At 45.1% G+C, this 144,179-nt stretch overlaps 5 protein-coding genes and 2 long non-coding RNA genes across 15 annotated transcripts; 4 read left to right on the top strand and 3 right to left on the bottom strand.

The window, feature by feature from the left end:
- Positions 1-1,981: 1,981 nt before the first annotated feature.
- On the top strand, positions 1,982-2,889 carry LOC139354109 (uncharacterized). Its single transcript, XM_070998375.1, has 2 exons — positions 1,982-2,552; positions 2,762-2,889. The coding sequence occupies exons 1-2, from the start codon at positions 1,982-1,984 to the stop codon at positions 2,887-2,889; spliced, it is 699 nt and encodes a 232-aa protein (XP_070854476.1).
- A 4,430-nt stretch (positions 2,890-7,319) lies between these two features.
- LOC139354108 (uncharacterized) lies at positions 7,320-8,227 on the top strand. Its single transcript, XM_070998374.1, has 2 exons — positions 7,320-7,890; positions 8,100-8,227. The coding sequence occupies exons 1-2, from the start codon at positions 7,320-7,322 to the stop codon at positions 8,225-8,227; spliced, it is 699 nt and encodes a 232-aa protein (XP_070854475.1).
- A 34,334-nt stretch (positions 8,228-42,561) lies between these two features.
- On the bottom strand, positions 42,562-43,810 carry LOC139354085 (39 kDa FK506-binding nuclear protein-like). Its single transcript, XM_070998346.1, is given in 1 exon segment — positions 42,562-43,810. A coding segment is annotated over 1 exon segment (1,071 nt). The 5' UTR covers positions 43,721-43,810; the 3' UTR covers positions 42,562-42,649.
- A 6,301-nt stretch (positions 43,811-50,111) lies between these two features.
- LOC139354468 (uncharacterized) lies at positions 50,112-53,161 on the bottom strand. The gene is made up of 3 exons (XR_011605423.1): positions 51,653-53,161; positions 50,500-51,591; positions 50,112-50,438 (listed from the first exon to the last, which is right to left on the bottom strand). It is a non-coding gene; the product is annotated as an uncharacterized lncRNA (long non-coding RNA).
- Positions 53,162-75,365: 22,204 nt separating this feature from the next.
- LOC139354526 (uncharacterized) lies at positions 75,366-77,447 on the top strand. Its single transcript, XR_011605495.1, has 3 exons — positions 75,366-75,458; positions 75,520-77,013; positions 77,075-77,447. It is a non-coding gene; the product is annotated as an uncharacterized lncRNA (long non-coding RNA).
- Positions 77,448-77,461: 14 nt separating this feature from the next.
- Positions 77,462-116,052, bottom strand: LOC139354524 (uncharacterized). 9 transcript variants are annotated; one of them, XR_011605493.1, is made up of 5 exons: positions 115,858-116,052; positions 99,144-103,362; positions 98,869-99,080; positions 79,158-79,301; positions 77,462-79,101 (listed from the first exon to the last, which is right to left on the bottom strand). XR_011605493.1 is itself a non-coding variant. In XM_070998764.1 (3 exons), the coding sequence occupies exon 1, from the start codon at positions 84,977-84,979 to the stop codon at positions 83,747-83,749; it is 1,233 nt and encodes a 410-aa protein (XP_070854865.1). In that variant the 5' UTR covers positions 84,980-87,335; the 3' UTR covers positions 77,462-79,101; positions 79,158-79,490; positions 83,256-83,746. The 9 variants fall into 9 exon arrangements, 3 of the variants coding, with proteins under 3 accessions (XP_070854865.1, XP_070854866.1, XP_070854867.1); XR_011605491.1 differs by having other exon boundaries at positions 79,158-79,487; positions 115,858-116,049; XR_011605489.1 differs by having other exon boundaries at positions 79,158-79,490; positions 115,858-116,048.
- Positions 116,053-123,305: 7,253 nt separating this feature from the next.
- LOC139354525 (TBC1 domain family member 20) lies at positions 123,306-124,901 on the top strand. Its single transcript, XM_070998767.1, has 4 exons — positions 123,306-123,487; positions 123,540-124,324; positions 124,378-124,487; positions 124,545-124,901. The coding sequence occupies exons 1-4, from the start codon at positions 123,445-123,447 to the stop codon at positions 124,756-124,758; spliced, it is 1,152 nt and encodes a 383-aa protein (XP_070854868.1). The 5' UTR covers positions 123,306-123,444; the 3' UTR covers positions 124,759-124,901.
- Positions 124,902-144,179: the final 19,278 nt, after the last annotated feature.

Genomic DNA, 144,179 nt, shown 5'->3' with positions numbered 1-144,179 from the left:
TCGGGACACGCACCTGGACATCAGCTGGTGGACGGGAGGCCGTGGACGACATCCAGGAGCAGCTTGGGAATCTATCCCCAACAGGTTTGGCGGCCAGGCAGGGGCCGGTCGTAGATGAGGGAGGGGAGGCATCTCTGCCTCTTATTACTTTCCACTCGTTGTTTGTTTAGCAGTTGCCAAATTTTTTCACTCGCGCTTTCTATTTTTGCAAACACTGAATCAGTGGTGGAAAGCGCTTGCGCGACCAGCTGATCGTAGTGTGCGAAAGGGGCTGCGGGTGCTATAGCAGCAAGCTTCGGACAGGGTGCAGGCCAAGCACATAAATAAGTGCGTGCCGTAGCACGTAGGGAATTTTGGGTGGCTCTTTAAAAAAAAAAATTAGAAAATAAAAACCATAAGCCTTAGTACTAAGACTTATCCTTTTTATTAAATAATTCATAAAAATATTAAAGTCCGATCGGAAAACAGCAGATACTGCGGGTAAAGATCCAAGCTTACTGCAGTACCGTCGAACTCCCCAGGCGGGGAAATGGCGGGCAGGGGATCGGGGGCACAACACCCTGGCGCTAGCCTAGGGGTTGGGCCAACCAATAGTGGAGGCACGCCGGCAAACAAAGGCCTGGCGGCGCCGGCTAATGCCGACGGCTTCCACACGCCTTTGTCCAGTCTACCTGACTGGGCCAACACGGGAGCTGACCCTTTTAAAAAAAGCAGCGTAATGGCGAGATCGCCAGAAAAAAGGGAGGAGTGCAGTGGCAGACAGCCCGGCACCCCCCCAGCAGGAGATAAAAGCAGCCCAAAAGCTGCAGATGAGGAGCAGGGGGATATGCTGAAGCAGCTGACGGGCCTGGGATCAAAGGCCAGGGAGCTGAAGAAGCTAATGGAAGGAAAGCGTTCCATTACTAACCCCATGAGGGATATAGTCGACGAAATCGACTATCTCCAGAGGGAAGTCCTGTCGGCTGTGCAATGCATAGTCGAAGAACAGGAAAAAGCTAAGGAGATAGCAAAAAAAAAAAACCTGCGCAGAAGTGCTCGCGAGCGGCACCAGCAAGCGACCCAGGGGTCAAGAAACTGGGATGACGCTGGCGGTACCAGCGAAAAAGGCGATGCATAAGGCACCGGCAAGTGATGCCAGTCAAGGTGCAAAGAAAGGGAGTCATGCTGGGACAGTTAGCACCAGCAAGCCCCAAAAACCTGGGAAGAAGCCAGAGGAGTGGACACAGGTGAAGCAGAAGGTCCGGAAGCCCAAGGTGCGACCGCCACGGAACGACGCGATAGTCATCGCAGCCTCTGCTGGAGGGTCCTATGCCGACATCCTTAAAAAGGTTAAGGCTGAACCGCAGCTTAAGGAGCTAGGACAAGCAGTACAGGCCGTTAGGCGAACAGCAAAGGGGGAACTCCTAGTGATTCTAAACAAGGTCTCTGACCCTAAAACCGTAGAGCTTCAGACCACAATGAAGGCTGTCCTGGGCAACAATGTCGACGTCAGAGCGCTGACTGAGACAATGCTGATCGAGGTAAAAGACATCGATGAGACCACCGACAAAGCAGACATCTTATGTGCGGTTCAATCACAATTTGATGTGGAACTGCCAGAGTCCGCGGTGGTAAACCTAAGGGTGGCATACGGAGGCACCCAAACCGCCACACTAAGAGTTATGCCCGACATAGGGAGACGACTCTTGGAGAAGGGCAAAATTAGGCTGGGATGGACCTGGTGTAGAGTCCGCCCAAAGCTAACACCTAAAAGGTGTTTTAAATGTATGGAGTTTAACCATGTAGCAGGGAATTGCAGGGTCCAGGAGGACTGCTCAAAATGCTGCTACAACTGTGGCGCAAAGGAGCACCAAGCCAGAGGCTGCAAAGCAAAGGCCTGCTGCATGCTATGCAAACGCAAAAAGGAGAAAGATTGCGATCACCCAACAATGAGTGGGAAATGCCCGTACTTCAGGAGGGCTATGCAAGGGCTTAGGGGTAAATGAAGTTCCTTCAGATTAACCTAAACCATTGCGAGGTTGCCCAATCGTTGCTAGAGCAAAATGTCATCGAGAAAAACGTAGACATGGCACTCATAAGCGAGCAATACAGGAATAAAAATTCCGGAGAATGGGTAACAAATAATAGTAAAAAATCGGCAATATGGAGCTGCGGTAATCCAAGGCGACAGATTAGCAAGAAAAAATGCGGAAATTGCTTCGCTAGGGCCCAAGTGAATGGTATAGCTTTCTATAGCTGTTACCTGCCGCCAAGCCTTAGCCTCCCCCAGGCAACATCTGCGCTCGAAGAGATTGCAGAAGACGCCCGGGAAAATCGCCCCGCCGTAATTGCCGGGGACTTTAATGCCTGGGCTACGGAGTGGGGCTCCCCCCGAACCAACGCGAGGGGAAAGGCGCTACTCGAGAGCTTCGCCGCACTTGACCTAGTGCTGCTGAACTCTGGAACAAAACCGACTTTTTCAAGAGCCGGCACCAGTTCCATCATTGACCTCACATTTGTGAACACTGGATTGGCCTCGGGCTCCAGCTGGGAGGTTAGTGACACCTACACGGGTAGTGACCATGCAGCAATAATCTGCACGATAAATTCTAGAAGTGGCCCACCACGAGTCCCTAAGACCGTGCCAGGGTACAAAATAGAAACGCTAGACGTGGAGATGGTACAGATGTTGTTCGAGGACCTCTCCACAAGCGGCTCAGCTGAAGAAAGGGCAAACCACATCGCAGAGTATACCAAGGTAGCCTGTGATGCATCCATGCAGAGAAGAGGGAAAAACCCATCAAGAAGAAGACCTGCATACTGGTGGAACCAATCCATTGCGGAAGCCAGGAAAGACTGCCACAGGGCAAGACGCGCATACCAACGCTCAAGAGGAAGGCCCGAATTTGAGGCACTCCAAATATACTTCAGGGAAAAGAGACGAGCCCTGGAAAAAACTATAAAAGAGAGCAAACGCAGGTGCTTTAACAATATCTGCGAGGAAATAGACTCCAACCCATGGGGCTTCGCATACAAACTCGTCACAAAACGGCTGCGGGTATTTAGTCGGCCATCACCGACATGCCCAGTCAGCCTAAAAAGGATCGTGGAAACACTATTCCCAGAGCAAGAAGGTATGGCGCGGACCTCACTGATCGTGAACAGGGCGAGCATAAAGCTCACAAGTGCCGAAGAAGTCCTCCAGGTATTGAAGACAATACTGGACGACAAGGCACCGGGACCAGATGGAATCCCGAATAAAGTTCTCAAAATTGCCATAAAAGCAAATACTAAAGAGTACGTTGACATGTATAACGCATGCCTAACGGAAGGTGTGTTCCCTAGCCGCTGGAAAACACAGCGGCTGGTACTCATACCAAAGGGGGAAAAACCCGCGGAGGAGCCTTCTTCGTATAGGCCACTCTGCATGCTGGACACGGTGGGTAAAATTCTCGAAAGAATAATCCACTCCCGGCTAGAAGGTGCCCTTGCCGAAACCAACGGCCTCTCAGAGATGCAGTATGGTTTTCGGAAGGGGCTATCCACCATCGACGCCGTCGGTAAACTGTGTGAAATCGCAGATAAAGCCATTGAGGGGAAAAGGTGGTTGTACGGCACTAAGCAGTACTGCTTAGCGGCAACGTTGGATGTAAAAAACGCTTTCAACTCCGCCAGCTGGCACCACACACTAAATGCACTGAGCAACCTAAATGTACCAGTGTATATACAGAGAGTAATAGCGAGCTACTTTGAAGGCCGCCTGCTCCTGTACGATACTGATTCCGGGCAATCGACCCACAGGGTCACCGGGGGAGTTCCCCAAGGATCAGTCCTAGGCCCTTTGTTATGGAATGTCATGTACGATGGGATACTTAGGATCACGATGCCCGAAGGGGCACGACTCATTGGTTTCGCGGATGACGTGGCCATAGTGGTTACGGCAAAGAAACTCCCAGATGCGGAAGAAATCTGCAATGAAGCGGGGAAAAGAGCAAGCGCATGGCTCGACTCCAAGGGACTCGCCTTGGCAGCGCACAAGACTGAAGCAGTCCTGATAAGTAGCAGGCAGAAAGTGGAGGCAGCTACTATCAAAATTGGAGAAGCCACAATTACATCGCGTCCAAGCCTAAAATACTTGGGCGTCATGATCGACCACCGGCTTTCTTTCAAAGAACATCTAGCGTACGCTAGTGGCAAGGCAAGTAGGACCGCGGCCGCGATATCGCGAATTATGGCGAACACTCGAGGACCAAGGCAACCAGGACGTAGATTACTGGTTAGTGCTGTCACATCGACGCTGATGTACGCTGCTCCCATATGGGCTCGAGCCACAAAAAATGGAAGTTATATGCAAGACGGCGACTCCGTGCAGAGATTGTGTGCACTACGGGTATGCTGTGCGTTCCGCACGGTATCCCATGACGCGGCGCTGGTAATATCGGGAGGCATACCGATTGATCTGCTGGCAGTGGAATCAGCTAACATCCGCGCGGGCAGCACAGGGGTCGCAACTGCAGAATCCGTACGGAAAAGGTGCAGAGAACTCACCATTGCTAAGTGGCAAGAGAGGTGGGTAAATAGTAGCAAAGGACGATGGACGTATAAGCTTATCCCAGAACTGCAGAGATGGCTGGGACGGAAGCATGGACATGTGGACTACTACTTAACGCAACTGTTGACGGGACATGGATGCTTTAAATACTATCTGAATAGGTTTAAGCATGAACGTTATCCGCACTGCCCACTCTGCGAGTCGGATAATGAAGACGCAGAACACGTGTTTTTTGTCTGTCCGAGATTCGAAAATGAACGAAGAGATCTGAGCATAAGGGTTGGGAGGACGCCAGCCGCTTGTAACCTGGTGGACATTATGCTTGAATCAGAAGTAAATTGGTCTGCGGTTTGCAACATGGCCACAATAGTACTCAAAAAACTGCGCATCGCAGAAAGACTGCGAAATTCCAATAGGATAGAATCCTAGAGAGCCCTAAGGGCATTCCCCCCCCGGCGAAGTAATACCTAACGGCAGTACCGCCGGGGAAGCGGGGAGGGGGTGGAGTTTTTACTGGGTTAGAGTCCCAGACTTCGGCAAGCTAGTTCAGCTCCGAGTTGGCTTTCGATGCTTTAAACCACCACTAACACAAAAAAAAAAAAAAAAAAAAAACACTGACACTGACACTGACACTGACACTGACACTGACACTGACACTGACACTGACACTGACACTGACACTGACACTGACACTGACACTGTGAGGAGAGTTGTGAAAGCAGAGAGTGCGGACGCGTTCTAAAATCGCTCCGTTTATTCCTTGAAGTTTTCAGCTTAAAACCAGAAGCGCAGCTTGCCATCCGGCGTGGAGCACTCGGGACACGCACCTGGACATCAGCTGGTGGACGGGAGGCCGTGGACGACATCCAGGAGCAGCTTGGGAATCTATCCCCAACAGGTTTGGCGGCCAGGCAGGGGCCGGTCGTAGATGAGGGAGGGGAGGCATCTCTGCCTCTTATTACTTTCCACTCGTTGTTTGTTTAGCAGTTGCCAAATTTTTTCACTCGCGCTTTCTATTTTTGCAAACACTGAATCAGTGGTGGAAAGCGCTTGCGCGACCAGCTGATCGTAGTGTGCGAAAGGGGCTGCGGGTGCTATAGCAGCAAGCTTCGGACAGGGTGCAGGCCAAGCACATAAATAAGTGCGTGCCGTAGCACGTAGGGAATTTTGGGTGGCTCTTTAAAAAAAACTTAGAAAATAAAAACCATAAGCCTTAATTCATAAAAATATTAAAGTCCGATCGGAAAACAATATTAAAGTCCGATCGGAAAACAGCAGATACTGCGGGTAAAGATCCAAGCTTACTGCAGTACCATCGAACTCCCCAGGCGGGGAAATGGCGGGCAGGGGATCGGGGGCACAACACCCTGGCGCTAGCCTAGGGGTTGGGCCAACAAATAGTGGAGGCACGCCGGCAAACAAAGGCCTGGCGGCGCCGGCTAATGCCGACGGCTTCCACACGCCTTTGTCCAGTCTACCTGACTGGGCCAACACGGGAGCTGACCCTTTTAAAAAAAGCAGCGTAATGGCGAGATCGCCAGAAAAAAGGGAGGAGTGCAGTGGCAGACAGCCCGGCACCCCCCCAGCAGGAGATAAAAGCAGCCCAAAAGCTGCAGATGAGGAGCAGGGGGATATGCTGAAGCAGCTGACGGGCCTGGGATCAAAGGCCAGGGAGCTGAAGAAGCTAATGGAAGGAAAGCGTTCCATTACTAACCCCATGAGGGATATAGTCGACGAAATCGACTATCTCCAGAGGGAAGTCCTGTCGGCTGTGCAATGCATAGTCGAAGAACAGGAAAAAGCTAAGGAGATAGCAAAAAAAAAAAACCTGCGCAGAAGTGCTCGCGAGCGGCACCAGCAAGCGACCCAGGGGTCAAGAAACTGGGATGACGCTGGCGGTACCAGCGAAAAAGGCGATGCATAAGGCACCGGCAAGTGATGCCAGTCAAGGTGCAAAGAAAGGGAGTCATGCTGGGACAGTTAGCACCAGCAAGCCCCAAAAACCTGGGAAGAAGCCAGAGGAGTGGACACAGGTGAAGCAGAAGGTCCGGAAGCCCAAGGTGCGACCGCCACGGAACGACGCGATAGTCATCGCAGCCTCTGCTGGAGGGTCCTATGCCGACATCCTTAAAAAGGTTAAGGCTGAACCGCAGCTTAAGGAGCTAGGACAAGCAGTACAGGCCGTTAGGCGAACAGCAAAGGGGGAACTCCTAGTGATTCTAAACAAGGTCTCTGACCCTAAAACCGTAGAGCTTCAGACCACAATGAAGGCTGTCCTGGGCAACAATGTCGACGTCAGAGCGCTGACTGAGACAATGCTGATCGAGGTAAAAGACATCGATGAGACCACCGACAAAGCAGACATCTTATGTGCGGTTCAATCACAATTTGATGTGGAACTGCCAGAGTCCGCGGTGGTAAACCTAAGGGTGGCATACGGAGGCACCCAAACCGCCACACTAAGAGTTATGCCCGACATAGGGAGACGACTCTTGGAGAAGGGCAAAATTAGGCTGGGATGGACCTGGTGTAGAGTCCGCCCAAAGCTAACACCTAAAAGGTGTTTTAAATGTATGGAGTTTAACCATGTAGCAGGGAATTGCAGGGTCCAGGAGGACTGCTCAAAATGCTGCTACAACTGTGGCGCAAAGGAGCACCAAGCCAGAGGCTGCAAAGCAAAGGCCTGCTGCATGCTATGCAAACGCAAAAAGGAGAAAGATTGCGATCACCCAACAATGAGTGGGAAATGCCCGTACTTCAGGAGGGCTATGCAAGGGCTTAGGGGTAAATGAAGTTCCTTCAGATTAACCTAAACCATTGCGAGGTTGCCCAATCGTTGCTAGAGCAAAATGTCATCGAGAAAAACGTAGACATGGCACTCATAAGCGAGCAATACAGGAATAAAAATTCCGGAGAATGGGTAACAAATAATAGTAAAAAATCGGCAATATGGAGCTGCGGTAATCCAAGGCGACAGATTAGCAAGAAAAAATGCGGAAATTGCTTCGCTAGGGCCCAAGTGAATGGTATAGCTTTCTATAGCTGTTACCTGCCGCCAAGCCTTAGCCTCCCCCAGGCAACATCTGCGCTCGAAGAGATTGCAGAAGACGCCCGGGAAAATCGCCCCGCCGTAATTGCCGGGGACTTTAATGCCTGGGCTACGGAGTGGGGCTCCCCCCGAACCAACGCGAGGGGAAAGGCGCTACTCGAGAGCTTCGCCGCACTTGACCTAGTGCTGCTGAACTCTGGAACAAAACCGACTTTTTCAAGAGCCGGCACCAGTTCCATCATTGACCTCACATTTGTGAACACTGGATTGGCCTCGGGCTCCAGCTGGGAGGTTAGTGACACCTACACGGGTAGTGACCATGCAGCAATAATCTGCACGATAAATTCTAGAAGTGGCCCACCACGAGTCCCTAAGACCGTGCCAGGGTACAAAATAGAAACGCTAGACGTGGAGATGGTACAGATGTTGTTCGAGGACCTCTCCACAAGCGGCTCAGCTGAAGAAAGGGCAAACCACATCGCAGAGTATACCAAGGTAGCCTGTGATGCATCCATGCAGAGAAGAGGGAAAAACCCATCAAGAAGAAGACCTGCATACTGGTGGAACCAATCCATTGCGGAAGCCAGGAAAGACTGCCACAGGGCAAGACGCGCATACCAACGCTCAAGAGGAAGGCCCGAATTTGAGGCACTCCAAATATACTTCAGGGAAAAGAGACGAGCCCTGGAAAAAACTATAAAAGAGAGCAAACGCAGGTGCTTTAACAATATCTGCGAGGAAATAGACTCCAACCCATGGGGCTTCGCATACAAACTCGTCACAAAACGGCTGCGGGTATTTAGTCGGCCATCACCGACATGCCCAGTCAGCCTAAAAAGGATCGTGGAAACACTATTCCCAGAGCAAGAAGGTATGGCGCGGACCTCACTGATCGTGAACAGGGCGAGCATAAAGCTCACAAGTGCCGAAGAAGTCCTCCAGGTATTGAAGACAATACTGGACGACAAGGCACCGGGACCAGATGGAATCCCGAATAAAGTTCTCAAAATTGCCATAAAAGCAAATACTAAAGAGTACGTTGACATGTATAACGCATGCCTAACGGAAGGTGTGTTCCCTAGCCGCTGGAAAACACAGCGGCTGGTACTCATACCAAAGGGGGAAAAACCCGCGGAGGAGCCTTCTTCGTATAGGCCACTCTGCATGCTGGACACGGTGGGTAAAATTCTCGAAAGAATAATCCACTCCCGGCTAGAAGGTGCCCTTGCCGAAACCAACGGCCTCTCAGAGATGCAGTATGGTTTTCGGAAGGGGCTATCCACCATCGACGCCGTCGGTAAACTGTGTGAAATCGCAGATAAAGCCATTGAGGGGAAAAGGTGGTTGTACGGCACTAAGCAGTACTGCTTAGCGGCAACGTTGGATGTAAAAAACGCTTTCAACTCCGCCAGCTGGCACCACACACTAAATGCACTGAGCAACCTAAATGTACCAGTGTATATACAGAGAGTAATAGCGAGCTACTTTGAAGGCCGCCTGCTCCTGTACGATACTGATTCCGGGCAATCGACCCACAGGGTCACCGGGGGAGTTCCCCAAGGATCAGTCCTAGGCCCTTTGTTATGGAATGTCATGTACGATGGGATACTTAGGATCACGATGCCCGAAGGGGCACGACTCATTGGTTTCGCGGATGACGTGGCCATAGTGGTTACGGCAAAGAAACTCCCAGATGCGGAAGAAATCTGCAATGAAGCGGGGAAAAGAGCAAGCGCATGGCTCGACTCCAAGGGACTCGCCTTGGCAGCGCACAAGACTGAAGCAGTCCTGATAAGTAGCAGGCAGAAAGTGGAGGCAGCTACTATCAAAATTGGAGAAGCCACAATTACATCGCGTCCAAGCCTAAAATACTTGGGCGTCATGATCGACCACCGGCTTTCTTTCAAAGAACATCTAGCGTACGCTAGTGGCAAGGCAAGTAGGACCGCGGCCGCGATATCGCGAATTATGGCGAACACTCGGGGACCAAGGCAACCAGGACGTAGATTACTGGTTAGTGCTGTCACATCGACGCTGATGTACGCTGCTCCCATATGGGCTCGAGCCACAAAAAATGGAAGTTATATGCAAGACGGCGACTCCGTGCAGAGATTGTGTGCACTACGGGTATGCTGTGCGTTCCGCACGGTATCCCATGACGCGGCGCTGGTAATATCGGGAGGCATACCGATTGATCTGCTGGCAGTGGAATCAGCTAACATCCGCGCGGGCAGCACAGGGGTCGCAACTGCAGAATCCGTACGGAAAAGGTGCAGAGAACTCACCATTGCTAAGTGGCAAGAGAGGTGGGTAAATAGTAGCAAAGGACGATGGACGTATAAGCTTATCCCAGAACTGCAGAGATGGCTGGGACGGAAGCATGGACATGTGGACTACTACTTAACGCAACTGTTGACGGGACATGGATGCTTTAAATACTATCTGAATAGGTTTAAGCATGAACGTTATCCGCACTGCCCACTCTGCGAGTCGGATAATGAAGACGCAGAACACGTGTTTTTTGTCTGTCCGAGATTCGAAAATGAACGAAGAGATCTGAGCATAAGGGTTGGGAGGACGCCAGCCGCTTGTAACCTGGTGGACATTATGCTTGAATCAGAAGTAAATTGGTCTGCGGTTTGCAACATGGCCACAATAGTACTCAAAAAACTGCGCATCGCAGAAAGACTGCGAAATTCCAATAGGATAGAATCCTAGAGAGCCCTAAGGGCATTCCCCCCCCGGCGAAGTAATACCTAACGGCAGTACCGCCGGGGAAGCGGGGAGGGGGTGGAGTTTTTACTGGGTTAGAGTCCCAGACTTCGGCAAGCTAGTTCAGCTCCGAGTTGGCTTTCGATGCTTTAAACCACCACTAACACAAAAAAAAAAACACTGACACTGACACTGACACTGACACTGACACTGACACTGACACTGACACTGACACTGACACTGACACTGACACTGACACTGACACTGACACTGACACTGACACTGACACTGACACTGACACTGACACTGACACTGACACTGACACTGACACTGACACTGACACTGACACTGACACTGACACTGACACTGACACTGACACTGACACTGACACTGACACTGACACTGACACTGACACTGACACTGACACTGACACTGACACTGACACTGACACTGACACTGACACTGACACTGACACTGACACTGACACTGACACTGACACTGACACTGACACTGACACTGACACTGACACTGACACTGACACTGACACTGACACTGACACTGACACTGACACTGACACTGACACTGACACTGACACTGACACTGACACTGACACTGACACTGACACTGACACTGACACTGACACTGACACTGACACTGACACTGACACTGACACTGACACTGACACTGACACTGACACTGACACTGACACTGACACTGACACTGACACTGACACTGACACTGACACTGACACTGACACTGACACTGACACTGACACTGACACTGACACTGACACTGACACTGACACTGACACTGACACTGACACTGACACTGACACTGACACTGACACTGACACTGACACTGACACTGACACTGACACTGACACTGACACTGACACTGACACTGACACTGACACTGACACTGACACTGACACTGACACTGACACTGACACTGACACTGACACTGACACTGACACTGACACTGACACTGACACTGACACTGACACTGACACTGACACTGACACTGACACTGACACTGACACTGACACTGACACTGACACTGACACTGACACTGACACTGACACTGACACTGACACTGACACTGACACTGACACTGACACTGACACTGACACTGACACTGACACTGACACTGACACTGACACTGACACTGACACTGACACTGACACTGACACTGACACTGACACTGACACTGACACTGACACTGACACTGACACTGACACTGACACTGACACTGACACTGACACTGACACTGACACTGACACTGACACTGACACTGACACTGACACTGACACTGACACTGACACTGACACTGACACTGACACTGACACTGACACTGACACTGACACTGACACTGACACTGACACTGACACTGACACTGACACTGACACTGACACTGACACTGACACTGACACTGACACTGACACTGACACTGACACTGACACTGACACTGACACTGACACTGACACTGACACTGACACTGACACTGACACTGACACTGACACTGACACTGACACTGACACTGACACTGACACTGACACTGACACTGACACTGACACTGACACTGACACTGACACTGACACTGACACTGACACTGACACTGACACTGACACTGACACTGACACTGACACTGACACTGACACTGACACTGACACTGACACTGACACTGACACTGACACTGACACTGACACTGACACTGACACTGACACTGACACTGACACTGACACTGACACTGATACTGACACTGACACTGACACTGACACTGACACTGACACTGACACTGACACTGACACTGACACTGACACTGACACTGACACTGACACTGACACTGACACTGACACTGACACTGACACTGACACTGACACTGACACTGACACTGACACTGACACTGACACTGACACTGACACTGACACTGACACTGACACTGACACTGACACTGACACTGACACTGACACTGACACTGACACTGACACTGACACTGACACTGACACTGACACTGACACTGACACTGACACTGACACTGACACTGACACTGACACTGACACTGACACTGACACTGACACTGACACTGACACTGACACTGACACTGACACTGACACTGACACTGACACTGACACTGACACTGACACTGACACTGACACTGACACTGACACTGACACTGACACTGACACTGACACTGACACTGACACTGACACTGACACTGACACTGACACTGACACTGACACTGACACTGACACTGACACTGACACTGACACTGACACTGACACTGACACTGACACTGACACTGATACTGATACTGGTGGAACCAATCCATTGCGGAAGCCAGGAAAGACTGCCACAGGGCAAGACGCGCATACCAACGCTCAAGAGGAAGGCCCGAATTTGAGGCACTCCAAATATACTTCAGGGAAAAGAGACGACACTGAAACTGAGCAGACGAAGAAGAAGTGTGTGCAGTGAGTGAAGGGGCGGGATCCAGCGCTACGCTGAAAAAGTTGGCCAGCAGCGTCCACATACAGCGGCGCGGCAGCACGCGGCTTCCAGCTGGCGGCTCAGGGACTCACCTGTCTCCGCACATGAAGGCAAACCCACCGTGAACTTCAGAAGGCATCTAGGCTGACATCGAGATTCCTCAGGCACTAAGCGGCACCAAGAAGCACTCTCTTGAGTGCGTTGTTGAACCTTCTCTCGCTTTGTGCCGCATTACGCTCAGCTGGCCTGAGCAGTGTTGCACAACGTCAGCAGATCCAGCTGATCGCAGGGCAAGCTGGCAAAAGCTCCCTGCTATGATAGACCGAGACCCTACATATAGATGTCGTGTTGGTGCGGCACCCAGCGTAGAAATGTACTGCCTACATTTCTGCGTTGCTGCTAGCTGATCGATCGGCGCTCAGCAGTAGCATACATCTAAGGGCTGCTGCTCGAACTCCTTGGCAAGGAGTCCTGCACCGAACGAGTGACACCACTTCTGCACGGCAGAGGTCTTCCTGGTGCCAAAGGTCAAGGTGCAGACTGATTGCCAACCCTCCCGCTAACGCGGTACATTGTGAAACGGGGCTCTGGCGACCGAGTAGAGGAGGTATAACCTCCATCGGAAAGTCGTGGGCCACCGGTGGAAACCTCGATCCGCGCACACCGATCTCTGCGATCTTATCGCCAAAAACCCACGTAGCGTCTGACCCATACTGGGCGGCTGCGCGGTCTGCGTCTGCGCCATATTGGCCGGCAGTCACGTCACCTGGCAGCAGGTATAAAATGCAAACATCCTGGCAGTAGGTTTAAAATGCAAACAACCTGGCAGTAGGTATAAAATGCAACATATGAAAGGAATGTCGACAAAAAACGATACTACTCCAGGTGGCAACCACACAAGTGGAAATCCACCCGTGGGAACCCCCACGGCCAGGGCACAGATTCTGGAGGCCCTAAATTTCATTCCCATCAACAAACCTGGCGAGACGTGAATGCACCAAGCTTAAGCAGGAGGTACGAAAACAAAGGTACGGAAGCAGCTGGAGCGTTCTAGAGCAGCTCGAAGCTTCTTAGATCACCAGTCCTGGAAAAACCCGCGGGCCAGCCGTCCACGCGGGAAGATGATAAGTTGCAGGTCGCGGCCAAGCGCCAAAGAGACCCAGGCAGCCCAACCGGTGGGCAAAGAACTGCCTCTGCTATGAGGCCCAAAGCGGACCAGGAGCTCACTGGACCAGAACAGATCGCGGAGATTGGAGCGCTTCTCTACGAAGTCCTTCACCTCACAAGCGTAAATGTGACCAATTAAGCGATGTTCTCAAGGATGAAGTCCCTCCAAGAAGGTGCAGTGATCTCCTTCAACCAAGTTTGAGACTCCCACCAGCAAAAAGATCCCACTGAGTGCAACAAATGCAAAGGCCCTCTCCGAAACAGCGAGAGCAAGGAGCAACAGACTCCGATTTGTCTTCAAAAGGACAATGCCGCTCAAACGGAGTTCTGGCGAAACGCGATACAAGGCCCCATGGTCACCAGCGCGGCGCAAAAAAACCCGTGGCGAAGGCTAAGTCAACCTGGCACGGTTCTAGACGGGAGAGAGAGCCCCCGATCCCAGCAGAAAAAGAGGAGAAATCCAAAAGAGGAGCCGCAAGAGGCAGCTCTGGAAAGGACGCGACCACCGCCTGGAGAAAGGCTGCTCCAAAAAAGCGGGCGCGAAAGCCTTGCCGCCCGGACGCCCTTATAGTGGAAGCGAATGCCAAGACCTACAGCGAAGTCCTAGCGATGGTCACCCGTAGGGACGACGGCAAGCTGCAAAACCTCAGCACCCGGGTAAACAAGGTCAGACGCACAGCGAACGGGAACCTTCTTCTGGAGCTCAACAGAAGCGAGGACACCAGCACTTGAGGCGGTTCTAGGAGAAGCGATTGCGTCGCGAGCGCTATCCGAAAGCGCGAGGACAAGGACGGTGGTGATTAGCTACCTTGACACGCTAGTTGAGGCCGAAGATGTCACCAAAGCTCTGGTGGACCAATTCGCCGTGAACGCCGAATCGGTTAAATTGAGGAGTCTACGTCCATCACACAGAGACACCCATTCGGCAGTGGATGGACTGCCCAGCAAAGACGCAGAAGTGGTTCTCTGTAAGGGTAAAATCAAGCTAGGATGGTCTATCTGCAAAGTGAAGGAGAGGGACTCGCAGCCCAGGTGCTACAAGTGCCTAGAGATTGGGCACATTGCTATAAAGTGTCATAGCAAAGTGGACAGAAGTGGGTGCTGCATTAAGTGCGGCAAGACGGGGCACAAAATCGCTCAATGTCCCAACGAGAGCGTATGCTTTATATGCACCGAAGAAGGACCGAAACCACCAAGCAAGAAGCAGGCGGTGTCCTCACGCCGCAAAAAGAGCCGTAGCCAAACCCCGCGAATGGAAGTGATCCAGATAAACCTGAATCACTGCCGGGCTGCGCAGGACCTACTCCTGCAGTCAGCGAGGGAATGTAAGGCGGATCTGGCTGTCATCAGTGAGCCTTACAAAGTCAAAGACGACGGCGACTGGATAACGGACACATCGGGCAAGGCCGCGATATGGCTGTAAACAGTAAATCTTTTCTGGACGTGCACAAGGGCTCGGGTTTCGTCTGAACTCGTATAGGCGAAATGTGGGTCTACAGCTGCTATCTAGCACCTAGCCTCTCCACGACGGACTTTAGCCATGCACTGGACACGATCGCTTTCGACGCAAGGGGCCGTTACCCCGCTATCATCGCAGGCGACTTCAACGCGTCGGCCGAAGAATGGGGGTGCCCCAGTAGCAACATAAGGAGGCTAACCCTACTCAATGCCTTTGCAACGCTAGACGTTGCGCTGCTAAACGAAGGGACGCAGGAGACGTTCAATCGGGCTGGAGCTGGGTCTATCACATACCTCACATTTGTGAGCTCCGCGTTAGCCCGACGCTCTCACTGGAGAATCGGCGACTTCTTCACGGCCAGCGAAGACGAGGCAACTATGCACAGTGGGCACACGGCCAGGACCAGGAACCCGGAACAGAGCAGTCAAGGGCTACCGCCAGGAGACGCTAAACGCCAAGGAGATGAGCAGGTGCCTCGCCGACATGCACTGCTTCACGGAAGCAGACGCAACACCAACGCGGACGCGATAGCAGCCAGCTTGGAGGATGCGTGCAGGAAAGGGATGCTGATGCGCAAACCATACAGAAGAGACCACGAGCCGGTACCTTGGTGGAACTCGGAGATTGCGACCCTCAGAAGAACATGCCTCAGAGCCAGAAGAGCTCTTCAACGGTCAAGAAGGACCGACAGGGCCGAGGCCACACACGCCGCCTTCAAGCAGGCCAGGAGGACCCTGAAGCACGCCATCGTGGACAGCAAACGGGAATGTATCCTGAAGCTGTGAGACGCAGCCGAACAGGATCCGTGGGGTGGGGCCTTCAGACTCGTGGTAAAGCGAGTAAACGCAGGCAGCCGCTCTCCAACGGACCCTGAAACCCTTAGCGAGATTGTTCGCACACTGTTTTCTTCGGGTAGCGCCAAGGAAAGCATACAGCACGAAACGGCGCCTACGTGGGAGATCGAGGAAGTTACGGAGGCCGAGGTTGCTGAAGCAGGACGCAGCCTGCAGAACAACAAAGCCCCAGGTCCCGACGCAGTGCCCAACAAGCCAATGAAGCTGGCGCTCGGGCTTCGGCCGGGCATTTTCGCGGATCTCTACAATGCCGACCTGCGCGAGGGAACATTTCCCCGGAGATGGAAAGTACAGAAGCTGCTTCTACTCAACAAACCTGGGAATCCGCCAGGTGAAGCTTCCTCCTACAGGCTAATTTGTCTGCTTGACACTGTTGGCAAAGTGTTCGAGAAGCTCATCTCGAAACGGCTAAGCCTGGCCGTAGATGCGGCTGGCGGCCTATCCCACACCCAGTTTGGTTTCCGGAAAGGAAAGTCCACTTTGGACGCGATCCGAATGGTCACCGGGACAGCTGCGGAAGCCATACGCGGGAAGCGTTGGAAAGGCGGCACAAAGAAGTACTGCCTTCTGGTCACGCTCGACATCAAAAACGCGTTCAACACGGCGAACTGGACGAGGATCATGAAGGCACTAAGGCGGCTAAGGATCCCGGAGTACCTCACCAGGATAGTCGACAGCTACCTCGGCGAAAGGGTGCTGCTTTTCGACACGAGCGACGGCCCGAAAGATTACTTCGTTACTGCTCCCCCTGTTGTGGAACACCATGTATGACGGAGTGCTGAGGCTCCCTGGCCCCCTGTTGTGGAACACCATGTATTACGGAGTGCTGAGGCTTCCCATGCCTGCACACGTCCACGTGACTGGCTTCGCGGACGACGTCGCCATCACGATCGTGGCCAAGACGATAGCCGAAGTGGAGGACATGGCCAACACTGCGGTGAGGAAGGTGAAGTCATGGCTGTCACTTGCCGGGCTCCAACTCGAGGCACATAAAACAGAGGCCGTTCTGATAAGCAGTCGGCAACTCGTCGAGACGGCCAAGCTGATGGTCGGAGGGGTTGACATAGTCTCTCAAAGAGCCATAAAATACCTAGGCGTCATGATAGACACCAGGCTGTCCTACAAAGAGCACCTAGAGTACGCCAACAAAAAGGCCGCAGCGACCGCCAGATCGCTCGCGCGGATTCTCCTGAACACAAGGGGCCCAAAGCAGGAACGGATGAAACTCATAGCGAGCGTCGTCAAGTCCCAAGTACTTTATGCCGCCCCGATATGGGCTAAAGCCGCCACGACGCCCTCGTACATAAGTGGCGTGGCTCGCACGCACAGACTATGTGCCACAAGGATATCCTTTGCCTTCCGGACAATCTCCGAAGAAGCGGCGCTGGTCGTAGCTGGTCTAGTTGGGGTGCAAGAACTAGTAAGAGAAACAGTAGAAGTGGAGGAAACGGTCACGATCACGGACGACCAAACTAGGCGCGAGGCAAGACGGCCCGCGAGAGAGAGATCCACCTCTCGGTGGCAGGAGAGGTGGGATTCCACAACCTCTGGACGCTGGACCCACGATCTCATTCCCGTCTTGAGTCCTTGGCTGGAAAGGAGGCACGGGCAGGTGGACTTCTACCTGACCCAGATCCTGAGTATGCACGGATGCTTCCGGTCGTACCAGAAGAAGTACGGACACGACACGAGTGACGGATGCCCATCCTGCGGCTATGAAATCGAGGAGAACGCACGCCACGTCCTATTCGAGTGCATGCGGTTCTTAGAGGACAGGACCACCCTGGAAGCACTAGCCCCAGCACGCTAGTGCCAACCATGCTAAGAGGAGGAATGGAGTGGGACGCGACGACCAAATTCGCCGCGTCTGTAATGCGAAAACTCAGGATAGCTGAGAGAGAGAGGAGAAGCCTGGACACGTAAGCTGCCGCGGTTGTGCGAAGCATTGCTTGCGGCCATACCGCACAACATCTGCAGTTTACGCCCATCTATCTTAATGTATATTTATTAGTTGTACAAATAAAGTACAAAAAGGAATAAAAAAAAAAAATAAACACTGACACTGACACTGACACTGACACTGACACTGACACTGACACTGACACTGACACTGACACTGACACTGACACTGACACTGACACTGACACTGACACTGACACTGACACTGACACTGACACTGACACTGACACTGACACTGACACTGACACTGACACTGACACTGACACTGACACTGACACTGACACTGACACTGACACTGACACTGACACTGACACTGACACTGACACTGACACTGACACTGACACTGACACTGACACTGACACTGACACTGACACTGACACTGACACTGACACTGACACTGACACTGACACTGACACTGACACTGACACTGACACTGACACTGACACTGACACTGACACTGACACTGACACTGACACTGACACTGACACTGACACTGACACTGACACTGACACTGACACTGACACTGACACTGACACTGACACTGACACTGACACTGACACTGACACTGACACTGACACTGACACTGACACTGACACTGACACTGACACTGACACTGACACTGACACTGACACTGACACTGACACTGACACTGACACTGACACTGACACTGACACTGACACTGACACTGACACTGACACTGACACTGACACTGACACTGACACTGACACTGACACTGACACTGACACTGACACTGACACTGACACTGACACTGACACTGACACTGACACTGACACTGACACTGACACTGACACTGACACTGACACTGACACTGACACTGACACTGACACTGACACTGACACTGACACTGACACTGACACTGACACTGACACTGACACTGACACTGACACTGACACTGACACTGACACTGACACTGACACTGACACTGACACTGACACTGACACTGACACTGACACTGACACTGACACTGACACTGACACTGACACTGACACTGACACTGACACTGACACTGACACTGACACTGACACTGACACTGACACTGACACTGACACTGACACTGACACTGACACTGACACTGACACTGACACTGAACACTCGGGGACCAAGGCAACCAGGACGTAGATTACTGGTTAGTGCTGTCACATCGACGCTGATGTACGCTGATCCCATATGGGCTCGAGCCACAAAAAATGGAAGTTATATGCAGAGATTGTGTGCACTACGGGTGTGCTGTGCGTTCCGCACGGTATCCCATGATGCGGCGCTTGTAATATCGGGAGGCATACCGATTGATCTGCTGGCAGTGGAATCAGCTAACATCCGCGCGGGCAGCACAGGGGTCGCAACTGCAGAATCCGTACGGAAAAGGTGCAGAGAACTCACCATTGCTAAGTGGCAAGAGGGGTGGGTAAATAGTAGCAAAGGACGATGTACGTATAAGCTTATCCCAGAACTGCAGAGATGGCTGGGACGGAAGCATGGACATGTGGACTACTACTTAACGCAACTGTTGACGGGACATGGATGCTTTAAATACTATCTGAATAGGTTTAAGCATGAACGTTATCCGCACTGCCCACTCTGCGAGTCGGATAATGAAGACGCAGAACACGTGTTTTTTGTCTGTCCGAGATTCGAAAATGAACGAAGAGATCTGAGCATAAGGGTTGGGAGGACGCCAGCCGCTTGTAACCTGGTGGACATTATGCTTGAATCAGAAGTAAATTGGTCTGCGGTTTGCAACATGGCCACAATAGTACTCAAAAAACTGCGCATCGCAGAAAGACTGCGAAATTCCAATAGGATAGAATCCTAGAGAGCCCTAAGGGCATTCCCAGCCCTAAGGGCATTCCCCCCCCGGCGAAGTAATACCTAACGGCAGTACCGCCGGGGAAGCGGGGAGGGGGTGGAGTTTTTACTGGGTTAGAGTCCCAGACTTCGGCAAGCTAGTTCAGCTCACACTCACACTCACACTCACACTGACACTGACACTGACACTGGAAATCGACAACTGACGTGAGGCAAGACGGTTGTATAGTCGAGTGCGCTCTGAGATTATCTCGTTTTAAAGTCAGTGTAGCGACGGTCGTTACCTAAAAAGTGTACTGTGTATAGTGCGAGACACTCCGGGACTTGAGGTACGTACCAGGGCACTGTTCCGGCGGGGCCTCCGAACGTATCCCCAAGTCTTAAACTGGTGAGGCTGCTGTCGGTTCGTGGGCCAGGGGGGGGATCCTCTCCCGTGCCCATCGAGTGAGAGGCTTTCACCTCGAATTCTCTCTCACGCGCACAGCATCCACAAGCTGCCACCCGCGCGTTTTTTCCCTCATCACTGCAAACAACAAAATCAGCTGTTTACAGTGTTGAACAACGTCGGGGTAGGAGCTTAACAGCGCGGATCCCCGCGCCTAACAGCACATAGTGTTGGAAAGCGCCATAAACGCGGGCCCAGCGAAAGTTTTTGAATTTTGAGTATTCGGAATTCTCCAAATTCTGGCACCGGGATTCAGGGACGGCAAAAGGCAGAAGGCCAAGGATCGGGCTAAATTCCAACCCCTCCGCCGCGGCGGTGTCTATCAAAAGGGGCACTGGGGACCGAAAAGGGGCGGTATATCCCCCATCGTAAGCCTAGGGGAAATCTGTGGCCAGCGCGGGAGCCTCCCTCGAACAAACCGGGTAGCCCGAGATGGAGGAGGCTGAAAACCCTTTCGCGGGCAGACCAGTGGTGGCAAGATCTCCCCGCCAGCCGAGGGAAGATGGGACCGACGGAGTTGCAGCGGCATTTAAGAAGGGCAGCAAGCTCTCCCGCTCGCCGGCACCTTCGACAACCCAAGTCGACGTGCTGTTCGTAGACACCGAGGAAGCTAAGGATACCCCTAAGAGGACGCGTGATCCTGCGAGCCCAGCTAACTCGCAGAGGACAACGCCGGCCAAAAGGAGCAAGGCCTCCCACGAGGCAACCTGTCTGGAGGATCTCTTGGAGCTGGGGAAGCTTCTGCAGGAGGTATCCACCAAGATGATGGACAAGACGGCGCGCCACATAACTGTCGCCACGAGGGAGACGTTCGTGCGCATGAAGGCGCTTCACACGAACATCCTAGAGGCGAACAGAGAGGGCGGCAAGGACGACAGTATCAGGGTGAATGGGCAAGATGCTGCAATTGTGTGCGCGAAATGCTCTCGAAGCCTGCAGAGCGACGACAAAGAACAGCAGACAACGCCTGTCTGGAGGAGAGATTCTGCAGCGCAAACGGAGCCTTGGCGAAGGATAAGCCAGCCGACTGTGGCTGGAGGAACCGTGGTTCAAGTGGCCCCACCATCCACGCGCCCAATGCAGCAGAAAAGTGCCAAAGCTTCCAGGAGCACCCGAAAGAACCCGCCAAAAGGGCCACAAGAGAGAGATGCGACGCACGCTGGCGCCAGTAAGACTGTGAGCCCCGCAATTCCGGTCGCTGAGTGGGAGGTGGTCAAGAAAAAGCCGAGGGCCACGCGTCGCGCCAGACCCGACGCCGTCGTTGTCCAGGCGAGCGGGAAATCGTACAGCGAGGTGTTAGCCATGGTGACTCGAAGGGAAGATAAACAGCTGTCGGACTTGGGAAGCTGTGTATCCAAGGTACGCCGCACCATTAACGGCAACCTACTGCTCGAGGTGGCCAAAGGCAGCGCAGAAAGTGCAGAAGCCATGAAGGAGAGCATTGCGAGGGTGCTAGGCGAAGCAGCGTCAGTGCGAGCCATGTCGGATGAGACCAAACTGCTCGTTCTGGAGATACGAGACATACGATACGAGACGCGGAGCGCATCAGAGTTCGGAGTCTGCGTCGAGGCTACGCGGAGTCGCAGCTAGCTGTGATCAGCTTGCCCTACTCCCTGGGGAAAACCGTCCTCCATCGTGGCGAGGTGCGGATTGGATGGACCATCTGCAGGATCCGCGAAAGAACAGGCCCCCCAAGATGTTTTAAATGCTTGGAATCCGGGCATATTGCAGTTAACTGCAAGAGCCTAGTGGACAGGAGCGATTGCTGCATGAGATGTGGTGAAAAAGGGCACAAGGCAGCCAAGTGCAGCAAGGAGCCTTCATGTTTATTCTGCTCTGCGGCAGGAAGAAAGGAGACCAGGCACCAGGCAGGAAGCAGACTCTGCCCAGCCACAACCAGCGGGACAGGGAGACCTCGGCCGTCATGCAATTGATTCAGCTAAATCTGAACCATTGTAGGGCCGCGCAGGACCTCCTGAAGCAGACGGTGCGTGAGCTGGGTTCTGAGGTGACGATACTCAGTGAGCCATACAGAGTGGAAAGCAGCAGCGATTGGGTCACGGATCGCACAGGCAAAGCTGCACTGTGGCTCTGCGGCGTGAGTGTTCCACCAATGCGGGACACGATGGCAGTAGAGGGATTTGTCCGAGCGAACGTAGGCGGCACATGGATCTACAGCTGCTACCTGGCCCCCAGTCTATCACTGACGTCCTTTAGCAGGATCATGGACGAGCTGATCAGCGACCTAAGAGGAAGGAGCAACGTGGTGATCGGAGGCGACTTTAACGCCTGGGCCAAGGAATGGGGCTCCCTCTATACCAACGCCAGGGGGCGCACCATCCTTGAAGCAATCGCGTCTCTGGACATCGTCCTGTTGAACGAGGGCTCCCAGCACACCTTCAACAGAGCTGGGGCCGGTTCAATCATCGATCTATCGTTCGCGAGCAGCTCGTTATCCCGTAGCACACGCTGGAGGATAGGCGAGGTGTTCACGGCCAGCGACCATGAGGCCATCCTGCTGACAGTTGGCGGTCCACCGTGCCAAAGCCAGCCGATGACCGGGCCAAGAAAAGCCTACCGCCAGGACACCTTTAGGACACAGACCTTCGCCAGCGCACTGGAGGGTTTGGCTGTATCTGAGCTGGACTCGGCAGATGTAGCAGCGAACAAATTGGCAGCCAGACTGGAGGAAGCCTGTGACCAAAGCATGCAGCAGCGCAGGACCTGCCTTCGAGCCAGGAGGTTAGTCCAAAGGGCGAGAGGCACCGCAAACCTTTCTGCCTGCAACTCTAGCTTTAAGAGTGCAAAGAAGGCACTCAAACTGGCGATTCGGGACAGCAAGAGGGAGAGCTACCTCAAGCTCTGTGACGAGCTGGAAAACGACCCATGGGGAAGAGCCTACAAGACGGTGGTCAAGCGTGTGAGTGCCGGCAACAGGTCGCCTACTGACCCAGCGGTCCTGGAAGGCATTGTCCAAGTGCTGTTTCCAGAGGGTCGCCGCCATTGCATCCCCCGATGGACGCGACAAATTGGGAGCCAGATATGTCCGGTCACGGAGACGGAACTATTGTCTGCGGCAAGGAACCTGAAGAGCAAGAAGGCACCCGGGCCGGATTTGGTCCCGAACAGGGCAGTGAAGACCCTGCTATCCCTCCATCCGGGCGTGGTAGCATCGCTCTACAACACGTGCATGCTGGAAGGGACCTTCCCCGACAGGTGGAAGCGCCAAAAACTTCTGCTCCTGCCGAAGCCAGGGAAACCAGCGGGCGAAGCTTCTTCCTATATCTGCCTGCTGGACACTATAGGCAAGGTCTTCGAAAGGGTCATTGCAACAAGGCTTAACGCTGCCATGGAGGACGCCGGTGGACTGTCTTCCAACCAGTACGGTTTCCGTAAAGGGAAATCTACACTGGACGCGATAGAGAGGGTCACCAATATTGCTGCTAAAGCCATCGCGGGTACCAGATGGAAAGGTGGGACGAAAAAGTATTGTCTAGTGGTCACGCTGGACATACGGAACGCGTTCAACACAGCCGATTGGGGGAGGACACTGGAGGCACTACGGTCCTTCAACATCCCGGATTACCTGCTGAATGTAGTGCACAGCTACCTCAGCAAAAGGGAGTTGGTCCTAGATACCTCTGTGGGCCCCAGGACGTACGAGGTGACAGCCGGTGTTCCTCAAGGCTCGGTACTGGGCCCTCTGCTCTGGAACACGATGTATGACGGTGTTTTGAAGCTCCCACTGCCGAGCAGCACCGACATTGTGGGCTTTGCGGATGATGTCGCGCTGGTTGTGGTGGCCAAGGAAGTTGCGGCCGTGGAGGCAGCTGCAAACTGCGCAATTCGAGCAGTGGAGGAGTGGCTCGCAGTGGCTGGCCTAGAGCTGGCCTCTCACAAAACTGAGGCGGTGCTGATTTCAAGCAGGAAAGCAGTGGAGTCGGCGCACATACAGATCGGAGGGTCAACGATAACTTCTCAGCGTGCCATAAGGTACCTGGGAGTCATGCTGGACACCCGCCTCTCCTACCGCGAACACCTGGAGTTCGTAAACAAGAAGGCAAGCGAAACCACAGGATCGCTCTGCAGGATCCTGCTGAATACCAGGGGACCGAAGCAGGACAGACGCAGGCTCCTCGCGACTGTTGTCAAGTCGCAGTTGCTGTACGCGGCTCCAGTGTGGGCTGAGGCCACTGCTGTGAGTAGCTACATGCGAGGTGTTAACTCGACGTACCGCCTGTGCGCCGTTAGAATTTCGAGTGCCTTCAGGACGATCTCGGACGACGCAGCCCTTGTCATCGCAGGCCAAGTTCCCCTGTGTGAACTGGTGCGGGAGGCCAAGGAGATTCGCGCGGCTCTAGCAGGCGAACAGGCGGACCGCAGTACCAAGACCGAGGTGAAGAGAAGAGCCAGGATGCAGAGCGTCGTCAACTGGCAGGCAGCCTGGGACATCTCCAGCAAGGGTCGCTGGACGCACAAGCTCATCCCCAGCATAGAGCCATGGCTAAGTAGGAAGCACGGCCAGGTGGATTTTTACCTCACGCAGGCGCTGAGTGGACACGGCTGCTTCCGAAGCTTCCTTAAGCGCTTCGGGCACGACACGGAGGACGGTTGCCCAGAGTGCGGCAGCGGCATTGTCGAGGACGCTCAGCATGTCCTTTTTGAATGTCGCCGCTTTGGCTATGACCGCCAGATACTCACGGAGACCACCGGGGCAAGAGTTCGGCCAGAAACCTTTGTGCCCCTCATGCTGCTGAAGGAGGCGAATTGGGAAGCGACGGCAGCCTACGCAGCGAGCGTACTGCGAACGCTGCGTCGCACCGATAACGAGAGGAGAGAAGTAACAGCCTAGGTGGCTACCATTGCGCGAAGCAATACCTTGCGGTGATACCGCGCAACCACGGCCCCCTACTCCTGTTCTTGAACTCACTTTTAATGTATATAGTTGTATGAAATAAATGAATATAAAAAAAAAAAAAAAAAAAAAAAACTGACACTGACACTGACACTGACACTGACACTGACACTGACACTGACACTGACACTGACACTGACACTGACACTGACACTGACACTGACACTGACACTGACACTGACACTGACACTGACACTGACACTGACACTGACACTGACACTGACACTGACACTGACACTGACACTGACACTGACACTGACACTGACACTGACACTGACACTGACACTGACACTGACACTGACACTGACACTGACACTGACACTGACACTGACACTGACACTGACACTGACACTGACACTGACACTGACACTGACACTGACACTGACACTGACACTGACACTGACACTGACACTGACACTGACACTGACACTGACACTGACACTGACACTGACACTGACACTGACACTGACACTGACACTGACACTGACACTGACACTGACACTGACACTGACACTGACACTGACACTGACACTGACACTGACACTGACACTGACACTGACACTGACACTGACACTGACACTGACACTGACACTGACACTGACACTGACACTGACACTGACACTGACACTGACACTGACACTGACACTGACACTGACACTGACACTGACACTGACACTGACACTGACACTGACACTGACACTGACACTGACACTGACACTGACACTGACACTGACACTGACACTGACACTGACACTGACACTGACACTGACACTGACACTGACACTGACACTGACACTGACACTGACACTGACACTGACACTGACACTGACACTGACACTGACACTGACACTGACACTGACACTGACACTGACACTGACACTGACACTGACACTGACACTGACACTGACACTGACACTGACACTGACACTGACACTGACACTGACACTGACACTGACACTGACACTGACACTGACACTGACACTGACACTGACACTGACACTGACACTGACACTGACACTGACACTGACACTGACACTGACACTGACACTGACACTGACACTGACACTGACACTGACACTGACACTGACACTGACACTGACACTGACACTGACACTGACACTGACACTGACACTGACACTGACACTGACACTGACACTGACACTGACACTGACACTGACACTGACACTGACACTGACACTGACACTGACACTGACACTGACACTGACACTGACACTGACACTGACACTGACACTGACACTGACACTGACACTGACACTGACACTGACACTGACACTGACACTGACACTGACACTGACACTGACACTGACACTGACACTGGGAGAGAGAGAGTTGTGAAAGCAGAGACATCAGCTGGTGGACAGGAGGCCGTGGACGACACCAAAGAGCAGGCTGGGAATCAATCCCCAACAGGTTTGGCGGCCAGGCAGGGGCGGTCGTTGGTGAGGCAGGGGAGGCAGCTCTGCCTATTTTACTTTCCACTCTTTGTTGTTAGCTGTTGCCAAATTTTTCGCGCGCGCGATCTGCTGATCGTAGTGTGCGAAAGGGGCTGCGGGTGATATAGCAGCAAGCTTCGGACAGGGTGCAGGCCAAGCACATAAGTGCGTGCCGTAGCAAGTAAAGAAATTTTTGGCGGCTCTTTTAAAAAAATTAGAAAATAAAAACCTTTAACCCTTGTTACTGAGTTTTATTCCTTTTTATTAAATAATTTATTAAAATAGTAAAGTCCGATCGAAGAACAGCAGGATTCTGCGGTTAAGGGTCCAAACTTCCTGCTGTACCAGTGGAAACGCACTTTTCTCAGGCGGGGAAAAGCCGGGCAGGGGATTAATAGTGGAGGCACGCCGGCAAACGAAGGCCTGGCGGCGCCGGCTACTGTCGACGGCTTCCACACGCTATTGTCTGGTCTACCTGACTGGGCCAACATGGGAGCTGACCCTTAAAAAAAAAAGCAGTGCAATGCCGAGATCGCCAGAAAAAATGGTGGAGTGCAGTGGCAGGCAGCCAGGCACCACACCAGCAGGAAAAAAAGCAGCCTAAAGGCTGCTGATGAAGAGCAGGGGGATGTGCTGAAACAGCTGACTGCTCTGGGATCGAAGGCCAGGGAGCTGAAGAAGCTAATGGACGGAAAGCGTTCCATTACAAGCCCCATGAGGGACATAGTCGACAAAATTGACTATGTTCAGAGGGAAGTCCTGTCGGCTGTGCAATGCATAATGAAAGATCAGGAAAAAGCTAAGGAGACAGCTAAAAAAACCTGCGATGTGCTCGCGAGCGGCACCAGCAAGCGACCCATAGGCCAAGAAACTGGGAAAACGCTTGCGGTACAGCCAAGGTTCAAATAAGGGGAAACATGCTGGGACAGTGAGCAACAACAAGCCCCAAAACCTGGCAAGAAGCCATAGGAGTGGACACAGGCGAAGCAGAAGGTTAGGAAGCCCAAGGTGCGACCGCCACGGAACGATGCGATAGTCATCGAAACCTCCGCTGGAGGGTCCTATGCCGATATCCTTAAAAAGGTTAAAACTGAACCGCAGCTTGAGGAGCTGGGACAAGCAGTACAGGCTGTAAGGCGCATAGCTAAGGGGGAACTCCTAGTCATGCTAAATAAGGTCTCTGACCCTAAAACCGCAGAGCTTCAGGCCACAATGAAGGCTGTCCTGGGCAACAATGCTGACGTCAGAGCGCTGAGTGAGACAATGCTGATCGAGGTAAAAGACATCGACGAGACCACTGATAAAACGGACATTCTGTGTGCGGTTCAATCACAGTTGTCATGCCCGACATAGGGAGACGACTCATGGAGAAGGGACAAATTTAAGCTGGGATGGACCTGGTGTAGAGTCCGCCCAAAGCTAAAATCTAAAAGGTGTTTTAAGTGTATGGAGTTTAACCATATAGCAGGGAATTGCAGGGTCCAGGAGGACTGCTCAAATTGCTGCTACAACTGTAGCGCAAAAGAAGCACCAAGCCAGAGGCTGCAAAGCAAAGGCCTGCTGCATGCTATGCAAATGCAAAAAGGAGAAAGATTGCGATCACCCAACAATAGTTGGAGATGCCCGTACTTCAGGAGGGCTATGCAAGGGCTACCCCTAAGCCCTTGAAGTTCCTTCTGATAAACCTAAACCAATGCGATGTTGCCCAATCGTTGCTGGAGCAAAATGTCATCGAGAAAAACGTAGACAAAGCACTCATAAGCGAGCAATACAGGAATAACAAGGAAGAACCCTATAGTCGAGTACCTCGACTATCAGATACCCGTTACTCAGCTAAATAGAGATATGCAGGTAGGAAAGCGAGATTAAAATGCGCCACCTACCGGCGGTATACAGATTTAAGCGTTATGGGCGTTAGAGTGGGCGTGTCAAATTCGCGTAACAAACTTGCTCTGCGTATAAGGCTACGGAATCTAAATCTGAAATCCCAATTCTCTATCTTTGATAGTTTCCGAGATATCCGCGTTCATATTTACGATTTTTAGAAGTTTGTGGGCGGATTATGGGCGTTAGCGTCGGCGTGGCAATTTTTTTTAGGTCAATCGATAGGTATTGATGAGAACATTACATTTCAGTTAAAATTTTTATTCTAGCATCAAAACTGTAGGAGCCACAGTTTTGGGCGGTTTGTGGGCGTTAGAGTGGGCGTGGCACTCTACTGAAACAAACTTGCGCTGCGTAAAAAGCTCAGGAATCTGCACGCCAAATCTCAATAGCCTAGCTCCCATAGTTTCCGAGATCTCAGCGTTCATCCGGACAGACAGACGGACAGACGGACAGACGGACATGGCTAGATCGACTCGGCTAGTGATCCTGATCAAGAATATATATACTTTATGGGGTCGGAAACGCTTCCTTCTGCCTGTTACATACTTTCCGACCAATCTAGTATACCCTTTTACTCTACGAGTAACGGGTATAAAAATTCCGGAGAATGGGTAGCAAATAGTATCAAAAAATCGGCAATATGGAGCTGCAGAAATCCAAGGCGACAGATTAGCGGGGAAAAATGCGGAAATTGCTTCGCTAGGACCCATGCGAATGGTATAGCTTTTGTAAGGATGCCTTCTAGGCCGGGATACAGATCTCAGTCGGATCCAGAGCCCTTTACAAGAAAATTTGTAAATCACCGAAACGCCGGACTAGAGGATTCCACTCCACAGGGGGAACGGGTAACTTTGAGGGGAGTCTTCACCAGAGGTCCTTATTTACGTCGAAGAAAAGCAGATGACGTTGGTTATGCAGAGTCCGATTCCTGGGCTGCGACCTAACGGGCTGGTCGGAGTCTTGCACTTCGCGTCAGAGGCGAAAAATCCACCGGGCTGGGCCAAGCCGGGAGGTTACTTTGCGGGCGTAAGTCTTGGGTTCCGCGTCGGAGGCGAAAAATCCACCGGGCTGGACCTTCGGACGAGGCCAAGCCGGGGGATTACTTTGCGGGCGTAAGTCTGCACGAGGGGCGGAGCCGCACGCGAGCCCCAGGATGGCGAAGGAGCTAGGAATGTGGATACGACGGGAAGGGTGTCCACGCACGAATCCCAAAACTATGGAGGAGACGGGAACACTAGGCTTGTGGATACGGCGGGAAGGGTGTCCACGCACGAACCTCACAACTACGGAGGGGACAGGAAGACTAGGCTTGCGGATAAGGCGGGAAGGGTGTCCACACGCAAATCCCAAATACTACGGAGGTGGTGGGAAAGCTAGGATTGCGGATACGGCGGGAAGGGTGTCCACGCGCGAATCCCACAACTACGGAGACGACAGGAAGACTAGGCTTGTGGATAAGGCGGGAAGGGAGTCCACGCGCAAATCCCAAATACTACGGAGGTGGTGGGAAAGTTAGGATTGCGGATACGGCGGGAAGGGTGCCCACGCACGAATCCCAAAACTACAGGGGAGGCACGAAAACTACTGGAGCGGACGGGAAGGAGGTCCACATCCAGGTCCGAAGCAGCGGTGTGAACGGGGTAAGGTTAGGTTAGCTTTGGTACCTAACTACGAGAAGGAAACAACCCGATCGAGAGATGCAATTAGATATTCTTCACCGTTTATTCATTTTTGTCCTCACTCGGGCCCGCTACACCGTCTTCAGCACATGAGAAACTGACCGTACTAACCTTAGCTGACTAGCTTATATATATATGTGTGCCTTGTAATCGCCCGCGTGGCCACTCTGCAGAACTTGATCGCCTCCGCTCGGCTATTTCGAGGAGCACGCGTGACTTTTGAACCCTCGCTAAGCCGTGTCCGAATCACACGTCTTTTTCGTTCCGCGATCCCGAGAGAAGAGAGCCGCCACGATCGCCGCGTGACACTCCCTCATTTTCCGGCCTTTTCCTCTATTCGGGATTTCTAGTATTTTCCTACTTCTGGTATTTTAGCTCCTTCGCTTTTCTAGTATTCAACATGTCTTGATGAACTATCGGTTGGCGTTGCCGCCCAGGGTTCTGAACTTAGCTATGACTTATTTATTCTTAATTAAACTTAACATTTATTATAATTCACTGTATTTCTCTTAAAGTTATAATAACGAAAGTAGTACTTATTGTGGCGCACGCGCCTTCTAGGCGGGTTCGTCACACCCCCCCTTTTTTTCCCGCGGCGCAATGTAAAGGCGCCCGTCGTCCTTGATGGTGACGATGAACTTATAGGCGCACGCTCCGACGGCTATTCGCACTCGACGTCCGCGACCGATACGGGTAGCCACCTTCGCCTCTATCTGGTTTATGTCGCGTCGGGGTAGGAAGCGTAAATTGTTGCCCCCGATCCAACCTTCTGGTAGTGGTCATAGGTCGTCCTCCGTGTATGCCGACCGATCTACCTCCGCTGTGGAAGTGGGTGACGCGCTCGCTTCGGTCACCGGTTGGCGCGTCTGAGAACCGTGTCAATGGTAGGCTCGGGGAACCTAACTCCCGACAGATCCGTGAGGACTTGCTCGAGCACCTGATTCTCCCATTCAGTAAGTGGTTCGCCAGGGTGGGCGCAACTGGAGGCTCGTTGGGGGTTCCCATCCTCTCGTGTCGTAGACCAAAGGTTCCTCCCGCTCTCCGGGCGAGAACGTTCGACGTAAGCTCTGGAAGGTATGGTCTCGGCCGTCTGGTCCTGCTGAGGCGACGCCACAAAGGAACGGCGAAACAGGGGCCTTTTTTCATCATCGTCCTCGGTGTCCGTGACCAACTCGAAGCCGGCCAGATACTCGGAACACGGAACGATCGGTGTTGAGACTTCGACGTCGCGTCTCGAACTGATAGGCCCCTCGTCGTAAGGCACCTGCGTCTCGGGCGTCTGAGTCAAGCGACGTAGGTCCTGCCGGTTGGGCGGCGAGGTTTGAGTTCCCTGGTCGGACACCTCCTGCGGATGGTCCTCTCTCATTGGGGACGTCTGGACCCCTTGAGAGAGCGTAGCTGGGGTCGTCGAAACTCGTCGGGGAGGAGTTGTTAGGCCTTCGGATCCCTTAGCAGCTTCTCTAGTTGGGCTGCTACGTCGTACGGCGAACGATCGGCCTCGAGGTTACTTCCTTCGCCGGCTTCAAGTGCCGGGCATGGGGGTGGGGAGGGAGGTTCATCCGCATATGGCCCTTGTGCGGGTAGCCCAGGTACCTTTATAAGTAACGATCGGACGTCGATGCGCATGAGCGACACGTGTCCGGCGTATCTGCACACCTGATCCTCGGTCGAATGGTGGTAGAAGTGTTCTACGTCCGGAAACTGTGGTTGTCCGGGCCGTGAATACCTCGGATGGCCGGCCCGGGGATCGCGCCTGGTCCACGGGCAGTCCTCCTCCGATTCGGATTGTCGCGACTCGGCGTAGTACGGCTCCCCGGGCCGTCGTCCTTGGGGATGGCCGTACGGTGAGCTGTACCCGGAGCGTGGGGGTCGACTGAATCGGTCAGCATCGTGGTCGCTGGCGCTGTCCTCGTCGTCGTCGAGGCGGTACGAGGCCGGTTGGGGCGACGTCGGCTGGTAGCCTCGACGCGACTCCCAGGGTCGGAGACTCCACAGACCTCCGCGAAGTCCAGCAAAGTGTGGGTCGCCGGGATCCTGGGAATCGTCGCCGTCCATTCCCATTGAGCCGCCCTCGGCTTCACCTTCGGAGGTGGGGGACTCCTCCTCCTCTTCTTCTTCACGGCCGTCCCCGTAGTTTGCCCCCGGGTGGAAGGCCTCGGTGTCGCCGGAGTCGTCGGATACCACGATTACCTCGTCCATCTGGAATATTAGTCTAGAACTATTGGTATAACCCTACCTTGTGAACTCCCTACCTAACGGTGTAGCTAACATAGGACCCGTCAATCTTAACCTATTACAAGCATTGATCTTAAAGCTATTCCGCGGATCTGTGCGCTTACCGTGCCGGGTTACTCGCCCCGGTGATGCTGTCGTCGATCGTGTCGTGGGTGTCTACCGCATAGTAGGGTTTAAGCTGTGATATATTGGCGATCCGTCGCCGTCGGTCTCCCGGGCGCCGCAGGCGAACCAAGTTTGGAGACGTAAACTTCGCGACGGTATAGGGACCGTCGTATTTGGGAGCGAGTTTGGCGGCGAATCCCTCAGCAGCCTTCGATAAGGGATGTTGTCGCAGCCACACTTGACTCCCTAGCGTTGGTCTTCATTCGCGCCTTCAAAGGTTATAGTGCCTCGCCTGCTCTAGAGATGCTCGTTGTAGATTCGATCGCACGATGTCGAAGATTCCTTTGAGACGCGACTCCTTGTCTTCAGGACCTGTATGTAAGACCCCCGACCCAGGGGTAAGTTCGTCGTACAACATCGCAGGCAGGCGTAACTCCCGTCCCTGAGTGAGAAATGCGGGAGTATATCCCGTCGAATCCGATATGCTACTATTGATAGCGAGAGAAATCTCCGGTCTTCCGACCGCTGAGATATCAGCGTCTTCACTGTACGATTGGTCCTCTCGGTGGGATTCTCCTGCGGACAATACGGAGCCGTGTACTGGACTTCCACGCCGAGTTTAGTAAAGTAGTCATTTAGGGCCCGACTTGTGAACTGGGATCCATTGTCGCACACGAACTTCCGGGGGACGCCCACTCGCCCGAGTATACGTTCCCGAAACGCTTTCTGTACTACAGCGGCGGTGGCTTTCCGGAGTGGGATCAACTCTACCCATTTGGAGAACACGTCATGGAAGAACAGAAGCATAGAGTTCCCCTGTTTCGAACGGGGCAGTGGACCCACGAAGTCGGCACAAAGAATGTCAAAGGGTTCGTTTACGACACGGATTAGCATTTTCCCGGCTGCTTTGGTTTCAACGGTCTTAAATTTCTGGCACGACTCGCAGTGTCGAACATGGTGTTTTGCGTCGCGGTACATGCCGGGCCAGAAATATCTTTGTGACAGGCGGTTAATCGTCTTTCGGACCCCCAAGTGTCCTGCGGTCGGGGAATCATGACACTCATATAAGACGCGGGCTCTATGGGGGGTGGGCACGCAGAGTTTCCACGGGAAGTAGTCCTCGTCGTCAGCTCGGTAACCCATTTTCCTGTACAGCTGGTCGTTCTCTAGCATATAGTCCGCGAACTTCTCAGGCTCGTCGAGTACCTTGTTCTTCATCTTACCGATCCACTCGCAGTGGTCCATTAACCATTTGAGAGCCAAGTGGTCGGTAATGACTTCGAATCGGTAGCCCTCCAAGTAACACCGCATCTTCCTGATGGCCCAGATGACGGCCAGACACTCTTTCTCTGTCGTCGTATAGTTATGTTCCGCAGGAGTTAGTCGGCGGCTAGCGTATGCGATGACCTTCTCTTGACCCTCGATGTCCTGAGATAGCTCCGCTCCCAAACCGACGTCACTCGCGTCAGTCTGTAAAACAAACTTCTGGTCGAAATCCGGACAACCCAACACGGGGGCGGTAGTCAGGCATCTTCTAATCTCTTCCAAGGCGGTTTGCTGTTCTGGTCCCCAGGTCCACTTCTGACCTTTCTTCAGTAGGGCGGTCATTGGTTGTACGATGGTCGCGAAGCTAGGGACGAACCTCCGATACCATGAGGCCATCCCGATCCATTGGCGGAGTTCCTTCAGGTTGGTGGGGGTCTTCAACCCATTAATCGCGGACACCTTCTCGGGGTCAGTCTGAATCCCTTCACCGCTGATCATATGACCGAGGTAAACCAGTTTTTGCTTGAAGAAAGTACACTTCTTTGGATTTATCCTCAAATTTGCCGCCCGCAATCTGCGGAACACTTCGGCGAGGTTAACGAAGTGCTGTTCCTCCGTAGCGCTAATGACAATAATGTCGTCTAAATAAGCGAAGGCGACCGGCTCCATCTCCGCCCCGATTACGCTATCCAGAGCACGTTGGAACGTGGCACTGGCGGAGTGCAGTCCATAGGGCATGACCTTCCATGGGTATAGTCCCCGACCCGGAACGGTGAAGGCTGTGTATTGGCGACTACCCCTGGCCATAGGTATTTGCCAATAGCCGTTTTTCAGATCCAACGTAGAGATGTACCGTGCGTGACGCAACTTCTTCAGGATGTGATTGATCCTCGGGACCGGATAGGCGTCGGGCACCGAGTGTGCGTTCAACTGTCGGTAGTCAACGCACATGCGCCAATCGCCAGCCTTTTTCTTCACCAAAACGATTGGTGCGCTGTGTGGGCTCCTGGAAGGCTCGATGGCTCCGGAGCGGAGCAGCTCGTCTACTTGGGTATCGATGACATGTTGCATCGCGGGGTTCCTGGGATAATACCGTTGCTTTAATGGTTTATCGTCGCGCATGACGATACGGTGTTCGGCGACATGCGAAACCCCCTGGAGACTCTCGAACAAAGCTAACTCCCGGTCGATGAAGCTTTGTTGCCCCAGGCTCAAAGGTACGATTTGTCGCTCTTCGTCGTGCTCTCCCGCTTCCATCCCTACGTGTCGTCTGTCGCAGCCGTGGCCCGCGTAGGCGTCGGTCTGAGAACCTCTGGACCTCCTTGTCTGGCCGTCCCCAATTGGACCTTAAACTCGACGGGGCGTACTGCTTCCCCTCGATCGCCCCTCGGTGGTATGAGCACTGGGAGTAACAACGGATCGCCTACCGCTTGTGGCTCGGGCTGCAAGTCAAGGGTGGCTTGCCCACATCGCACGCGCGTTCCTGCGGTCTTGAGGAAATCCATCCCAAGTATCACTCGATCCAACATGGTGGGCATCACCAACATGGGTAAGAGTACTGTGGTGCCCGCCAACGTGACCGGAGTTCGCCACAATTTCGTAACGTCCAGACATGACCGGTCGGCCAACGCTATTCTAGTGACCACATCCCGAACCTCGCCGGCGCGGGCGACCAGGTTTGTAAAACTTTCGCTGGCGAAACTCCTCGATGCCCCAGTATCAACGGTGGCGTCCACCCATCTGCCTCCGACTTCTATCGCTGCCGTGATGAGCCCACCGTGTACCATTAGCGGGGGGTTTGCTGGGGTCGAGCCGATGCTTCGTTCGTCTCCGCCGCACCCAGATTCCGGCGGAGACGTCCTCCGTTTCCCGAGGCATCCCGACGGCAGTCGCGGCGTGGGTTGGGACAGTCTCGACGGAAGTGTCCGTTCTCACCGCAGCGGCCGCAGGCCCTCTGCACGTCTACTCGGGAGGTTCCTTGCTCGATCATACGGTGGGTCACGTGACCTGCCTGTGTAGTACTCCCCGAGCTCCGGAAGGGATTCGGCGACCGTCGAAGTCGCGATCCCTCGCGGTTTCCGCCCGTCACCCCTGGGGCTCCACCTCGAATCAACTCGAGTTGTTTGACACTCTCGTACTCGGTAGCCATGTGTGTCAGCTGCTTCAACGACGCGAATTCGCCGCGCTAGATATACAGCCGATACTCGGGAGCCATGTTCTCGTATGCCCGGTACAACTCTTCCTCTTCTGGGTACCAAGCCTGTTGCATCTTCGTCCTGAGCTCGATCAGGTAAGTTTTGAAAGACTCTCCTTTCCTCTGCATGTGAGTGCGAATCTCGTCCTCTAACCTTTCGAAATATCGAGGAGGTAGGAAGAAATCCAGAAATTCCCTTCGGAAAGTTTCCCAAGAGGCAGATTGCAGATGGCTAGTGCGGAGCCACCGTGCCGCCGGGCTCTCGAAAACTTCGGACATAGCCGGGGGATCTCGTCCGGATTTATCCTATATGTTGTCATCTTCTCCTCAAGTGCGGCGACGAGAGCCAACGGATCTGAGCTACCGTCGAACCGTAGGTTCCACTTATGCATCTTCTCGGGAAGCAAACGTTGAGTGGGAGTCGTGTTACCTTGTACATTTTGTTCCTGTAGGTCGGTGGCTGGGCGAACATCTCCTGGCGACATCCAGACGCCATGTGTCGTTCCTGGATGTATCCCTCGATGACGCGTTGGAACCTTGATCGGCGCGGCGTCCGAGCCGACGGGGATCCGGAGGGACTCCGCAAATTGTCCCATCTCATCGTTCTTCCCCGCAGGGTTGGGGCTCGGGGCCCGACTGCTATACTGTTCCTGCAACTGAGCTAGTCGGGTCCACACCCGCTGTGGGAAGGATCCTGTGTTGACTAGGTTAGCGAACGCCCTCCTGGCCTCCTCGACGGTACCATCCGCTTTAAAGCCAAACTCAACGGCGAGTGAGTTGAGTTCGTCTTTTCGGCGAGCATATATCCAGCGAACTCCTACACCAGGGTTTTTGATAAAATCGGTTTCTTCGGACTCACCGTCTGATTCCTTAGGGGTACTCATCGTCTTGTTTTCCTGGGCGGACTTCCTTCTTAAATCCTACTCTTCCTTCCCGACTCTGGGTAGGGGCGGTCGTCTCGACTCTCCGGGCGACTCTTCCCTTGTCACGGTGGTTCTTTAGGCCACTTGGATAAATGCCCCGCTAGTCTCGGTGTCCCTGTTCGGGCGCCACTTGTAAGGATGCTTTCTCGGCCGGGATACAGATCTCAGTCGGATCCAGAGCCCTTTACAAGAAAATTTGTAAATCACCGAAACGCCGGACTAGAGGATTCCACTCCACAGGGGGAACGGGTAACTTTGAGGGGAGTCTTCACCAGAGGTCCTTATTTACGTCGAAGAAAAGCAGATGACGTTGGTTATGCAGAGTCCGATTCCTAGGCTGCGACCTAACGGGCTGGTCGGAGTCTTGCACTTCGAGTCAGAGGCGAAAAATCCACCGGGCTGGACCTTCGGGCGAGGCCGAGCCGAGAGATTACTTGGCGGGTGTAAGTCTTGGGTTTCGCGTCGGAGGCGAAAAATCCACCGGGCTGGACCTTCGGGCGAGGCCAAGCCGGGAGGTTACTTTGCGGGCGTAAGTCTTGGGTTCCGCGTCGGAGGCGAAAAATCCACCGGGCTGGACCTTCGGACGAGGCCAAGCCGGGGGATTACTTTGCGGGCGTAAGTCTGCACGAGGGGCGGAGCCGCACGCGAGCCCCAGGATGGCGAAGGAGCTAGGATTGTGGATACGGCGGGAAGGGTGTCCACGCACGAATCCCAAAACTATGGAGGAGACGGGAACACTAGGCTTTTGGATACGGCGGGAAGGGTGTCCACGCACGAACCCCACAACTACGGAGGGGACAGGAAGACTAGGCTTGCGGATAAGGCGGGAAGGGTGTCCACGCGCAAATCCCAAATACTACGGAGGTGGTAGGAAAGCTAGGATTGCGTATACGGCGGGAAGGGTGTCCACGCGCGAATCCCACAACTACGGAGACGACAGGAAGACTAGGCTTGTGGATAAGGCGGGAAGGGTGTCCACGCGCAAATCCCAAATACTACGGAGGTGGTGGGAAAGCTAGGATTGCGGAAACGACGGGAAGGGTGTCCACGCACGAATCCCAAAACTACAGGGGAGGCACGAAAACTACTGGAGCGGACGGGAAGGAGGTCCACATCCAGGTCCGAAGCAGCGGTGTGAACGGGGTAAGGTTAGGTTAGCTTTGGTACCTTACTACGAGAAGGAAACAACCCGATCGAGAGATGCAATTAGATATTCTTCACCGTTTATTTATTTTTGTCCTCACTCGGGCCCGATACACCGTCTTCAGCACATGAGAAACTGACCGTACTAACCTTAGCTGACTTGCTTATATATATATGTGTGCCTTGTAATCGCCCGCGTGGCCACTCTGCAGAACTTGATCGCCTCCGCTCGGCTATTTCGAGGAGCACGCGTGACTTTTGAACCCTCGCTAAGCCGTGTCCGAATCACACGTCTTTTTCGTTCCGCGATCCCGAGAGAAGAGAGCCGCCACGATCGCCGCGTGACCCTCCCTCATTTTCCGGCCTTTTCCTCTATTCGGGATTTCTAGTATTTTCCTACTTCTGGTATTTTAGCTCCTTCGCTTTTCTAGTATTCAACATGTCTTGATGAACTATCGGTTGGCGTTGCCGCCCAGGGTTCTGAACTTAGCTATGACTTATTTATTCTTAATTAAACTTAACATTTATTATAATTCACTGTATTTCTCTTAAAGTTATAATAACGAAAGTAGTACTTATTGTGGCGCACGCGCCTTCTAGGCGGGTTCGTCACACTTTCTATAGCTGTTACCTGCCGCCAAGCCTTAGCCTTCCCCAGGCAATATCTACGCTCGAAGAGATTGCAGAAGACGCCCGGAAAAATCGCCCTGTCGTAATTGCCGGGAAATAAATGCCTGGGCTACGGAGTGGGGCTCCCTCCGAACCAACGCGAGGGAAAAGGCGCTACTTGAGAGCTTCGCCGCAATTTACCTAGTGCTGCTGAAATCTGGAATAAAGCCGACTTTTTCAAGAGCCGGCACTAGTTCTATCATTGACCTCACATTTGTGAGCGGGCTCCAGCTGGGAGGTTAGTGACACCTACACGGGTAGTGACCATGCAGCAATAATCTGCACGATAAAGTCTAGAAATGGCCCACCACGAGTTCCTAAGACCGTGCCAGGGTACAAAATAGAAACGCTAGACGTGGAGATGGTACAGAGGTTGTTCGAGGACCTCTTCACAAGCGGCTCAGCTGAAGAAATGGCAAACCACATAGCAGAATACACCAACGTAGCCTGTGATGCATCTATGCAGAGAAAGGGGAACATCCCATCAAGTAGAAGACCTACATTCTGGTTGAACAATCCATTGCGGAAGTCAGGAAAGACTGCCACAGGGCAAGGCGCGTGTACCAACGCTCAAGAGGAAGGCCCGAACTTGAGGCACTTTAAATATATTTAAGGGAAAGAAGACGAGCCCTGGAAAAAATAAAAAAAAAGGGCGTCACAAAACGGCTACGGGTATTTAGTAGGCCGTAACCGACATGCCCAGTCAGCCTAAAATGGATAGTGGAAACACTAATCCAAGAGCAAGAGTGTAACGAACTGATTTTTTGTGTCTGCTCGCTACGAGATTCGTGCGGCTAGCTCAGAAGACTGTGTGCTCGTCCCACCAAATTTATATGACGTGACTGCCCCGTAGATCAGTGAGAAAACAAAGGGTTAAAATGGTAACAGTGGGATTTATTCTCGTGGTATTAGTACAGCGGGTGTGTGGCTGGGCTGGCTTCGGTATCTCCTGGCTCTGGTTCCGCCGACTGCTGGCGCTCCTCTTTCTGGGTTTCGGGACGCTCGTAGTGGCCGCCTCTGCTTGCTTACCGACGCGCTGCCTGGGGTCGCTTTTTGCGCCTTAGACTCGCAGAGAGTTCGGCCTTGTGGGCTTAGGGAAGCGTCACCGTTCTCAGACTAGGGTGAACAAGCCTTGCTCTCCAGGCCGACGCCTTTCGAGGCAATACCTGTTCTTGCTCAGATCGCGCTGACAGTCAAGGCTGCCGCCAGGAAGCTGTCTAGCAGTTCACTTTGCTTTACGCCTAGCGCAAACGAACGTTCTTCGACTTCCGCGACGCTCCTGCGCTCCCCAATGAGCTCCGCGCGGCGATGGTAACGTGGCTGCCGGAAATGTCTGCTGGCGTCGCTGTCGATGTCTTCTGACCAGTATCTCGTCGTTCTGGCACTCGGAGAGTTGTGCGGTTGCTGTTCGGGAACTTCGCCGGTAATCGTATGGCCCGCTGTCTCTCTCCACTCTGGGTCCAAAGTACGTGCCTCCTGGTTGACCCACTTGTCCTTCACGTACCGCTTCCAATCGATGCTCCGCCCACTGCTGCAGTACCGCTGATTCCCGTGATGCTAGTGGCACGCCTGTGTGCCGCTCCACTGCCGAGATGTGGCACTTCCTCTCCCGGTCCAAAGTGGAGTTCCGTTATCCGCGTTTGCACTCGGCACTCTTGCCTTGCCCGCGAAGTCTCCATTCCCTCTCGATCTCCATCCTTGGTCTCCAAACTCTCTCGCTCTCCATCCGCTCTCGATCTCCATCCTTGGTCTCCAAACTCTCCTCGCCGTGCCGTTACTACGCGAATTCGCCGCGTATCTGGTAAGCGGACGGCCATCTGCTGCTGCTTCTATTTGTGGGGAGTTATTCAACTCCTTCAACTCCCTTACTTCGGGAAACATTTTAAACTCGTTCCTACTCTCCGGCGTTTCCTTGCATATCCTAGCCTTCGAGTCCTTGTGATTCCCGCGGCGCTCCCTCGTTGCTCCCTCGATGCTCCCTCGACGCTCTTAACTCTACTGAGTTCCTTCAGCGCTGGTCATCCTCCTCGTAGCAACTTTAAATCTCCCGCGCCGATATTTCCCGTGTTTCCACTGGGACATCGATACTTATGGGCTATCGAACCTTTCCATGGTTCCTCCGCCTGGTCACACCATCCCTGCGTGATGTTTCTCCGAATATCGATACCGACGGTGCGGCGTTGCCACCTGCTCGTTGCGACATTTCAACCTTGGCCGATTTTTTCCATTTTCGTGTGCCCATCAATCGCACTATCGTCCAGTGCCAATCGATCGCCTATCGAGGCGTCCCCTTCCCTGGCTCGTGGTGATTTTGCAACGTTCCTATGTAAGTTTTTTTTGCATTTCTTTCACTCCTTTTAAACTCATCCTTTCTCTCTTCTCGTCCTCTCTCGCCCTTCACTTGTCCTCTGTTGGCTGCATCTGACTCCATATTGGCAGCTTTCGAGACCGGGTGCGGAGAGGACTTCGCATTCACTTTGCAACCGGGACAGCAGGTAAGTATTATGATGTCCGTTTCTGCTTCCTGCATTAAGCCGCCTTTGAATTTCAGGTTGCTGGTGCGGCCCATGCATGCCCCGTTCCTTTTTTTTTTTAGTAAACTGTTTGTGTGGTGCGTGTTTCTGTCTTTTGTGACCAGCTGGCTACGGTGTAGATCTGATTCTGAACCGTCCTCCCCTTTTCCTGGGGTAACATCCAGACGAGCTCGTCCGGCGCATTCCGTATAGAATCTCCGGATGCTGCGCTGTATGTCTGGCCTGCGCGGTAGACGTGGATTCCGATGTGCTCGTGCTCACTGCTAGCATAATCTCCGGCCACTTTTCTTCCCAGTTTCTCTGGTCCTGCCCTGCGAGTTGCGCAATCATGGTCATGACAGTTCTGTTTGCTCGTTCGGTTGGATTCTCTTGTGGTGTGTATGGTGCGGTGAATTTTTGCCTGATACCCATCTCAGCCAGGAAACCTTTAAAGATGCGGCTTGCAAACTGCACTCCGTTGTCCGTTATGACCACCTTCCGGACCTCGTACCTTGCGATTATGCGCTCCCTAAACGCCTTCTTGAGCGACTCTGCTGTCGCACTGCGCATGGGCACCAGTTCCCTCCATTTCGAAAATCTGTCTATCATGACCAGCAGCATTTGGTTCCCGTGCTTAGATCTTGGTAGGGGACCAACGAAGTCTGCACATACCGTGGCCCATGGTTCCTCCGGCACTTGGGTTAACATCTTCCCAGCCGCCTGCCTCTGATTGGGCTTAAACGTCATGCAAATCTCGCATTTTCTTACGTGGGCTCGGGCGTCTCTACGCATGCCTGGCCAGTAGTATCGGGCTGCCAACCGTGCAATTGTCCTCCGGCTTCCTACGTGTCCCGCAGACGGTGCGTCGTGGTTTTCCCTCAACACTGTTTCTCGTAGCGACTTTGGGACGCACATCTTCCATGACGCGACGTCTTCATTGCCTGCTCGGTGAGGTATGTTTCTGTACAGTGTCTCACCATCCATAACATAGTCCGGGTACTTCTGCGGTTGGGTCCTTATCTTTTATTGTTGCCGATGCCTTTTTTTTTTTTTTTTTTTGATTGATGAACAGCGTGCAAAAACAGTGGTTTTTTTTAACATTTTGTCAAGTTGTACGACGCGGAGACTTAATGGCTACATGATTACGAGTCTATATGATGTGGTTAAATGCACACGATTAGTGCACTGCCTTCAGCTCCACGTCGAAGACGAGTGTCGAGTTGGGGCCGATCTTAGGCGGAGCTCCTCGCGATCCGTATCCCACGTGCGGGGGGCAAGTGATTCGGCGCTTTCCGCCCACCTTCATGCCGGCGACACCCACGTCCCAGCCCTTGATGACTTCGCCGCCGCCCAGGGAGAACTTGAAGGGCTTGCCCTTCAGCAGGCTGTCGAAGGTCTTGTTGTTCGACTGCAGGCGACCGGTGTAGTAGACAGAGACGCGTTTGCCCGGCTTGGCCTCCTCGCCCTTGCCGGGTAGCACATCCACCACCTTTACACCGCCGGAGAGGGAGCGTTCTCCTCCAGCATCTGGCTGCTGCTTGGCCTGCTCTTTGGGCTTGGGCTGCTCCTTCTCCTTCTTGGCCTCGGGCTTCTCGTTCTTCTTTTGCTGCTGCTTGGTCTCCTCCTTCTTGGCCACGCCGTTCTGCTCCTTGCCGGCTTTCTTGGCGTTGGCACCGGGCGAAAGCTTGGCAACCTTGGCCTTAGGCTGTTCCTCCTCAGCCTCGGACTCGTCGCTGTCCTCCTCCTCTTCCTCTCCGCTCTCATCATCCTCCTCATCATCGTCATCGTCATCATCATCACCTCCGTTCTCAAGGAAAGACTCGTACTCCCCAATCAGCTGACTGTCCTCCTCGGAATCTTCCTCTTCCTCCTCTCCACTCTCGTCCTCCTCATCATCCTCGGACTTCTTGCTCTTTTTGCCCTCCTTGCCCTTCAGCAATTTCTCGAGGCTGAAATCCTCGTCCTCATCGTCGGAATCAATGTCGTGCAAGTAGCCCAGCAGGGAAACGCTGGCGTCGCCTGCAGTTTAGAACATGATGCGATTGCCCTTGCTGAAGTTAAGATCCAGGGCCACCTGAGGAATGGCCTTGGTTACAGTGGCCACGATGTACTCCTGCTTCTCGGCGGCAAGGTACAACTTTGCCTCTTGGCCCTTGTCGAGGGCCACGCCGTAAATGTGGAACGACTTGATGATCGTCTGCGAGTACTTGCGCTCAGGCTTCATGTTCAGACCCCAAAACATCGACATCTTGCAGGAGTATAGTCTACTCGCAACGGAAAATTAAATTAAAAAAACGCGGAAATTCTTAAGACGCCGGATTGTGAGTGTGACCGCGAAGTAGAGGTGTCATTTAATCCTCGTAGTGTTTCTGGTAGTGGTTGTCTTGATAATGCGTCGGCCACCACGTTTAGCTTACCGTTTCCGTACACTCCCTCAAAGTCGTACTGTTGTAGCTCCAGGGCCCATCTGGCGATGTGGTCGGTTACTACCTTAAAATAGTAACCTTCCAGATATGGCCTGAGCTTCCGGATCGCCCAGACGATCGCCAAGCACTCCTTCTCCGTTGTTGAGTAGTTCTTTTCCGCGCCGTTCAGTGTTCGGCTCGAATAGGAGATTACTCTTTCGCCCTTTTCGGTGACCTGGGTCAGTATTGCTCCGATGCCGTAGTCGCTGGCGTCTGTTTGCAGGATGAAATTTCTACTGAAGTCTGGGCATCCTAGCACCGGATCTTCCACGAGTCTTGCCTTTACTTCCTCAAACGCCATCTGGTGTTCCGGTGTCCACTCCCACTTACTGCCTTTGCGCAGCAAGTCATTTAGGGGTTTGACGATTCTGGAAAAATCTGGTACAAATCGGCGGTACCACGACGCTAAGTATTGCCGGAGCTCTTTGACGGTTGATGGCGGTTCCAGTTCAGCGATGGCGGCTACTCACTCGATGTCCCAGGTACAGCAGTTCCTTCTTAAAGAATTGGCATTTTTCTGGATTCAGCCTCTGGTTTGCCTCCTTTAGACGCCGGAACACTTCTCTAAGGTTTCGTTTGTGTTCTTTCAGCGTGCTGGTCATCCTGGCCATCCTGGTAAGCGAATGCGCGAGGTGACATCTCGGGGCCAATTACTTGGTCCAAAACTCGCTGAAACGTTGCCGACGCCGAGTGAAGTCCGAACGGCATTACCCTCCACTGAAACAGACCGTTGTCTGGTAACGTGAACGCCGTATATTGCCTGCTACTCTCTTCCAGTGGGATCTGCCAGTATCCATCCTTCAGGTCCAAGCTGCTGATGTACCGCGCTTCCCTTAGTTGATCTAGGATGTAATTTATGCGGGGCATTGGGTAGGCATCCTTCACTGACTTCGAGTTGACTTGCCTGAAGTCGACACACAGTCTCCACTTGCCTGTCTTCTTTTTCACCATCACGATGGGGGAGCTGTATGGGCTCTTTGAATGCTCTATGAACCCCATTTGGAGAAGATCGTCCACCTTTGCGTTGATTTCCCCTTGGATTATTGGGTTCTTGGGATAGTATCTCTGCTTGACTGGCTTGTCATCCTTCATCTTGATCTGGTGTTCTGCCATATTCGATGTTCCCGTCATTGTGCTGAAGTCTGCCAGCTCTGCTCCAAGGAACGCTGTAGTATCGTCCAACTCGTTTACTTGTTGAACGACTGCTACTGATAGCTTCTCCTCGAGCCATCCATTGTGTCGGTTCCTGGCTGGTATTAATATCTCGTGTCCAGCACACCTTATCTCGGATCCGACTTGAATCAGGAAGTTCCATCCCAACACTAATGGATCCACTACTCCGGGTTAAATAAACAGGCTCATGGTCACTTGTTTGTTGTCAAATTTGACCTCCACCTCGAGCTGCGCATCAATTCCGCCGCACCTTCCATCTGCCGACCTAACTTGCCGTCTCGTCTTTGTAATCCTTCCTAGAGCAGCAATATTGTGCGCCAATTCTTCGCTAACGAAGCTTGCCGTTGCTTCGGTGTCGATTGTGGCTTTGTAGCTGTTCCCACCAATCATCACAACTGCGGACTACTGCTGCTCCGTCAGCCTGGTGAAGAAATCTCTTGGCAGAAAATATGTGTGGAAGCTTTCAATGAACTCTGCCCAAGTTCTCCATTGCTTGTTGTTGGCGATGAACCATTTCAAAGCCCTTCCTTTTAGCAACTCCGGCATCGCTCGAGGGATCATATCAAGATCCAAACCGTACGTGATGGCGGACCATTCTACCTGCTCCAGGAACTCGAATGGTTTTTCCGCCATGTCGAACCTGAACGACCATTCCCGGACCTGTTTAGCGACCTTTGCATAGTCCGCCTGGCTTGGTCTCGGGGTCAGCGCTTCTGTTTTCTTATCTTGGCTTGATTCTCTCCTGTGGGCCTCTTTTTGCATGTTGTCAATGCTCAGGCTTGCCACCAGGTTGTCCCCTTCAGCCTTCGTTAACGTAATGCTCGGCTTCCACTGGCTCCCGGGTTTCGGGACGCTCGTAGTGGCCGCTTCTGCCTGCTTGCCGACGAGCTGCCTCGAGGTCGCTTGTTGCGCCTTAAACTCGCAGAGAGTTCGGTCATGTGGGCTTAGGGAAGCGTCACCGTTCTCAGACTAGGGTGAACAAGCTTTGCTCTCCAGGCCGACACCTTTCGAGGCAATACCTGTCCCTTGCTCTGTTCCGGACGGTCCCGCTAGGTTCTTGCTCAGATCGCGCTGACAGTCAGACAAGGAAGCTGTCTAGCAGTTCACTTTGCTTTACGCCTAGCGCAGACGAACGTTCCACCCGGCTTCACCCTAATGCGTGACGTCCGCGACGCTCCTGTGCTTCCCAATGAGCTCCGCGCGGCGATGGTAACGTGGCTCCCGGAAATGTCGGCTGGCGTCGCTGTCGATGTCCTCTGCGCTGTCTTCTGACCAGTATCTCGTCGTTCTGGCACTCGGGGAGTTGGGCGGTTGCTGTTCGGGAACTTCGCCGGTAATCGCAGGACTCTCCAGGCGGCCGCCTCTTGAAACCGCAACTCGATCTACCGCTCGTCCGTCACGCCAGGTCCTGCTTGGTCGGGCAAGGTACGCTGGGTCGCAGACAACTTTCCTCCCCAAGCTGACGGTTCTTCGTCGTAGGACTCTTTTGCTTGTCTCTAACACGGCGACTAGCCAGGGTGTGGTCGTGAAAAAGTTGGAAAACAAACGCCTTGACTTAGCCTCGTGATGCCTTCCAGACCTCAGCCACTTGTGTCTCAATCCTGATGTCCCAATCCCGAACGTCTCGACGTGGCAATCTTGCTCCTTGTGTGGTCTCCACGGCGCTGCTTCCGACGACTCACTTGGTTGTGGCTCCCTCGGAGATTACTTGCTTGACTGACTGTTCACTTGGTACTTTCACTGATCTTGAAGGTTTGACTCCTCGTGATCGACTGATGCAGCTGCCAGGGCTCTGCGGCCTTATATAGGGCCTCCGGGGTCCGTTATTTCCCTTTTGCGTATGGCCCACTCTCTCGCTCTCCATCCTTGGTCTCCAAACTCTCTCGATCTCCATCCTTGGTCTCCAAACTCTCCTCGCCGCGCCGTTACTACGCGAATTCGCCGCGTATCTGGTAAGCAGCCGGCCATCTGCTGCTCCTTCTATTTGTGGGGAGTTATTCAACTCCTCACAAGAGAGTATGGCGCGAACCTCACCGATCGTGAACACGGCGAGCATGAAGCTCACAACTGCCGAAGAAGTCCTGCGAGTGTTGAAGACAATACTGGACGACAAAGCACCGGGACCAGATGGAATCCCGAATAAAGTTCTTAAAATTGCCATAAAAGCAAATACAAAAGAGTATGTTGTCAAATATAATGCATGCCTAACAGAAGGTGTGTTCCCTAGTCACTGGAAAACACAGCGGCTGGTATTCATACCAAAGGGGGAAAAACCCGCGGAGGAACCTTCTTCGTATAGGCCACTCTCCATGCTGGATACGGTGGGTAAAATTCTCGAAAAAATAATCCACTCCCGGCTAAAAGGTGCCCTTGTCGAAACCAACAGCCTCTCAGAGATGCAGTATGGTTTTCGGAAGTGGCTATCTACCGACGATACCGTCGGTGAACTGTGCGAAATCGCAGACAAAGCCATTGAGGGGAAAAAGCTGTTGCATAGCGGCAACGTTGGATGTTAAAAACGCATTCAACTCCGCTAGCTGGTACCACACACTAAATGCACCGAGCAACCTAAATGTCCCAGTGTATGTACAGAGAGTAATAGCGAGCTACTTCGAAAGCCACCTGCTCCTGTACGAAACTAATTCCGGGCAATCGACCCCCAAGGATCAGTCCTAGGCCCTATGTTGTGGAATGTCATGTACGATGGGATCCTTAGGATCACGATGCCCGAAGGGGCACGAATCATTGGTTTCGCGGATGACGTGGACATAGTAGTTACGGCAAAGAAACTCCGTGATGCGGAAAGAATCTGCAACGAAGCGGGAAACGAGCAAGCGCATGTCTCGACGCCAAGGGACTCGCCTTGGCAGCGCACAAGACTGAAGCAGTCCTGATAAATAGACGTTCGGGACATCAGGAAAGAAGTGGATTTACCGGCGGATTTAAGAAGGACACAGGAGAGAGTCAAGCCAAGATAGATAAACAGCAACGCTGACCTCGAGACCCAGCCAGTCAGACTATGCAAAGGTCATAAAACAGGACCGCCAATGGTCGTTCAGGTTCGACAGGCAAGCTTCGTTAGTAAAGAAATGGCGGACAATATTGCTTCTCTTGGAAGGATTACAAGGACGAGACGGCAAGTAAGGTTGGCAGACGGAACTTGTGGCGGAATTGATGCGCAACTCGAGGTGTAGGTCTAATTCGGCAACAAAGTGATTTTTTACCAGGAGTAGTGGATCCGTTGGTGTTGGGATGGAACTTCCTGAAACAAGAAAGAACGCTATAGTCGAGTACCTCGACTATCAGATACCCGTTACTCAGCTATAGGGACAAAAGGGAAATGGAGATATGCAAGCAGCAAATCGAGATTAAAATGCGCCACCTACTCGCGATCTCAATATATGGTTAGGCGTTAGAGTGGGCGTGGCAAATTTTTTTATGAAATCCCAATTCTCTATCTTTGATAGTTTTCGAGATATCCGCGTTCATAATTACGATTTTTTTAAGTTTCTGGGCGTTAAAATGGATAAGAAAAATTCATTGCAGTTAAAATTTTTATTCTAGCATCAAAACTGTAAGAGCCATAGATTTGGGCGGTTTGTGGGCGTGGCACGCTGCTGACAACCTTGCGCTGCGTAAAAAGCACAGGAATCTGCATGCCAAATCTCAATAGCCTAGCTCGTATAGTTTCCATGATCTTAGCGTTCATTCGGACGGACAGACGGACATGGCTTGATCGACTCAACTAGTGATCCTGATCAAGAATATATATACTTTATATATCGGAAACGCTTCCATCTGCCTGTTACATACTCTCCGACGAATCTAGTATACCCTTTTACACCACGAGTAACGGGTATAAATACCAGCCAGGAACCGACACAATGGATGGCTCAAGGAGAAGCTATCGGTAGCAGTCGTTCAACAGGTAAACGAGTTAAACGATACTATAGAGTTCCTGGAAACAGAGCTGGATGACTTCAGCACAATGACGGAAACATCGAATATGCCAGAGATCCAGATTAAATTGAAGAAAGACAGACAATCAAGTAGATATACTACCCTAAGAATCCAAAAATCCAAGGGGAAATCTACATTCATAGATCATTCAAAGAGCCTATACAGCTCCCCCATTGTGATTTTGAAAAAGAGGAAAGGCAAGTGGAGACTGTGTGTCGACTTCAGAGAGATCAACGCGAAGTCAGTGAAGGACACCTTCCCAATGCCCCGCATAAACTACATCATAGACCAACTAAGGGAAGCGCGGTACATCAGCAGTCTGGACCTGAAGGATGGATATTGGCAGATCCCACTGGAAGAAAATAGCAGGCAATACACGGCGTTCACGGTACCAGGCAAAGGTCTATTCCAGTGGGACGTAATGCCGTTCGGACTCCACTCGGCGTCTGCAACGTTTCAGCAGGATGTCAACTCACGCATTCGCTTACCAGGATGACATAATAGTGATCGGTCGCACGCTAGAAGAACGCAAGAGAAATTTAAGAGAAGTGTTCCGGCGTCTAAAGGTAGCAAACCTAAAGCTGAATCCAGAAGAATGCCAATTCTGTGAGAAGGAACTGCTGTACCTGGGACATCGAGTGACTAGGGAGGGAATAGGAACAGATCCGGAAAAAGTAGCCGCCATCGCTGAACTGGAACCGCCATCGACCGTCAAAGAACTCCGGTACCGCCGATTTCTACCAGATTTTTCCGGAATTGTCAAACCCCTGTATGACCTGCTACGCAAAGGCAGCAAGTGGAAGTGGACACCACAGCACCAGATGAAGTAAAGGCAAGACCCGTGGCAGACCCGGTGCTAGCATGTAGAGCTCGAAAATAATCGATGCTTACCTACATCGATGTTTCGATGTTTTTCAGAAAAAAAACATCGATGTATCGATACATCGAACTTTTTTTTGGATGTAATTTTGAAAAATGTTTTTACTCCATTTAATATATAAACGAATACCACAAATAAATCCAATGTGTAAGTTCATTATAAAAAATTATGCTTTACTTGAGATCCATTGTTTTCAATTTTTGTTTCCTGCAAATTCAAAGTGAAACTTAAACTACTCGTTCAACACAAAAATTAAAATTATATCACAATTCAATTAAAAATAAAATAAATAACAGTATAAAGTTCTTCTCAAAAAAATAAGGAAAAAGTAACATAACTAAAACTGAATTATCCAATCATTTTTGTTTAGAAATAAAATCATATTGACATTCATTGGTTTTAGAGAGCTTCCCTTCTCGCTAACGACTAGTCCAGCTTTACTGAACATCCTCTCACTTTCATGTTTTGAATCCGGCGTCATTTGATATCTATTGAAATAAGAAATTGGATTTTTAAGTTGGTTACCAATTAAATTGTTATTTTTTGTACCTTCCAATAATCCAAAGGGTTTTGGGCAGGGTCCAAATTACTCGCATTCAAGTATTGTCGCAAAGCCAATATATAATCCACGCGACCGCTTTGAATTTTTTGAGTTTGATTAGTTTGTAAAAAACTGAATAATAGGTTGGACTCTGCTGTGGATTCTGGTGTTGGCGGGCTTGAAAATGCAGAAGATTTTGTTGGAGCATTGATGAGCGACGGTTCATCACCCAACGATTTAACCCCTTGGGAGGAATTATTATCTTTTATTGACCCCTTGAAGTATGTCATCACAGACATCTTGGCCCACCTTAGTCTGGAGTTTAGTTTTCATGCCTGTCAGATTGTGTAAAATACCACAAACAACCGGAATCACTGAAGACACTGTCACAGAAGTACTCGAAGATGTGTGTACCGTTGCATGCTGAAAAGGTGAAAGTATTGCCTTTAAATCCTCCAGAATGGATATTTCTTCAGATGTTGGCGGCATTAGCCCTTTGGGCGTGTTTAGTAGCACACTTGCGATGGCAATCTTTGTGATCAAAATTCTGTCCAACATATGATAGCCGGTGTTCCATCTTGTAGGACATTCTTGCTTTAAACTATAAGGACGTTCGCATTCCTGAGCCTCTTTAAACGTGGCACATGCAATTGTGCTACTTTTAAAAAGCGAAACAATGTAGCCAAACAGTCCTGGACAGTCAAATTGATTGAATGCGCACAGCATGGAATATGTCTTATTTGCAGTATTTCACATGCTTTTATCATATTTTTGGCGTTATCTGTGAACATTGCAGTGACCTTTCCTAAAACTCTCCATTCCTCGAGTACTGTGTAGAGTAAAGAGTTTGCAATATTTTCAGAAGAATGGCTCGTTTCGTCGAGGACCTTTTCAGTGGACAAAACAGCGTTGCGCAATTCGAGTCACGTCACAGTAACGTAGACCTCGTTTAAGTGGCAAGACAAGTTTGTCGTATTGCCACTTGTTTGGTAGGTTTTACCACATATTATGCACTTGGTAGTCAAAATAGTTCCATAGAGAAGAAAGCCCATATTTCTTGCGCTTTTTTGGGAACGTTCCTTCTTCCTCTTGACAGGCAACTATATTGGACAAAAAAAGATTACAAATCATATACATTCATATTCTAATTACTCTAATTACCATTGCTGTTCTGCTTTTTCAAAGTCTTCTCCATATCGATGCGCCGCCAACACCAATATTTGTCGAAATCTATACCAATTTGAACGTATATTTTAGTTTTTTTATATATTAAGTTACTTCCGTGAAGAGGGAAGAATTATTTGGCCGCCCCGTTGGAACGGGTTAACGCCACCGCCAATGTATGAAACTAAATTTCAAGAAAAACAAAATTAAATGGACAGCTATGTAAATAGCGTGCAGTAGTTTCTGGTGATGTTATGATGACGATGAACGATAAGCGATGACGATGAACGATAAGCGATGAAAATGTTATCAATGTGTGTGATAAATTTTAATTTTAAATTTTGTGAGTTGGTATAAGCGTGAATGGTGTTATAGTGTATTAAATGAGCAGTGTGGAGTGTGTTATATTAGATATTAATATTAGCAGCTCGAATGAAACCGGTATCCGATGTCCAATTTTCAATTGGTTCATTTCCAAGTAAACAATAAATATCGTTATATTTAAGTAGTGTTGGATAATTCTGTCTTGTTGGTGTATATTTTGAGTGTTCATACCCAAAGGTACTCAACATGACCACACCAAACAAATCAAGCAGTAGCCGAGTTGGGAACAGTACCAGGCGCTCAGTAGCACTCACTGTAGACTAACTAACCGTCTCACCGACTTAACGGCTCACTGACCCGCCAATGCAGTCAGCACATGTTGCAGTGTCAGTACCAGGCGTTCAGTAGCACCCACTGCATATGAGAATTGCTGATCAGCATATTATATGTCTCACTAACTCACCGTCTCACCGACTCACCGTCTCTCAGACTCAACGGCACACCGACGCACCAATGCAGTCAGCACATGTTGCAGTTTAGCTGAGCCAACTGCACCATAATCATAATTCCCTGACCTACTTTAGAATATAGCTTATTTCACTAATCATTACACTAAGCTTCCGTGTTCCAAGTAGTATATAAACAGGTATCAAATGAAGAATAAATCAGTTATCAACACACCTCTTAGCTCCGCGGTTCTACTTCCTACAACTGGGAATAGGGCTCGTAATACACTATCTCAACTAGCAGCTAACCACGTTAGCTCACCCTCAGCGCAAATCCAGCATCGCCTGTGGTCCGGCATCGCAGTAACCATCGTTACCATTGCCGCGACGCGATCGTCCTGCCATCAAAGCGTCCCCGTGCCAGCGACAAGTGCTCATTTCCCCCTTGTTCCGCGGTGTGACCCGGAAGTGTCTACTTCGGTTAGGCACATACATTGGTATTCAACAAAGGATCACACTCAAGCAACCCCCTTCCCACTAAGGGACTCACAGCTTTATCCAGCTTCACAGGATACGCTTCTTCTTCCAGCGTCACAGGAACTTCAGCTTAATCCAGCTTCACAGGATACGCTTCTTCTTTCAGCGTCTCAGGAACTTCAGCTTAATCCAGCTTCACAGGATACGCTTCTTCTTCCAGCGTCACAGGAACTTCAGCTTAATCCAGCTTCACAGGATACGCTTCGTCTTCCAGCGTCACAGGAAATTCAGCTTAATCCAGCTTCACAGGATACGCTTCTTCTTCCAGCGTCACAGGAACTTCAGCTTAATCCAGCTTCACAGGATACGCTTCTTCTTCCAGCGTCACAGGAACTTTAGATTAATCCAGCTTCACAGGATTCGCTTCTTCTTCCAGCGTCACAGGAACTTCAGCTTAATCCAGCTTCACAGGATACGCTTCTTCTTCCAGCGTCACAGGAACTTCAGCTTAATCCAGCTTCACATGATACGCTTCTTCTTCCAGCGTCACAGGAACTTTAGATTAATCCAGCTTCACAGGTTTCGCTTCTTCTTCCAGCGTCACAGGAACTTCAGCTTAATCCAGCTTCACAGGATACGCTTCTTCTTCCAGCGTCACAGGAACTTCAGCTTAATCCAGCTTCACAGGATACGCTTCGTCTTCCAGCGTCACAGGAACGTCAGCTTCATCCAGCTTCACAGGATACGCTTCTTCTTCCAGCTTCGCAGGATACTCAGCTTCATCCAGCTTCACAAGATTCTTTGTATCCAAGACACACAATATGTCTACTTCATTCATTGAGGAAACAAGTCACCCAAGAAGCAGAGCTAGCCCAATTCCACACATTATACAAGGAATACGAAATGAACATGCTACGAGAAAACGACGCGCCATTGAGCCTAAACTTGGCACTTCCGCCAATTAGCATTCCGGAGTTCAACGGCGAGTATCTAGACTGGCCACGGTTCCATGATCTCTTTGTGGAATTGGTACATAACAAACCATATTCGGCCAGTCAAAAACTACATATTCTACACAGTTCGCTTCGTGGTGAAGAGAGAAACGTCTTGACAGACACAGCCATCTCACAGGGTGGCTATGACGATACCTGTTTGCGTTTAAAGGCCAGATACCAGAACGGAAAAATACTAGTATTCGCCGCCATAGCAAAAATTATTGACCATAAGCCTATAGACGGCTCCTCGCGCCAACTAAGGGCCTTACATGACACTATAAAAAATTCAATGAGTACTCTTAAAAACCTTGATATCAGCACAAAATCCTGGGATCCAATCCTGTGTTTTCTTATCAGAAGAAAACTAGACCAGCAGTCTCTAGCTGCTCTCGAAAATTCAGCGGATGCACCAACGGAAATTCCAACGTTATGGAGTGTACTGACGTTTATTGAGCGGCGCGCTTGCATGCTGGAGACGATAAGCGCTCAACCTACAGCAACACTCCGCCATCAGTCAGTTCACAACGAAGAGAGCTGTAACATTTGTCACATAGGACAACATAATCTTAGAGCATGTAGCCGTATCCAGCAAATGGACCCCAAAGCACGGCGCCAAGCCATTATTCAAGTAGGAGCATGCACAAATTGTTTGTCTACAGCTCATAAGGTTGAAAACTGTGGATCACCGGCCACTTGTCGAGTCTGCCAGCAACGGCATCATTCACTGTTACACCAAGGACCGACTAGCAATCCAGTGGCCGGAAACAAACATGTCGCGCTGTAATAGATGGTGGATCACAGGTGAATCTTATCTCAAGGAGAATGGCAGATTTGCTATCTCTAAAAGAAAGGTCACCGATTGAAATATCTGGAATCGGAGGAAAGATATCAACAGCAATTAGATCAACACTAAAGCTCTCATCATGTACATCAGGGTTTGAAAAACTATTAGAGGTATTTATTATGCCCACAGTCATTACAGACCAATCGTCAGTACCGATTACAACCGATCTTAATATTCCCGAGGGACTGCCATTAGCAGATCCTGACTTTCGGCAACCAGGACCCATTGACCTAACGTTAGGGGTTGAAGTATTTTCTCGTGTAATTACCGGTGAACGTCTTGAACTAGGACCCAATAAACCTTTGGCACAAGGCACAAGGCTTGGTTATGTAATCACAGGTTATCTCAATAAAGAAACCTCATCTGATATGGAAATCAACCCTAATCTAATAGAAAACAGAGATGATCTTGCAGGACCGAATGCTGCTTATGCGCCAAGAAAAGGATTCATTTAACGAACTTAGCATTGATGGATCATAAAATAAGAGAACCTGAAGTTAGATGTAGCCAATCAAGAACCAGCGACACTGACTCGTTCGATCGAGGATCAACCGCTATACATAATAGTTAATTGCAGCACTTTATACTACAAAAGAAAAACCAATAAGAAGCCTGACTTTTGTTCAACATTTCTAAATTTAACCAAGAAATACCTAAGTGTTGTTGCAGAAAGGCCACATACCACAGACGTGCCAAATAATCAAGTGCTACGAGGGCACAATTTCAGACCCCACGGTAATGTAAATTTTGTCGCAACGGGGAGTGTTAAGCAGCATCAAGAAGATATGAGGGACCTGAATCACAAACATGAACCGCAGTCAAAGGATTTGGTCAATGATTTGTTAGGTGCTTCCTATACAATTCGGTCAAGGGCTGACCGCCATCACGACTTAATTGAGGGTATCCCTCAATGGGGGGGAGAATGTTCATACCCAAAGGTACTCAACATGACCACACCCAACAAATCAAGCAGTATCCTAGTTGGGAACAGTACCAGGCGCTCAGTAGCACTCACTGTAGACTAACTCGCCGTCTCACCGACTCAACGGCTCACTGACCCGCCAATGCAGTCAGCACATGTTGCAGTGTCAGTACCAGGCGTTCAGTAGCACCCACTGCATATGAGAATTGCTGATCAGCATATTATATGTCTCACTAACTCACCGTCTCACCGACTCACCGTCTCTCAGACTCAACGGCACACCGACGCACCAATGCAGTCAGCACATGTTGCAGTTTAGCTGATTAGCTGCACCATAATCATAATTCCCTGACCTACTTTAGAATATAGCTTATTTCACTAATCATTACACTAAGCTTCCGTGTTCCAAGTAGTATATAAGCAGGTATCAAATGAAGAATAAATCAGTTATCAACACACCTCTTAACTCCGCGGCTCTACTTCCTACAACTGGGAATAGGGCTCGTAAAAAACTATCTCAACTAGCAGCTAACCACGTTAGCTCACCCTCAGCGCAGCTCCAGCATCGCCTGTGGTCCGGCATCGCAGTAACCATCGTTACCATTGCCGCGACGCGATCGTCCTGCCATCAAAGCGTCCCCGTGCCAGCGACAAGTGCTCATTACCCCCTTGTCCCGCGGTGTGACCCGGAAGTGACTACTTCGGTTAGGCACAAACAATTTAACAAAATATGCGAAATGTCTTCATTAACGTTGCCCGAAAAAAAGTGTTTATTTATCAAAAGCTTAAGATTCTGTTCAGAGTCTTCGTTTCTATACGGTTGAATAGGTCTTCTTTGTTTTTAAACCAAGGCTTGGAAGTTGTATTTGGTGAGAGGAGAGCGTAACCCTTGTTACGCTCTAATGAAAACAGACTGTATTCACGCTCCCAGTCTTGTTTTATTTGCGCGAACATATGATTGATAGCGTCTTTGAAAGAAAGAGCCGTTAATCCTAGAATTTTTAGCCGCTGTATCTGCGAGATCGTTTTCCCAAATATTGGAATGGCTTGGAATGTGGTGAAACTCTATGGATAGCAGGGTTGGATTGTTTATGACTTTTTTCAGGATGCATTGAGAGATGCAGTTTTTGGAGTTCGCGTTCTTTATTGTCTGGATGGCACCAAGGCTGTCAGTTAAAATTGCTATTTTGGAGAACTTCTTTGAAATACTGAAGTCAATGGCTTTTTCTAGGGCTGTGAGTTCAGCAGTCAGCGACGAAAGTTTTTTGTCGGTGTAGAAACTTTTTATTGAATTGGAATTTAAGTGAACAAAAGCACTACCTGTAAAATTTTCCGACACAGAACCATCCGTGAAGATGATTTCCATATTTTTTGAGGTTAAACCTCTTATTTTTTCTTTAAATAAAGAGAGAATTATAGTCCCGTTTGCCATTTTTTATTCTTATAAGTACCTTTAAAGAAATTTGTGTCAACTGAAATCTTTCGTGTGGACAGAGAATAAGGACAAATAGGAGCAATACTATCCAGGATATTTTTAAATTCAGCATAAATTCTACTGTAACTACTATTTTTGGCTACAAAGGAGTTTGACAGAAGCGACGCAGATGGTAGTCCATGAGCGAACGTTTTGGCCAACTCCTTCGCTGTAGCGAATTTAACCCTATAAGCTGGAGGAAGTTCAGCTGCAAGATTATAAATAATATTAATTGGAGTCGATTTAATAAGTCCTAAGGCCTTTCTAAGGTGGAAATTAGCATGCTTATTTATGTTTATTTTATTTACATGCTGAACAGACGAGTTGTTTGAACTTATGACTCTACCTAAATAATTTTCGCTATTTACATTTTTTAAAATAATATTATTGCACAAGACACTTAAAGGTTTTTTCCTTAAATTAAAATGAATGGTGGCTGATTTGTCTGGATTACAAGTAAGATTATAAATATTGCAAAGTTCCATAAATCTATTTACTTTTGGTTCTAATTTCTCTTCAGGCATCGAAAAGACTTTGTCATAACAGACTAGAAAGAAGTCGTCAGCGTACTGGAACAGAATACTGTCATGGTCATTACTTAAGCTGTGAAGCTCAGCAGTATATAAATTAAAGAGGATTGGACTCAGACAACTACCTTGACTAACTCCTTTGTTTTGTGTAACCTCTGCAGTACCCATAGTGAGAACTCTTTTACTAAGGAAGTTTATAATGAAATAAATATGATTGTGGTCGAAACCCAAACTAACTAATTTACTACCCAGAATAAGGATATTTACGGCATCAAAGGCTTTACTTAAGTCTAAAACAGCTGCGGTAACGTGGAAACCACGAGCTTTTAGGTTGGCTATGTAATTTAGTATATCGTTGATACATTGGGCAGTAGAATGGTTTTTTCTGAACGCATAGGATCTTGGTGGCAGAATTTTATTTTTATTAATGTGCTCTTCCATACGCAATTTAATCAAACCTTCTAAGCACTTAAAAGTCACACGTAGAAGGCAGATAGGTCTGTTGTTGGTAATAATTGAAGAGTCAAGATTTTTTTTGGGAACAGGTATAACCCTTATTTTCCGCCACTGTTCTGGAATAACACCATTCTGCTGTGGATTCTGGTGTTGGCGGGCTTGAAAATGCAGAAGATTTTGTTGGAGCATTGATGAGCGACAGTTCATCCTCCAACGATTTAACTTCTTGGGAGGAATTAAATGGATTCCAAAATCCCTCCTATTTGAAGCGAGGGTCTAAAATTGTGGTCATTCGTGTTACCGTACGATTTTCATAGGGGACCAATCTTTTATTGACCCACCTTAGTCTGGAGTTTAGTTTTCATGCCTGTCAGATTGTGTAAAATACCACAAACAACCGGAATCACTGACGACACTGTCACAGAAGTACTCGAAGATGTGTGTACCGTTGCATGCTCAAAAGGTGAAAGTATTGCCTTTAAATCCTCCAGAATGGATATTTCATCAGATGCTAGCGGCATTAACCCTTTGGGCGTGTTTAGTAGCACACTTGCGATGGCAACCTTTGTGATCAAAATTCTGTCCAACATATTGTAACGAACTGATTTTTGTGTCTGCTCGCTACGAGATTCGTGCGGCTAGCTCAGAAGATTGTGTGTTCGTCCCACCAAATTTATATGACGTGATTTCCCGTAGATCAGTGAGAAAACAAAGATTTATTCTCGTTGTATTAGTACAACGGGTGTGTGGCTGGGCTGGCTTCGGTATTTCCGTGCTCTGTTTCCGCCGGCTACTGGCGCTCCTCGTTCTGGCCCCTCGACGCGTTGACTCGGCTTCCACTGAAGCCTGGGTTTCGGGACGCTCGTAGTGGCCGCCTCCGCTTGCTTGCCGACGCGCTGCCTCGGGGTCGCTTGTTGCGCCTTAGACCCGTAGAGAGTTCGGCCTTGTGGGCTTAGGGAAGCGTCACCGTTCTCAGACTAGGGTGAACAAGCCTTGCTCTCCAGGCCGACGCCTTTCGGGACAATACCTGTCCCTTGCTCTGTCCCGGACGGTCCCGCCAGGTTCTTTCTCAGTTCGCGCTGACAGTCAAGGCTGCCGCCAGGAAACTGTCTAGCAGTTCACTTTGCTTTATGCCTAGCGCAGACGGACGTTCCACCCGGCTTCACCCTAATGCGTGACGTCCGCGACGCTCCTGCGCTTCCCAATGAGCTCCGCGCGGCGATAGTAACGTGGCTGCCGGAAGTGTCTGCTGGCGTTGCTGTCGATGTCCTCTGCGCTGTCCTCTGACCAGTATCTCGTCGTTCTGGCACTCGGGGAGTTGGGCGGTTGCTGTTCGGGAACTTCGCCGGTAATCGCAGGACTCTCCAGGCGGCCGCCTCTTGAAACCGCAAATCGATCTACCGCTCGTTCGTCACGCCAGATCCTGCTTGGTCGGGCAAGGTACGCTGGGTCGCAGACAACTTTCCTCCCCAAGCTGACGGTTCTTCGTCGTAGGACTCTTTTGCTTGTCTCTAACAGACCCGCCGGGCGGCTAGCCAGGGTGTGGTCGTGAAAAAGTTGGAAAACAAACGCCTTGACTTAGCCTCGTGATGCCTTCCAGACCTCAGCCACTTGTGTCTCAATTCGGAGATTCCTGATTTCCCAATCCCAAACGACTCGACGTAGCGGTCTTGCTTCTTGTAGGCTCCCGCGGCGCTGATTTCCGACGACTCGACTTGTTGTGGCTCCCTTGTAGTTTACTTGGTTGACTGACTGTTCACTTTGGTATCTTGTCTGATCTTGATGGTTTGACTCCTGGTGATCGACTGATGATGCTGCCAACGCCCTGCGGCTTTATATAGGGCCTCCGGAAACCGTTATTTCCCTATTTCGCACGGCTTGCTGAATCTCTCCACTCCGGGTCCAAAGTCCGTGGTTCCTGTTTGACCCACTTGTCCTTTTCGCACCGCTTTCAACCCAACGCACCGCTTTCTGCCTAATGCTGCCGTCCTGCTGGTTCCCGTGATGTATGTGGCACGCATGTGTGCCGCTCCGATGCCGAGATGTGGCACTTCTTCTCCCGGTCCGAAGTTCCCGGCAGAGTCCAAACTCCGGTGGAGTTCCTTTATTCCCTTTTGCACACGGCACTCTCGCTCTGCCCGCCAAGTCTCCACTGTCTCATTCTCCGCACCTTCGTCTCCAAACTCTCTCATTCTCCATCCTCGGTCTCCAAACTCTCTCATTCTTCATCCTTGGTCTCCATACTCTCTTTCTCTCCAAACGCTCCTCGCCTGGCCGTTACTACGCGAATTCGCCGCGTAACTGGTAGGCGGATGGCCATCTGTTGTTGCTGGGCCAAGGAACATTACCTTTCCAAAGCGGCTGAAGGGTTCGCTGCGAAACTAGCCCCGAGGTACGATGGCCCTTACCAGGTTTTAGATTTTGTCTCTCCGGTGATCTGCAAAATACGCCACACACATTCAAAGAAAGAACGGACCGTTCACGTTGGCGAGCTTAAGCAAAATCCAAACGAGCAGACGGCAGACACATTAGATGACTAACAACAGGTACAGGAGGAAGCGAGAGTCACCCATGCGCAACGCAGGAAAGATATACACTAGGATTTCACATTGACCCACACTGCGAGGTAACAGGATTATGCGTCAGGCATCCATACGCCACGCGGAAAGGACAATCATATTGATAGGTCATCCATGAGTACGCCAGGCGGAAAGGACACTTACGAGGACTGCACAAGGATACGGGTACCGATAAGGGATCCAGACCGCGAGGCAAGAGGATTCAGCGCCGGGCATTTGCCATAGTCATCCGTGATTACGCGGCGGAAAGGACACTTACGGGGACGCACAAGGATTCGGGTAACGATAAGGGATCCAGACCGCAAGGCAACAGGATTCAACGTCAGGCATTTTCCAAAGTCATCCGTGATTACGCCAGGCGGAAGGACACTTACGTGTACGGTACAAGGATACGGGTGACGATTAGGGATCCAAGGCAACAGGAATCAGCGTCGGGCATTTGCCAGAGTCATTCGTGATTACGAAATGCGGGAAGGCATATCATTCAAACAGGAAGTGATACCCCAATGATACCCTAAGGATACCCCAATGATACCCCAAGGATACCCTAAGGATACAGTAAGGATACCCCAATGATACCCCAAGGATACCCGAAGGATACCCCAAGGATACCCTAAGGATACCCCAAGGATACCCTATTGATACCCTACGGATACCCCAAGGATACCCTAACAAAACCCCAAGGATACCCTAAGGATACCCCAAGGATACCCTAAGGATACCCCAATGATACCCGAAGGATATTCCAAGGATACCCCAAGGATACCCTAAGGATACCCCAATGATGCCCAAAGGATACCCCAAGTATACGCTAAGGACACCCCAATGATGCCCAAAGGATACCATTAAGGCTACCTCAAGGGTACCATGCAAGGACATCCAAGGATAACAGGCTAGGATACCTCCAAGGATACCGCCTAGGAACGGCTGAAGAATACCCTCCAAGGACAGTCTCCAGGGATACTCAGCAAGGTTGGTCAAAGTTAGGGTCTCAAAAACAAGTAAGTTAGGAAACTCAGAGGAGCATAGGAAACTATGAAGGAAGGCAAAAGACGGCACAGGAAAAAGAACTGTACCGTAAAAAAGCGAACTCCCCAGAAGGACATAACGGTGTCAAGCAAGGAGGAAGGAGTGACGGGGGAAGCGGAATCGCTGGAGAGGTGTCCCTGGGTGTGGCCCGAGCCAACGGTCACCCATAGACCCCCGCTGCAGCGGCAGTGTTCGACGCCCGGCATCGAACCTGGCCTCTGCACTTGTGTATGCGAATCGAACCTCGACTTACCGCCTTCCTTCAACTACCACCACACCTCTACATAATCACTTGCCTTACACGTACGAAGGTACCATGTCTGTGACTGGGGCTCCATCTACGAAGCGTCTGCGTAGCAACAACAACAACAATTGCAACGGGATCACCAACGAGCGTGTGTCCGATGAGCCGTCATCTCAGCTGCTAGAGATGCTCAACTTGCGTTTCCAAGAGCAAACTCTAAAACTAACTGGTCTGGTCCAAGACGCCGAGCAGCGTATTCTAGGTGGCCTTATGAGTAGTTTGATGGAATTGCAGCTGATCTAAAGCTGGTGGGGGAGCGGAGGCTAAGGTGGCCGTAATACGATCCGACATGGACAAAGTGAACGAGCGTGTCAACAATCTGGAGCATAAGGTCTGCGAACTGAACGCTTTGAAGGAGAGTATGGGCGAGTTAGAAGCCAAACTTTCATCTTAGCTAATGGCAACTGAGGCCTGCGAATTACGCATGCACGGAATCCCATTTTCAGAAGGTGAAAATTTGAAGACACTGTACCACAATCTCTGCTTTTCGCTGCAGCTACACCGCCGCCGAAATTTACCGAAATTTTCCCGCCAGAAAAACACAAAGTTCTTCAGTAGACCCCGTGGTCATTATAAAAATGGATAACTACCATGAAAAAATCACCCTTTTACGATGCATTGGAGCTTACAGCTGAAACGGTTCAACTCACAAGCCGCTCTCTATATTAATGAGCAGCTTTTAAGAGAGCACTATGTGATTTTTAAAGTGGCCATGGAGCTTAAATAACATTAAATTTTGTCAGCCGTCTTCACTCGCAGAGGCCTTTTGCATGTCCGCTGCGGTGACAATGTATTATACCGCATCGAGCGCCTGTATGATCTGGGCGTACAAACTCAAACCGCTCTTCCCCTCTCTTCATCATCTTCACCCTCCTCAACTTCTGCTGCTTCATCTGGACCGCATGAACGGGCTGGTGCTCTTAACAGTGAGAGCTTTGACCCCTAAAATGGTATATTTATATTTACCTGTATTGTTTATCTTTATCTTTATCTTTTTTTTTATACCCTTGCAGCGGGTATTATGATTTCAGTCGGAAGTTTGCAACGCAGTGAAGGAGACGTTTCCGACCCCATAAAGTATATATATTCTTGATCAGCATCACTAGACGAGTCGATATAGCCATGTCCTTCTGTTCGTAAGTCCGTTTTGTCCGTTCCTCTCTACGCAAACTAGTCTCTCAGTTCTAAAGCTATCGGGCTGAAACATTCCCAAAAGTCTTATTTCTTTTGCGAGTAGTATATAATTCGGAACCAGCCGGATCGGATAACTATATCTTATAGCTCCCATAAGAATAATCGAAAACAATTTTAGAAATTATTTATTTGGTGTTTTTTAACATATAAACTCCTATGCTTGGATAAAACATTTTTTAATTAGCTCCGAATTTTGAATTTAATTTGATCAAAATCAGACGACTATATAATATAGTTTCCATAGGAACGATCGGAAAATTGGTGGGAAAATAATATGAAACAAATTATAGCTTCGGTGTTTTTTGACATATTGTCATATACTATTAGGAATATCATTTTTTGTAGTTTTAAATTTAGTAATTATAACTGCAAGGGTATACAAAATTCCGCTTGCCGAAGCTAGTTTCCTTTCTTGTTAATGATGATATTGATAATATAAACAGAAACTAATTTAAATTTGTACTAAATAGAATAGAATAGAAGAATATTTATTCTTTATGGGGATGGAACCGCTTCCTTCTAGCTGTTACATACTTTCCGACGAATCTAGTATACACTCTTACTCCACGAGTAACGGCGACATATCCATGTCGGTGAGCAGTTCTAATTCTATCTCAGTTGGTTATAACATTGCTTCCCACGATAGAATAGGTGTTGTATAATATTGGCATGGATCTAAATTATACATTTTCTTACATACTTTTCTAAAAATCTCAAAAATATGTCTTTTAATATAAAAACAAATAACCTATTAAATTTGCACAATTAAAGTTTATGTTTTGTGAGTGCTTATTATTCTCTTGAGAACAGATCTCTTTAAGAAGTGGCAATGGTTTATCTTTCAATCGTTCAGTTAAATTTAAATAGCTAAAGGGAAATTTACCCTTAAGTTTTACCAATTCAAATTCCTAAGTTTTCTCAAAAAATGATTTTATAGTGCAAAAAAATGCACCTTTTTAAATAACTTGCTAAGCTATCTAAACTTGAGGGCATATATCCCATTGATTTTAAAAATCTCCGATTTGAAAAACTCTTGGTTCAATGGTATTATATAAATATCACCAGGAATTTTTTTGCATTTCTTTCACAAATAAATGGCAATCGTATGCTCATTATGAGCAGCACCTTTATATTCACCTGTTAAATGACAATGATCTTAAACTGTATCGCTATTATCAGTGATTAAGTTTCCGCATATTTGACAATAAGATTAACTGCATTTAATTGCTTGATTGAATGTTATATAATCTGAGGGAAGAAAAAAAGCACATTTTATAAATTTAAATAGATTTTTCTTGTTATATGATACTTATATATAGATACCTCGAAATGTTTGTAATCCAAGCATAGTGATATTTGTCCTCCTTTTCAGAAAACGAAGAATATATATGGAGACACCACTTGCTCTGCCCGAACCTCTGCCCAACCTCTGCTGACAGCTAATTCAAGGTCAAGATCGTAGCTAACTTCGATTTCTGAACACACCCAACAAGTGCGAGGCAACAGCAATAGTGGTGAAGATCCATTACAAAAACCAAACAGTGAGTGAGAGCGTTGTAGATATATAATTTTCCATAAAACCCACCGCGGGAAAGAACTACAAGGTCACATCGAACATTTTAAAAACTAGCAAAATCATCGTTTTTTGCCTTAGTGGCACCACTGGCAGTCTCCAAATAGAGCGGCAGAGCAAATGGTGTCTCTATATAGATTCTTTCTCTACGCCCTATTTTAGAAGTAACAAGTATATCTTGTGTAGTACGTTACTAGTTTTGTTATTGGTGAAATAGTATGGATTGACTATTGTACTACCATCCACGTCTAATCCAAATAACCTCTACACACAGCCGCTTACAAATCGCTGTTGCAACTTTAAGGGGATTCCTGCTCATGCTGATCGGTATAAGTATCCGGAAGAAATGGAAAACGAAAAAGTAAATATAATTAAAATTAATGAATAAAAATAAAATAAATTAAGGATTATTTGATCAAGGATCAGATTTCCATTCAGGCAAGCGTAGTGGAATGAATAGGGACTATTGTGGGCCAAAGTTTTGACGCTATTGAATATTTATAAGACCTTCCTCGCATGATGCTCTTTGACTACAATGAGCACAATAATTATTCGTACACAGCCTATTTTTAACTTAAAATCCTTATTTCGGGAAACCTGTTAAGTTTTAGCAACAAGAATTATTCGTACATCTTACTGTTATCCTCAGCAATTTATAAAGGCAACGGTTATTGGCGTTTCTTTTCTGCGCTTTATTTAGAGTAATTTCTGTTATGACTGAAGTGTTTTTGGCAGCTTTTCTTGTTGAGATTGGGCAGAATGGGACGAGGCCAAGATTTGTCCCTAGATTTGCAAAAAACTATATTAAAATTGTATTTGGAAAAGTGTAGCTTTCGCTAAATCAGCAAAGTCGTTGGCAAGGCACCTACCACCATTTACAGCGTGATCAAAAAATATGTAACTTACATCTCGAGAGGAACGTAAAATTGTGTCTACGGTTTCAAAAAACCCAAGAATTACCACAAAAATAATTTGTAAAATCTTAAAGAGGCAACCCAAAAAAAATTTTTGTCCAACCGTCTCGTAACTACCGACACAAGGTCGGTTTACATGGTAGAGTTGCTCGTCGAAAACCACTAAATTCTGCAATCAAGGAAGAACGCTATATTCGAGTACCTCGACTATCAGATACCCGTTACTCAGCTAAAGGGACCAAAAGGAAACGGAGATATGCAAGCGAGAATGAAATGTGTGATCTCAATATATGGTTCAGTGGGCGGTAGACAGACTTAAGCGTTATAGGCGTTAGAGGTGGCGTGGCAAACTTTTTTTTGGATCAATGGTGGCACGCTGCTGAAACAAACTTGCGCTGCGTAAGAAGATCTCAGCGTTTATCCGGACGGACAGACAGACGGAAGACGGACAGACGGACATGGCTAGATCGACTTGTCTGGTAATGCTGATTCATAATATATATACTTTATGGAGTCGGAAATGTCTCCTTCACTGCGTTGCAAACTGCTGACTGAAATCATAATACACTCTGCAAGGGTTTAAAAATGGCTCTGCAGGCTGAATAGGATAATATCAGCCCTAATGAGACGAATAATTTGTTAAAAAGCCGAAAGATGACGATGAAACTTTAATATGTTACACTTCTTAATATTTTTCAGAAATGTTAATCTTCATTATGGAAAATCCTAAGTTTGAAAACCTTTAATATTTGTTGACTTATAAGAAAATTGAGTTGAAATTTCAAAGTGTACCAATAATTATTGTCCTCACTGAATTTCCATTTAAAAGAAACAATTTGCGGCAGTTGCATGCGCCTTCAAATGGCAATTTTTTTAGAGATATATTTCACGTTTTGTAGCAACTGGTCTCTTGACTCACATCCACGAAACCCGCGAGCTAGCCATAGGACTGAGCGATAGGCAAACAGGCGGTTAAAGCTTTTCGTCGCGTCTGTTTTTCAGCGCGGTACTCAGATGAGCTAAGGAAATACCAGAAAAAATACCAGACTTCGCAAATGAATTTTCGATGAAGGCCGTTAGCCGCGGCCCAAAGAATTAGAAATTTAATCTTTGGCGGTGTTCGTGCAGAAGCGGTGGGGAATTTAAAAATTAAAAATGGAAATAAAGCCCCAAAATCGCCTAAAAGAGGTCAGTGAAGATACAAACGGACGCCTAATCCAAGATGTGGCCCATTATTGTATATATATAGTTAAAGTGCTGGATGGGATCCACTAGAGAATCCCAGTAGGAAGTTCGCTCGATCTCCGACTAGCTTTCCATTGAGGAACGGCCGGACTCCACCTCCACCAGTTACTTGGCAGCTAAAGCGCAGATGGGGGATGCGTCGGTTACTTTAGGGATGAGGGGCTGGTGTAGCCATCTCAAGCCATTACCAGGATGCTGGGCGACATAACACAGCTTCAGCCGGAACAGCCCCGTTCTAGAGCTGGAAATAACATCTGCAATGTATCGATACATCGATGTTTTCCGAAACACGGGAAACATCGAGGTTTTCAACGTCGATGTTCGATATTTCCTCTTTACCCATCACTACTTGGCAGGAAAGAATATTGATAAGCTAAGTACATTTTTGATCAATTAAGTAAAATAAACTAAAATATACATTCGCGTGCTGACTGTTGCATGCAACGGAGATGTTTGAGCAGTGTGTGATACTAACCGATTTGTACTTTTTCTGTTTTTTTTCAAAATAAAAATATAACGAAATATATACGTTTAAATTCTTTTTATAAATATTTGTTTATTGTTATTGGTTAAATAAATAATCAATTACGGGTAAAGTTACTCCAAGAAAAATGGCCTCCTCCGAGGCCAAGGGTAAAAACCCTTACTCGGAGTTGAGCAATGTTAAAAGGCCGAAATTATCGCCCTTAAATAAAAAGAAAAAACCTACGGATAAGAATTTAGTGGAATCGGAAAGCGAAGAAGTTGAGATGAAAGAAGTCAATGACCCTGTAAGTCATCCGAGTCCAACCAGCCAAGTAAGTGGTAGAGCTACGACGTATCCTGCTAGCAAAGAAGAGAAGAGAGAAAGTGGAAATTTGGAAAACAACGTATACTCGTACAGCAGCGCTCACAAGGGACCCTTTGTGGTCTACATAGACAAAATTGGTGAAACCAGTGGCGAAAATCGACCTAGAAGAGTCCCTATAAATCCACTTGAACTAAATGCTGTCATGCTAAAATTAAAAATTAAAGATATAATTTCAGTAAATAAGATTGGTTATGGACGCTGCAACGCTGAGTGCAAGTCAGCAACGGCAGCTAATAGCATCCTGTCCTCAAATCTTAAAAGTAATGGTTACGAACCTAAAATTCTTAAGCATTTCATTTTTAAAATGGGTATTATTTTTAATATTCCAACAAAATTTTCTGACTCTGAACTTAAGGAGTACATTTCTTCTCCAGTACCTATACAAGAAATAATTCGTGTGAAGACTAAGGACCGAGACAATAAAGATATTTTTATCAACACTCCTAGGGTTAAGATTTTGTTTAAAGCCACTCAAATTACCAACGAGATTGTTTTCCTGTACACTAAAATTAACGTTAGTCCATTTGTTCCTTTTAGTCAATGTTTTCGTTGTTTTAGATTTAGTCATTTTGCTCAACATTGTATACAAACTGAGCAAAAATGCAGTAAATGTTCTCTTTCGCATTCAAGAGAGCAACAATGTAGTCAACTCGTTTGTACCAACTCCAAACAAAATCACTTAGCCACCTCTCTTGAGTGCCCTGCTCGTAAGAGAGCGAACGCTATCCAGAAACGTATGACTCTTTAAAATTTATCACGAAATGAAACGAAGATTAGGTACCCCTCTCTCTTCCAAATTTTAGATGAAGTCGACAACAACGACTTAACCCATTTCCCCCAGCCAACATGGCAAAGAAAATCGGCCATTCCAGTGTTACAAAATAATACCAAAATAGCTACCCAACAAATATTTGCACAAAACCCTTTTAATAAGGTTGTTAAGAACTCTCTTAACAAGAAAAACGAAGAGAAAAATTCACGCGACACTATGATCAGCTGGAAAGCTGCTCTTCATGAACATGAGTACACTCTAAACGAAAAGATTTCTCACATTCATTCTAATCCACCTAGTTCCCCACCCTCTAGCCAACCTTTCTCAGACAATCAAGCTCTTGAAGGTGCGGAAAATAGTTTAAATCAATTAGCTTCTGAAATATCCTCATTTCTAGTCAACGAAACAACCAATTTATTACCTGAATCAAGAAACTTTTTAGAGAATTTAAGAAACAGAATAGCACTTACAAACTCAAAAATTGATTTGTTCAAAATTAATCAACTTGTTTAATTTTGAATATTTATTTATTTATCTACTTACTTATTTTTATCTGTTACTTTTCTTTTTATTTGTCTATCTGTTTTCATTTGAAAATAAAACATAAAATTATATTATTTAAATGAGAATAAAAATCCTACAATATAATACTCAGAGCTTAACTGCTAATAATAACAAACAATTACTAGAATTATTCTTAGTAAACAACAACATAGACATAGCAATTTTATCAGAGATATGGGTTTCCAATAACTCCATGTGTAGCTTAGAAATTATAATTTTGTATGTAAGCCGCGTAACGATGGTTATGGAGGCATTGGAATTTACTTAAAAAACATATACGCTTTAGACAAATCAACTGTGATATTAGATTAGAAGTCATTGGTATCCGTACAATTAACCTAAGAAATAATATTAATATTTTCAGTGTCTATGCTGCTCCCAGCACAGACATTAGTTCTTTTCAACAAGGTTGCGATGATCTATTTACTATTGCTGCTCAATCCAGCGGTCTAACTGTCATAGGTGGTGACTTTAATGCCCAATCCAGCATTTGGGGTAATAATACTCAAGATGCCAGAGGCGGCATTTTAGAAAATTCCCTCTTACACTCCGGTTTCTTTTGCCTTAACAACGACTCTCCAACTTACTCTCAAAACCCATCCTATAGTTCAACACTCGATCTCACTTTCATTAATATTAGCAATCTTTGTTCTAACTGGTCCTCAATATCAAATAGCAATATCTAAAATATCAAAGAGCAATCATTTCTCAATCTTAATTGAAATAGACCAAATTTCTGCTTCGACTAATATTATTAAATTTAACCATAATAAAATAATCAAAGCCTTTTCCAAAATTCAAATTACAACGTTAGATAGCGTTTCCAACTCATCCCAAACAATACACTCTAATAATTCAATTAAAATAAATACAAACAATAGATATGTTCTAAAAAAGTATTGGGACGAGGTCTGTGTAAAATTGTTTAGACTAAGAAACGCGGGCAGACAAAGATATTTTAAATCCAAACTACAATCTGATGCTATTGCCTATATTAACAGTAATAAAAAACTTAACAACTATTTTCATAAAATGAGAAAAGAAAACCTCAGTAAGCTGGCAGAAGACACTTCTCTAAAAGATATGTGGAACAAAATCAAAAATATTAAACTTTATAAACAAATTAAACCGCCCAACAGTGCAATATCTGACTCAGAACATAGAGACTTTCTCAATCAAATAGCCACAGCACCCAACACTGCGATGTGTCCTGACGTATCTTTTCCTCCTGATCTGCTTTATAGATATGCTAACTCTAATTTCTCAGCACGTGAACTTCTTGACTTCCTAAACTCTCGTAACCCAGACTCGGCTAAGGGTCTTGACAACATTTCATACAGAATGCTTCTAGCTCTACCCTTAAATCAAATAGAAAAACTGGTATCCCTGCTAAACACTACTTTAGACAATGGTGTTATTCCAGAACAGTGGCGGAAAATAAGGGTTATACCTGTTCCCAGAAAAAATCTTGACTCTTCAATTATTACCAACAACAGACCTATCTGCCTTCTAAGTGTGACTTTTAAGTGCTTAGAAGGTTTGATTAAATTGCGTATGGAAGAGCACATTAATAAAAATAAAATTCTGCCACCAAGATCCTATGCGTTCAGAAAAAACCATTCTACAGCCCAATGCATCAACGATGTACTAAATTACATAGCCAACCTAAAAGCTCGTGGTTTCCACGTTACCGCAGCTGTTTTAGACTTAAATAAAGCCTTTGATGCCGTCAATATCCCTATTCTGGGTAGTAAATTAGTTAATTTGGGTTTCGACCACAATCATATTTATTTCATTATAAACTTCCTTAGTAAAAGAGTTCCTACTATGGGTACTGCAGAGGTTACTGTAAACAAAGGAGTTAGTCAAGGTAGTTGTCCGAGTCCAATCCTCTTTAATTTATATACAGCTGAGCTTCACAGCTTAAGTAATGACCATGATAGTATTCTGTTCCAGTACGCTGACGACTTCTTTCTAGTCTGTTATGACAAAATCTTTTCGATGGCTGATGAGAAATTAGAACAAAAAGTAAATAGATTTATGGAACTATGCAATATTAATAATCTTACTTTTAATCCAGACAAATCAGCCACCATTCATTTTAATTTAAGGAAAAAACATTTGTCATTTTTTTAAAAATGTAAATAGCGTAAATTATTTAGGTAGAGTCATAAGTTTAAGCATGTAAATAAAACGATCTCTAAATCTAATCAAACGAATATGTTTATTCAAATGCTCAGTGGCTGCCGCTTTGGAGTACATCCAAGCAAGTCACTACTTTTTTATAAAGCATGTATTAGAACTAGATATGAATATGCCTGCTCCTCTTTTTCAAACATATCAAAATCAGTACAAAACAACATAAATAAGCATACTAATTTCCACCTTAGAAAGGCCTTAGGACTTATTAAATCGACTCCAATTAATATTATTTATAATCTTGCAGCTGAACTTCCTCCAGCTTATAGGGTTAAATTCGCTACAGCGAAGGAGTTGGCCAAAACGTTCGCTCATGGACTACCATCTGCGTCGCTTCTGTCAAACTCCTTTGTAGCCAAAAATAGTAGTTACAGTAGAATTTATGCTGAATTTAAAAATATCCTGGATAGTATTGCTCCTATTTGTCCTTATTCTCTGTCCACACGAAAGATTTCAGTTGACACAAATTTCTTTAAAGGTACTTATAAGAATAAAAAATGGCAAACGAGACTATAATTCTCTCTTTATTTAAAGAAAAAACAAGGAAGAACGCTATAGTCGAGTACCTCGACTATCAGATACCCGTTACTCAGCTATATGGAGATATGCAAGCAGCAAAGCGAGATTAAAATGCGCCACCTACCGGCGGTATACAGATTTAAGCGTTATGGGCGTTAGAGTGGGCGTGGCAAATTTTTTTTTGGATCAATCGATAGGTATCGACGAGACCAATACATTTCAGTTAAAATTTTTTATCTAGCATGAAAATTGTGGGCGTCACAGGTTTTCGCGGTTTGTGGGCGTTAAAGTGGGCGTGGCAAACTTTTTTTTGGGTCAATCGATAGGTACTGATGAGAACAATACATTTCAGTTAAAATTTTTATTCTAGCATCAAAACTGTAGGAGCCACAGTTTTGGGCGGTTTGTGGGCGGTAGAGTGGGCGTGGCACTGTGCCGAAACAAATTTGCGCTGCGTAAGAAGCTCAGGAATCTGCACGCCAAATCTCAATAGCCTAGCTCCCATAGTTTCCGAGATCTCAGCGTTCATCTGGACGGACAGACAGACGGACAGACGGACAGACGGACAGACGGACATGGCTAGATCGACTCGGCTAGTGATCCTGATCAAGAATATATATACTTTGTGGGGTCGGAAACGCTTCCTTCTGCCTGTTACATACTTTCCGACGAATCTAGTATACCCTTTTACTCTACGAGTAAAGGGTATAATAAGAGGTTTAACCTCAAAAAATATGGAAATCATCTTCACGGATGGTTCTGTGTCGGAAAATTTTACAGGTAGTGCTTTTGTTCACTTAAATTCCAATTCAATAAAAAGTTTCTACACCGACAAAAAACTTTCGTCGCTGACTGCTGAACTCACAGCCCTAGAAAAAGCCATTGACTTCAGTATTTCAAAGAAGTTCTCCAAAATAGCAATTTTAACTGACAGCCTTGGTGCCATCCAGACAATAAAGAACGCGAACTCCAAAGCTGCATCTCTCAATGCATCCTGAAAAGAGTCATAAGCAATCCAACCATGCTATTCATAGAGTTTCACCACATTCCAAGCCATTCCAATATTTGGGAAAACGATCTCGCAGATACAGCGGCTAAAAATTCTATGATTAACGGCACGACCCTCAAAGACGCTATCAATCATATGTTCGCGCAAATAAAACAAGACTGGGAGCTTGAATACAGTCTGTTTTCATTAGAGCGTAACAAGGGTTACTCTCTCCTCTCACCAAATACCACTTCCAAGCCTTGGTTTAAAAACAAAGAAGACCTATTCAACCGTATAGAAACGAAGACTCTGAACAGAATCTTAAGCTTTTGATAAATACACACTTTCCAAAATGAAAGTCTACGATAACGCCCTATGCGATTCGTGCAACGTTAATGAAGACATTTCGCATATTTTGTTAAATTGCTCAAAATATACACCAACAACGATATTTATCGATTACTTGAAAATGAACCAATTGAAAATTGGACATCGATTACCGTTTTCATTCGAGCTGCTAATATTAATATCTAATATAACACTCCACACTGCTCATTTAATACACTATAACACCATTCACGCTTATACCAACTCACAAAATTTAAAATTAAAATTTATCACACACATTGAAAACATTTTCATCGCTTATCGTTCATCGTCATCGCTCATCGTTCATCGTCATCATAACATCACCAGAAACTACTGCACGCTATTTACATAGCTGTCCATTTAATTTTGTTTTTCTTGAAACTTAGTTTCATACATTGGCGGTGGCGTTAACCCGTTCCAACGGGGCGGCCAAAAAATTCTTCCCTCTTCACTTCCCTGAACTGAACTTAATATATAAAAAAAAAAAACTAAAATATACAGTGGCTCGCAGCTTATTTCGTGCAGCTACCTAAAAAAAGTTATAGTCGTTATTTCTGCTAAACTAAGACAGATATCAGAAAAATTTAAATGCAGTATAATAATAGGGAATATTAACATGTTTATTGAACGAAAGCGATTTTCTTAATCATAAAAACAAAAAAGTTATTTAATAAAAACCAAATGTACAGGCTTTTTCCATGCCGCAGCTTATTTCGTGCAGTCGATTCTACTTAACTTAATAATTTTAATTTAAGAGCTAATATTTTGTATGTCCTCCTTTCTGGTTCGGGACAGCTTTGAGACGATTTCCCATGGAGGAAACTAACATTTGAGTGGTTTCCACTGGAATTTTTGGCCAATCTTCCATAGGAGCAGTTTTCAGATCGTTTTTGTTCGAAATTTTCCTCTTCCTTATAGCGATGTCCAATATTTCCCATAAATTTTCGATTACAATCAAATCTGGAGACTGTGCTGGCGTTATGAAGACACGAGGGCAGTTCCAGATAAGCGAAAACTTCACATTTCCTGCTGAATGCCTCGGATCATTATCCTGGTAAAATCGAAAACGATCGCGTATGCCCAGTTTTTCAGCAGATTACAGTAAGTTCTCCTTTAAAATGATGAGGTACATGTTGGTGTCCATGATGCCATCAATGAAAATGAGGTTGTTCACGCGACAGGCTGCCATACAGGTCGAAACCATGACGTGACCCCCGCCATGTTTAACCGTTGGTTTCAGGTGCTTATTCTCCAACTCTGTATTTGGTCGCCGCCACACAAATTGTCGTCCTTCTGAACCAAAAATGTTAAATTTTGACTCGTCAGCAAAGATACCGTCATCCCAGAACGAATTTGGTAAAAGTATGTGCTCCTTTGTAAACTTTAGCCGAGCAGCAATATTTGTCTTACAAATAAATGGATTCTTTCGTGCTACTCGACCATTGGAGTTATTATCGTGAAGTACACGACGCACCGTATCAGGACTACACTTATTGCCCATTTCGTCCTCGACCTCTGCAGCTATTTTTGGAGCCGATAGCTTGGGGTTTTCCTTAATTTTCCGGACATTACGGCGCTCTTCATGATCGTTGAAAATTTTATTTGGAGCTTTTCGGCCTTCATCTGCAATGCGGTTCTCTCGGACAAACCGTTGGATGATGTACTGTATTGTACTAGGGCTTAGGGATACCATTTCTGCAATGATCCGCTGACCTTTTCCACTTTTAAAATGTTTAAGCACAAGTTCTCGCTGCTCAATAGTTGGGCGTGGTGCCATTTCGGTAACTCCCCTGTATCTCTTTATATAAGTATAACCCAGCTCGGAAACTCATAAAATATTTATTTGTTAGTATTTTAAACGATCAAATAATAATAAAATCTGCGATTTTTAGGACTAAATGTTCAATTTTTTTACTTCAAACATACTGCACGAAATAAGCTGCGGCATGGAAAAAGCCTGTACATTTTGTTTTTATTAAATTACTTTTTTGTTTTTATGATGAAGAAAATCGCTTTCGTTCAATAAACATGTTAATACTCCCTATTAATATACTGCATTTAAATTTTTCTGATATCTTTCTTAGTTTAGCAGAAATAACGACTATAACTTTTTTTAGGTTGCTGCACGAAATAAGCTGCGAGCCACTGTACGTTCAAATTGGTATAGATTTCGACAAATATTGGTGTTGGCGGCGCTTCGATATGGAGAAGACTTTGAAAAAGCAGAACAGCAATGGTAATTAGAGTAATTAGAATATGAATGTATATGATTTGTAATGTTTTTTTGTCCAATATAGTTGCCTGTCAAGAGGAAGAAGGAACGTTCCCAAAAAAGCGCAAGAAATATGGGCTATCTTCTCTATGGAACTATTTTGACTACCAAGTGCAAAATATGTGGTAAAACCTACCAAACAAGTGGCAATACGACAAACTTGTCTTGCCACTTAAAAGCCATTCATCCGACTTTAACAATAAGCGAATTGCCACAAAGACAGACGACCTCAATTCTGTCGTTCATTGACAAAAAATACGAAACGTCGTCGGACCGCAAACGAAAATTGGACAGTGCCTTATGCTACTACATTACCTCAGACTTGCGGCCTTTTTCAGTGGTGGAAAATAAAGGCTTCCGCAATTTTGTAAGCCTCCTTGATCCAAGATATGAATTGCCTTCACGGACCACCTTAAGAAATGCTTCGATGGCAAATGCATACAATGAAAAGGAGGCCAAATTTTGCGCCTTTTTAAAAAACGATAAGCACTGTGCAATCACTTCAGAGTGCTGGACCTCCAGGGCCAACGAGTGCTACGTTACTGTGACGTGACGTTTTATAACAGAGGATTTCGAATTGCGCAACGCTGTTTTGTCCACTGAAAAGCTCCTCGACGAAACGAGCCATTCTTTTGAAAATATTGCAAACTCTTTACTCTACACAGTACTCGAGGAATGGAGAGTTTTAGGGAAGGTCACTGCAATGTTCACAGATAACGCCAAAAATATGATAAAAGCATGTGAGATACTGCTAATAAGACATATTCCATGCTTTGCGCATTCAATCAATTTGACTGTCCAGGACTGTTTGGCTACAGAAAAAGTCAAGCCCATTCTTGAAAAGTGTAAGCGTATTGTTTCGCTTTTTAAAAGTAGCACAATTGCGTATGCCAAGTTTAAAGAGGCTCAGGAATGCGAACGTCCTTATAGTTTAAAGCAAGAATGTCCTACAAGATGGAACACCGGCTATTATATGTTGGATCAAAATTCTGATCACAAAGATTGCCATCGCAAGTGTGCTACTAAACACGCCCAAAGGGCTAATGCCGCCAACATCTGAAGAAATATCCATTCTGGAGGATTTAAAGGCAATACTTTCACCCTTTCAACATGCAACGGTACACACATCTTCGAGTACTTCTGTGACAGTGTCTTCAGTGAATCCGGTTGTTTGTGGTATTTTACACAATCTGACAGGCATGAAAACTAAACTCCAGACTAAGGTGGGCCAAGATGTCTGTGATGACATACATCAAGGGGTCAATAAAAGATAATAATTCCTCCCAAGGGATTAAATCGTTGGAGGATGAACCGTCGCTCATCAATGCTCCAACAAAATCTTCTGCATTTTCAAGCCCGCCAACACCAGAATCCACAGCAGAATCCAACCTATTATTCAGTTTTTTACAAACTAATCAAACTCAGAAAACTCAAAGCGGTCAAAGCCATATTGGCTTTGCGACAATACTTGAATCCGAGTAATTTGGACCCTGCCCAAAACCCTTTGGATTATTGGAAGGTACGAAAAATAACAATTTAATTGGTAACCAACTTAAAAATCCAATTTCTTCTTTCAAAAGATATCAAATGACGCCGGATTCAAAACTTGCGTTGTTAAATACTTCTGCGTACCGGCCACCTCTACTGAAAGTGAGAGGATGTTCAGTAAAGCTGGACTAGTCGTTAGCGAGAAGAGAAGCTCTCTAAAACCAAAGAATGTCAATATGATATTATTTCTAAACAAAAATGATTGGATAATTTAGTTTTAGTTATGTTACTTTTTACTTATTTTTTGAGAAGAACTTTATACTGTTAATTATTTTATTTTTAGTTGAATTGTGACTTATTTTTAATTTTTGAGTTGCACCAGTAGTTTAAGTTTTACTTTGAAATTGCATGAAACAAAAATAGAAAACAATGGATCTCAAGTAAAGCATGGTTTTTTATAATGAACTTACACATTGGACTTATTTGTGGTATTCGTTTATATATTATATGGAGTAAAAACATTTTTCAAAATTACACCCAAAAAAAAGTTCAATGTATCGATACATCGATGTTTTTTTTCTGAAAAACATCGAAACATCGATGTAGGTAAGCATCGATGATTTTCCAGCTCTACCCCGTTCCCAATCCGGCTCCCACTTCTTCAAGTTCCATCATGCCTATTGGGACTCGGAGCTGGACTACAGATGGCGTGGGTAAGATGGCGAAGAAGACGCGGGACGAGAAGGAAGCTTTAAACTACTAATTTACATGAATAAAAACATTCGTTGAACAATCCATTTATTTGTATTTTAATTTTCTTGTGCACCAGCAGACTCTTCTTTTTTAAATTGATCCCATTGATTTGTTAGTAAGACCCAAAAGTACTCAACATGACCACACCCAACAAATCAAGTAGTAGCCAAGTTGGGAACAGTACCAGGCGCTCAGTAGCACCCACTGCATATGAGAATTGCTGATCAGCTTATTATATGTCTCACTAACTCACCGTCTCACCGACTCAACGGCACACTGACCGGCCAATGCAGTCAGCACATTTGCAGTGTCTGCCAATCCAATTACACAAACTGCTGCCATAATCAAAACTCCCTGACCTACCTACCTACTTTAGAATATAGCGCACTTCACTAATCATTACACTAAACTTTCGTCTTCCAAGTAGTATATAAACATGTACCAAATGAAGAATAAATCAGTTATCAAGACACCTCTTAACTCCGTGGTTCTACTTCTTACATCTGGGAATATGGCTCGTAGTACACTATCTCAACTAGCAGCTAACCACGTTAGCTAACCCTCAGCGCAGCTCCAGCATCGCCTGTGGTCCGGCATCGCAGTAACCTTCGTTACCATTGTCCTGCCAGCAAAGCGTCCCCGTGCCAGCGGTGTGACCCGGAAGTGTCTACTTCGGTTAGGCACAAACAACCATGCTACATGTATTAACTTTGAAAACTTCGGCCACACTACAAAGAATAAGATTTTTCGACTAGTGAAACTCTTAGCCGATCTGAGTACTAGGCTTTAAAGCGAAAACCTCCTCTGTGTGAACAGGGTATTACACAAGAGATTTTACATTTCTGAAACTTAGTAGTCAGATCGACTAAGAGTTTCACTAGTTGAAAAATCTTTTTCTTTGTAGTGTGACCGAAGTTCTCAAATTTCACACGCAATGCATGTAGCATGGTCTTACTGTCAAGCAGCTGGGTTTGTCGCCAAACGGAAAACAAATCAATTGGAGCAATTTAAAAATGTGGAGTCTGCTAGTGCACAACCAAATAAAAGGAAATGGAATGCTCAATGTATATTATTAATGTAAAATAGTAGTTTAAAGCTTCCTTCTCTTCCTTTCTTAGTGCAGCTCGGAGTCCCAATAGGCATAATGGACCTTGAGGGGCTGTTCCTCCTGTTGCTGCAGGAAGTCGCCTAGCATCATGGCAATGGCTCCTCCAGCTGTCCCTTAGGGGGCGCCCTTTTTTCCTTCTCCATATAGAAGCGAGCGCGTCCTCCAACTCCGCTGTAGCTGCAAAATAGCTGGTGGAGGTGGAGTCCTATGGTTCCCCAATGGAGAACTTGTTGGTGGTCGAACGTTCTGGTGGTTCTGCTAAAGAGATACTTCTATTAGTACAACGAAACCAAATTCTTTTGGCCAGAACTTACTTTCATTGAGAGAACACGCCCGGAAGGATGTCCATGTACGGAGCGAAGTCCCACTCGGCATGTCACTACCCACTGGAGTTCTCTAGTGGATCTCTTCCAGCACTTCAGCTACTCTGCGGATTTGCCCTGTTGTGGAATTGCTTCCTGTCGGTGAAGTTCCAAAATAATATACAAGTTAACTAATGTCAACCGGACTGAGAGTCAATATCCGAGGACTGAGCGCTAGCCAAACTGCTGACACTTCATTTGACCCCCACAATTCACTGCTCCTGCTCCGGGCCTCCCCACGCCCACGAGCTCACTGGCCGCGATTAGTAGGCCAGCCTTAGACTGCTGCGCGGGATCACGTCAGCACATATAGGGGAATACAAAAGTTAATTGTTAATACAAAGTCTTAATTGGTTTCGGAGGAAATGGGGATCATGTAAGTGAGCGTTCTATCCAACCATTCAAGAACATAAAATATTAAAAACCTGCGTTACAAGCTTTTTTTCAAACTAATGCGCTCTGAGAGTCACCTTCGGCAGCTCCATGTTAAAATTAAAAAAAAAAACAAATTAAGTTTTCATAAATAATTTAAATTAAAAAAATAAACCTAGTGGAGTTAAAAAATCCTCAAAGCTGGATTTAAAATTTGATTGGCATATCAGTTAATTTCACAGTTACTAACGCTTAAATAAAGAAACATTTATATGTCGTACCATTTATCTTTCGGCATATTACACACGACAATATTAAATAGCATTTCTATTTTATTGATATTTAATTTTCGTTAATTTCGATACAATTATTAGAATGCAGTGACGCAAATACTTTTCGCTGTGGTTTGCTTTTGGTTTGGTTTGGGCGGCTGTCGGACTATAGTCCGACACACTTAGACCTCAATGGGTCCGTTGTGACACCGCATGATCTCGTTTCTTCTTTCTTTAGGGTCCCGTTTCTAGTAGTTTCGGCTTGTGTTAAGCTGATCAGCATGTCTTCCACCCGGAAGATTTAATAAAGGCACTTATGCTTTTGAGATTAATCTCCGATATTTCGGTAAGATCGTCGATGAAGGGGCTTCCTAAGTGTTTCAGTCTGAGTCTGCATAGGGCTGGGCAGAAGCAGAGAAGGTGTTCTACCGTTTCCACTTCTTCCTCATCCCTACAGCTTCTGCAGAAATCATTTTGCGGGGCTTTTAGCCTGCCGGCATGCGCGCCAACAAGCCAGTGGCCTGTAAGAGCTCGGATCAACATGCCACACTCTGTGCGGCTGAGCTTGAGTAACTCCGAGGTTTTCTTGTTGTTTATCACAGGCCATGTCTGGTGAGAGTTGCGACACTGTGGTAAGTTTTGCCAATGGGTGTTGGCTAGTGTGTTGAAGTGGTTTTTTATGTTTAGCTTGCAAGTAGCCATGGGCATACCGACATTTTCCTCTCCTGGTAGGAGAGGCTTGGTGGTGCCCTGCCTGACTAATTCGTCCGCTATGCAGTTGCCTGCGATGTCCCGGTGACCCGGAACCCATATTAGGCTGATGGTAAACAGATTTGCCATCTCGTGGAGAGATCTGCGACAGTGTGCTATTGTACGAGAATTGGTGTTTGTCGAGTAGATCGACTTAATAGCCGCTTGGCTGTCACTATATATGTCTAGGTGTCCTCTCTGGAGGCTAAGGTTCCTTAAACAGGTTAGTGCTTCTTTAATAGCGTGGACCTCCGCCTGAAAGACGCTACAGTGGTTCGGGAGCCTGAATGACTTCCTGATATCTAATTGTTCGGAGTATACACCTCCGCCGACTTGTCCTTCTAATTTGGAGCCATCTGTATAGAAACAGATTGCGTCCGTCGTGTCCGGTCGGCCCTGTTCCCATTCCTCTCTATCAGGAATCAGGGCCTCAAAGGGTGTGTGACTATATTCAATAGATTTGCATAGATCCGTGATTTTCGGAATCGATTTATCATGCTGGAGAATTTTAGCATGGCCATATAATTGGGCTTTCCACTGCCCTGTGTCCCTCAGTCGAATAGCTGCCGATTTGGCCCTTTCCATGCCTGCTAAGTCCAGGCTAGGGAGGTTCAAGATCGCATTCAGCGCTTCATTCGGGGTGGTTCGAAGGGCTCCACTAATACACAAAGCCGCCATTCGCTGTACTTTGTTTAGAGGAGTCAGTATGCATTGTTTGTGTAAGGCGGTCCACCACAGAGCCACTCCGTACAGTAGGATTGCTTGACAACCGCTGTGTATATCCAGTTAACTGTTCTTGGGGACATGCCCCATCTTAGCCCGATTGCTTTTTTACAGGAGTAAAGTGCAATGGTCGCTTTTTTGGTTCTCTCTTGGTTGTTTAAGCCCCATTTGAGGCGCTTATCTAGTACTAACCCCAAGTACCTGGCGTGATCGCTAAAGGAGAGATTACAATTGTTTAAAATGGGTGGGTTAAGTTGAGGAATTTTGTACCTATTCGTAAATAGAACAAGTTCTGTTTTCGAGGGATTTACCCCGAGTCCGCTCGCTATCGTCCATTCCGATAGCATTTTAAGTTTAGCGGTCATAAGATCGCAAAGTGTTTGTGGATATTTTCCATTAAAGATGATGGCAACGTCGTCTGCGTATGCCACGACCTTACAACCTCCTCCCTCCAGAATCCGCAGTTTATTTACAGCGATATTCCACAAGAGGGGTTATAGTACACCTCCTTGCGGGGTGCCTCTGTTCACTAGTCTAGTCTGGGTTGAGGTCCCTAGTGTGGCTGTGACCATTCTGCTTATCAGCAATTTATGGATTAGCCTCACCATTGGCGGCTCAACCCCTAGTTCTGTGAGAGATTCTGTTATAGCGGTGGGAAGCACGTTATTGAAGGCTCCCTCTATATCCAGGAAGGCGATCAGTGTGTATTCCTTGATGTTGAGTGATTTCTCGATGCTGTTTACCACCAAGTGTAGCGCCGATTCGATTGACTTACCTTTGGTGTAAGCGTGTTGTGCTTCTGATATTTGTGTCGGGTCTACGGTGGCCCTTATGTGTAGGCTTATCATTCTTTCAAAGCTCTTAAGCAGGAATGATGTTAGGCTTATTGGCCTAAAATCCTTTGCTGTGGTGTGAGTGGCCTTCCCTGCCTTGGGAATGAAAACCACCTTTGTTTCTTGCCATGCTGTTGGTAGTTCTCCTACCGCCAGGATGGATTGGAAGATTTTTTTCAACCAGTTTATGGCTATTTGTCCTGCTTGCTAGATGTGAGCCGGTGTTATCCCGTCCGGTCCCGGCGATTTGTATGGTTTGAAACTATGAATGGACCATTTCATGTTGCGGTCTGATAGGAGTGGATCTATTTCGATTCCCTCTCCTGTTCCTCTTTCAGGTGGATGACCTGCTTGTTGGCTCCCAGGGAAGTGAGCGTCTAGGAGCAGGTCCAAGGACTCTTTACTGGAGTCTGACCATGATCCATCTGCTTTTTGAAGATAGCCCAAAGGCGCGGCTGTCTTAGAGAGTATTTTCCTGAGCCTTGCGGCATCAGTTGTTTTTTCTATGTCAGAGCAGAAGGTCTGCCATGCCATTCGTTTTGCTCTTCTAATGGCCTTTTTGTAAGAGGCTAGTTCAAACTTGTAGTTCAGCCAATTGGTGTCCTCATTTCCCTTCTTTGCTCTGTTAAACAGGCATCTGCAGTTGGTTCTGAGGATAGATAGTTGTTGGGTCCACCAGGGGGGTTTTTTCCTTCCTCTTGGTTTCTCTGTGGTGCATGCCACTTTGAAGGCAGTGTTGCATGCCTCTGTGAATTTGTATACTGTTTCGTCCAGCTCATGTGGGTTTGTGATGCTTTCTGACGGTTCCATGGGGAGGATATTTGTCAGAACTTCTTTGTACCTGTGCCAGTCTGCTCGTCTGGGGTTGGCGAAGCTGACCGGCAAGGGCAAATCAAGGGACAATACGGTTTCTATGAATCTATGGTCCGAGAAGGAGTACTCGTCAGAGACTGCCCAGTTTTTGACTGCGCCTACGAGTGAATCTGATACCAAAGTTAGATCTATGATCGTTTGACAAGCTTTAGTTATGAAAGTAGGTGCATTGCCCCTGTTGCATAAGAATAGGTTCGAATTTAGAATAAAATCAAAAAGAGACTCACCTCTGTCGTTGTTGTTTGGGCAACCCCACTGGGTGTGATGGGCGTTGGCGTCACAGCCTATTACCAATCCGTACTTGGATTTGCTTTTCGCATTCCTCTGCTAGACCTCTGACCAGCGCGTCTGGGGGGTTTTCCTTCTCAAAGGCCAAATAGGCCGATAGAACCCTTATAGAGCCACTCTGCAGCTCCAGGCTTACTGCGGTTCGAATTTTACCTTCTTTGGGGTCAAGCATAAGCTTGTATTCCTTTGTTCCTAGTCCAGCAACCTTGCCTCCTACCACCCAAGGTTCCTGTACGAGGACTAGGTCGGCTCCGCCTTCTGTCAGGCGAAGCAGAAGTGCAGCAGACGCTGCTTTACTGTGGTGAAGGTTTATTTGTAGAAGTCTTAGTGACATCTACAGCTTCAACCTCCACCACAGTGACGTCGGCCTCCTCTGTGTCGCTGAGGTCCACGTCCTCGATTGCCGGTCCGAGCGCACGCATCTCTCTGCTCAGCGACGAATCGGTAGAGTAGCCGTCCTCCGGCCCACCGGTGCCTCCAACTCCTCAGCAAGCACCTGCTCGGCTGGGTTGCCGGCAGAGCTGCTAGCGGCGTTGGAGTCGCCCTTATACACTTTGATGTGTATCGCACTGAACCCGAAGTTCAGCACTCCACGAGCAGTCTCGATCGGAGCTACTGACTCCTTGTTCAGGACCAAAACCGCCTGGTTGACGTCCCCTTCATGCTCCTCCACCTTGACGACTTTCCAGTCCTTCGTGGGGAGGTGCGGGTTGCATTGTTGCAACATGAAGAGGATGTCCTCCGGCGTCTTGATCGCTGCTGGAATCCAGATCCTGGCTCGGGGTCTACTGGGGACATCGCACCAGTCAAGCGCAACGATGTTCGCCCCTTCGTAAACCTCGCCGAGCTTGCTTGTCGCCTCTTTGTACATATCAGCCGACCGCTGACTGTCGCATGCTACCACCTTGACGCTGCCCTGGTACCAGCCCGCGTCCATGCAACAGGGCGAGGTGCCTGGCTTCTCTCGTACCATGCGCAGGCAAATGAGGGAAAGGTGGGACTCCACTGCCTTCCACTTGTTTCTGGGGATCCTGCTCTCCGGATTTCCCCTTTCAATCAGGCCGAGTAGTACACGATTCTGCGTGATTTCGGCGAAAGAGACCGATGGCTGGATCTTTGATCTCTTCGCCGATGGCCCGGGTAGTTCGAGGGATCGCTGCCTTTTCGCCTGAGTCGCCTCTTGAGTGGGCTTTTCCTGCCCGTAGTTTGGGAGCACCTTCCTTGCCCACTGTACCTTCTTTAGCCATTCAGGCGAAGGCGTGGCAACGGTGCTCCTGGTGTGTGAGCGCAGAGTCTGGGCGGCAGTCCGCCTTTCTGCGTATGTATATTTTGCACCAGCGGGTGGCCCGAGCGCCTTGGCAGTGCCTACCGTTGCTTTCGGCGCAGATGCGCACGTCGCGGAGGCGTTTACGGTTGGCTTTCTGCCACCCATCATCCCCAGTTTGGGATGCGGCCCTTTCTGGGCCGTGTTGGTATGGAAGGTGGAACCAGTGTTCGTCTTATCCATGGGTTTTTTAAGAGTACCCGTCTCTATGTTTTTTGTCATTTTTTCTTCTGTTTTTCGATCCATAATTAGGTCCCACGAGTTGCGGAGAAGGGGAAAAGTCCGCCCGGGCAGAGATCCGCGATGCCCGGGTAAGGCGATAGTTAGGGGGGTCGCCATGTCCCTGAGCACACCGTTTGAGACTGGGCTATTTTTGATCCGGGCCCCCAGCCAGGCTGACTCTTGGCACGGTCCGTATTACACCGTAGTCCGGCCCGGAGTGAGATGTTGTTTGGATGGGGGGGTTGGGTAGGTGTTGTGTTGGGAGTGGGTTTGTGTAAAGCAACTATTTAGATGCGGCTGAACAACTCGCATCGTCGGTATTGCTTCGTTGCAAAATACCCGCTGGCTGTCCGGGACTGTTTATTTACTGTGGTTTCAGTCCACGGTACCGTGTTTGACTTATCCCACCAGCTTATTCACAGTTGACCTCGAAAGAGGTCGTCCGCTATCCGCAACCTGCGACCCGCTCGGTTGCCCCAGCTAGGCGACTTTGGAACCATCTCACAAGTTCCTCAGCCGAGACTTTTCGCTGTGTATTCAATATAATTTTCATGGAGCGGCGCATACATTCTATCACGCTGCATTCCTGTTGTCGTTTTTGTTGCCCCGAGGAAATATGAACCCCGCAGTCAGGCGAACTTGTCTTTGTTCTTAATAGCGCACACGGGATTCTGTGCAGTTAAGTTCAGCTGCCCATGAGTTCTCCGTTCAGCCAATATAGAAATAATAAACAACACTCGAGCGACTAGAGTCCGAGAGTGAAGAGAGGGTCCGTCCGACATTTAATCCAATACGCAGGCCCTCAGCCCCCCCTTGACCAGGCAAATAGCGGCAGTAAATGTTAGTGTCAACTTGAAGGCAACCTTCTTCATCTTACCAGACCTCACCTCCATTGAAGCGATCATCGGCCGGGACTTATTAAAGCAGGCAGGCGTATCGCTTTGCCTAGCCTCCGATCAGCTCAAACGGGGCACCGAGGTAGAGCCAATTGACTTTCATAATTGTCCCGATGTCAATTTCACTAACGTAGATTGCTCGGACGCACCGCCCTCGGTAAAATGCGTTTTTTTATTAATGCTAGACAAAAGAAAAAAGCCTTGGCAGATCCGAACGAGGCTCTTCCTTATAATACTTCTGTGGTCGCCACAATTAGGACGGTTAGCGAAGAACCCATTTATGCTAAGTTATACCCATACTCTAAGGGGGTAGCTGACTTCGTCAACTTCGAAATTCAGGAACTGCTTAAGAACGGCATAGTCCAAAAGTCGAAGTCCCCCTACAAAAACCCAATATGGGTCGTAGATAAAAAGGGCACTGACGAATCGGGCAAGAGAAAGATGCGTCTGGTACTGGACTTTCGCAAGCTAAACGAAAGAACGGTACCCGACAGGTTCCCCGTGCCAAATATCTCAATGATATTGGGGAACCTTGGCAAAGCCAAATACTTCACTACGCTCGACCTCAAGTCACCATCAAATTACGCTCGCTAAATGCGACCGTGAGATAACGTGGTTCTCGGTAAACGGAGGAAAGTATGAGTTCCGAAGACTTCCATTCAGGCTCAGAAATGCGGCGAGCATTTTCCAAAGAACAATTGACGACATCCTGCGAGAGCAGATCGGCAAGTTCTGCTACGTCTATGTAGATGATGTAATCAACTTTTCTGAAGATGAGAACGACCATGTGAAGCACGTGGATTGGGTTCTAAAGAGCCTATATGATGCAAACATGAGGATATCGGCGCAGAAATCCAGTTTCTTTAAGAAAAGCGTCAGCTTCCTAGGGTTCATCGTCACCAATAACGGTGCAGCGACAGACCCAGAAAAGGTCAAGGCCATTAGAGAATTTCTAGAACCCAAAAATGTGTTTGAGGTAGGTCATTTCTAGGTCTGGTGCTTCATCAAAGACTTTGCATCAATAGCGAGACCCATTTCAAACATTGATAAACTGCGTAACATTTAAAGACATTTCGGACATTGTCGTTCCTAAAAGTTGTAAACGCCATCCATTGCGACCTACACACATTTCTATTGCGCCAATGAACCATAATTGAAATCGCACACAATATCAACAATGCGCAACAACAATTTTGGCTTTAGCATTGCAAATGCTCCGCCCCTTCATAGTGTTTCAAATGGGCAGGTAGAGAGGTTCCACAGACAAAGACAACCTTAGATAGGAAACAATATTTCTTCTTAACAAGCCACGCGTTTCCGACCCCATAAAGTATATATATACTTTATTATAATATATATATAAAGTATATATATTCAGGATCACTAGCCGAGTTGATCTGCCATGTCCGTCTGTCCGTCCGGATGAACGCTAAGATCTCGGAAACTATAAGAGCTAGGCTATTGAGCTTGGCGTGCAAATTCCTGAGCTTCTTACGCAGCGCAAGTTTGTTTCAGTAGAGTGCCACGCCCACTCTAACGCCCACAAACCGCCCAAAACTGTGGCTCCTACAGTTTTGATGCTAGAATAAAAATGTTAACTGAATTGTATTGTTCTCATCAATACCTATCGATTGACCCAAAAAAAAGTTTGCCACGCCCACTCTAACGCCCACAAACCGCCCAAGCCTGTGACGCCCACAGTTTTTATGCTAGATAAAAAATTTTAACCGAAATGTATTGGTCTTGTCAGTACCTATCGATTGATCTTGCCACGCCCACTCTAACGCCCATAACGCTTAAATCTATCTACCGCCGGTAGGTGGCGTATTTTAATCTCGCTTTGCTGCTTGCATGTATCCATTTGCCTTTGGTCCCTTTAGCTGAGTAACGGGTATCTGATAGTCGAGGTACTCGACTATAGCGTTCTTCCTTGTTTTTTATTCATTTTTTCTGCACTTGGCGCCAGTTCTTAATAGACATAAGTTACATTGCCATTGTAAGTCATCTTCTTTTGGTGGTGGCATACCTCTCATTGAACAAAAAATAGCTCAAACTCAATTCCACAGGTTCAAATTCATTTGCCTTTTCTCCTCTCTGGGCATGGCGCGTGCGTATTACTGCGTTTATGCGATGACCATTTCACGCTTTCATTTCATGAAATGGGCTGATTCGTGTGTGCATAAACACCGTTTCATGAATTCGACAACACACGAAAGTTGACTATGATTTCAACCTTTCGATTTAGCGTCGCTTGTGACCGGTTGTGTTTATCTTGTGCTCTGTGATTTTTGTCAATTTGTCATAAATATCTGTGATACTGGTGCCTTGCTTTGTGACTTGGTCCAACATAAGAGCCGTGCTGGTGTTTTAAATCGTCTGTGTATGTTTAATTGTCTATTTTATTGTAGAATTTTTAACATTTTGTTATTGTAACTTCTGTACGCTGTGGTGCATTTGGTTTCAATAGCTTTTGTTGTTGTTTCCCATAACTTGGTTGTAATCTCTCTCCCGTTTCTTGTCGTCTAAACTGTTGTCGTGTATATTTTGCTTGTATTTCGCAAGCCACGCTCATTCGACAGCCACTCTGTCGCGCTCTCTCGCTCTCGCAGTCTCTACGCGCTCTTATACTTTTGTGTTCTTGTGCGTCTACATTTTTATTGTTTGATTCCAGTGTCAAATTAATTGAGGTATTTATAATTCTTTTGATTCTTTGGTTTTATATAAGTTATTTTCCTAAATTTAAATACTTAAAAATGGCTCTTTTTTGTTCCAAAAAAGATTGTCAGTTTGGATCGTCACCTAATGACGTTTTTATTTACTGTCGTCTCTGCAACATAGTCATACATCCAAAATGTACTGGACTTGTTGGCAGAGTAAAAGATTATATTGATCTGCGTGTTGGTTTTTCGTGGACTTGTGCCTCATGCGTTGAAATAGACTGTGATTTGGATGGCTATGTTGCGCTCACCAATGATCGTTTTATGAAACTGTTTGATAAACTTATGAGCGCAGTTGCTGCTTTTAAAGAGTTTAAGGCGGACCTTGATAATAAAAAAAGTCAGTAGGGTCACCTAAACGCAAAAAGACCGCTCCTTCAAAATCTGTTCAAGTAAAGGCATCAGTTCCGAATCCCAACTTAGCTTAAAATATTTTTACCCGATCGGTAACGGCAGCTATGTCGGCATCCGCTGGGGCTGGGGGACCTAAAGCTTCACTGACAGCAGTACCCATAGATACCAAACGCTCTGGAGGAGTCCCTGCTTCTGCTAGTCAGCCTAAGGGGTCAAACCCTATGCAGCTTTCTGTGCCTACAGGTGAAGTTATCTCTATAGGAGTTCCTAGTTTCGATAATCAGACGAACGATGTTCAGATTGCTGGTGGCGGAAGAAAGAGCCTCTCGGTTGTTCCATATAGGAAGCAATTATTTGTGTCTCGTTTAACACCTGAAACCACATCTGCAGATGTTTTGGAATTTATACAACAGGAATTCCCATTTCAAAACATCACAGTGGAGGAGTTTAAATTTCCATATGTTCGCAGGATATCTTCATTTAAAATATCTGCTCCTCCGGAAGTATTTAATGTACTAAATTCTACAAGTTTTCGGCTTAATGATGAACTGGTCATTAAGGAATTTGTTCCAAACAGACGGAGAACTAATAATAGGCCTTCCACGACAGTACCTGCGCCAAAAATCTGAGTCGTTTATTTTTGGCCTATCAAAATGTTAGGGAACTTAATATGAAGCTAACTAAGCTTTATGCTGAATCCTCTGCCTTTTCTGAAGACATTCTGGCCTTTACTGAGACTTGGCTGAAACCGGAGAACTGATCGCTCTCCTCGTAGGGGGTGGGGTGCTGGTTGCCGTTACCTCCACTTTAACATCGGAGAGAATATACTTTATTAATCCCAATGACATAGAATTCGTTGGTGTTAAAGTTTCTTTGAAATCTTTTTCTATTTATGTAACTTGTTCTTAAATTCCACCTGGACCCGACTTAAAAATTTATGATTAACATTTGTCTGCAATAAAAACTGTTGTATCTCATCTTTCCGAAAGGGATCTTTTAATTGTTTTGGGTGATTTCAATCTCCCTGACATTTCTTGGTCCCTTTCCACTGACTAACTTGTCTCTACCCCTTTATCTGACCATGACTTCGTTGACGGTCTGTTAGAATTATCATTACAGCAAGTTAGCTTTATAACTAATTCACTAAACAGACAATTAGGTCTTGTATTTGTTTTAGATCCGTCTGAAGTCACGGTATCTAGAATGGACCCACTAGTTGTGCCAGAAGACCATTATCATTACAGCAAGTTAGCTTTATAACTAATGCACTAAACAGACAATTAGATCTTGTATTTGTTTTAGATCCGTCTGAAGTCACAGTATCTAGAATGGACCCACTAGTTGTGCCAGAAGACCGGTATCATCCCACATTAGAACTTACAATTTGTTTTCCCTGCGTTGATACCCTCTCTCCTTCACTTTCTCCAACGAAAAGTAGATGCTTTCGTAAATGTGACTTTAGTAAACTCAACAACTTGATTTCACAATATAACTGGACAAATTTATATAATTGCTTGGATATTGAAAGTGCTACGGAACTATTTAATAGTGTCCTAAACTCTTTTTTCTTTGAGTGTGTTCCTGATAGTTTTCCTCCAAAGATAGACAGGCCTCCTTGGTTTACAATCAGTTGCAAAGACTTAGAAACCTAAAAACAAACTTCTATAAAAAGTACAAAAAGTCTGGTAGGCCATCCGATTATTCAAGATATGTGGTGGCTCGTACTAATTTTAATGTACTTAACAGTCATTGCTATTCCATGTATTTGAACCGATGTAAATTTGAATTTGATGGATCCGAGGCAGTTTTATAACTTTGTCAATGCTAGGCGAAAGTCTTCAGCATTGCCATCATCTGTACGATTAAACTCTATTGAGGCATCTAGGGATCCCGAAATTGCAGATTTATTTGCTGTATTCTTCCAATCTACTTATAGTTATGTTTCTTGGTCTAATTTTAGCTACCCTAATCACATAAACAGGGCAAATTGTATTTTTTCTCCTGTAATCACCGAAAGTTCTCTCTTAAGTGATTTAGAAATTATAACTCCAACCTATTCTCCGGGGCCAGATGGACTCCCTGGGTGTGTTCTTAAGTTTTGTGCCCGAACTGTTTGTAGACCCATTCTTAAACCTTTTCGTTTGTCTATCTCATCATCTGTTTTTCCTACTATCTGGAAAGATTCTTTTATTATTCCACTCCACAAAAAGTGTGCGAAGGTTAATGTTCAGAACTATAGAGGAATCTCCAAATTGTCTGCAATTCCTAAAACATTTGAACGCATTATTACCTCTCAGTTGCAACATTTGTGCTCCTCTTTAATATCGCCGTGTCAACATGGTTTTGTTAAGGGAAGATCGACCACCACTAACCTGCTCGAATTGACATCTTTTGTAATAGATGGATTTAACAAAAAATGGCAGACAGACGTTATATATTCAGATTTTAGTAAAGCCTTTGACTCTGTAAACCACTCTCTTCTTTTATTCAAATTAGATCAGCTCGGGTTTCCGAATAATCTATTAACTTGGATTTCAAGTTATTTGAATGGTAGATCTCAGAGAGTTTTATTCAAAAACGCTGTTTCCAAGATGATCAACGTGACATCTGGAGTGCCTCAGGGCAGTCATTTAGGCCCCTTTGCTGTTTACTCTGTTTATAAATGATATTCCCTTGATCGTAACTCACTCTCGTGTACTAATGTATGCTGATGATGTTAAGCTTTGTTTTTTCTGCTTGCAGTCAGACATTAATAGATTCCAGGAATGGTGTCAGTACAACCTTTTGAATTTAAACTATATTAAATGCAACGTTATGACTTTTTATAAGGGTACGCCAACGTTCATGAGTTACTATCTTCAGAACATGTCCCTGGACCGAATATACTTAGTAAACGATTTAGGTGTTCTCCTAGATCCTAAACTTAAATTTGGCTCCCACATAACCTCTACTGTAAATAAAGCTATCAGTGTTCTTGGGATTATAAAGCGTTGGTCTAAAGAATTTGATGATCCATCCACTACCAAATTATTATTTACCTCCCTTGTCCGTCCTAATTAAGAATACTGTTCTTCCGTTTGGAGTCCTAAGTATCTAGTGCACATTGACCGTATAGAGTCTTCTTTTTGCCTTACGTGGTTTGAACTGGGATCAAAACGTCAGGTTGCCTTCTTACTCGAGTAGATTGCTATTAATTAATTTGCCTAGTCTAGTAAGCCGTAGATCTATGCTTGGTACTATTTTTATGAAAAATCTTATCAGAGGCGATATTGATTCTGTAGATTTGGTAAGCCGCCTAACTTTCAATGTTCCTGTTAGACTAATGCGAAACTACTTTCCTATCAACTTGCCACGATGTTCATCTAATTTTAGTCAGCATGAGCCCTTTCGCGTTCTTTCTAATAATTATAACAACCTATATCATTTAATTTGTTCCTCAACTTCTATCCCTGTATTAAAAACAAAAATCTTAGCTCATTTGCTTTAGTCTTGTTGATCTATGTTTTGTCCTGTCTTTATTTGTTCTACATATGTACCTTCCTCGCGAACCGTATTTGCCCGAAATAAAAATGGGCCCGCGCGTAACAAGCACGTGCTTAGTGCATCAACGTTCAACAACAACAAAGCGTGAAATGGTGACAATTAAACTCCGGTAACTCTATACAATTATCGGAGTTGCCAGATCGATATAAATATATAAATACACCTTACATTTAACAAATTATTTTTTCATTGAGTGCCAATAAAAACCTAGTTTTCATGTTTTATTTTGACCGTAGAAAAAATGTTATACTGACATGCACACACTTTATCTTTAATACTAGCAAGATTTGTTCATGCGACTCGAAAAAAGTAATCGGTTTAATAATCGCTAACACCTTTTTCAACTGGTCCGGCATCTCTGTCAGCTGAGATTGATAAAATGCATGAATTCGGCAGTGTCGCATAACAAACAATTTTTATTTCACGCTTTTAAGAAATCATGAAACCCTTAGCATAAACATTGTATATATCACAGACTACTTATTTATTTTTTTTATTTTATTTACTTATTTATATCCTAGCGCTACAAGTGCACACTTATAATTATCGCGCTAGTCACATTGAGTTGATTTTATATTATTATTATTTTTAAGTTATTAAAACAATTTCTCTCGCTCTCTTAATTAATATTAATGACTAACATCAAAATTTCGTAGTTTCTTAGTTACTATTATTATTGTTTTGAATATATATATTTATTTTTATTTTTATTTTATTTCATTTCATTTAATTTTTATATTTATGTGTACTGGTATTTTAAAAGATCTTTAACTTTATTGTAAAATTGAGTTGCGCTCCTAATTGGTTTGTATTGGTGCGGTAGATTGTTCCATAACCGGATACCATTTATGAAAAATTGCCTTCTCGAACACAGTGTTTGTATTCGAGGGCATATGTAATTTTTGGTTCTTACAGATGTGGCTGGGGTAAGTTTATTGAAAAGATATTTTGGTTCTCCACTCGTCACTATTTTGTGAAAAAAGATTAAAATTCTGAGATCGATCCAGGAGGTTAAGTTAAGGTCAAGTATTTTATATGTCAGTTCTGACACATGGTCAAAACGTCTTAAGTTAAACACATAACGGACAATTGAATTAAAAGTTACAGTTAATGTGCACTTTGGCGATTAATAGTCTAACTTTCTCAGTTAGGAACGATTTGGAGAATGAAAATTTTCTCAGCAGAGCATATGTACGCCCTGTCGCTTTGACTATATGGTTCCTCCATGATAAAGTATTGTTAAATGTTATCCCTAGATTAACTGCATTCACTTCATAGCTTATCGGCTTATGGTTTATATATAATTTTTGGAGTGAAAGTGTTGAAAGTTGCTTTTTACCAATTACCAAGCACTTCGATTTTTTAGGATTTATACCCAAGCCATTTTCCTTTGCCCATTTTTCAATTAGCCACAACATTTTGTTACTTATACGGACACAGTCATGTATTTCAGTTACGGGTCTACTAACATATATTTGGACATCATCAGCATATAAATGTACTTCACACTCAGACAGGATACTAGGGAGATCATTGACAAGAAAACAATAAAGGGCCTAGGACAGATCCCTGTGGCACTCCCCTGGAAACTTGCGTTCCAGAGACGACTGCTTGAAACCTATTCGTTAAGTACGACCTAATAAGCTTCGTCGCATTAGTTGAGAAATTAAACATATTCCTAAGCTTGGTACAGAGAATGGTTTGATTCACAGAATCAAAAGCCTTGCTGTGGTCAAGGAGCGTCAAAAACGTTACGCGGTTACTGTCCAGTTCTTGTCTTATATCCTCTACAACATTAGTGATTGCAGTAATACAACTCCTTTTCTTACGGAATCCTGATTGTTTTTCGTCAAGTAGAGAATTATTAGGTTAGGTTAGGATTTCAAAGACTTTTGATAGAAAAGGTAATATTGAAATAGGTCTATAGTCATTGTTTGGCTTAGGAATTGGGAAAATTTTTTCCATATTGTCAGAAATGAAGACGTTGTAACAGCCGTGCTAAAAATATATGTAACATGGGGCAACATTAAGGGGAGCAAAAGCTTAACAAATTTAGGTCTCATATTATCGAGACCAACAGCATCGGACTTGACATGCAGAATACTAGCTAGAACATCACTTTGGTTCATACATATAAAGCTAAAACTTTTATCACGGAGGGTTTGAGTATTCAGGTACGGATTGCATGTTGCTTCAGGTACATCTATTTCCAAAAACTTTTTGTTTATTAGTTCGACATCCACCTCAGACTCTGTCTGTTGCTTACACTTTCCAATACCTAACCGTTTTAGTTTGTTTCATCTGTTTTTCGAGTTAACACAGTTATTGAATTGTATGTTATAATGCTCTTTCTTTGCTGATTTTATCTTTTTGTTTACTTTTACCCTAGCCTCTTTGTATTCATCAGTTTTGTATCGCTTAGACCGGAGGTAAGCTACATCTCGCTGACGGGTTAGGTTTTTAATTTCACTACTGAACCATGGATTTTGCATTGGCTTAATCACCTTGGTCCTTAGGGGCACAAACTTGTTGAACAAATACTGGACATTGTTGGTTAAAGCCTCTAATTGACAATCTACATGACAAAGATGGTAAATACATGACCAGTCACAACACAAAAATTCCGTTTTTAATTCATTATAGTTTATATTTTTGTTATCTCTATACGTAAAATAATTGATTTTGCTGTCAATGGTCAAGTCGTATGTTAAAAATATTAGGTCATGTCTGGAGAAGGCTGGTACAGAAACCTGGTCATAATGTATGATTTTGCTAGGGTCATTGATAAGAAATAAGTCAAGTAATGTATCACAGTGGCTGCTATAGTGCGTGGGAATCGTTTCGTTTACGGAAAACAAACCTACGGACTTAAAGTTATCTACGAGATGGCTTTCAGCCAAGATGATGTCAGTGTACTCCAACGAAATGTCTGAAACAACATTAAGTAATGACCCGTAGTCAATTGTCCGATTCGGTCTATATATGCAGCCTAGAAGGGTTTTTCCATGGGATTTATTGGGAAGTTCTAATAGAATGTTTTCGATAGTAATGTCACTTGGCTGTTTAAGTACCACTTTACATTTCAGCTTCACATTCACGTATATAGCAACACCTCCTGCATGACCAGTACGGTCGGACCGATAAACATTAAAGCCTTCACAAATAATAGACGAATCACATAGATCATTTACAAACCACGTCTCAGACACACATATCACATCGACATTAGACTGAGTGAAAAGGAATCTAAACTCACCAATCTTCTTTAGCAAACTTTGTGCATTCAAGTGAACGATTTTTAGATCAATTTTATAGGTTAGGTTAGGTTTGGGCGGCTGTCGGACTATAGTCCGACACACTTAGACCTCAATGGGTCCGTTGTGACACCGCATGATCTCGTTTCTTCCTTCTTTAGGGTCCCGTTTCTAGTAGTTTCGGCTTGTGTTAAGCTGATCAGCATGTCTTCCACCCGGAAGATTTAATAAAGGCACTTATGCTTTTGAGATTAATCTCCGATATTTCGGTAAGATCGTCGATGAAGGGGCTTCCTAAGTGTTTCAGTCTGAGTCTGCATAGGGCTGGGCAGAAGCAGAGAAGGTGTTCTACCGCTTCCACTTCTTCCTCATCCCTACAGCTTCTGCAGAAATCATTTTGCGGGGCTTTTAGCCTGCCGGCATGCGCGCCAACAAGCCAGTGGCCTGTAAGAGCTCGGATCAACATGCCACACTCTGTGCGGCTGAGCTTGAGTAACTCCGAGGTTTTCTTGTTGCTTATCACAGGCCATGTCTGGTGAGAGATGCGACACTGTGGTGCGTTTTGCCAATGGGTGTTGGCTAGTGTGTTGAAGTGGTTTTTTATGTTTAGCTTGCAAGTAGCCATGGGCATACCGACATTTTCCTCTCCTGGTAGGAGAGGCTTGGTGGTGCCCTGCCTGGCTAATTCGTCCGCTATGCAGTTGCCTACGATGTCCCGGTGACCCGGAACCCATATTAGGCTGATAGTAAACTGATTTGCCATCTCGTGGAGAGATCTGCGACAGTCAGCTATTGTACGAGAATTGGTGTTTGTCGAGTAGATCGACTTAATAGCCGCTTGGCTGTCACTATATATGTCTAGGTGTCCTCTCTGGAGGCTAAGGTTCCTTAAACAGGTTAGTGCTTCTTTTATAGCGTGGACCTCCGTCTGAAAGACGCTACAGTGGTTCGGGAGCCTGAATGACTTCCTGATATCTAATTGTTCGGAGTATACACCTCCGCCGACTTGTCATTCTAATTTGGAGCCATCTGTATAGAAACAGATTGCGTCCGTCGTGCCCGGTCGGCCCTGTTCCCATTCCTCTCTATCAGGAATCAGGGCCTCAAAGGGTGTGTGACTATATTCAATAGATTTGCATAGATCCGTGATTTTTGGAATCGATTTATCATGCTGGAGAATTTTAGCATGGCCATATAATTGGGCTTTCCACTGCCCTGTGTCCCTCAGTCGAATAGCTGCCGATTTGGCCCTTTCCATGCCTGCTAAGTCCAGGCTAGAGAGGTTCAAGATCGCATTCAGCGCTTCATTCGGGGTGGTTCGAAGGGCTCCACTAATACACAAAGCCGCCATTCGCTGTACTTTGTTTAGAGGAGTCAGTATGCATTGTTTGTGTAAGGCGGTCCACCACAGAGCCACTCCGTACAGTAGGATTGCTTGACTACTGCTGTGTATATCCAGTTAACTGTTCTTGGGGACATGCCCCATCTTAGCCCGATTGCTTTTTTACAGGAGTAAAGTGCAATGGTCGCTTTTTTGGTTCTCTCTTGGTTGTTTAAGCCCCATTTGAGGCGTTTATCTAGTACTAACCCCAAGTACCTGGCGTGATCGCTAAAGGAGAGATTACAATTGTTTAAAATGGGTGGGTTAAGTTGAGGAATTTTGTACCTATTCGTAAATAGAAAAAGTTCTGTTTTCGAGGGATTTACCCCGAGTCCGCTCGCTATCGTCCATTCCACGACCTTACAACCTCCTCCCTCCAGAATCCGCAGAAGTTTATTTACAGCGATATTCCACAAGAGGGGTGATAGTACACCTCCTTGCGGGGTGCCTCTGTTCACTAGTCTAGTCTGGGTTGAGGTCCCTAGTGTGGCTGTGACCATTCTGCTTATCAGCAATTTATGGATTAGCCTCACCATTGGCGGCTCAACCCCTAGTTCTGTGAGAGATTCTGTTATAGCGGTGGGAAGCACGTTATTGAAGGCTCCCTCTATATCCAGGAAGGCGATCAGTGTGTATTCCTTGATGTTGAGTGATTTCTCGATGCTGTTTACCACCAAGTGTAGCGCCGATTCGATTGACTTACCTTTGGTGTAAGCGTGTTGTGCTTCTGATATTTGTGTCGGGTCTACGGTGGCCCTTATGTGTAGGCTTATCATTCTTTCAAAGCTCTTAAGCAGGAATGATGTTAGGCTTATTGGCCTAAAATCCTTTGCTGTGGTGTGAGTGGCCTTCCCTGCCTTGGGAATGAAAACCACCTTTGTTTCTTGCCATGCTGTTGGTAGTTCTCCTACCGCCAGGATGGATTGGAAGATTTTTTTCAACCAGTTTATGGCTATTTGTCCTGCTTGCTAGATGTGAGCCGGTGTTATCCCGTCCGGTCCCGGCGATTTGTATGGTTTGAAACTATGAATGGACCATTTCATGTTGCGGTCTGATAGGAGTGGATCTATTTCGATTCCCTCTCCTGTTCCTCTTTCAGGTGGATGACCTGCTTGTTGGCTCCCAGGGAAGTGAGCGTCTAGGAGCAGGTCCAAGGACTCTTTACTGGAGTCTGACCATGATCCATCTGCTTTTTGAAGATAGCCCAAAGGCGCGGCTGTCTTAGAGAGTATTTTCCTGAGCCTTGCGGCATCAGTTGTTTTTTCTATGTCAGAGCAGAAGGTCTGCCATGCCATTCGTTTTGCTCTTCTAATGGCCTTTTTGTAAGAGGCTAGTTCAAACTTGTAGTTCAGCCAATTGGTGTCCTCATTTCCCTTCTTTGCTCTGTTAAACAGGCATCTGCAGTTGGTTCTGAGGATAAATAGTTGTTGGGTCCACCAGGGGGGTTTTTTCCTTCCTCTTGGTTTCTCTGTGGGGCATGCCACTTTGAAGGCTGTGTTGCATGCCTCTGTGAATTTGTATACTGTTTCGTCCAGCTCATGTGGGTTTGTGATGCTTTCTGACGGTTCCATGGGGAGGATATTTGTCAGAACTTCTTTGTACCTGTGCCAGTCTGCTCGTCTGGGGTTGGCGAAGCTGACCGGCAAGGGCGAATCAAGGGACAATACGGTTTCTATGAATCCATGGTCCGAGAAGGAGTGCTCGTCAGAGACTGCCCAGTTTTTGACTGCGCCTACGAGTGAATCTGATACCAAAGTTAGATCTATGATCGTTTGGCAAGCTTTAGTTATGAAAGTAGGGGCATTGCCCCTATTGCATAAGAATAGGTTCGAATTTAGAATAAAGTCAAAAAGAGACTCACCTCTGTCGTTGTTGTTTGGGCAACCCCACTGGGTGTGATGGGCGTTGGCGTTACAGCCTATTACCAATCCGTACTTGAGCTTTTCGCATTCCTCTGCTAGTCCTCTGACCAGCGCATCTGGGGGGTTTTCCTTCTCAAAGGCCAAATAGGCCGATAGAACCCTTATAGAGCCACTCTGCAGCTCCAGGCTTACTGCGGTGTTGTCTCCGTTGCTGTAATTGCGAAGAAGAAATATACTAAGATGCCTTTGGCTAATATGCAGGTTCGAATTTTACCTTCTTTGGGGTCAAGAATAAGCTTGTATTCCTTTGTTCCTAGTCCAGCAACCTTGCCTCCTACCACCCAAGGTTCCTGTACGAGGACTAGGTCGGCTCCGCCTTCTGTCAGGCGAAGCAGAAGTGCAGCAGACGCTGCTTTACTGTGGTGAAGGTTTATTTGTAGAAGTCTTAGTGACATCTACAGCTTCAACCTCCACCACATTGACGTCGGCCTCCTCAATTTTATAACTACTCATAGTTTTTATCATGGCACTAGCTATGGAACAAACTTCCTCATCCTGCATTGTTGTTATCAATGATTATTAGGGGCGCAATCTCAATATTCAATGCGTATCTTATACATTTCTTAAAGTAAACTAGTTTTGAACCTATCTCAATTAAGAGGATACGATTTTTACGCTTAAGATCGATTTAGCGTCGCTTGTGAACGGTTGTGTTTACTCTTGTGCTCTGAATTTTTGTCTATTCTGTGATTTTTTGCCAGTGTTTTGTGTTTGTTTATTAACAAAGCTTAGTCTAACCGCTGGGTTAGTGTGTTTAGTGTTTTTTACTAGATCTCCCAGTGATTATAGTTATTTTAACATTTATATTAGATTTGTTTAATCTCCTAGCTTTGTTAGTGTAATTCTTATACTCACTAAACTTGCTAAAACTTTTTGATTCTCACTCTCTCTCCCGCTCTAAATTACAACTGTAACTTAAACTCTCTCTGAACCTGCCAAATTTCTGGTAGACTTTTGGTGTGCTATTCTCTTGTCTCTCTCTCTCTCTCTCTCTCTTGCTTGCTTTACATTGTAACTGTTCCTGCGTAAAGTTGTCAGTGTCCCACAAGCAACGCTCAATCGATAGAAGATTTTTTCTCTCGTGCTCTCTTACATTTAAATTATTACGCGATCTCGCGCTCCTATTTTTTTTCGTGTTTTGTGCCTTTGTGGTTTTGGAATTTGATCCCAGTGCCAAATTTACTCGAGGTATTTTTCATATATTATTTTATTTTATTTAATTTCCTTAAAATGGCTCTTGTCTGCTCTAAGAAAAATTGTACTCTTTCGTCTTCAACTAAAGACCCTTTTATTTTCTGCTGGCTCTGCGAGTCGATAATGCACGTTAAATGCGCAGGATTTACTGGTAGAGTCAAAGACTTCATTGATCAGAATTCTGGACTCATGTGGTCATGTGGATCCTGCAAGGAAATGATTGTTGAGATGAGCGGCTTTATGAAGCAGACTCGAGACAGCCTTTTGAATCTCTCTGGTGCTTTTAAACAGCTCAATGAGGGGTTCAATTCCGTTTGTGCCCAATTTAATAATAAAAAATTACTAACTGAGTCGCCTAAACGTAATAAAACCAGCTTAGCGGCAGTTAATACGGTCACGGTATCCACCCTAAATCCGAACTTGGTGGCTGCAGCAGTCTCTGTTGACACTGTGGTAAGTGAACCTACTGCGCCTATGGATACAGCTGTTTTAGGTGAAGTCACTGCTTCTCGAAGTCGGGTGGTAAAAAAACCTTCAGTGCCGGCTACGGTGCCGACCATACCTATAGGTACAGAAGTTACCGTTTCTGGCTCTCAGCTTAGTGAGGTGCAATCTGTTGCTGGGGGACGTAAGAAATTATCAGTTGTTCCACATAGAAAACAATTATTTGTTTCGAGATTCACCCCAGATACCACATCTGAGGATGTTTTGGAATTTATTCGTGAAAAATTCCCATCTGAGAATATTTCAGTGGAACAATTTAGATTTTCATATGCTTGTAGTATATCGTCGTTTAAAATATTTGCTCCGCCTGATGTCTTTAAGGTACTACTTTCTGAAAGCTTTTGGCTTAATGATGATTTAGTAATAAAAGAATTTGTTCCCAATAAACCGAGAACAAATAACAGACCTTCCACGGCGCCAAAAAACTAAAAAGTTTATTTTTGGCTTATCAAAATGTTAGGGGACTAAATATGAAGCTACCCAAGCTTTATGCTGACTCCTCTGCATTTACTGCTGATATTTTGGCTTTTACGGAAACTTGGCTGAAACCAGAGATATCTGACAATGAAGTTCTGTCAAACAATTTTAATGCCTATAGGACCGATCGCTCCTCACGTAGGGGAGGCGGTGTGCTGATTGCCGTTAGCACTAGCCTAACATCCGAGAGAATTCACTCTGATACTCCTAATGAAGTTGAATTTGTTAGTGTGAAAGTTTCCTTGCTATCATTCTCAATATTTGTTACATGTTCCTATATTCCACCTGGCTCTGATTTAATAATTTATGAGCACCACCTGTCTGCGATAAAATCTGTTTTATCCCTTCTTTCTAACAGTGACCTTTTGATTGTTTTGTGTGACTTTAATCTCCCTGATATTTCTTGGTCTCCTCCTACTGACTCACTAGTCGCTATACCTCTATCCGCCCATGATTTTGTTGATGGTCTTCTAGAAATATCGTTACAGCAAGTAAGCTTTATACGGAATTCATTAAATAGACAACTAGATCTTGTGTTTGTTTTAGACCCGTCTGAAGTCACGGTATCTAGAATTGACGCTTTTGTTGTACCTGAAGACCGGAATCATCCAACAATGGAATTGACAATCTGCCTCCCATGCGTTGATACCCTCTCTCCTTTAGTTTGTCAAACTAAAGTGAGATGTTTCCGAAAATGTAACTATAAAAAACTTAACGACATGATTTCTCAATATAATTGGACAGAATTGTACAATTGTATATATATTGAAAGTGCCACTGAACACTTCTATATAGTGTTAAATACCTTTTTTAATGAATGCGTTCCTGATAGGTTTCCTTCAAAGACAAACAAGCCACCTTGGTTTACCAATGCGCTTCAAAGACTTAAAAACCTTAAGACAAACACTTATAAAAAGTATAAGAAATCGGGTAAGCCATCTGATTTTTCGAAATATGTGGTGGCTCGATCGGATTTTAATGTTCTCAATAGTCATTGCTATTCTATGTATTTAAGTCGATGTAAATTTGAATTTTCAAATGATCCGAAGCAGTCAAGAACGCTGCCTCAAAACTGATTTATGTGACATCTGGAGTGCCTCAGGGTAGTCATTTGGGCCCTTTGCTGTTTACTTTGTTTATTAACGATCTTCCCTCTATCATAACACACTCTCGTGTACTAATGTATGCTGATGATGTTAAGCTTTGTTTATCACATAATGATATAGCGTCGGGTTTCAACTTACAGTCAGATATTGATTGTTTTCAGGGATGGTGTGAGTATAACCTTTTAAATTTGAACTGTCTTAAATGCAACGTTATGACTTTTCATAGGGGTACTCCTACTTTTGTTAGTTACTCTCTTCAAAATACACCACTCGACCGTATATATTCAGTTAATGACTTAGGCGTTCTTCTGTACCCAAAACTTAAATTTGACTGCCACATAATGTCCACTGTCAGCAAGGCCATGAGTGTTCTTGGGTTTATAAAGCGTTGGTCAAAAGAATTTGATGACCCTTATACAACCAAATTATTATTTACCTCCCTTGTCCGTCCTATTTTGGAATATTGTTCTTCGGTTTGGAGTCCACAATATCAAGTGCATATTGACCGTATTGAGTCGGTACAAAAAAAATTTCTTCTTTTTGCCCTTCGTAGTTTGAACTGGTATCAAAACATAAGGCTACCTTCCTATCAGAGTAGATTACTATTGCTTAATTTACCTACCCTTGCAAATCGTAGAACAATGCGTGGTACTATTTTTATGCAAAATCTTATAAGAGGTGATATTGATTCTGTAGAACTTGTAAACCGCCTAACTTTCAATGTTCCTGTTAGACTAACACGAAATTATTATCCCCTAAATTTGCCACGATGTACATCTAATTTTTGTCTGCACGATCCCTTTCGCGTTCTATGTAATAATTATAACAACCTTTATCATTTAATTTGCACTTCAACTTCTATCCCGGTATTAAAAACTAATATTTTAACTCATTTGCTTCATTCTTAGATGCTTCTTTTATTTTCATTTGTGTCCCGTCTCTATTTGTTTTTTGTATCTTCCTCGCGAACTCGTATTTTTTGCCCAAATTGATAAAAAGGACCCCGCGCGTAACAAGCACGTGCTTGGTGTCGTTGGGCCACTTGTTTGTACTGCTCGTAGTGCATCAACGTCCATCATCATAAAAAAAAAGAACGAAAGCTATCAGCTTCAGGTCCAAGCCAAATACATTCCTGTTATTGACGGCAGAATCCTAGTGTGGGAAAAGTTCGCGTATGTTAGACATTCAGTAAATCTTTTAGAGTATAGTTTGAGTGTTGATACCGCCCACCTTCGCGACCTACTAAAATCATTGAGCGTGCACCACAGGGTTGCTAGAAGCCTAGACTTCTTAGGTACGGCTCTGAAAGTCGTAGCAGGAACTCCAGATGCAGGAGACTAAGAAAAAATCAGTAAAACAGAAATGAAACCTATAGACTTAAATAACAGACAGATAGAAATTAATAATAGAATTCAGGGCCAAATAAATAAGCTCACGGAAACAGTCAATCAAATTCTAAATACAACCAAGAACTCCCTACATGAAACATTACGCTCGTAATAGGATGATTATGATGGAGTTGCAAAATGTTATGCTCGCCATTGCACTCGCCATTATTAATGTAGTCAGCCCGAATATATTAGATCATGCAGACTTGGAAAATGCGGGCTAATCCCAATCACGTATGTCGACTAGGGAATCATTATTATCAATGATCGAACAGCTCTGGTGCAAGTGGACAACGAGAACAGCGTCTGGTTACACGGCACTCATCTTATCATCTTTAATGAGCGCGCTGCCATTAATGAAACCCTGCTCGTTAACCATAATTCCGCCCAGAAGAGGACTCCTGGAGTGCCAAGCTTGCCCTCACTAAACATCACTATCAATCAGGGTGTCTAAGTCTTCCTTACCTTCACCGTCTGAGTGAGCATGACCTGGAATACATTCAACAGTTCGGAGCAGAAATCAACACCAACCGGACACACCAAGTGGCGCTAATTTCTGGAGCAGCAATTTGCGCGTGGATTTGCGTCAGTCTCGCCTATCAGCGATTCACCAGGACTAGAAGATCTGCGGTCCAGCTAAGGGAGGTGATCGCCCAAATAGGGTCGGCCGAGGGCGGCCTAAGTCTCGAGGGGGAGTAGTTAACTAATGTCAACCGGACTGAGAGTCAAAGTCCGAAGACTGAGCGCTGGCCAAATTGCTGACACTGCATTTGACCGGACGCTCGTGCATAGCCGGCAAACACAGCATATTTGCGTGGCCGCTATGAAGTTCCCTCTTTGTTAGCTTTAAGTCAGTTCCTTTTGGCATTCATTAAATAAACAACAGAAGTTCTCTGCAAAATATCTCTGGCAACTGCCGTTAAGTTTGTATTGATTTGATCTTGAATAAGTCTCTAGGCCAGCAAGAAAAGGAGGATAGTTTCCTTCCAACAAAATCTTCATAATTCTGCAACAGATGATCCACGGCCAACTGGCCGTCTAAGAAGAAACTATAGTGTTACGTACGCCCTTCCCCATACCAAGATTAGCCCCGGCAAAACAACTGCCATTAGTTGAGGGTAGGGGCCGTAATGACTAACCACACTGCGATTGATAAAAGCAAAACAGCAAAAACAATTCGACAACTCATGGGTGTCGCGTGGCCAGAACAACGACCACGATCGACCTGCTCGTAACCGTAATCCAGTAAGGTGGCAAAGTGCACCAGCCGGCCATTGACTCCTAAAATAGGGGAAATGGAGAAACAGTACCCCTAGGTGGGAACACCTAGTTAATTCATCCAATATGGGGGCTAGCGAAAGCTCTAGTCCGGTATAAAAGACCCCAGCCAAATGGAGAAAGACAGAAATTGTTCTGATCTCTCCATGACGGTGGTCTAGAAGTGCAACTTCCGTCAACACAGTCCACGACTGGAAGAAGGCTGGTGTCCAGAAGGATGTCTTGACGTTTCCCTAGGATCAACTTCACCCAGGAGAAAGTCCCGATAACCGGTCCTGCGATCGACCACAATCTGGAGGAAGTCAACCAGCAAAATCCCGAAGGACGAAAATAACTAGTGAACCAAGTGAATGGCCTAAGGACCCCAAGATGGGTAGCAAAACGTCTAAAGTGGCCGGCAGCACCGCCAATGTGATTAACACAGTAGAGATCGTTGACCACCAAGATGATATTCAGGATGTCAACAAGACCATGAAGCTCATCGTTGGACTACTCGTGGTTATAGTGCTCCTTAAGGTTGTAAAGATCTACAAGCGCTCTGTCCAGAGACGCCGCGACCAACATCATGCCCTGGAGAAAGTGGTGACCCACATTGGAGCATAAGCCGAGCCGATACAGTGAAGTGAAGCCACCAAAAAGACAATAAAAGCAGCAAAAAGACAATAGAAACAATACAAATAATAATAAATAAATTGCACTCCAATATTATAAACAAAAAAGTGAATCGCCAAAACAATCAAAAACAATTTGCGAGTACATGCATTTCTGAATGCAAGTGTAAACAGAACCCCCAATTACATACGCTGAACAAGAAATTGGAGCTGCACCGACCAGCCCAGCCCGAGCATTGGAACTGACGTGTGCCTCAGTGGAACTCGCATACGATGCATACATACATACATATCTATACAGCGATAGTGTTTTTTTTTTTGTGTAACATAATTTTTGTGTTTTGTTTTTGTAAACCGCCTTCAAGTCTTGCACGTATATATGTATATAAACCAATTATAAAATCTCCCAAAGCCCAGGATCCGGAGCGCCGAGATCTCATCGCCCAGGATTAAAAAGAGGGTAAGTTTGTCGGAACACGGTTCCTTTTCTCATACATACATATATATATATATATATATCCGTGCACCATGATTACATCAGAAGCTTTAGCAAAAACAATAGACACTAATCCACAATTTAACGTAAGAATTTTATACTTGTTATCAAAAGCGACCCTACCAATAACAGTGAATGAATTGGAATACTTATATATTGAGACCTTCCGTCTAGATTTTTCTCCACTTGCCCACTGTAACAAGACCGAAAAAGCTATCATTATCTCTACCGTTCCAACGGTCATTGTTCTTTCCCGTCTGGATAAGAATTTGTTTTTGGGCAATGTTAATACTTTCCTAGTTAAGACAAAGAATTAATCTGTTAGGAATACATGTAATAATATATAATATACACATATATTAATTGTTTCATATATATAATCATTTAGATATACTTTTCTTTTTATACCTTTTTTTATACATAATAATTAAATGTTAATTTTTCAGCGGCCAGTATCAGCCTTGTAATTGTATGACAATTGCAAGAGCCCTCTGAGCGACGTTTGCAGTCGTGAATAGTCAGCATTTTGCTGATGTGTGCACCTTCACAGGTGGTCAAATCGATACTCTCCGCTAATACAATAATTGTCAATTAATTTAATCCCTATATGAATTAACCAATATTATGTTGTTCAACACCGGCACACGCCGACATAAATATTATTTAATAAATTTATAATGTGAAAAAGAATTCAAAACCATGGTGTGCTAGAACTCTAACAAAGGGGGTGTGCTGACGCGAGGAGTGAAGTAGGTCAAGAACAATGACATAACTTTCGACGGACAACCTTGACAATAGGGGATCGTATTGCGCGGCCCGCGACGATCCATTGGCACACGAATGTGTGAAGGGGAGGGAATATGGCCAAAACACAGCCCGATCGTAATGCGATCAAGCGACAGCTAAGCTTGTGGGGCAGTGTGGCCTGACGACCGACGAACTTTATGAAGTAATATTATTTTCCAGGCACTTTTAACATTTATTCTCGTTATGTTGGAGAGGAGAGAGGCTTACCAAGATCCCACGACCCGAATACGACGTAGCTTATGCCGGCAAATGGTGCCAGAATATCGGACGCCTCTCCCTCGGCCCAAGTCCCTGTCAGGACTCGGGCACTAATATGCCCACGTAACAGAATTGGCGCCCAACGCTAGGACATTTCATATTCCTTAAGGAATTTTACCAGGGTCCACAATCTCGATGCCTGCGGTATCGGAGTGAATATACCTAGGGATGGCATAGCTTTCATCTTTATTTGCCATGAGTAATTTGACTGTTTGATAGAACAGGGAGCTTAAATAATTTGAAATATGCGCATACTTATTTTATCTTTAAATAAGTAACTTTAAAGTCCCCAACTTCTGTGACTGTCAGTGTTGAGCGGCCGCTCAATCAGAACTTTGTCGCAGAATAGAGGCCTGACTTTGAAATGTTTTTAACCTTAAAAATTCTCTGTTTTGTTCATGGACAAATTTACCAGAACTTCCTTAAATCAAGAACTATGAGTTATCCTTTTTTATAACTAACCTGTAACTAAGTGTCGACGACTACTTGTTAAAATTAACGTAAATACAATTTACAGGTGCTTTCTGGCCGACGCCACACGACGTACTACGCATTTGCCCGGTCGTTTGAATTGGTTCGAGTCCAGAAAGAGCAGGAGCGCAAGCATTACGGTAACGCATTTAGCAGTTGCGATGCGGGTCTACTGTTCGTTTGTCGATCCAGGACAGAATGGGGGTGGGGGAACTGACAGGAAACGCAAAGCCGACGCCCTACAACGTACTAGGCATTGGTCCGGTCGTTTGCTTGGTTCGAGTCTTTGCTGTTTCCCTTGACATATTTGGGCAGTGGACGACTTTTAATTTCTCTGGCCGACGCCCCACAACGTATTAGGCTAGTTGGTCAGGTCGTTTGCTTGGTTCGAGTCCAGAGAAATAGGAGACGGTTGTGGAGCCCGAGAATGATCGGTCAAATAACTTGTTTTCCGACGACTGGCGGGAGGGGGTTTTTGGACAGATTCCTTATCTAGACACAGCCATTCCGTTTGGAACATTTGGGATGTCTAGAAAAAGGGAAAGTAAGGGCATGTTAGCTTAGCGGAACCGCGTTGTGTAGAAGCGGCTAACACCCCTAGTTAGGGAAATTTATTTGTTTTTGTTTGGGGCTTAAATATCGGACGGTTCTTGACCGAAGAGAAACTTGAGAAGCAGAGAGAAGCACCCCCAGTTTATAAACATTTTTATTGTCGACTTATTCAGCGGATACGTCGCTGACCGGGTGTTTTGAAAAGAATCACGTGAACCTTTTATACCAAAACGCAAAAAAAAAACAAGTGAAGACAAATTTTAGTGCGTGTATTAATCCGCACAAAGTGACAATCTATAAAAAGAAAGCGGAGGCCTTTAAAGAAGGTCCAATCGTATAAATGAAGGGGGCCAAGAAGAAGGTCTTATTCCAACCCAGCACCGGAAGAGTGACCCGAGCAACAACGCGCGGAGACAATCACCAACCCCGCAGTGCAAGCGCGCCAAGGCTAGGAGATTCACCTGAAAGAGAGCCGTGGGAGCGCGCACAGGATCAGCCAGGACAGGTAGATACCCTGTCTGAAGAAAACAACCTGGACCAATATTCTGAAATGGGAGGAGCCGCCGGAGGGGAGAATCTACCCCTAGGACCACCGAAAGGAAGATCAAGTATGCTTCCCCAATTTCAGAGGCACGAGGAGGACAACTTAGAGGCTGCCGAGCGACGTGAACAAAGATTGATGGAGCTCTTGAGGCAAAGCAATGAAATGCAGCGTGGAATGAGTGCCCAGATAGAAGCGCTGAAAGCCCAGATAACAGAAATGCAGTCTCCGACAGACAGGAGACCCGAACAGAAGGGACTGCCTTCGCCGCCCCGTACTGTCCCGAATCCAACGGACAGTTTTTTGAGATACCAAGAGACCCCGCCTCTGGAACCGGTAACACAGGACATGCTCAATAGCCAGATGCACCGGCTAAGAACACCCAGGCGGATGGACACCCCATCACACAGGCAGTTCAGAACAAACGAGAGGGAGTCGAGTCACCAACTGCATCCAGAGATCGATCGGAACTCATCATTCCAAGGACCGCGACCAAAAGATGTCAGATTGGACAGATGGAACCTAAAGTTCGATGGACGCGGACGCGGCATGACAGTTGAGAGTTTCCTATTCCGCGTGGACCGACTACAAGAATTGTATGACCTCAGCCGTCAACAAGTCTTTCGTGAATTCCATCTTCTGCTGGCAGGTGCAGCCACGAAATGGTATTGGCAGCTAATGGAAGACAGAGGATTACGACTTTGACTACTACTCATAACCCAGCGGCTTTTGCGCGGAGTCCGTCAGGCAAGACCGGGACAGCCGGGCGGACCAGGACCAACCCTTTCCGGTAAACACACGGAAGCCCAACCAAATCTCCCCTCATAAGAGCCTAGAACAACGAGAGAGGGAGAACGAACATGCTCGTGAACGTATCTTCAATGGCTCGGAAGATGCAGACAGCAAGATACGGACAACGCGAAAAATACTAAGATTATATGATGCCCGAGCAGACTACCGCCGGCTCAAGCAAAAGGTGGTGGACACAGTAGTGAGCGTGCAAAATGACAACCGTTTCTTTGCTAAAACGAAGGTCGATGGAGAAGAGATACTCGCATTACTGGACACAGGCGCCAGTGCGAACTGTATTGGCAGAGGAGCACACGCTTTCTTGGAAAACCGGACGCGGCCGATAAGGAAGCTAAGCGAAGAATGCGTACGCACAGCAAGCGGTGGTGAGACCCAAGTAACCGGAGCCATAACGTTACCCGTGGAATGGGAAGGAGAAACCAAGGACCTAGAGTTTTTGATAGTGCCAGTTCTGACACAACGATTTTATTTCGGAATTAATTTCTGGGATACGTTCGGCCTCACATTCCTCGGTAAAGGTAGACGCGAGGTTACCGCCGTCGAAACAACTCCGGATTTCGACCTTATGACCGGCGACCTAGACATGAACAATACGCTCAAGCCCGAGACCGCCTATACCCCACATCAGCTTACCCCAGAACAACATTGTAAGCTGCAGCAAGTGATAGACACATAGCCGTCTTGTCTAGAAAAAGGATTAGGAAAGACCAGTTTAGAGCAACATATAATTGAAGTGACCAACGAGGACTTACCAATCAAGCAGCGACATTACCCGATATCCCCAGCCAAACAGAAGCTGGTGTACGCCGAGCTAGATCGCATGTTAGGTCTAGGCGTGATCGAAGAAAGCAATAGTAGCTGGAGTTCACCGGTAACACTGGTGCAAAAAGGGCCGAAAAATCGCCTCTGCCTCGATGCGCGTAAAGTAAATTCCCGGACGATCAAAGATGCGTATCCACTACCACATATCGAGGGTCTTTTGAGTCGACTACAGGAAACGTATTACATTTCCGCAATTGATTTAAAAGACGCCTTTTGGCAAATACCTCTCGAAACCAAAAGCAGAGAGAAAACCGCGTTTACAGTGCCCGGCAGGCCACTGTATCAGTTTACAGTCATCCCGTTCGGCTTGTGCAATGCCGCGCAGCGAATGTGCCGACTAATGGATAAAGTTATACCAGCGGCGCTACGCGAGAATGTATTTGTGTATCTGGATGACTTACTGGTCTGTTCACCTACATTTGAAGCCCACATGGATATGTTGAGCCAGGTCAGTGCCTGCTTACAGCGGGCAGAGCTAACGATAAATGTAGACAAGAGCAAGTTTTGCTACAGCCAGGCAAGATATTTAGGATATGTAGTTGGGGGAGGATGCATCCGAACGGATGACACGAAAATACAATCGATACAGGAATTTCCCCAGCCTAGCTCCGCCAAACAGATGCGGAGGTTCCTGGGAATGACAGGCTGGTACAGGAGGTTCATCCAAAATTACGCCCAGACAGCGGCACCGCTTCACGACTGCTTGAAGAAAGACCGCATAAAGAAATTTGAATTGTCAGAAGAGGCAATTAAGGCGTTTGAACTTTTGAAAACCAGCATGGCAACAGCACCTGTACTCGTCACACCGGATTTTAAGAAACCATTTACCATCCAATGTGATGCCTCGACCACTGGAGTGGGGGGAGTTTTGTTCCAAACAGATGACGAGGGCGGAGAACATCCAATCGCCTATATGTCAGCCAAATTGAACAAAGCACAGCGGAATTACAGCATAACCGAGTTGGAGTGCTATGCCGCTATCCTCAGCATTACCAAATTCCGTGCCTACGTAGATGGGATGCCCTTCAAAGTGATCACTGACCACGCTAGCCTAAAATGGCTGATGAGTCAGAAAGACTTATCAGGCAGGCTTGCGCGATGGAGTCTGAAGCTACAAGCGTTCGACTTCACCATAGAACACAGGAAAGGATCACTAAATGTAGTCCCAGATGCTCTCTCACGAGTTCATATGGACGAGCTACAGAAGGCCGGTGCGGAAGAACTGGACATACACATCAACCTCGATTCGATCCTACGGAAACTAGGGGGAATACAGGCAGGAGATCCACAGATAAGTCTCCCAGACAAAATGGAACTTATCCGACAAAAAGTGACCCAAGGATTAAACCGAACTCATGAACGCGCAGAAAAGGCATATAACACCCGTAGCAAGCTCGTAGAGTTTTCCGTAGGACAAGTTGTCTATAGGAAAAACTACAAGCAGAGTAACAAAGCTGACGGATATAATGCCAAGCTGGGCCCGAATCGAATTCGCTGTGTTGTACTCCAGCGTAAGGGCAAAGCGCTATATGAGCTGGGCAATGCAGTAGGGAAAAGTGTCGGGGTATTCCATGCTAAAGACCTGTATGTCGCCTAAACCTCTGAACGTAATCCGACGACTCCAAAAGGCGACAAACTCAGAACTGCGAGATTGCACTACTTGATAGAAGCTCCCGATCACATGATGGGTAGAACAGTCATCAGAACTGCCTCAGTTCTGCTATAAAAGCCACAACCAGGGACCGACCAGTCACCAGACATGATGCGGTCCTCCAACAGCTATAACCAAGCCATCCGAGCTGCCCGCCGGCTTCGTCGGCTACAGGCTAGGTATGGGGACCAGGCATCATATCTGGCGCTCCTCGTCGAGTGGATGAACGGGCTTTGCCATGCCATCCACTTGAACGAGGATCATATCCAGCAATGCTGGATACACCGATACCAGTCAGAAGATGAAGAACTGGCATCCGAAATCGAGCAAGAGATCCGGCACCGGAGCCGAGATCAGGAAGAGGACCAGAACCAGTTGCTCCGAGTCCAGGAGCAACTACAAAGGAACCAAGCACACATCGCCCGGATACAACGGGAAACATGGAGAATGAGCCGGCGCATGAACCGCGCGGTCAGGAGAATTTACATTCGAAGCCCTCAACTTGGTATCCATGCGAGGCGAGAAGTAGCAGCCATCCTGAAAGAGCCGCTAAACTTAGATTAAAACATTGTAATTAATATAAAATGTTAAGCATATAAAAATAAAAATAATACAAAAAAAAAAAAACAATTCTTATACTTTTTAATATATTTTTCTTCGGGAAATGGGAAACCTTTTTATTCAACTTTTCACTTTTCAGCTGAGCAGCCCCTGGTCAAAAACCATGATTATGGCACACTCAGCAATTTTATTCTCAACTTTTTAGCTGTTACTCACTTCTGATTTTTATATATATATTTATATATTATTTTTCATTAAAACTATATTATATATTTTATTATGAGCCATATTTTTATTTACAGGTATAAATATGTATGTATGTATGTTTCCGTGCGAGGCCGGAAAGCTTTTCTTTTTCAGCATATATAATAATAAAATAACCAAGTACAATATTAAAACAATAAAGTAATAAGCCCGACTAGCTCATCTGAGACTGGGTTGATGTAGTGGGTCGACGCCACACGTAAATGGGCGCCTAAGAAAAGAATAAAGGAGAAGAAGGAGATCTAAAGAGATGGCCGTACGAGGATTTCTTTTGCGAAGTCATTCCATGCGAAGCCGCATCGATCACTTCGAGCCTGTTACGTACGCCCTTCCCCATACCAAGATTAACCCCGGCAAAACAACTGCCATTAGTTGAGGGTAGGGGCCGTAATGACTAACCACACTGCGATTGATAAAAGCAAAACAGCAAAAACAATTCGACAACTCATGGGTGTCGCGTGGCCAGAACAACGACCACGATCGACCTGCTCGTAACCGTAATCCAGTAAGGTGGCAAAGTGCACCAGCCGGCCATTGACTCCTAAAATAGGGGAAATGGAGAAACAGTACCCCTAGGTGGGAACACCTAGTTAATTCATCCAATATGGGGGCTAGCGAAAGCTCTAGTCCGGTATAAAAGACCCCAGCCAAATGGAGAAAGACAGAAATTGTTCTGATCTCTCCATGACGGTGGTCTAGAAGTGCAACTCCCGTCAACACAGACCACGACTGGAAGAAGGGTGGTGTCCAGAAGGATGTCTTGACGTTTCCCTAGGATCAACTTCACCCAGGAGAAAGTCCCGATAACCGGTACTGCGATCGACCACAATCTGGAGGAAGTCAACCAGCAAAATCCCGAAGGACGAAAATAACTAGTGAACCAAGTGAATGGCCTAAGGACCCCAAGATGGGTAGCAAAACGTCTAAAGTGGCCGGCAGCACCGCCAATGTGATTAACACAGTAGAGATCGTTGACCACCAAGATGATATTCAGGATGTCAACAAGACCATGAAGCTCATCGTTGGACTACTCCTGGTTATAGTGCTCCTTAAGGTTGTAAAGATCTACAAGCGCTCTGTCCAGAGACGCCGCGACCAACATCATGCCCTGGAGAAAGTGGTGACCCACATTGGAGCATAAGCCGAGCCGATACAGTGAAGTGAAACCACCAAAAAGACAATAAAAGCAGCAAAAAGACAATAGAAACAATACAAATAATAATAAATAAATTGCACTCCAATATTATAAACAAAAAAGTGAATCGCCAAAACAATCAAAAACAATTTGCGAGTACATGCATTTCTGAATGCAAGTGTAAACAGAACCCCCAATTACATACGCTGAACAAGAAATTGGAGCTGCACCGACCAGCCCAGCCCGAGCATTGGAACTGACGTGTGCCTCAGTGGAACTCGCATACGATGCATACATACATACATATCTATACAGCGATAGTGTTATTTTTTTTGTGTAACATAATTTTTGTGTTTTGTTTTTGTAAACCGCCTTCAAGTCTTGCACGTATATATGTATATAAACCAATTATAAAATCTCCCAAAGCCCAGGATCCGGAGCGTCGAGATCTCATCGCCCAGGATTAAAAAGAGGGTAAGTTTGTCGGAACACGGTTCCTTTTCTCATACATACATATATATATATATATATCCGTGCATCATGATTACATCAGAAGCTTTAGCAAAAACAATAGACACTGATCCACAATTTAACGTAAGAATTTTATACTTGTTATCAAAAGCGACCCTACCAATAACAGTGAATGAATTGGAATACTTATATATTGAGACCTTCCGTCTAGATTTTTCTCCACTTGCCCACTGTAAAAAGACCGAAAAAGCTATCATTATCTCTACCGTTCCAACGGTCATTGTTCTTTCCCGTCTGGATAAGAATTTGTTTTTGGGCAATGTTAATACTTTCCTAGTTAAGACAAAGAATTAATCTGTTAGGAATACATGTAATAATATATAATATCCACATATAATAATTGTTTCATATATATAATCATTTAGATATACTTTTCTTTTTATACCTTTTTTTATACATAATAATTAAATGTTAATTTTTCAGCGGCCAGTATCAGCCTTGTAATTGTATGACAATTGCAAGAGCCCTCTGAGCGACGTTTGCAGTCGTGAATAGTCAGCATTTTGCTGATGTGTGCACCTTCACAGGTGGTCAAATCGATACTCTCCGCTAATACAATAATTGTCAATTAATTTAATCCCTATATGAATTAACCAATATTATGTTATTCAACACCGGCACACGCCGACATAAATATTATTTAATAAATTTATAATGTGAAAAAGAATTCAAAACCATGGTGTGCTAGAACTCTAACAAAGGGGGTGTGCTGACGCGAGGAGTGAAGTAGGTCAAGAACAATGACATAACTTTCGACGGACAACCTTGACAATAGGGGATCGTATTGCGCGGCCCGCGACGATCCATTGGCACACGAATGTGTGAAGGGGAGGGAATATGGCCAAAACACAGCCCGATCGTAATGCGATCAAGCGACAGCTAAGCTTGTGGGGCAGTGTGGACTGACGACCGACGAACTTTATGAAGTAATATTATTTTCCAGGCACTTTTAATATTTATTCTCGTTATGTTGGAGAGGAGAGAGGCTTACCAAGATCCCACGACCCGAATACGACGTAGCTTATGCCGGCAAATGGTGCCAGAATATCGGACGCCTCTCCCTCGACCCAAGTCCCTGTCAGGACTCGGGCACTAATATGCCCACGTAACAATAGCGAGGAACACACTCGCGCCCACCTACGTGTTAACGTAGTTCTCTACTTATAAAACGACTGCATTGGATTACCAACGGCCAGCCGGCCCTTCAATATTATGACTGCAGCGAGGGACTACCCCCGCGACCACATACTTGTATCGGCCAGCCACCCGGCAGTTAACAATTCACTGCTCCTGCTCCGGGTCTCCCCGCGCCCACGAGCTCACAGGCCGCGATTAGTAGGCCAGCCATAACCCTAGACTGCTGCACGTCAGCACCAATAGGGGAATACAAAAGTTAATTTAGAACAGCTTGAAATAGGCGTCCCTATATATCTACACTGACCTCCGGAAATCCTTTTTTTTATTTTCTTACCATTTTTAATTTAATAGTTTTCACACCAGCTTTTGCACGAACACCGCCAAAGATTAAATTTCTTATTCTTTGGGCCGCGACTAACGGCCTTCATAGAAACTCACTCGCTAAATCTGGTATTTTTTCTAGTACTTCCTTAGCTCATCTTCATCTCACCGCGCTGAAAAACAGACACGACGAAAAGCGTTAGTCGCGTATTGGCTTCTCGCTCACTGTGAGTACTATGCTTAAATTTGTATATAAATATTTTCAACGCGGACTTTCGCAAGCTAAATGAAAGAACGGTACCCGACAGGTACCTGATGCCAAATTTCTCAATGATATTGGGGAACATTGGCAAAGTCAAATACTTCACTACGCTCGACCTGAAGTCCGGCTACCATCAAATTACGCTCGCTAAACGCGACCGTGAGAAAACGTCGTTCTCGGTAAAAGCCTAGTACTCAGATCGACGAAAACAGCGAGCTATCCATAGGAGTGAGCGGGAGGCAAATACGCGGCTAACGCTTTTCGTCGAGTCTGTTTTTCAGCGCGGTACTTAGATGAGCTAAGAAAATACCAGAAAAATACCATATTTAGCGTGTGAATTTCGATGAACGCCACGAGCTGCGGCCCAAAGAATAAGAAATTCAATCCTTGACGGTGTTCGTGGAAAGGCGATGTTGAAACTAAAAACTAAAAATAAAAGGAAAACCTCAAAATCGGATGCAGGAGGTCAGTGCAGATGAAATAGGACGCCAAATCCAAGCTTATGCCCTTTATTGTGAGACTTCACCGACAGGAAACCATTCCACAAAAGGGTCAAATTCGCAGAATAGTTGAAGTGCTGTAGGAGATCCACTAGAGAATCCCAGTGGGAAGGAACATGCCGAGTGGGACTTCAATGCCTACATGGACATCCTGCCGGGCGCGTCCCCGCAAAGAAAGTAAGATCTGGCCAAAAGAATTTGGTTGCGTTGTACTAACAGAAGTATCTTTTTAGCAGAACCAGCAGTAATACGATCTCCGACGACCTCTCCATTAGGACTCCGGACACCACTACCACCAGCTACTTGGCAGCTTAAGCGGAGCTGGAGGACCTTCTGGCTTCTATAGGGAGGAGGAAAATAGTGCGCCCGCTAAGGAACAGTTGGAGAAGCCATAGACAGCCACTGCCAGGATGCTAAGCGACTTCCTGCAGCATCAGCGGATCAACCCCGTTCTCCCACTTCCTCAAGGTCCAATATGCCTATTGGGACTCGGAGCTGTAATGCGGTGGAGCGGGAAAGATGGCGAAGCATCCGTGGGACGAGAAGGAAGCTTTAAACTACTAATTTACATAAATGAAAACATTTGTTGAACATTCCATTTATTTTTATTTAAATTTCTTTGTGTACCAGTAGACTCCTCCTTTTTAAATTTCTCCAATTGATTTGTTTTCCGCTTGGCAACAAACCCAGCTTCTTGACAGTAAGACCATGCTATATGCATTGCGGGTGAACTTTGAAAACTTCGGTCACACTACACAGAACAAGATTTTTCGACTAGTGAAACTTTTAGCCGATCTGAGTACTAGGCTAAACGGAGGAAAGTATGAGTTCCGAAGACTTTCATTCGGGCTCACAAATGCGGCCTGCATTTTCCGCGGTTTTCGTCGATGTGAGTACTAGGCTTAAATTTGTAAATCTAAACATTTTCAACGAGCGGCCGCGTGACAGGTCGTGCGTGTTTCGTGCCACGGCCTATGGAGAACTCGTTGGATATCGGATTACTGGTGGCTTTGCCAAAAAGATTTATATTAGTACAAAGTAAAAAAATTCTTTTAGCCAGAACTTCTTTTCTTGGCGTGGACCCGTTTGGCAGGATGTCCATGTAGGGACCGAAGTCCCACTCGTCATGCTCCTTCCTATTTGCCTCTCGTTTACTCCTATGGTTAGCTCGCGGATTTCGTTGATGTGAGTACTAGGCCTTATGGGGTAAGCTCGGTTTTTATACATACCCTTCAGTTCTGCAGTAGGGACGCGGTGACATGGCTCAAGGCAAAAAGCTTTTTGTTTTTTTTTTGTGCCTAAATCGCTGTGCCGCTGTTGACGTCATTAGAGAAGTCGGCGCAGTGTAGAAGACTGCCTACGAAAACGATCGTGCAACAAAGAGAGGCAGATATTCGGAGCTTCCCTCTCTTTCTTTGTCTTATAATCTGCCTGCACTCGGCGCTCTCAGAGACAAATTTCGGCAGGTCCGTTATTTCATTTGAGTCTCTCCGTTATGTCCGGCTAGCGACTAATGTTTCGGCGGAAAAGTTTTCGTGGCGCAGCGACTTGTGAATGCCCTAATATTTTAGGAGCATTATTTTATATCGAAGAAAAACAACCAATATTGTTTTATAAAAGTAAATTATTTGATTATAGTAAAATTAAGTAAATTGAATTTACTTTTAATGTTGTGCTTACGTATTATACATTAATATTACAATATAATTTTTTAGTTAAGTTATAGAAATTAAGTTCGTTAAAATTTATTTTAATATTTTTTTAATAGTACATTTTTAAAGAATTCATTTTGTATTTTTTACTCAAAAAAGTAAAAATTATGTAGTCGGATATTTTTCGCTTTAGAAAGGGTATAGGTGCAGTGACACGCGCCAACAGCGAAGAGAAATTAAAAGAAATCATGTAAAGGGGTGAGAGGAATACTTGGTTCATTCTGTTTGAGTTATTGAAAGGGAAGCAGTCATTTAAATTGTGCGCAGCAGATTTACTTCTTTCGTTTTTTAAAGTGAAAATAATAAAGTCAGGTAAGTGTTACATTAAGTTGAAGATGTTGTACATTGATCTTAGTTTAAAGTATTGAGGAGCCTTGGCCAAGGATTCGGAGGACCCGGACAAAGGTTTAAGGAAGGCGATGACCAATGTAAAAAGCAAATTAACGTAACATAAAATTAGGCTTACTTACAATAATTGTCCTTTAACAGAAAACCTGAATAACATTATTTAATTAAAATATATTTAAAAGTATATACAAATTTATGTATTTTAAATTCTATAAGTAAAAACTCATATGAAAAATTCTGATTTTCACAAGTGATTTCACTTGAGACGTGTCACTTGCAAGTGATTTCATAAGTGTAGTAGGCCAGCCATAACCCTAGACTGCTGCACGGGATCACGTCAGCACGAATAGGGGAATACAAAAGTTAATTTAGAACAGCTTGAAATAGGCGTCCCTATAAATCTACACTGACCTCCTGAAATCCTTTTTTTTATTTTCTTACCATTTTTAATTTAATAGTTTTCACACCAGCTTTTGCACGAACACCGCCAAAGATTAAATTTCTTATTCTTTGGGCCGCGACTAACGGCCTTCATAGAAACTCACTCGCTAAATCTGGTATTTTTTCTAGTACTTCCTTAGCTCATCTTCATCTCACCGCGCTGAAAAACAGACACGACGAAAAGCGTTAGTCGCGTATTGGCTTCTCGCTCACTGTGAGTACTATGCTTAAATTTGTATATAAATATTTTCAACGCGGACTTTCGCAAGTTAAATGAAAGAACGGTACCCGACAGGTACCTGATGCCAAATTTCTCAATGATATTGGGGAACATTGGCAAAGTCAAATACTTCACTACGCTCGACCTGAAGTCCGGCTACCATCAAATTACGCTCGCTAAACGCGACCGTGAGAAAACGTCGTTCTCGGTAAAAGCCTAGTACTCAGATCGACGAAAACAGCGAGCTAACCATAGGAGTGAGCGGGAGGCAAATACGCGGCTAACGCTTTTCGTCGAGTCTGTTTTTCAGCGCGGTACTTAGATGAGCTAAGAAAATACCAGAAAAATACCATATTTAGCGTGTGAATTTCGATGAACGCCACGAGCCGCGGCCCAAAGAATAAGAAATTCAATCCTTGGCGGTGTTCGTGGAAAGGAGATGTTGAAACTAAAAACTAAAAATAAAAGGAAAACCTTAAAATCGGATGCAGGAGTTCAGTGCAGATGAAATAGGACGCCAAATCCAAGCTTATGCCCTTTATTGTGAGACTTCACCGACAGGAAACCATTCCACAAAAGGGTCAAATTCGCAGAATAGTTGAAGTGCTGTAGGAGATCCACTAGAGAATCCCAGTGGGAAGGAACATGCCGAGTGGGACTTCAATGCCTACATGGACATCCTGCCGGGCGCGTCCCCGCAAAGAAAGTAAGATCTGGCCAAAAGAATTTGGTTGCGTTGTACTAACAGAAGTATCTTTTTAGCAGAACCACCAGTAATACGATCTCCGACGACCTCTCCATTAGGACTCCGGACACCACTACCACCAGCTACTTGGCAGCTTAAGCGGAGCTAGAGGACCTTCTGGCTTCTATAGGGAGGAGGAAAATAGTGCGCCCGCTAAGGAACAGTTGGAGAAGCCATAGACAGCCACTGCCAGGATGCTAAGCGACTTCCTGCAGCATCAGCGGATCAACCCCGTTCTCCCACTTCCTCAAGGTCCAATATGCCTATTGGGACTCGGAGCTGTAATGCGGTGGAGCGGGAAAGATGGCGAAGCATCCGTGGGACGAGAAGGAAGCTTTAAACTACTAATTTACATAAATGAAAACATTCGTTGAACATTCCATTTATTTTTATTTAAATTTCTTTGTGTACCAGTAGACTCCTCCTTTTTAAATTTCTCCAATTGATTTGTTTTCCGCTTGGCAACAAACCCAGCTTCTTGACAGTAAGACCATGCTATATGCATTGCGGGTGAACTTTGAAAACTTCGGTCACACTACACAGAATAAGATTTTTCGACTAGTGAAACTTTTAGCCGATCTGAGTACTAGGCTAAACGGAGGAAAGTATGAGTTCCGAAGACTTTCATTCGGGCTCACAAATGCGGCCTGCATTTTCCGCGGTTTTCGTCGATGTGAGTACTAGGCTTAAATTTGTAAATCTAAACATTTTCAACGAGCGGCCGCGTGTCAGGTCGTGCGTGTTTCGTGCCACGGCCTATGGAGAACTCGTTGGATATCGGATTACTGGTGGCTTTGCCAAAAAGATTTATATTAGTACAAAGTAAAAAAATTCTTTTAGCCAGAACTTCTTTTCTTGGCGTGGACCCGTTTGGCAGGATGTCCATGTAGGGACCGAAGCCCCACTCGTCATGCTCCTTCCTATTTGCCTCTCGTTTACTCCTATGGTTAGCTCGCGGATTTCGTTGATGTGAGTACTAGGCCTTATGGGGTAAGCTCGGTTTTTATACATACCCTTCAGTTCTGCAGTAGGGACAAGGTGACATGGCTCAAGGCAAAAAGCTTTTTTGTTTTTTTTTGTGCCTAAAACGCTGTGCCGCTGTTGACGTCATTGATGACATTAAAATTTGGCATTAACGGACACTTTTATAAAATAATTAGCCCTTTTTTCGGTGCAACTCTGAATTTTTGTTTTTGACAGTGAAAATTGAAGCATTCACTACGAAAACATATAAATTGATTAGGGGGAACATTTGAAAATGGAAGGTGTCGAAGTAATAGGTGTGTTTTGATTAGCCACAGCTGTTCAGATCTGTTCTTATCGGATTGTAGATATCCTCTATGGGAACCGGGGCACACAGCCGCTTAAAATCGGTATTGCGACTTTAAGCGGATTTATGTGCACATAGAGAATCACTGAAGCGAACAGCTGATCGGCGTAAGCAAGCCGTATCCAAATGGGGAGGACGTGCAAGTTCAGATGCTCCGAAAAAAATAGAAAACGGCGCAAAACTAAATACAATTTGTACGCTAGCATGTGGAATGATATGGATATGATCCGTTGACAACGAATGGAATCAACGGGAAAAGTGAGTAATACACCTTTCCATAGAGTCCGTCCTCTCGAAACACTTCGGATTTATGACAATGAAACTCCGACTCCCACAGGGCACATCCACCATCTACCATCCGATAACAGCTGATCTGAAAACCTATGACTAGTCAAAACAAACCTGTTGCTTCTGCGCCTCCCATTTTTAAATGTAAATCTCCGATTGCCACAGAGCACATTTACCATCTAACATCCGATAACAGCTGATCTGGGTAATCGAACCAAGCCTGTTGCTTTTGCGCCTTCCATTTTCGGTTGTTCCCTGTCATCATTGTTTACGTTTTCGTAGTGAATGTTTCAACTTCCACTGTCAAGAACAAAAGCTCATAGTTGCACTGAACAAACATCGCCTTACTATCGCATAAAAGAGCCCGTCAAATTTGGATGTGGAACTAACTGGAAAATTTTCGGTACGGCAAAACCTCATGGATTATCTGTTCAACGGATGGTACGGGATGGATGGATCTCTGTGAGAAGACGCTATTAAAGGGAAATCTCTAAAGAGTTTGTTAATTTAGCCTAGTACTCAGATCGGCTAAGAGTTTCACTAGTCGAAAAATCTTATTCATTGTAGAGTGACCGAAGTTTTCAAAGTTCATCCGCAATGCATGTGGCATGGTCTTACTGTCAAGCAGCTGGGCTTGTTGCCAAACGGAAAACAAATCAATTGAAAAAAGAAGAGTCTGCTAATGCACAAAGAAGTTAAAACCAAAATAAATGATATGCTCAACGAAGGTTTTTATTTATGTAAATTAGAGTTAGTTTAAGGCTTCCTTCTCGTCCCACGGATGCTTCGCTATCTTTCTCTCGCCATCTGCAGCCCAGCTCCGAGTCCCAATAGGCTGGCCAATAATGGCTGGTGATGGCTCCTCCAGCTGTCCCTTAGCGGCCGACCATATTTTCTCCTCCCGCTTTAGCTATCAAATAGCTGGTGGAGGTGGAGTCCTCAATGGAGAGCTCGTCGGAGATCGAGCGATGTCCGATGTCCCTTTCCACTGGGATTCTTTAGTGAATCTCCTCCAGCGCTTTAATTATTCTGCGGATTTGCCCCGTTGTGGTATTGCTTCCTGTCGGTCAAGTCCCACAACAATGGGCAACAGCTGGGATTAGGCGTCTTTTTTCATCTGCACTGACCTCCCTTAGCCGTTTTTGGTGTTTTTCTTCCATTTTTAATTTTGAAATTCCCCACCGCTTCTGCACGAATGACGCCAAAGATTAATCTCGTATTTTTTCTGGTATTTCCTTAGCTCATCTGAGTACCGCGCTGAAATACAGACACGACGAAAACCTTTAGCCGCGTACTTGCCTCTCGCTCACTCCTATGGTTAGCTCGCGGTTTTCGTCGATCTGAGTACTAGGCTTTTGTCTTGAGAATTCTTGTCTCGTTAAAAAATACAAAAAACTTATTCAACTGAAATAGTTGCTTAGTTTTTGTTGTTATTTAATAATGGAAACAATATAACACATCTTGTTTTAATACTGACTGCAATTGTAAAAATTTTAAATGCAAATTACAGTTGAAATAATGTTTGTAAATTCAATGCATTGTTATTTTCTGATACTGAAATTGTGTTTAATGGTGTTTCTATGTCTGGAGGTATATTTTATCGTTATCGATGGGGTCACACTTAAAATCATATATTTACTACTTTGTGTTCCAAGAATTTAAGTTAAGATTGGTCCATCGCGTACTGCAATTGCAATTTCTGAAAAGTATTGCGTTCATGTTATTATTCAAATTTCCTAGACCATTTGATAACAATGAGTAAAGTTCGTTATCAGCGTCCCCTTAATTTTGAGAAATGTATGTAAAATGGGTATGCTTATTGCTATCATTAAACACCCTTTGATTTAAGCTCCCGAAACTGATGGTGAACTCAGAAAACGTCAGGAAATAGAAAGACTTATTGAACAAAGCGTCGACCAGCATCTTGCGTTGGATGTGCTTGTAAAGTTGTCCGTGACGCCTCACGGATTGGTCAACGACCATTTGCGCAGAATTTTGTGGCCGCAATTGGCAGGTGTCGACGTAAACATCTTAGAACAAGCTCCAGCTCTCGACAAGTTGCAACACCACCCTGAATATAATCAGGTTGTATTGGATGTAAATCGCTCTTTAAAGAGATTTCCACCTGGTATTCCATATGAACAACGCATTGCACTGCAAGATCAACTTACTGTTCTGATATTACGTGTAATCCATAAGTACCCCAATTTGAGGTATTATCAAGGTTATCACGATGTCGCTGTCACGTTTCTGTTGGTGGTTGGCGAAGAAATAGCTTATGCCATAATGGAGCACCTCTCCAAAACGCATTTTTCCGAATGTATGCAGGAGACGATGGAAGCCACTCAGAGACGGCTTATGTTTATTTGGCCTGTCATAAAGTTTGAAAATCCAGAACTTTATAAGTTTTTGCAAAGATCAACGGTCGGAACTTTATTCGCGTTGCCTTGGTATTTGACTTGGTTTGGACACAGTTTAAATTCCTACAAAGCTGTAGTCCGTTTATATGACTATTTTTTAGCATCGCCTATTTATACACCTATATTTGTAACAGCTGCGATTCTACTGTATCGGTCAAATGAAATACTGAAAGAGGACTGTGATATGGCATCAGTGCATTGTCTTTTATCAACGGTATATAATGGTTCCAAAAAACATTCATATCTTACGACTACAATTTTTTTTAGCTACCAGAAGATTTGCCCTTTGAAGAGCTTTTAAAAACTTCGAACAAACTTATGAATAAGTATAGCTTAACAGTAGTAGAGCAAGATGTTGAAAAACTTATTTACCAAGAGTAAGTACATTTAGAAAGCTGTATAAATTTAAACAAAATATTAATTACTTGCAATAGAAAAAAACAGCGGACAGCTGAGGAAAACATGGTCATAGAACGACGGCGGAAGATACCTGGGCCAGCCACAGCAAATCAAATTTCTAGCATAAGCCAATTGCTTACAAATATGTTTACTTCAAAGTCGGTGATATTTACAACTGCGATTTCTATTGTAGTAGGTGTATGTGCATATTATTACAAGAATCAGTACTTGGCGGCAGGTATAAGCTGAGTTTTAACTGCTTATTCTTGTCTTCATTTAAATATGATCTATATTTTGCGGATTAACCAAATTCTCCCAAAAGTTAGTTTAATGATAGGTGTTCGGTTTTTGTAAAATAAGATTAATAAAATAATGCTTAATATAGAAAAAAAGTTTATATTATTTAATTTCCAATCGAATGGGATAACAGGTAGAAAGAAGCGTTTCCGACACCATAAAGTATATACATATAATATTGATCATGATCCCTAGCCGTGTCCGTCTGTCTCCGTATAAACGCTAAGATCTCGGCAACTATAAGAGGTAGAACACTGGGACTTGACATGTAGATTCTTGGGCTTCCTGCGCAGCGCATGTTTGCTTCAGCCGGGTGCCACGACGCTCACAATCGCCCATAACTCTAAAAACCGTATACCGCCCACATTTTGTATTATTTTGTAAAAATACAAGAGATTTTGTTCTTATTAACAATACCCATCTGCACGCAAAAAGTATTCAAATCGGATCATTCAATAAAAAGTTATATCTAATCCATAATTAATAGTCAGCAAACTCAATAGAGGGATGGTGGTTTCACGTTATGTGGCTCGTACTGAAATCTCGTATACGAGGGCAGTCCGATAATTACTTAGCCTCGCCACCCGATGGCGTTACTATCGCAAGAGAAATTTACTATCGTGTAGTTTTTTCTCGTAGACGGCTACTGTCGAAATTTCAGCCGAATCGGACTCGTTGTTTTGTTTTGACTGCGTGTGGAATCGGACGTGTCCGCGGATTTTAGATAAAAGGAAAAAAGCAATATCGGTCTGTGATTCAATTCTTGTTTTTGGAAAGGAAATCGCGCAGCGAAATCAAAGAGCGCTTGGATGCTGTGTACGGCGACTCTTCTCCTTCGATGGCGACCGTCAAAAATTGGTTTAACGAGTTTCAACGTGGTCGCACGTCGGTTTTTGATGAGCCACGACCAGGTGCCCCAAAAACGGCTACCACGGAGGTTAACGTGAAAAAAATCCACGATCTCGTATTGGCAGACCGCCGATTGAAGATACGCGAGATAGCTGAGACAGTAGGCATGTCAAAAGACCGCGTGGGTCATATCCAGCATGCAATTTTGGGCATGAGAAAGCTGTCGGCGCGATGGGTGCCGCATTTGCTCTCTCCGGACAACAAACGCAATCGTGAGACCACTTCAGAGCAGTGTTTGACGCTGTTTAAGCGCAATCCGAGGGAGTTTCTGCGTCGTTTCGTGATCGTCGACGAAACATGGATCCACATGGGTACACACCAGAGACCAAGGAACAGTCTAAACAGTGGACTTCACCCGGCGAACCTGCTCCGAAAAAGGCGAAGACTGTCCCATCGCACATTGGGCCAGCGAGTCGATTTTTCGACGAAAATTAATGTTAGGTTCTTCAAATTTGGTACATATGATAGTGTCGATGCACATAAAAATATATCTAAGTTTCAGACCGATCTGACCACGCCTTCCCTAGCCGCCCGTATGAGATAGGTTTCCTCCTATTGATACTTGTACGGTAATAAATAATGCTAGCACTCGTTTAATTCAACATATGTTTTTAATTCCTTTTTTAAACACTTAACCTTAATATTAATCAAACAAAAACACCTCTTAACGAGGTAAAAAGTAGTGGCGAAAGCGCTCTTAACAAAAATTTCTGATATCAACAATTGTGACGAAAAATGATATTACATTCGATAAAACAAATAAATTATATTTGACTATCCAAATTTTTTTTCTCATCAAGAATACGGTCTTTTGTCTCTTTAACAAACTCAAGCTTGACTGGTCTACAAAATCTAATCGACTGAGGAGTACGATTCATCCAAAATACATTTCCAATATGGTCCATTAATTTTAGGGGGATTATTATTGTCGCAAAGTGTTGCTTATAGCTGCTTTGTCCGGTTGTTCCGTCAAATCCATAGCTTGCAATAAGGGTCAGACTTAAAGTATTGCCAAGCTGCTTAAATATATCTTCTTGCATTTAAATTATACGGCAACTAGTGTGGTCTAGAAGACTTTGCAGCGGAACTTCAGCAACTGACTCGGTTACATTAATATCAAAAGGTCTATATTTTGACTTAGCTTCTCTGACTTTGTCGCAACCAAGGAAAAAGTTTACAAGATCGGGAAATGCTGAGCTCGCAAAAGTTGTTGTACTGAATTTTAGTCAATGAATTTTCAAGCAGATATGCTAAACCTTCATCCTCCGTTAAAAAAATTGTTTCTAACGCTATTGGGGTCACTCGGAGTAAGGAATGTATTTTTTAACATAAGGGCTGTATGTTTCTCGTTCGTTTTTTCGACCGACATTGCGGCGGCATGCACAAGAAGAGATGTGTTGTGACCCTGATTAACAGCTAAATCGAATGCCAATTTTCTCTTCTGACGGGGACCGGCGTTAACATATTCAATGGGTGGGCGTCCAACTGGTCTTGATGTTGACGGCTTTGGATTTGAAGACAAGAATGAACTTACTGTTATAGCCATATTGGACAGAAGCCATTCGGTATGCTTTGTCTTAAATCTGGTCATACTTCTGTTACATTTTGCCAAGTTCTTATGTATGTAAAGGTGAAAGCTTCTCACTTTGGTGTTGATTTCATCCTTTTTCTCCGTGCTTAAGTCGAATTCTTTCAGTTCATCATTAATCCAACTCGAAACGGCAGATACGCTACGATTGTTTTGTATGTAGATATCAAGCAGTTGCTCATAGGCGAACTCAACCACAGCTACAATATGTGGGATTTATACATATCGGTGCAAAATGGAGCAAAAAAGCTTAATAAAATTAGTATATATACACTTTGCACTTTAATGACACATAGTTCATTTTTGGCACAAATTGGCACAAAATTTGTTATAATCTACAACAGACGGGTTAGCAGGTTAGCTTTTTTCTACTTTTGGACAACACCAATAAACGCACACAAAGAACACATTATCAAACATGAACAAAGACTTTTTTAATACAAATATTCTACATACCTTTGGCTTTCTTTTCCATAATTTTAGTACTTTAGTAATTCAGTAATTTTAAACCACAACAATTTTGGTTAAACAATTTTTAAGTAAACAAAATCTTTCCCGCGCTTGTGATGGCCACCGTTCTTTGCGATTCACAAGGTGTGATCTACAGCGACTACCTGGAGAAGTGCAAAACGGTCACAGGGCTGTACTATGCCGAATTATTGGGCCGATTCGCCGCCGAATTGCAGAAAATACGGCCCCATTTGGTGAAGAAAAAAGTGCTCTTCCATCATGACAACGCACCGGCTCACACTTCCGCCCTCGCCCAGTACAAATTGGTCGAATTGGGCTACGAACTGCTACCCCATCCGTGTGACTTCTTTTTGTTTCCAAACCTGAAAAAGTCACTCACTGGACAGAAATTTGCGTGGAATGAGGAGGTCGTCGCCGCCACTGAGGCCTATTTTGCAGCCCTCGAGAAACGTGTTTTTCAGACGGGTTAAAGAATTTGGAGTATCGCTGGGTCAAGTGTATCGAGCTAAAAGGAGAGTATGTTGAGAAATAAATTGTCACTTTTCCAAAATTTTCGTTTTCGGACCACCCTCGTACAGCCACTCGGAATGATCGATTAGTGTGGTTTTTGTTTGATATCTGAGTAACGGGTATCTGATAGTCGATCCCGTCGACTATATCGTTTTCTCTTGTTTTTAATATATATCACTGACATATAATAAAATGTAAAATTGCCCTGCCTAGCTTATGCTGGGAGCTGGTTGTTAACTTATATAAATAATTGGAAGTCTGCTACGATAGACCGACTGAAACAAGTAATACACTGATCGAATGGTTCTGGATTTCAGTTTAGAATATGTATGCTAGGATAATCGAAGAAGCAAATTGTATCGATCTTTTAAGATTCTTTACCAAAATACGCGTCGAGTGGTACCAAAATTATTTGTTTTTCTTTTCAATTTTTCTTGTTCGTCACGCTGCATCAAAATCTTGCCTACTTGGTATATTGTATTGGATCGTGCAGAATGAGAAACATGTAGAAAGTAACCCGTACTTTATCACAAATTTTTATATCAGAACTTTTGTATGTTGAAGGTGTGATCGTTAATATATTTAAACCTCTTAAAAATGTGTTTTGTTTGAGCCATTTAATTGTTGAGTTGAAAATTGATATTTATTTACGAGATTTCACTGACAAGTCACATAGCGTGAAAGCTAGGAGGCGTCTCGTAAGCAGTCGATTTGCTGTCGCACTCTATTGAATTTTTCAAGTATTATACCCGTTACTCGTAGAGTATAAGGGTATACTAGATTCGTCAGAAAGTATGTAACAGGCATAAGGAAGCGTTTCCGACCCCATTAAGTGTATATATTCTTGATCCGTCCGTCTGTCCGTCCGGATGAACGCTGAGATATCAGAAACTATAAAAGCTAGTCTATTGGGACTTGGACTCACCCCCACTCTAAGGCCCAAAAACCGCCCAAAGCTGTGGCTCCTACAGCTTTGATGCTAGAAAAATTTTTTTTACTGAAATGTATTGTTCTTATCAATACCTATCGATTGACCCAAGAAAAGGGTGCGACGCCCACTTTAACGCCCACAAACTTCAAAAAATCGTAGATATGAACGCGGATATTTCAGAAACTATCAAAGATAGAGAATTGGGATTTCAGATTTAGATTCCGTAGACTTGTATGCAGAGCAAGTTTGTTACACGAATATGCCACGCCCACAAGGCGTCCACAATTTTTATGCAAGGTACAAATTTTAACTGAAATTTATTAGTCTCATCAATACATATCGATTGATCCAGACAAAAGTTTTTCACGCCCACTCCTACGCCCACAAACCGCCTAAGCCTGTGGCGCCCACAACTTTCATGCTAGAAAAAAGTTTTAACTGAAATGTATTAGTCTCGTCAATACCTATTGATTCCCAAAAAAAAAATTGCCACGCCTACATAACCATATTTTGAGATCGCGGGTAGGTGGCGCCTTTCAATCTCGCTTTGCTGCTTGCTTATCTCCATTTCCCTTTTGTACCTTCAGCTGAGTAACGGATATCTGATAATCGAGGTATTCGCCTATAGCGTTCTTCCTTGTTTCGGTTTGTTGTGGTGGTTGTGTGATAACTGCTCACATATTGAATGTGGTGGTGGCGGACATATCGGTAGAATCGGTGAAATTGTTGGGAAACGCAGTCACTTCTACTGGGCTTGTTCTTCATGCCAAAACATTACCTCAGAAATGTGAACTTTTATGATGCAAACGAGATCTGGGTTCCAAAAGGTTCGGTCTAAATTTAATGTCCTCACTGATATATTTGGTTCCGTCGAGTCTACATTTCTGGACACCAAATTTCTAGACGGAAAATTCCCAATAATAAACTCAACGTTGATTTCATTGCCGACAAAGCATTGCCATCCGAACAATGACGACGCAGAAACTGAAACCGCTGACGCCGATCGAACTCCACTGGACTCAACTTCCGTACATACCGAAGTGAACGATGCTGCTCCTGGCACACCTTCCTCCGTACGGCGACCACGTACGGAAGTTGTGCCCTCCGTCTGGAATTGCTGGCAGTACCAACGTTTCTGCAATGTTCCGAGTCCCGATGAGTTGCCGTTGTCTGTTGCTCGCCCATCTGATTTACCATTGCGCTCAGTCAAACTTCGGAAAGCTATATTTGTGTCTCGCTTGTCACTTTATACTACGCCAAGACCCGTCAAAAAACATCTGTGCTCCACGTTAAATGCTACTTCTGACATTTTATTATTAACAAATTTAATTTTAACCCCGCGCGTAAAATACTCATTTAAAATTTTTTTCCAGACTGTTTCCTACTAGAAGCTTTGAATCCTTTATTTTGGCCTATTGACACTATTATTTATGAATTTCTGCCTAAAGACTCGAACCGGACTCCAATATTCCCTGTTCAAAAAACAAGGTTTCTTTTTTACCATTAATTAAAACTCTATTAAACTCAACTTAATTAAACTCAACCAATTTTACACTAATAGCGAGTCATTTGAATTTGATGCAATTGTTTTCACCGAAACCTTAATTCTTCAGTTTCTGACTACGAAATCGTTGTTCATAAGTTCTCTACTTAAAGAATGGATCGTCCTTCTTTTGTTGGTGGTTTCCTTATCGAGGTAAAAACCACATTCTCCTCCGACTTGTTTCCTATTGCTAACGATGCTGGTATTGTATTCGTTACAGTAAAAGTTTGCATTGACACAGCGCTCATCTATTTGACCTGCTCATATATTCCTCCGACGTCTGATTCCATAGTCTATTTAAACCACTTATGTGCCATTCAGTTTGTCATGTCTTCCTTCGGTTATGCAGACCAAATAATAGCAATGGGTGACTTTAACCTCCCACACTTTTCTTGGATTCCCTGTGATGACTTTAATCTTTTGCTACCTAGCATTTGTCATAATTGCTAGATAAAAAATTTTAACTGAAATGTATTGGTCTCTTCAATACCTATAGATTGATCCAAAAAAAAGTTTGCCACGCTTACTCTAACGCCCATAACGCTTAAATCTGTCTTCCGCCGGTAGGTGGCGCATTTCAATCTCGCTTTGCTGCTTGCATATCTCCATTTCCCATTGGTCCCATTAGCTGAGTAACGGGTATCTGATAGTCGAGGTACTCGACTATAGCGTTCTTCCTTGTTTTACAAGTGGATTTCTCACCATTTAATGAGCGGGTAAAACAAGTTTTTTCGTTATATAAAGTGCAATAATTATTAAAAAGTTCGTCCTTAAAGTTAGCCATTTCATAAAACAAATTTGCGCTTTTTGCGACTTGATTGCTTAATACTAAATTTCCATCGATTTGGGAAATCGCTCTAGAGTGATATATTTCGCATCTGTTTTTTATTATTGGGTATTTTATATAAATTATTAAAAGTTCTTTATGCAGTGCGATTTTAAAAACAGATATGTCCATTAAGTCAGCAATAATTACTGGTTTTTGTTCATGTTTTAATATTTCCATAATGTCATCATTGTTTAATATTTTGGTATTAAAAACGTCAATTTTTGATAGTGTGATTGTGTCAATTAAATTTTGCAGATCAAATGTTAATAATCGTAAGCGATGTTTTCGCAATGGTAAATCTTGATCAATAAAAACATTTTTAAAATCATCAGAAAGAGATTCTATTTCTTTGAAAAATTTGGAATTGATAATAAATTGCTTAATATTATTTTCAATTAATTCATCGATTTCATTCTGAATTTTAATAAAATCATTATGATCCGGAGTTCCAGCTAACCATTTCCAAACAGAACCTTATCCCCCTTTTTGATCTAGTTGATATTAATTGTGACACAATTAATTTGATTACTTCTATGTCGTATTTAATTTCCCATTGTGACCTTTTATTAGTATCCCTTTTTATTTTATCTTATTCCAATTTTATTATTCTTTATTAAACTTAAGTTAGTTACGTGGAATATTTTGCGTATGAATCGTACAGCAATACGTCTTTGTTGTCATTGAATAAAAGATACTGGTGACTTGTATAGTCAATTATTTCTGATTTTGTTAATAAAATAAGGTGTAGTATGAGCACCTACATTTTCTGTGAATAATTCTATTTCTATTGTTGATTATTATTTTGTTAGGTAAATTTTCTTTAACTACTTGTTATATATGTTATATACTAGATTCGTCGGAAAGTATGTAACAGGCAGAAGGAACCGTTTCCGACCCCATAAAGTATATATGTTCTTGATCAGGATCACTAGCCGAGTCGATCTGTCCGTCCGGATAAACGCTGAGATCTCGGAAACTAGTTTGTTTCAGCAGAGTGCCACGCCCACTATAACGCCCACAAACCATCCAAAACGGTGGCTCCTAAATAAAATAAATAAACTATATTAAATTTATGATTTCGGCCCGCAACAGTAAATATTTATTTACCTACACGTAAATTTTCTGTTGTAGCGTGCCGAATACATAAATTTAATATAGTTTATTTATTTTATCGAATGTAATATCATTTTTCGTCACAATTGTTGATATCAAAAATTTTTGTTAAAGGCGCTTTCGCCACTACTTTTTACCTCGTTAAGAGGTGTTTTTGTGTGATATCAGAAGTTTTTTTTGCACAAGAGTTTAAGTATCCCAATACCATGACTAGGAGTCGTCCCCATGAATATTAAACTTTTTAATAACAAGTTTTATCGCTTCAATTACCTATTTTAATAGCACAAGTGTGGAATCTCAAGGGCTGTATAGTTTCAGATTCCAAGAGAAACCTGTCGTTTCTTATATTTCCCGCCGAACTAGCGGGTTTTTCCAAAGTGGTAGAACAAATAGATCAAGTTTCCTATTTCAATTAGCTTCATGCAAGAAAAGAACTTTAAAACCATAACAGATTTTCCTTTCGAAAAAATCTAAAAAGAATATTTTTCATCAAATTGGTTTTCTTCTTGTTTATTCCAATAAGTATGAAATATTTCGTATACGGAGCTAAAACGAGGTGCACTTTTTATCGCTTAATATCTTCCAAACGGTAATTTTTAGGGCAAAAAGTGTTATATATCAAAAGTTGAGGAATCTCAAATGCTATATGATTTAAAATTTAAAAAGAAATCGTTCGACTCAATTTTGAGAAAATAGTCAGAAAGTGTTTTAAAAAAGAACTTTTTGTCATAACTCGAAATCTATTATATTCAACTTTACTATATGAAGGGTATATAGCAAATTTAATTATCTTTTCAGAGATATATAGCACGTTTCTGTAGCATTAGTTGTTTAGATACTAAAAGCATTTTAAATCTGGCTTTTTTTGATGCGTATTCTCAGTAAGAATAAAACTAGCTAAACAGCCGGCGGCTTTTATCCCCACCGTATCCAGCAGCTCAAATTTTCTAAATTTTTACTTTTACACTTTCACCGCTTTTTCTCCCATATTTCTATATTTCGAAAGTCTTGGTAGGCAATCTTCTTAGTTAGTGCGATACCTTTCGATTGGTGTATCACTTGTTACGATCGGACCATAATGGCAGATTTTCAATTCTGCGGCTATATACAGTAGTTGTCTCCGCACGCTCTCTTGCGCGCTTCGCCACTACGTGTACTGCCGTCCACAGTGATTTAAAAAAATTAATTTTTTATTTTAAACCTTTATTCTTAATACACAATTAATACAAGACACTTTTAAAACTTGTAAACCGATCGCGGTCTCGAACAAAATAGGACTGCCTTCTTAATTCTAAAAATTTTTCAAATGAACCTCGGCCAGAAGCTTTTCTTTCTTAAGCTTCCAGAACTTTAATTTTTGTTTAGAAAAAAAGCTTTTGCTAAAACTGTCTCATCTCGTTGTGAAATGAAATTATGCTGACCGATGTAATTTGATTGAAAGTCGGAACGCAATATGATTTGAACTTAGAACGCAATACTGTGGGCTTCAAACGAAAGAGTTTGGGCTTCGAACGTAAGCTTGCGTTTACTTTACGATTGGTTTATTTATCTTAGCAGGAAAAGGCAAAGGCGGAATCTTAAACAAAGGCAATGGCAATGTCGCTGAAGGCAAGGGCAACATCGCTGAAATTGAATTCGAAAATTTGTTTATAAATTCCATAAGTGAAACCGTTTGGCGGGTTGGATAACTCTCCCCTTCTAAAATGGATCGTCCCGATTCAACATGAAAATCATTTAATTTATGTCTTAATTCTGTTAAAAAATTTTCTTGGTTAATAGATTTTTCTGGATCTGGCCGTTGTTTTTTGGTTACAAATAATATAGAATTTTCGTATTTTATAAGTAAAAAAATCAAATATATAATGATTAAAATTAATATAATATATAATATAAAGGTAAGTGATATTTTAGTATTATTAATTTTAATGAAAGGATTTAAAATGTTTATTTTTCTATAGAAAGTTCTGAGTTATTTGATAATATTTAATCGGATATTTCATAACTTTTGAAGTGGTTCGTAGTTAAGTAGTTAAGAATTTTGTTTTTCAAGTTGATATATGAAATATTATTCATTTCGGTTGTACCATTAAATGTTATCAAAAATGGACCGTTTAAATGGGAGTTGTTAACAATATTGTTACCATTTATAAGAATGGCGCCATCTTGTATGATGTCTATTTTTTATTTTTTTCTCTTATTTTTATACCCGTTACTCTTAGAGTAAAAAAAGTCGATCTAGCCATGTCCGTCTGTCTGTCCGTCCGGATGAACGCTGAGATTTGGGAAACTAGTTTGTTTCAGCAGAGTGCCACGCCCACTATAACGCCCACAAGCCGCCCAAAACGGTGGCTCCTACAGTTTTGATGCTAGAATAAAAATTTTTTCTTAAATGTATTGTTCTCATCAATACCCAAAAAAAAGTTTGCCACGCCCACTTTAACGCCCAAAAACAGCCCAAGCCTGCGACGCCCACAATTTTCATGCTAGATAAAAAATTTTAACTGAAACGTATTGGTCTCGTCAGTCCCTATCGATTGATCTAAAAAAAGTTGCCACGCCACTCTACGCCCATAACGCTTAAATCTGTCTTTGCTGCTTGCTTATCTCCATTTCCCTTTGGTCCCTTTAGCTGAGTAACGGGTATCTGATAGTCGAGGTAATCGACTAAAGCGTTCTTCCTTGTTTTTTATATCTACACCCAGAAAAAAAAGAACGAAAAAAATCAAGAACATTTTTCATGAAATGCGAACAATCCGTTCTCCATTTTTAGTTCTCACATTTCGAACGTTTGTTCACGAAAATTGAACGGTGTTGGTAACAATTACTACCGACGAACAACTTTTTTCCAAATTGCGAAAAATGTTCTCAGATATCGAACGCCGTTCATGAAAAAGCTGCGATAGACGCGTTAAAGTCTTTCGAAATCGATAAATTATCAACATCGGTCATAAAAACAAGTATGTAGGTCTAGTGTCCCGATTGTCCGCACTTGAAAAATTCGCTCGGTGGTCCAGCTACTAGAGCGTCCGCCTCCGACACATGGTAGCACAGGTTCGAGCCCGCGAGAAGACGGTTGTGAATTGTAAGTTTTATTAAAATACTATTTCTAATGTTTATATGTACTTCTATTAATAAATAAATTCTTTGTCTTCAGCAAAATATCCAAAATACATTGAATTCTAGCAATAACAAAACATAAGGTGGGAAATTTAATAAATCTCTACCAGGCGTCCAGAAAGTCTACCGTGTACACAAACCTCGTTTTTTTTTAGATTTTTATGTTCTCAGGTTAAGCCCGAAATGTTCTTAAACTGACACCATTCGTTCGGAACCCGACCCTAAAGTTTCGGTCACATTTTACGAACGACCGTTCATGAACTGTCAACAAACGGGCTCACGCACTTTTTGACAACGTTTGGTCTTGATTTTTGAACGTTTCGAACGGATTTTTTTCTGGGTGTAGTTATACCCGTTACTCGTAGAGTAAAAGGGTATACTAGATTCGTCGGAAAGTATGTAACAGGCAGAAGGAAGCGTTTCCGACCCCACAAAGTATATATATTCTTGATCAGGATCACTAGCCGAGTCGATCTAGCCATGTCCGTCTGTCCGTCTGTCCGTCTGTCTGTCCGGATGAACGCTGAGATCTCGGGAACTATGAGAGCTAGGCTATTGAGATTTGGCGTACAGATTCCTGAGCTTCTTACGCAGCGCAAGTTTGTTTCAGTAGACTGCCACGCCCACTCTAACGCCCACAAACCGCCCAAAACTGTAACTCCTACATTTTTGATGCTAGATAGAAAATGTTAACTGAAATTTATTGGTCTCATCAAAACCTATCGATTGACCTAAAAAAAGTTTGCCACGCCCACTTAAACGCCCACAAACCGCGAAAACCTGTGACGCCCACAATTTGCATGCTAGATAAAAAATTTTAACTGAAATGTATTGGTGTCGTCAATACCTATCGATTGATCCAAAAATAAATTTGCCACGCCCACTCTAAAGCCCATAACGCTTAGATCTGTCTACCGCCGGTAGGTGGCGCATTTTAATCTCGCTTAGCTGCTTGCATATCTCCATTTCCCTTTGAGTAACGGGTATCTGATAGTCGAGGTACTCGACTATAGCGTTCTTCCTTGTTTTAAGTTTATTTCTTTCCCCGTGTTTCTTTTCATAAACTAACTGTCCTACATGATATACTTTTTCATTTCTGTTTTCATTATGTGTTTCTAACATTTTCTCTTGTGTATTTTTTAAAATTTGAGGAATGTAATCGTGCTCTATTTTTATACCCGTTACTCGTAGAGTAAAAGGGTATACTAGATTCGTCGGAAAGTATGTAACAGGCAGAAGGAAGCGTTTCTGACCCCATAAAGTATATATATTCTTGATCAGGATCACTAGCCGAGTCGATCTAGCCATGTCTTCTGTATCTGTCATTCGTCCCTGCCTGAGGATACTTAGTTCTGACTCGAGAATATGTATTGGTCGTTTATATATATAAAGTCCAATCTAGATAAGATTGCTCGAAAGTTTAAAACGGTGCCCATAATTTTATTTCGTAAAATTGTTAAGGCGATAAAATATTGTTCACTTTGAATTTTATAGAGACTCATTACAGTTTCTGCAGCTTCCCTCCAACATACATATTGTGTTGGTTCCCCGGTGAATTTTGGTAAAGATTTTATCACTTCTAGTGTTGTATCGCTTTTTATAGTTGGGTCGATTGTTTGTATTTTATAATCCTCCACAGTGTTTGCATCTGTGGCTAACTTTCCCCTTAAACCTTCTATGATCCTGCTCACTTAATTTATCAATCTATTTATTAATTCCACTGTTAATCCGCCTGCTGTGGCTATACTACCTTCAGAAAAATTTGGTGCTGTTCCATTGTTAAAGCTATTTATTAAATCTTCCAGATTGTTTCTCGATTTATTTTATTAAGTCGTGAATCGATCTTAATTTTTATCAATGTTTAAATCTTATATTATTTTTCTTAAATGCCCTGATCTTAAATTATAATCTTTAATATTTTATTATTAAAAATTAATTTCTCACGAGACTGTCCCGATGGGTTCTTCCTTCTGTGAGGTTGTGGGTTGATCTTCCTTCCTGGATTCAGTAAAGATTAATGGCGATAGAATGCCCTTCCTTCCTTCTTTGATTTTTCTTGTTTCAGCGTGTTGTGATTTTGTTGTTGTTGTAACTAGAGCTTGTTTTTTTAAATCTTTTAGTTTAGTTCGTTTCTGTTTTAAATAATCTTTTGCTTTATTTGTATTTGTATTTTTTTGGGTTAAGATTTTGGTCCACCTTTTTTTTAAAGTGCACCCTTAAAAGGATTATATCATTTGTTGAGTTGTTTGGTGAATTTTTTAATTTCTCCACTAGAAATGTTGAGTTGTTGGCCGCGCGAGTTACCTACCCTACGGACCCCCAACCAAACCACCTCGTGCTACCCTGGACGGCGGCCAACGATCGGTCAGTGGCCGCCCATTCCAACCAGAAAGTGCAGCGGCAACAACAAGCAGGGTGTAGCTCTGTCGCAACATCGGTTGCCGACACCAAAGACCTACACACATACTTACACATATACTTACACTTAGAATTACGAACTTTGTATTTAGCTGAATAAGACATTTTCGTGCAGCGAGGGTATACATAAACCCAAGCTGAGTAATAAACTTTACTCAAACGGAGCGGCAGCGTTCTCATTTTCTGCCGGAAAACAACCAAACACTTGGCATTACGCTCACCAATACCTAACTGGCGCAGTCGAACGGCCCTTCCAGGATCAGGAGACCAGAAGGGAGAACCCACAGGAATATTAAGATAATTTTAGTGTAAGTTAGTATAAGTAAATACACCAAAAAGAAATAGAACAAGTGTGGAGGTGAAAAGAAAAATAATATGGATAGCAAAAGACAACAGTGATGGTGCAGTATGAAAAGCAAAATATATAAATATGCAATACACAAAAAAACAAGGAAGAACGCTATAGTCGAGTACCTCGACTATCAGATACCCGTTACTCAATGGGAAATGGAGATATGCAAGCAGCAAAGCGAGATTAAAATGCGCCACCTACCGGCGGTAGACAGATTTAAGCGTTATGGGCGTTAGAGTGGGCGTGGAAAATTTATTTTTGGATCAATCGATAGGTATTGACGACACCAATACATTTCAGTTAAAATTTCTTATCCAGCATGCAAATTGTGGGCGTCACAGGTTATCGCGGTTTGTGGGCGGTTAAGTGGGCGTGGCAAACTTTTTTTTAGGTCAATCGATAGTTATTGTTGAGAACAATACATTTCAGTTAAAATTTTCTATCGAGCACTAAAACTGTAGGAGTTACAGTTTTGGGCGGTTTGTGGGCGTTAGAGTGGGCGTGGCAGTCTACTGAAACAAACTTGCGCTGCGTAAGAAGCTCAGGAATCTGTACGCCAAATCTCAATAGCCTAGCTCTCATAGTTTCCGAGATCTCAGCGTTCATCCGGACAGACAGACGGACAGACGGACAGACGGACATGGCTAGATCGACTCGGCTAGTGATCCTGATCAAGAATATATATACTTTATGGGGTCGGAAACGCTTCCTTCTGCCTGTTACATACTTTCCGACGAATCTAGTATACCCTTTTACTCTACGAGTAACAACGGGTATAAAAATGGAAATAAAAATATATATATAAATACATATAAAGTGAAGTTTTTCCGTTGTTCAGTGCGAACACGGAAATATCAAAGATGAATAAATATTAAAATGCAAACAACCGAAAAAGTTCAGGGCGAACTTAGTGCAATGTTCAAAAAGTGAATGGTAAATCATCTCTACAATTATTTTGTGATGAAAGCCAAATCATTTAAGAATAAAAAATAAAAAACAAAGGTGCAGTAATTTAACATCACTACAGCTACGGTTGTGATAATACATTAAATTAGAGCATTAAAAATATACAAATATACAAGAAATAAAAACAAGTATACGAGAAATAACAAGGAAGTACGCTATAGTCGAGTACCTCGACTATCAGATACCCGTTACTCAAAGGGAAATGGAGATATGCAAGCAGCAAAGCGAAATTAAAATGCGCCACCTACCGGCGGTAGACAGATTTAAGCGTTATGAGCGTTAGAGTGGGCGTGGCAAATTTATTTTTGGACCAATCGATAGGTATTGACGACACCAATACATTTCAGTTAAAATTTTTCATCTAGCATCCAAATTGTGGGCGTCACAAGTTTTCGCGGTTTGTGGGCGTTTAAGTGGGCGTGGCAAACTTTTTTTTAGGTCAATCAATAGGTATTGATGAGAACAATACATTTCAGTTAAAATTTTCTATCTAGCATCAAAACTGTAGGAGTTTCAGTTTTGGGCGGTTTGTGGGCGTTAGAGTGGGCGTGGCAGTCTACTGAAACAAACTTGCGCTGCGTAAGAAGCTCAGGAATCTGTACGCCAAATCTCAATAGCCTAACTCTCATAGTTTCCGAGATCTCAGCGTTCATCCGGACAGACAGACGGACAGACGGACAGACGGACAGACGGTCAGACGGACAGACGGACAGACGGACAGACGGACAGACGGACAGACGGACATGGCTAGATCGACTCGGCTAGTGATCCTGATCAAGAATATATATACTTTATGGGGTCGGAAACGCTTCCTTCTGCCTGTTACATACTTTCCGACGAATCTAGTATACCCTTTTACTCTACGAGTAACGGGTATAAAAATTAAACAAAGGTGCAGTAATTTAACATCTCTACAGCTACGGTTGTGATGGTAAATTAAATAAGAGCATTAAGAATAAACAAATATATAAGAAAATCCGATATCTGGAATCTATTAAAGAAGTTCTCTTTTATAGGTGAAATTCGACCCTCACACTGTCCGACTACCCTACGTCGAGGAAATACACACACACCAACATAACACTCACACGATTGCAAGCAGAATCAAAACTAGACAGAGTGCAAGCTTGCCAGACATTAGGGAAGAACCTATTATTGCTGATCAGATAATTTTACGACTTCCATCTGTTAGTATGAGTTCCTCAGAAACGTCAACGGTTAACACCAGCATTAATTCTGCCGAAGTTTATGCGTCCTTACGCATCCCAGACGCTATTAAATTTTTACCGGAATATAATGGGGACTCGAAATTTATTTATTTATTAATAACGTAGAAGAAATTTTAATGCTCATAAGGGGGACAGACCAGACTTCGTATGGGCAATTTTTGCTACGGTCCATTAAAAACAAAATAGTAGGAAAAGCCAAAGATGTACTAACGGCTTCAGAGGCTGGCCTTAATTGGGATGAAATTAAAGAGGCATTAATTTTGGATTGTTCCGACAAAAGGGATGAACATACTCTTTCCATCGAACTTCACGGACTGATACATAAACAATTGTCAGTTCAAAAGTTGTTCGACCAGACTATAGAAATAAAAACTCTCCTTTTCAAACTGATTGACACTAAAGAAACCGACCCTAACCTAGCTAGAGCAAAAAAATCGATATTTGCGGGAACTTGCTTAAACACCTTCTTAATGGGTATGAGAGGCCAACTAGGGGGGACGATTAGGGCTATGAAACCAACCAATCTGCAGGAAGCATACGATTGGGCAATACAGGAGAGACACATATTTTTGCAAGGAACTCAGACTAACACTAATCAACGTAATAATTATCAGTCTAGGGAAAGATACCCCCAATACATCAATAGATTACAATATAACGACAGAAATAGTAGGATAGACGAAGTAAGGCGATATACAAATTATAACAACAGAAACTACCGCTCTGGACGGAATACAGAACGCAGTAATTCTAGTGGCAGGAATAGGGAAGTTCCGGCAACTATGCCGAAGCAGGAATCAACCGGTAGATCAAGCTACCCTAACACTAGATCTAGCCAGATTACACAACATTGAGGAAAAGAAACAACAGGAAAAACAGGAGAATAGTCAAGTACATAAAATTGATGAAGATTAAATTTTTTGGGACAGAGCCTCAAAGTCCAAACAGGATACTTAAACCAAGTGAGCCATGGGTGCGTACTTCCCTACATTGTCCTAACTCCATTCAAAGATGGCACACCATTGAATTTCTTAATAGACACTGGGGCAACTATGTCCTTCATAGACCCCTTGATAATCCCGCAAAATGATCAAAAAAAACTCAATACCCATATTCCAATTAAAACAGTACTGAAAGTCCATTTTATTGAAAAGAAAACAGAAGTCAATCTCTTTAACAATTCGAATGAGGAAAGAAAATTCGGTATGTTTATATTCCATTTCCACGATTTCTTCCAGGGACTTATAGGAATGGATATCTTACAATAGATTAACGCAGTTGTTGATATTCCAAAACTACAACTTCAATCAATAGTTGGCAACCTGAAATTATATCAAGAACAGAATGGCCACCGGAGTACACGTAATCGACGAGGAGTCAAAAACCCTCGTTCGGTTACCAGTTACTGTCACCGATGGCACATTTTTGTGCGACAACATCGACGTAAACAAAGACTTAGTCATAAACGGGGGCTTATATCAAGCAAAAGACGGATATAGTTTAATGGAAATCGTTAACTATTCTGAAGAAAAGCAAAACCTATTTGTAGATTCTCGAATAAAGGTGAATGAATTCGCCCCATCTGATTATTTGGAAGCTAAACCGACACTTGATTATATAACTAAAGGGAAAAGTTAGAAGTCAAATAGCTTCGAACTCCTAAGGACAGACCATCTAAACGACGAAGAAAAGACAGAACTTAAGAAACTAACAGAGAAATTCCCCAATCTTTTCTATCAACAAAGCGACCCTCTTACTTTTACGAATCTTGTAAAACATAAAATTAAACTAACGGACGAAAATCCAATATATACTAAACCTTTTAGGTACAGCCACATTGAACCACAGGAAGTGCGAAGACAAATAAACGAAATGTTAGAACAGAAAGTGATCAAACATAGCCACAGCCCATGGAGTGCTCCAGTCTTTTTGGTCTCAAAAAAGATGGACGCTTCGAACAAAAAGAAATGGAGACTTGTAGTAGATTACAGGAAACTTAATGAGAAGACAATTAAAGACAAATATCCAATGCCAAATATAAACGAGGTACTAGATAGAATAGGAAGAGCAAAATACTTTACAGCTCTAGATCTGGCAAGTGGTTACCACCAGGTGGAAATGAAGCCCGAAGAGCCACTTTGAGTTCATTCGGATGCCATTCGGGTTGACTAACGCCCCAGCCACATTTCAAAGAGTAATGGATAACGTATTAGCCGACCTAAACGGCAAATGCTGTCTGATATACCTAGACGACATAATTGTTTTCTCACCCTCTCTCCAAGAACACATGACCCACTTGAGCCAAATTTTCGAAAAACTATCAAAAAATCCGAATTTTTAAGGAAAGAAATTGAATACCTAGGACATGTAGTTACAGATGAAGGCCATTAAGGCATTTCCTATTCCCAAGTCTAGAAAGGAAATCAAATCTTTTCTCGGACTTTTGGGTTATTATAGGAAGTTTATTAGAGATTTTGCGAAATTGACTAAGCCTCTATCCCAGAAATTAAAAGGAAAAGCACCGATAAAAATCGAAGCAGAGTTTACGGAAGCCGTAGAATTGTGTAATGATCCAATTCTACGTTACCCGGATTTTACCAAACCCTTCATACTCACATCGGATGCTAGTAACGTAGCCATTGGTGCGGTATTATCACAGGGGAACGAAAACTCGGATAGGCCCGTTTCATTCGCAAGCAGAACCCTGTCCGACACGGAACTAAATTACTCGAAAAAAAAATGTTGGCCATTATCTGGGCTACTAAATATTTTAGACCATACCTATTCGGACAAAGATTTAAAATACGGACAGATCACAAAACTCTGAAGTGGTTAATGAACTTCAAGGAACCAAACTCAAAATTGGTCCGTTGGAAGTTACAACTCAATGAATATGACTACGAGGTCGAATATAAGAAAGGATCTCAAAATCTAGTAGCAGACGCATTAAGTCGAGTTAACTTGGAAGCTAGCACCCATAGTGTTGACGTAGGGAAATACGAGATAAAGAACTCAGAAACTCCACTAAATGAATTTAACATCCAAATTGTCATTTTAATGAACCCCAATTCAACAACAAAAGACGAGACCTTGTTTGAAAATAAAACACGAAAAACCTATGCAGAACCAAATTTAACCACCGAAAAGCTATCAGAAATTCTCAACGATACGTTAAGACCACAAAAAGCTTGTGCAATCTTAACTTCGGACGAAATTTTTGAATTAATTCGACCGTTTTTTAAAGAACATTTCACCAAAACAAACAAATATAACGTGGTCCGCTGTAAAGAAATTCTTAAGGATATTCTATCAGAAGAAGAACAGGAAGCAGAAATTAAAAATTATCACATTAAATCCAATCACAGAGGAACTGAAGAGACCTTTAATCATCTTAGAA

This window comes from Drosophila suzukii (assembly GCF_043229965.1).
Source record: "Drosophila suzukii chromosome 2 unlocalized genomic scaffold, CBGP_Dsuzu_IsoJpt1.0 scf_2c, whole genome shotgun sequence".
NCBI lineage: Eukaryota > Metazoa > Arthropoda > Insecta > Diptera > Drosophilidae > Drosophila > Drosophila suzukii.
The sequence above is the reverse complement of the archived record's forward strand: the minus strand, read 5'-3'. Positions and strand labels throughout refer to the sequence as shown.

Coding starts and splice junctions, on each gene's coding strand:
- LOC139354109 (XM_070998375.1), top strand. CDS start 1,982: ATGAAGTTCCTTCAGATTAACCTAAACCATTGCGAGGTTGCCCAATCG. Junction 2,553..2,761: donor GGTTAGTGACACCTACACGG/GTAGTGACCATG, acceptor GCATCCATGCAG/AGAAGAGGGAAAAACCCATC.
- LOC139354524 (XM_070998764.1), bottom strand. CDS start 84,979: ATGGCGACCCCCCTAACTATCGCCTTACCCGGGCATCGCGGATCTCTG.
- LOC139354108 (XM_070998374.1), top strand. CDS start 7,320: ATGAAGTTCCTTCAGATTAACCTAAACCATTGCGAGGTTGCCCAATCG. Junction 7,891..8,099: donor GGTTAGTGACACCTACACGG/GTAGTGACCATG, acceptor GCATCCATGCAG/AGAAGAGGGAAAAACCCATC.
- LOC139354525 (XM_070998767.1), top strand. CDS start 123,445: ATGAGTAAAGTTCGTTATCAGCGTCCCCTTAATTTTGAGAAAT. Junction 124,325..124,377: donor TGCATTGTCTTTTATCAACG/GTATATAATGGT, acceptor AATTTTTTTTAG/CTACCAGAAGATTTGCCCTT. Junction 124,488..124,544: donor GAAAAACTTATTTACCAAGA/GTAAGTACATTT, acceptor TACTTGCAATAG/AAAAAAACAGCGGACAGCTG.